Below are 144,179 nucleotides of genomic sequence, written 5' to 3'. Positions count from 1 at the left end.
CCCCTAAACCGCAGTTATGAACTTTAACGTATAACATATGTACCAGTAAAATCATTTTCCATATCCTCATTCGGATCAAAAAACAAGGGGAACTCCGGATCCCCAGAGATTCCCTCAGCATACCGTGAGCCGATCCCTCAGAGCCCGACAGTACTATTGAAATCGCACGCACTGTCAAGACCCAAAGGGCACCCCTCACTCAAGTTTCCCAAAGATAAAGCCTCCCGCTGTACTAATTAAAGGATACTTATCCCCCCTCTCTAGCAAAAATATATATATACGTATATATATACACAAATATATTCTACCTTTCTTCTTATTAAATGACATAGGTATACCTTATACAGTAAACTCCCCCCCCCCCCCCTCCAGTATTAACATATCAGAAACCAAACTACAGATGGCTAGAGGTATAATAGTACCCCCGCCGCCCTTAACTCTATATGCATTGGCAAAAATAAAAGTATCGTGCCCTCCTGTATCACAGAAAACATACATACATCCTCCAGCATGTAGGCAAAAACGTAAAGTTCTTAGATCAACATAGACCCAGCAGTTACAGACATGTCCAACCGCCATACTTTGGCTGGTATATTCAGGATTCTTCAGTGTTAGACTGGGCCTTTAAATGCTGTTCATTTTTATCCAGCCATCGCATTGCATCATCTGGGTCTTGGAAAAAGTGAGTCTCATCCTTTACAATGATTCTAAGCTTTGCTGGATAGAGCATGGCGTATTTCAAATTCAGCTTTTGGAGCCGCTTTTTAGTGACCAAAAACTGTGCTCGTTGCTTTTGCACCTCCGCAGAAAAGTCGGGGTACAATGAGATTTTTTGCCCATTAAAAGTTATGGATTCCATTTGGCGCGCTTTCCGCAGAATCAGTTCTCTATCTCTGTAATGGAGGATTCTTGCGAGGATAGGGCGTGCAGGGGCCCCAGGCTTTGGTTGTTTAAAAGGAATACGCTGAGCTCGTTCAACTGCAAACAGTTTTGTGAGATAAGCAACATCAAAAGTTTCCGCCAGCCATTTTTCAATAAAGATAGTAGGATCAGGTAGTTCACATTTCTCTGGGAAGCCTATGAATCTGATGTTGTTTCTCCTTAGTCTATTCTCCAGATTATCATTCTTGTCAGAATTGGCAAATGCATGTGAAATTACTCTTTTCAAGTCTTGTGTAGCCGGGGCCATTTTGTCTTCTAAATCACTTACTCTGCCCTCCAACTCTGTAGTGCGGGCCCTAATATTTGATAGGTCCTGCCTCAGAAGGCCAATCTCCTCTTTTAAACCCCCGGTCTGTGCAGATAGAGCTGTAATTGCCATATTGCATGTATTAACTGCAGACAGAATGTCTGCTAGTGTAGGTTCTGGGCTTGCCTCCTCTACTGCAGGCTGCACATTTAGGGAGAGCTGTGAGCCTGCATCAGATCCTGCTGCCCCACTGTGCTGGGATCTTGTCTCCCAATCATCCCCCTCCGCTTCCCCTTCAACCTCAGGAGTACCTTGGCTGGTTTCATCCGCAGTTTGGCAGGCGAATTGCTGTAATTTTGCCGCTGCAGCCTCCCTTGCTTTCTGTGCGGCCTTGCTCGCTTTGGGCCCTGGAGTAGCGCCGGCGTCATCTTGGGTCTTGTTCTGGTCTCCCTCCCCGCTGTCGTCGCGGCGGTTTCGCCGCGATCTGCCGGAGTCTTTCGCCTCCATTGTCTCGCTGGGTGGTCTGGACGTTCTGCCGCTGCTGCTGGTCACGGATCCGGAGGGCACACGGATTAAACAGGGCTGGCTGGGCTAGAGACGTCGGGAGCTTCAGCGAGGCACGTCTCACTCCATTGCCGGCTGGCCACGCCCCAATAGTCACATTTTAAGTGTTAATTTAACTTTAAAATTGATTTTTTCAAAAACTTAAAGTTCTTTTTGAATTTTTTTTAAAGTTGTAGCCACTTCTCACCTTTATAATCCATGCAATTTTAGTGATTGTAGCATGTATGGGGGCTTTGGTATTAACGTTAAAGTCAAATCCGCGATCACAGATGTGATCATGGATTCTTCAAGTAATCACGGCTAAAATCCGCGTCAAATTCAGAATTCCGTTTCAGGTCCGGATCACAATCACGGAGTATCCGGATTTCGATTCTGCCATGGCCGGATTTACTCGAATTTGTGATCGGGGTTGTCCGAGCATCACTAACCCCTCCCCAGTTTACATTGCCAATTGGGCCCCTAGCATTAGGTAGGTTGCCCCAGTTTATTTGTCATTTTTAAAGGAAAAACTAATATTATCATGAGCATAGGTAAAATATAAATCTTACAGATTTACAGTTGTGCAGTTTATGGAAGCTGCCATTTATGAAAAGCTGAAAGTGGATTAAGGCTGATGTAACACAATGTGAGGGCAATTAAAAGTCTATCACACTGATCGGTATAAAAAGAGAGGATAGAGGAGAGGTGATAACACTGTCACTGGATGGAGATGTCACACATGTCTGCTGGAAGCACCATTCCTCCTGCAGGGACCAGATGATATTCTCATATTTCTTAGTATTTCTCAGTGTGGAGATAAAAGGCTGGGCTGCCTCTCACATGCATACAATGCAGCTCTGTGTGGTTATACTGTGGCTGATACACACATACAAGACTCAGAGCTCAGCACCCATCCAGCATCTCAAAATAAGGGATATAATAGATGAATTTGAATTTTATCAAGAGGGTGATGTCATTATTGGAGGAGTGTTCACTGTATGTGAAAGGGCCCCAGTCCGGGAGAAAGCAGCAACTTTTGTGAAGCCCTTGGACTGCAGCTTGTAAGTACAAGCTCAAGCTTTCACTATTTTGCAGTATTATTTCCCAGCTTTAATGCAGGGTTTTTTTCCAGGGTCTGTTAGACAGCCAGTGATTAGAATCAGGGCAGTTTCTAGGCTAAATTTCACCCAGGGCGAGGGTGTAAAAATCACCCCCCCCCCCCATGGAGCCAGGCATAGGTGCCCACAGTATAGGTTAGCTACATAGGTGCCTCCAGTATAGGGTAGCCCCGCCCATATAGTTGCCACCAGTATAGGTTAGATAGGTAGGTGCCCCCATTATAGGTTATATAGGTTAGATAGTTAGGTTCCCCCAGTATAGATTAGATAGGTAGGTGCCTGCAGTATAGGTTAGATTGGTAGGTGCCAGCATAGGTTAGATAGGTAAGTGTCTGTAGTATGGGCTAGATAGGTAGGTTCCTGCAGTATAGGTTAGATAGGTAGGTTCCCCCAGTATAGGTTAGATAGGTAGGTTCCCCCAGTTTAGGTTAGATAGGTAGGTGCGCACAGGTCAGGTTAGATAGGTAGGTTCCCACAGTTTAGATTAGGTAGGTAGGTTCCCACAGTATAGGTTAGATAGGTAGGTTCCCCCAGTAAAGGTTAGATAGGTAGGTTCCCCCAGTTTAGGTTAGATAGGTAGGTGCGCGCAGTTCAGGTTAGATAGATAGGTTCCCACAGTTTAGATTAGATAGGTAGGTTCCCACAGTATAGGTTAGATAGGTAGGTTCCCCCAGTATAGGTTAGATAGGTAGGTTCCCCCAGTTTAGGTTAGATAGTTTGGTTCCCCCAGTATAGGTTAGATAGGTAGGTTCCCCCAGTTTAGGTTAGATAGGTAGGTGCGTGCAGTTCAGGTTAGATAGATAGGTTCCCACAGTTTAGATTAGATAGGTAGGTTCCCACAATATAGGTTAGATAGGTAGGTTCCTCCAGTATAGTTTAGATAGGTAGGTTCCCCCAGTTTAGGTTAGATAGGTAGGTGCACGCAGTTCAGGTTAGATAGATAGGTTCCCACAGTTTAGATTAGATAGGTAGGTTCCCACAGTATAGGTTAGATAGGTATGTGCGGGGGTGGAGGGGGGGGGAGCGGACATAGCAGTTATAACTCACCTTTTTCAGCCCATCCCCTGCTGCTTCTTTGTCCTTCCTTTCCCGGCATCTTTCTCATTAGTAACAGCGCCCCCATGATGAAATGTGGTACGTCATCACAGGGGGCTCTGTTACCATGCAATGGACACTGGGAAAGGAAGGACATTGAAGCTGCGGGGGATCGGCTGAAGAAGGTGAGTTATAACTGTTATGTCCGCTTCCCCCACTGCTGCACTCCCCCTCCTGCCGCATAATCCGGCGCCCTGGGTGATTGCACGTATCGCACGCCTATAGAATCGGCGCTGATTAGAATTCAGCTTTTTGGGCTTTTTGGCAGCTTGTTAAAGTGAATGTTTACCGCTATCAAAATAAAAAAGTCAGATACTCACCTAAGGAGAGGGAAGGCTCGGTCCTAATGAGCCTTCCCTCTCCTCTCCCGGTGCCCGGTCCCGCGCAGGATCCCCCGTAGCAGTATTCAACCAGTTCGGTCAAATACTGCCACTTCCGCTGCCGAAGGGATGTTTCGGAAGCCTTCGGGAGCACTCTATGACGCAATCGCGCGTGCGTAGTATGGAGCAGCCCGTCTTCGGAAGCCCGAGTGCTCTCGAAGACCTCCGAAGTCCCTGCGGCAGCAGACATTAACAGGGGAGCCAGCACCGAAGGCACCGGGAGAGGAGAGGGAAGGCTCATTAGGACCGAGCCTTCCCTCTCCTTAGGTGAGTATCTGACTTTTTTATTTTGATACCCATTGGCTTTAAAAAAGTAAAAAAAAAAAAGAAACAGTGTATGCAGCATCAGAGCCATAACATCCACAAGGCAAACCTAAGCAGCAGCCGATGGCCTGGAGAGTGTGTGTGTGTGTGTGTGTGGGAGGGGGGGGATGGTGGAGCTTGCCTCCACTAAATGCTACTAAAAAGGACAGGTGATCATCAGTGTTTGGCAAAAACTGCTATCTTGCCTCGGGTCTCTTATATCATAATCCATCAAACCGCTGACTATATTCCAGCTTTACAATGCCATATGCTTCTCCTCGCTGTAACGTTACTTGCTGTCTCTCCTATAATGGAGATTCTGGTTATAGTAGTCCCGTACTGGGAATACACAGTGAAGATCACACTTTTGCTGGCTATCCGCTCAGCTACAGATGTCTGCTGATAACTTCATAAGATACTGATGTTACCTCCTTTCAAACGGAGCTGGTTCAAGTCAGACCTTGCTGCGGCGTCTTGCAGCTTACAGGTACCTGTCACCGCCAAGGATTGCAGTTTTACCCGCAGACATGCCAACCATGCGTTCCCCGTCTAGACGCTCAGGGCGCTGTTTGGATCCAGCGCGTAGGCCACGCCCACAACTCTTAATTCTTAATTAAATTTAGTCTGTGCACTTACACACAGACACTGAGAAATGAGGCAACACTTCAAACACAATTTAGTGATAACACAGGCCCTGCAGCAGTTGTGGAAGAAAAAAGGTTGTTTTATATGGCACACAATTCAATATCATTGGGCACGTGTGCGTCTCTGTGCCAGTGTGCTGTCTATGCACTAACAAACAGACACTGAGAATATGCACCAACACTTCAATTAAGTGATAATGATAACACAGGCCCTGCAGCAGTTGTGGAAAAAAGGTGGTTTTATATGGCACACAATTCGATATCAGAGTAAGTGTGTGGCTCTGTGCTGTCTGTGCACTAACACACAGACACTGAGAAATGCAGCAACAGTAGTTTAAACAAAATACAGTGATAATAACGCAGGCCCTAGAGCATAGTTTCTCAACGTGTGGTACGCGTACCCCAGGGGGTACTTCTGAGGGTTCCAGGGGGTACTCGGGCTTGATATACTTAACCAAGAATAACAAATTTAGAGTTTTAGAAAATGACCATTCTTATTTACACAAAGCCAAGTTAGTATTTTAGCTAATTATAAGCAATAGTAAAAGCTTGGAAATGGTTTAAAACCAATTATAATGTACTATGATTAAATATATATTTGTCAAGGGGTACTTGTGATAATGTTTACTATGCTAGGGGGTACTTCGTGAGTACAGGGTTTTAAAAGGGGTACACATTAATAAAATGTTGAGAAACACTGCCCTAGAGCACTATTGTGCTTGTAGTGGGCACTGGTGGGTGCCTGTGGGCTGTGTAGGAGTGTCTCACACACAAAAAAAAACTGCAGTAGGATGAAGTAGCCCTCAGAAGGGCTTTTTGGGATGATTAAACTGCCCTGGAGCACTATTGTGCTTGTAGTGGGCACTGGGCCCAATTATGTTGTATGGGGGTGGGTCGAATAAAGCCGAGTGCTCACGACGAGCACAAATTCCTGATCTTCGCTGAATACTGTTTGAATACTGTTCGCCGGCGAACTATTCGGGCCATCTCTACTAATAGGACTATTCGTTTATTGGATTATTTCTATTACATTAGCTTTTCTTAGTGGGCAGTAACATGCTCTTGTGATTTACAATAGATTAGTGGTTGTTAAGTCAACAACTTTAAGGTTTTAAGGAAACATGAAAGTTACAGATTTACCATCCAGAGGGTCCAGAGACAAATACGTGACATATTTCCCACATAGAGAGAAGCCTCTGGATGGACCCACTCCATAGTGGAGCCTCCGATGATCTGCAGGATCCCTCTGAACATACTGTATGTGATTAGAGCTTGTTGGATATTTTCCCATGGCTGCGCTCCCCACTCTGTACCAGCCGCTTTGGCTTAATGTGCAGGCTCAGCCATACTCAGCATAGGCAGCATGGCCACGCCCATACAGCGAGGGGGGCGTGGCCACAAACTAAAAGAGGGAAGCCTCTGGACCATCCATTATGTAACTTTTTTGTTTAAGTCTCAGGCTCAGTGGGGCTCATCCGGATTCCGGATATCCGAACTACCCAGATAATCTGAACTTTTTCAGCTATCCAACCTCGGATCCAGATTCCAGATTTCTGTGCAAATCCGAATAGCACTACACATATATTTATCCGCAATCCGGATATCCGGTCGGATATCGGTTGGATATCCAAATCTGGATACTGTAACAATGGAGATGACGTCCATAACATCACTGAGCCAATCAGAGGGCTCCCAGCCTAAGCCCTAGCAACCAATCACAGAAGGGAACCCTGGCCAGCCCCTCCTGACCTCATTGAGCCAATCAGAGGGCTCCCAGCCTAAGACATAGCACCCAATCACAGAAGGGAACCCTGGCCAGGCCCCCCTGTATTTTAAGGAGGGGTGCCATGATGAGAAATCTCGTCCTTGCTTGTGACTGCTCACTGAGAGACATGCTCCAGTGCTGCTGGCCTAGCAAGTGCTGTATACAGTGATAAACCTAAAGCTTTTCAGTGATTAACACCTTCACTATCACTACACTATTGTTCTATTGTTTATTAGGTAGCTAGCTTGATTTCATTTCGTGACAGTCAGAGTGTGTGCTGCAGGCCTGCAGCAGCTGCTATAGGTTCTGTCCTGTGTCTGTTAGCTGCTGGCCTGCTATTAGCCTTAGCTACAGTATAGGTTAGGGAATAGGATTACTGTGTTATTGTGTAGTTAGTACTGCAGTCAGTGCTAGTTAGATGTTAGAGTAGTACTACTGTATTAACTTACTACAGAACTGCTGTGATGAGCAGTGCCAGTGTGACAGTTAGTATGCACTAGTTTCTTCTCCTCTGCTGTCTGTCACTCCGTGCTGATTTGCTTTAAAGTCTAACCCCGATTTCAATAAAGTACACGTACCCCGCATCATGTGGCTGAAGCAATCTGGTGCTGTTAGTGGTCAGACTCGGAGCACCAGAACCCCCTCTGCCACTCCTGCCGAAACTGAGGCATGTTCAGGCAGCCAGTCATTAGTGGCCTCCTCTGCTCCCTACACCACTTCCCGTGCAAGAAAAAAACGCCAGACCCTGTTGGGCGAGTCTTTCCTTGTTGTTGGCAAGAGGGGGACATGAGGTGGCTGGGAATCACTATGCCTGCCTTACCACCCTTTACCACCACCACCAAAACCTCCTGGCTCCTCCTGATTAACTATTACTAACTAAGCTGCCTGGTTCACAATTTTTTTTATAGCCGTGGTACCACCAGCGCTACGTGCCACGTACACGTGCCATGTACATGTGCCATGTTCCACGTTCATGTGCCACGTCCGGCATGCTTCTGGCACACGTTACACCTGCTGCTGCTGCATTGCCCTGCTCCTGCTGCCTGTGCTGCTCCCACCACTAGGGTGCCACAGGCCACTGATACCACCTATATTTCACCCAAAACACAATTATTGCATAATTTTTCGGAGGTGTCCGGGCTGAAAACTGTCATGTCCCAGTTGTGCGGTTGGACTTTGGACACAATGTGGGCTGCACGACCGCTGTCTGGAACCTAGTCCTGATGTTAATTGACAGCCTTTTTTGGGGGGGTCCCCACATCATCAATTAGTGTTTCATTTAAAAAACAAACAAACATGATGCTACATTTAAGAAGCAATTTAAAGGCCACTTGCGGTTTTCTATTCGAATATCAGAATCCGCCCGGATAATGGGTTTGGATATATGCATGTACGCAGATAACAGAAAGTTCGGATTCGGATATCTGGGTATCCGGATCCGAATCAATTTGGATTTTGAAAAGGGGTATCCGAGCAGCACTGCTCAGGCTTGCTTTAATGTTTATTTATTGGTTCATCATATCAGAAAACACATTTTGTATTAGAAACATGTGCTTTATCAACTTTATTTTTTTTACAAAATGGAAAGGATTCATGCAAATATTTGGGCACTATTTTGGTTTGTAGACTGAGCAACTGCCTTTTAGTAGATCATGTTTTTTTTTTTTTTCTTTATAAAGAAAACTCACAGAATCCAAAGCATGTCAGATTTTTTTCTGCCTACTTCAAGCTACAGGAACATAGGAGGAATGTGATTTATAGTGCATTTTAATCTGGCAGAAATGTGCTTCCTGTATGTATGTGTACACATGTATTTTACATTTTTTTTTTGCAGTAGTGGTCCTTAAACCACTTGACCACTACCAGTTGTGTGCCCCTTATGGACCAGAGCAATTTTCACCTTTCAGCGCTCCTCCCATTCATTCACTAATAACTGTATCACTGCTTATCACACCGAAATGATCTATATCTTATTTTTTTGCCACCAATTAGGATTTGGATGTTACGTTTTGCTAGGAATTATTTTGTTTTCTATGCATTTTATGGGAAATAATAAGAACAAAATTGAAACAAAATCATTATTTCTCACATTTTAGCCATTTTATTTAAAAATAAAATGTGCAACTGTGGATTAAACCCACACATTATTATTTCTCATTTGACCTGGCTATTACAATATTTAAATTATGTCCCTAGTACAATGTATGGTGACAATATTTTATTTGGAAATAAAACGCTATCTTTTCAGTTTTGTTGTTTGTTTACCCTATATCACTAATTACAAGTCCTTATGTGCAAAAACAACTGTAAAATACCCTCATGGCATACATAGTAAAAAAAAAAAAAAACACATTGAGTCCCTAAGGTAATTATGTTGTTTTTTTTTAAATGTCTCTCTTTTTTTATTTTGATAACTATCGGAGGGGGGAGCTAAGAGGTTAATGAATAGGGGATTTATTATTGTTATTTAGTTAAACCACTTCCACCCCCCAAAGGGTTTTTACCCTAATGGACCAGATCAACGTTCACCTGTCAGTGCTCCTCCCTTTCATTCACCAATAACTTTATCACTACTTTTCACAACAAAATAATCTATACCTTGTTTTTTTCGCCACCAATTAATCTTGTTTTGGGTGGTACATTACGCTAAAAAATATTTTATTTTAAATGCATTTTAACAGGAATAATAAGAAAAAATGGGAAAGATTAATTATTTCTCAGTTTACGACCATTATAGTTTTAAAATAAAATGTGCTACTATGAATAAAACCCACATATTTTATTTGCCCATTTGTTTTGGTTATTACAATGTTTAAATTATGTCCCTAGTACAATGTATGGCAACAATTTTTATTTGGAAATAAAGGTGCATTTTTTTCAGTTTTGCGTCTGTCACTAATTACAATCCCATATGTGCAAATATAACAGTAATATACTCTCATGCTCTACATGGTAAAAATGCGGAGTCCCTAACGTACCGTATTTTTCGCCGTATAAGACGCACTTTTTCTCCCCCAAAAATAGGGAAAAAAAGTCCCTGCGTCTTATACGGCAAAAGCAGGGAATTCTCGACTTAGAAGCGCCCGCCGATACGGACTGTGACCCGCCGCCACGTCGGGAATTCCCTGCCTGTGTGGCTGCACCCGACGTATGCCTCTGCCCGCTCCCCATGCCTGTAATGTGTCGGCGTGTGTAATATGCCCCATCCCGCTGTGTGCCTTATTTCTGCGTGCCCCCGCTAGTGTATAATATGCCCGCTCCCCCGCCTGCCTTATCTCCCTCCCCCATGTGGTTGCTGCCCCCCCCCCCCGGGTGTTAATCTGCAGCGGCTTACCTCTCCGCCATGCCTGCGAAGATTGGAGACCTCCTTCACAGCCGCTCATCTCGCTCTAGTGATAGGCATGTGTTAATGACGCACATAGCGGGAGGGAACATATTACACACTCACACGCCGGACACATAACAGGCATGGGGAGTGGGCAGAGGCAACGGTCGGGTGCAGCCACAATTTACACACATGCGGGGGACACAGGCACATGGGGCAGGCATGAGGGACACATAGAGGACACTGCAGGCATGGGTGACACAGGGGACACATGGGGGACACAGGCACATGGGGCAGGCATGAGGGACACATGAGGCATACATAGGTGACACATGGGGACACAGGCACATGGGGCAGGCATGAGGGACACAGAGGACACATGGGGGACACAAGCACATGGGGCAGGCATGAGGGACACACAGAGGACACATGGGACATGCATGGTTGCCCCAGAGGACACATGGGACAGGTATGGGGGACACAGAGAACACATAGGGCAAGCATATAGGGCAGGCATGGGTGACACAGGGCACATGGAGCATGTATGAGGGACACACAGATGACACATGGGGTATGCATGGGTGACATAGAGGACACATGGGGCATGCATGGGTGACACATGGGGCAGGTATGGGGGACACAGAGGACACATAGGGCATGCATGGGGGACACATAGGGCAGGCATGGGGGACACATGGGGCATGTATGAGGGGCACAGAGGACACATGGGGCAGGTATTGGGGACACAGAGGACACATGGGGAGACGATGGGACACAGGAGGCTACCATTTGAGGGATAACATGTACAAGGCGCTCCGGGAATATGGACGCACCAGGTTTAGTATATATATATTTTTTCTCTGGTTTTTGCCCTCTAAACCTGGGTGCGTCTTATATTCCGGAGCGTCTTATACGGCGCGAAAAACGGTAACTATTTATGTTTTTTTTTGTGGTAACTATGGGGAGGGCAGGGAGGGAGAGGGAGGTGTTAATTTATTTTTATTTACTTTAAAGTGTGTAAAAATGTAGTGTAAAATGTGGTGTTCTGCGGGTTCCAAAGGGTAAGTGTGGCGGGGGAGGGGGATTGCTCGGGGATGGTAGCAGCGACAGGGCTGTCAGAAAGGACCTTCAGTGCAGGAAGAGGGATTGTCGCTGACAAGAGAAGTCGCCTAGATCAACAAAGTTTTGACTACCTGAGCTTTGCTAAGATGAATGAGGCATGGATCCCGGAGGGTTACTGCCTGCCAGGGTTGCTTGGATATCCTGATCATAAATACGAGTGATCACGAGCACAACTCCGACCACTTCCGAATTGACTCATGATCACAATCATGAGTAGAAAGGGATATCCGACTCAAGTGCGGTTTCGAATAACCGCATGTAATCCCGAATCACGGGTTAGTATTCGTGATTAAAAACTAAAGATGGCCAGAACGGTTTACCGGCGAACTTGTTCACGCGCACAACAGGGGTTCGGGTTTGCGGCAAATCATGAACACATAGCGAGTTCAACCCGCCCCCTATACCACATCATTGGGCTAAACTTTGACCCTCTAAATCACAGTCAGCAGACACGTGGCAGCCAATCCGCTTGCACTCCCTCCTTGCTGATATTTGTTGCTGAAAAGCACCACAAAAAAGCTCTTTTGAGAGCTAATGTTCTTGTGATGTGTATTGTTTTTGTGATCACTGACAGTCACTTTGACCAATGAACGGGAACACATGTTCCCATTTACCGATCAGTGTACTAATGGGCGGGGATGAGAGCAGGAGCATGCGCGGCAGGTGATCACAGCAAGGTACGTTTATCTACACCCTTGGAGCTAAGATGAGGTCTCAATGGATATAGATATACTGGGGCCGGACTGAGAGGTAACTTTAAGTGACATTTGACATTATGAAATAGACATTAGTATGTACAATGCCAAACCACACAAATACATAGGCTGTGTTGCCTTTCTTTTTTCTCTTGCTGAAAGAGTAAATATTCAGCAATGCAACTGACAGTCATTCTCCAGTTGGGATCCAGTCGGATTATAGCGTCCCTCACTAATAAGGAATGACAGCCATTAAATTCTTTCCTGGCAGAGAACTGGGCCTCTGAGAGCAGGGGGCACATAAAAGGTTAGAAGTTCATACATTTTAGCATGGGGCATTTTGTTTCATTGAGCTGAGACAAAGCAATAAATCAGCTGTTTTACGTTTAGACATACTATAAAAACATAAAACTGTGGGATATCTTTCATTTTCAGGAGTAGGAGGATAGACACAAGTGTTTATCTCATTATTCGTTTATTTTCACTTAAGTTTCGCTTAAGGTTTCGGCAAGGGCATTAGTGAGCTCAAATGCATCCACATTATTGATGATCGTATTCGGCTAATTCCGATTACGTGACATTTTGCATACATTTTCACAATTATGCCTATACGTAATTACTAATTGTTAATTCAATTGATTTTGTATAAGCATTTGTAATTACACATGAATTTATGCATAATTTCTGCCAACTTTGTCGGTGAATAGCAAAGCCCCTATACAGTGGCTTGCAGAAATATTCGCCCCCCTTGAAGTTTTCCACATTTTGTCACATTACTGCCACAAACATTCTTCAATTTTATTGGAATTCCACGTGAAAGACCAACACAAAGTGGTGTACATGTGAGAAGTGGACTAAAAATCATACAGGATTCCAAACATTTTTTACAAATCAATAACTGCAAAGTAGTGTGTGCATAATTATTCGGCCCCCTTTGGTCTGAGTGAAGTCAGTTGCCTATAGACATTGCCTGATGAGTGCTAATGACTAAATAGAGTGCACCTGTGTGTAATCTAATGTCAGTACAAATACAGCTGCTCTGTGACGGCCTCAGAGGTTGTCTAAGAGAATCTTGGGAGCAACAACACCATAAAGTCCAAAGAACACACCAGACAGGTCAGGGTTAAAGTTATTGAGAAATTTAAAGCAGGCTTAGGCTACAAAAAGATTTCCAAAGCCTTGAACATCCCACGGAGCACTGTTCAAGCGATCATTCAGAAGACAAGGCCGTCCACCTAAACTCACAGCCCGAAAAGGAGAGCGCTGATCAGAAATGCAGTCAAGAGGCCCATGGTGACTCTGGACGAGCTGCAGAGATCTACAGCTCAGGTGGGAGACTCTGTCCATAGGACAACTATTAGTCGTTCACTGCACAAAGTTGGCCTTTATGGAAGAGTGGCAAGAAGAAAGCAATTGTGAACAGAAAAGCTTATGAAATCCCATTTGCAGTTTGCCACAAGCCATGTGGGGGACACAGAAAACATGTGGAAGAAGGTTCTCTGGTCAGATGAGACCAAAATGGAACTTTTTGGCCAAAATGCAAAACACTATATGTGGCGGAAAACCAACACTGCACATCACTCCGAACACACCATCCCCACTGTCAAATATGGTGGTGGCAGCATCATGCTCTGGGGGTGCTTCTCTTCAGCAGGGACAGGGAAGCTGGTCAGAGTTGATGGGAAGATGGATAGAGCAAAATACAGGGCAATCTTGGAAGAAAACCTCTTAGAGTCTGCAAAAGACTTGAGACTGGGCTGGAGGTTCACCTTCCAGCAGGATAATGACCCTAAACATAAAGCCAGGGCAACAATGGAATGGTTTAAAACAAAACATATCCATGTGTTAGAATGGCCCAGTCAAAGTCCAGATCTAAATCCAATCGAGAATCTGTGGCAAGATCTGAAAACTGCTGTTTACAAACGCTGTCTATCTAATCTGATTGAGCTGGAGCTGTTTTGCAAAGAAGAATGGGCAAGGATTTCAGTCTCTAGATGTGCAAAGCTGGTAGAGACATACCCTAAAAGACTGGCAGCTGTAATTGCAGCAAAAGGTGGTTCTACAAAGTATTGACTCAAGGGGCTGAATAATTACGCACACCCCACTTTGCAGTTATTTATTTGTAAAAAATGTTTGGAATCATGTATGATTTTGATTCCACTTCTCACGTGTACACCACTTTGTATCGGTCTTTCACATGGAATTCCAATAAAATTGATTCATGTTTGTGGCAGTAATGTGACACAATGTGGAAAACTTCAAAGGGGCCGAATACTTTTGAAAGCCACTGTATATGTTATTGCTACCAAAATTGCTACATATGTTAAGGAGAATAGTGAGTACAAGTCAAAAAAAATAATCTTTCAAAAGATTGTAGACTGTAGTTTTTGAGGAAATCGATTTGAAAAATACAAAGAAAAATGGTTTTTAAATTCAGAAAGGTTTAAAAACCATCTTTCTTTGCATTTTAAACATCAATTTTCTCAAAAACTACAGTCTACAATCTTTTTAAAGATTCTGTTTTTTACCTATACCCACTATTCTCCTTAGCATATGTAGCAATTTTGGTAGCAATAGCATGTATGGGGGCTTCTTTGCTATTCATCGACAAAGTCTGTGTGAAATGTCACGTAAATAACGTGAAAATTCATGTATAATTACGAATGCTTACAATTACAAATGAAACAAATCATGCTTTTCCCCAAAATTTTGCATTATGATTATGATGCTTAAATGCAAATTACGATGCGTAATTACGCATAAGTGTAATATCTGCTTATCACTAATCCACATGATATTTAAATTATGCAGCACAGTGTTGGAGGATTATTATTATTATTATTTATTGTATTTATAAAGTGCCAACATATTACGCAGCGCTGCACAATAGATAAAAGGGTTAACATACAAGGTAAAACATACAGAAACTCACAACAAAACAAGATCATGCAAAGGATTTGATAACAATACAGTGTCATAGGTCAAAATAGAGACTGTTCTAGTCCACAAGAGGGGTGATTGTCAGTAAGATTGCATAATCAAGCTGGACACACTGGGGAGGAGGGCTTTGCCAGAGGCTTACAATCTAAAGGGTGGGGTGGAGACCATAGGTGCATCTTTTGAGAGGGTGTCTAACACAACATATTATGGTGCTGGTGTAGGGGGGGAGGCGAGCATGAAGAGGTGAGTCTTGAGAGCTTGTTTGAAGGTATTAAAGGTGGGGGCGATTCTGACGGCTGGTGGGAGCGAGTTCCAGAGAGTAGGGGCAGCCCTGGTGAAGTCCTGCAATCGTGCATGTGACTGAGTTATGCGTGGTGCTGCTAGGCGCAGGTCATTGGAGGATCAGAGGGGGCGGGCGGGTATGTGCCTGTGGACCAGATCAGAGACGTAGGTCGGGCAGGTCTTGTGCACTGATTTGTAGGCCAAGCACAGGATTTTGAAATTGATCCTAAAACTGATGGGGAGCCAGTGTAGTGCTTTACAGAGCGGAGTTGTAGAGGTGCAGCGATGAGAAGAATGTATCAGTCTGGCTGCCGCATTCATTACCAATTGAAGTGGGGCAGTATGGTTAGAGGGGAGGCCAGACAAAAGAGAATTGCAGTAGTCTAGGCGGGAGATGACAAGGGCATGGATAAGGAGTTTAGTGGTGTCAGGGGACAGGTAGGAGCAGATTTTGGAGATGTTGCAGAGGTGGAAGTTGCAGGATCTGGCAACACCTTGGATGGGGCCAGCAGTGATTAAAGTGTTGGACTTTGATCTAAAAAGGCTGACACTATACTGGATTTTTTTCTGGAACAGCTCCAGGACCTGCAGCCATGTTCTCTTATGTTGGACTTTGGAACTGGTAAATGTCAATATCGGACAAAGGAGGATGACATGGGATTGGAAAGAGTTAATGACCATTACATATGGACTAGTAAGTAGATATTGCACAAACACTCCTAAATACTTCATTCTTCATCTTCTTAGTGAATCAGCATCAATATTCTGTATATTTCTGTTGTGTAATAAGGGTATATATTTTTACCTCTCACTAGCTGATTTATTCATGTGTTATTAGCTGCACCATATTATTGTTTATGTAGCTGCATTTGCTGTGTTGTCATTGTTGGAAAGTACTGTGAAAGATGTCACTACATAAACTATTGAAAGATGTCACTACATAAACTATCCAAAATAATAATAAAGATAATAATTACAAAAATAACTGATAGGTTTCCCCCAGGCTCCATAGTTTCCTCACACACATCACTACATCCTGTTTAGGACAGGAAACTGGGACCCCCTGTGAGGGACAGTCAGTAAAGTAAATTGTGCAGTGCTTGATGGATAGCACTACTAAATGTCAACATTATATAATAATGGGAAATTTATGTTTTCACCTTTACAGTAATGATCCACAAGGGTTCTTTAATTTTTTGGTATTTCGTTTTGCCGTACATAAAATTAACCAAAATCCTGATATTTTACCCAACATTACTCTGGGATATCGTGCAGCTGAGTCCTCTTTAACTGCTATTCTAAGTGTGAGAAATGTTCTGGGCATTTTATCCGGACCACAGGAGACCATTCCTAATTACTCATGCTCTGGAGGAGACAATCTGGTGGGTTTTATTGGTGATCACTATTCAGCAACAACAATTCCAATGGCACAGATATTAGGTATCTATGGATATTCACAGGTAAGCGTTCAAAAATTGGTGTACTTACAGGGGCGTAACTAGAAGTCACCTCCCCCCCTGCAAGAATTTGTTCCCCCCCCCCCCCCGGTGTCCGCTCAGGGCCGTTATGGGGGGCAGGAAGGGTCGCAGCATGAGGGGAGGGCATTGCACATTGGTGGGGAGGGGGGCAGTCGCCCTTACTCACCTTGGATGCTCCACCTCCAGCATCTATCACTGGCAGCAGTGGCAGCAGACAGGACACATACCTTCATTCACCATCAGAGGTTCTGATCTCTAAGTGCTTCATACTACTTCCTGTTTAAACAGGAAGTAGCGTGAAGTATTTAGAGATCGGAGACCTCTGCTGTGGATGGAAGTATGTGTCCTGTCTGCTGCCACTGCTGCCAGTGATAGATGGGGAGTGCTGACTGAGAGGAGAGCCCGAGGTGAGGGAGGGACTGTCCTCCCTCCCCGCGATGTAGGTGGTCATCTCTCCCCTCATGCTGCGACCCCTCCTGCCCCCCCCAAAACAGCCCTGAGCAGGGCCCAGAGGGCCCCCCCCCCTGCCCCACGGGGGTAGGGGCTGCATCCCCTAATGTTAAGCCCCTGTGTACTTATAAATCTCAGTTACACAAAGTACTTACTTCAACTCCAGAACACCTCTTTGAGTTCCAACTGTAACTAGTCCCCCTTTCATCACAGAGCCGAAAGCAAAAACATTACACAATACCCTATGAGTCTGATGAGCACACATTTTGCATAATCATAATTTTGCATGAAATTTGCAATTGCAATGCAAAATTTTGGGAAAAAAAATCTTTAGTAATCTCAATCGTATCCATCATCAGGGACTGTAATTTGGCAATAAGATGACTTCATGTAATTTTGCTCCTCCAACTTTAGCTGTTAATAGCCGAGCCTCCATACATGCCATCATCACCAAAATTACTAAGTATGTTAAGAGGAAAAGTGGGAGCAGGTCATTTGTATTAATTTTTTTTTTCAAAAAGACCTTGTAGTTTTTGAGAAAATAGATTTCAAAAATTCAAAGGAAAAATGTTTTTTTAAAGAGACACTGAAGCGAATAAAAATGATGCTATTATGATTTGTATGTGTAGTACAGCTAAGAAATAAAACATTAAGATCAGATACATCAGTCTAATTGTTTCCAGTACAGGAAGAGTTGAGAAACTCCAGTTGTTATCTCTATGCAAACAAGCCATTAAAGAGAATCTGTATTGTTAAAATTGCACAAAAGTAAACATACCAGTGCGTTAGGGGACATCTCCTATTACCCTCTGTCACAATTTCGCCGCTCCTCGCCGCATTAAAAGTGGTTAAAAACAGTTTTAAAAAGTTTGTTTATAAACAAACAAAATGGCCACCAAAACAGGAAGTAGGTTGATGTACAGTATGTCCACACATAGAAAATACATTCATACACAAGCAGGCTGTATACACCCTTCCTTTTGAATCTCAAGAGATCATTTGTGTGTTTCTTTCCCCCTGCAGCTATCTTCCACTGAAGTGTCAGGCTTTTTCTTCCTGCAGAGTGCAGACAGCTTTGCCCGTATGTAATTCCTCAGTATGTGAAAGCCCAGCCAGCTCAGAGGAGGATTTATCCAGCTTGTAAAAGATAAGAGAGAAGAGAGAAGCTGCTCTAATCTAAATAATACACAGGCAGTGTGCAGAGAGGGGCCTGGAGGGGGGAGATGCATCACAGAACCACAACACTGAAGAACTTGGCAGCCTTCAAGACACAGGCTGACAAGTCTGACAAGAGAGAGATAAGTTGATTTATTACAGAGATGGTGATAGTAGAACGTGCTGCAGTAAGCCAGAACACATTAGAATAGCTTTTGGAACTTGTAGGATGATAAAAAACAGGATGCAATTTTTGTTACGGAGTCGCTTTAAGCTCTCCGACTAAGTCTTAGTCCTGGAGAGGGCTGTTATCTGACTTTTATTATCTCAACTGTAAGTGAACTGATTACTTTTTCTCTGCTAGAGGAGAGGTCATTACTTCACAGACTGCTCTGAAAGACTCATTTTGAATGCTGAGTGTTGTGTAATCTGCACATATTATAGAATGATGCAATGTTAGAAAAAAACACTATATACCTGAAAATAAAAGTATGAGAATATTTTCTTTGCTGCTAATCTTCTAGTAATTATTCATAGTACACAACCAATTCACTATATCATATTTTTTTTTTTTCGCTTCAGTGTCTCTTTGAACTCAGTAAAATTACATGTTGCTGTGGTACATTTTAAATGGAACCTAAAGGTCCTCAGCTTAATTACCTGGGCTTCCTCCAGCCACCTGTAGTCATCCTGGTCCCTCACTTTTTTCTTTTCTCTTCAGCCCATCTGAAAGCTGCAGGCCACACAATTTGCTTGCACTCCCATCGGCAGGAGTTTTCTGGCTTGTGTAGTTACACTTCACATGCGTCGGCCAAATGCTCCCGGTTCAGAGAGCACAAGGGCACAAGGACAGATAGTTGGTAGATGTGTATAAACCAGATATCAGACAATTACTAGCATAGGAGGGGCTGTGGGTCACTGCTAACAAATGCTGTGGACTGCACTGTGATCTGCTGACTATTAGGGACCCAGAAAGTATGTGCATCCCTGGATACTGCTCTTTCAGAACTTGTACTATGTACAGCGCTACGGAAGATGTTGGCGCTATATAAATAAAAAAATAATAATAGTAATAAAAAAACACCCCCTATATGAGATGCAACAACCACCCCCGTGTTGACAGTAGCCATGGCATTTCCTACCCTCTGCTTTTACGCGAGTCAATACTTTTTCCTGGTTTCTGAGGTGAATGTTGGGGGGTCGGCTTATACACGAGTCGGCTTGCACGCAAGTATATACGGTAATTGTGCAAAATTGCAAATGTATTGTGCAAAATCAATTGAATTTCAGAATTGCAATTATGTGTGGCTTTAATTGTGAAATTCCACACAAAATGTATATATAGATATACAAACAGAGAGGTACCTACTAGCACACTGCAGTCCATAAACCTACATGCTGGTTCCAATTACAGGCCCTTTGATTTCTACACTACTATTGTACACAAACCCTACCTTGCTGGTGGGGGGGGGGGGGGGTTAATGACCAGAACAACCATGTGTCTCCCCAACTGGCAGCAAAGAAGGTTAATGGTGCTCTATCCTGCTCCCAAAAGTGATGTGGTAGCTGAATGGAACTGCTGACTCTGAGAAAAAGTCGCCCTGTGTAATACAATGTAACTATGGAAAGATGGATATCATTTTAAAGCTCTCTTTCTCCTCTTTCTGATGACACATAAATCGCCACCCTACACCTTTTAGTTTTCTCTATTTTTGCGATCGAAATCGCGGCCGTGGCAATTTCGATCGCGAAAATAGCGAAAACCAAAAGGCGTAGGGCGGCGGTTTATATATCATTGGAAAGAGGAGAAAGAGAGCTTTAAAATGATATGCATCTTTCAGGGACGTAACTAGACATCACTTGCCCCCCCTACAAAACTTTGGATGCCCCCCCCCCCCCTCACTTTCTGCACAGGAAAAGGACCAATGTGTTTTCCCCATGCAGATAAAAACACTTAGACTTAAAGGAAACGTCAGGCAATCTATGCTACCCCCAGATCTACTTACACGGGGCTTCCTCCAGCCCTTTGCAGCCGACAAGTCCCTCGTTGCAGCTCTGTTTCCAGTACATACATACACACAAAGACTTACTACATGAGAGCACATGCTATATGGAGGAACAACAATGACATGCTGAACATAAGATATAGGCAGCACGGTGGCATAGTGGTTAGCTCTCTCGCCTTGCAGCGCTGGGTCCCTGGTTCGAATCCCAGCCAGGGCACTATCTGCAAAGAGTTTGTATGTTCTCTCCGTGTCTGCGTGGGTTTTCTCCGGGCACTCCGGTTTCCTCCCACATTCCAAAAACATACGGATAAGTTAATTGGCTCCCCCTAAAAAATTGGCCCTAGAGTACAGTACTTACACTACATAATATATAGACATATGGCAATGGTAGGGATTAGATTGTGAGCTCCTTTGAGGGACAGTTAGTGACAAGATATATATATACACTGTACAGCGCTGCGTAATATGTCGGCGCTATATAAATACTAAATAATAATAATAATAATATAGTATTCATTCACTGTAACTTTGGCAAAACATTCAGAATGTCACTGATTGATACTGTTATTACAAGATTTTGGACTCAGTATGAGACAACCAGCTCTCAATGAAGCAGCAACAGTCAGACATCAATCTCCACTCCATTGTGTTGTAAAATTAATCAGAGCCATAAGGTCATTAGCCCGTGTGATAACAATCTAGGAATCCTTCTGCTGAAAAGGGAAAGTCTACAACTTTTTTTTCAAAATGTGACTCCTTTGTTTGTAAGGTTGTACATCAAATCTTTAGAATTTTGCAGCAGTGAGAGACAGATGTTTTTTTTATGAACCCTAGGGAGCAGGGACAGTGTACAAATTCCAAAGTGTGTGTGATTCCTTATCTGTGTGGTGGACACATGCAGTCAATATAACAATTCTGTGAGAGCAGAATACGTTTTTTTTTTCTCCATGCCCTTAGCTGTCAGTCTCTCAAACTTTTCCCCCTGTGGCATCTGGGCCCCCCTGCGGAGGCATCCCTTGCAGGGTCTATTGTTACGCCCCTGGCATCTTTCCATAGTTTCTGCACTGCTCGGAGTCCCTTTAAGTGTGTGTGTGTGGGGGGGGGGGGGGGGGGGAGGGAGGATATGAGTATGTGGAGTGAGTTCAAAAGGCTGACGGCCAAGGGAAAAAAAGAGTTCCTGTGCCTAACAGTCCTGGTAAAGATGAACCAGAGCCTCCGGCCTGATGGGAGCAGGCTGAAGAAGTGATGACCGGGGTGAGAATTCCTGTCATGTTATCATTGCTGGGGGTTGTGTGAAGTAGATGACCATTCTTTCAAGCCTCTGTTAAGGTGGTTGTGAATTCATTGAAGGTCACCACTCTGCCTTCTTTGCTCGATACTTCTTTAATCTGCACCAGTTAGTTGTTCATGACATGCATACCTGTTCTTGAACCTTCCAAGCAGTTGACCTGGGTTTGATTCATGGCCAATATATGTGAGCTGGCTTTTGACATCCTACAAATCCCTGGAAGACAAGACAGGAGGAGGAGGAGAGGGAGAGGATAAGGATTTCTTTTAAATAAAAAAAAAAGACATCCAAATTCCCGAACACAAATTATTGGCCGAATTTGCAATCATTCGGCCAAATTTGACAGGCACTATTCGGGTAGATTCAAAATCGAATCATCAGAATTCAGATTCAGATTCGAATTCGGCAACCATGAAAACTGACCCAAATTTTCGGGTACATAACAAATTCGCAAATTTGGAGAGCAACCCTGCCTGTGGCCAGAGCTGTCACAATTTGCTATCCAACTTCTGTCTTGCCCTGCCACAAGCGTCCTGTCAGAAAGGACCTTCAGCGCAGCTGGAGGCATTGTCACTGAGAAGAGAAGTCGCCTAAGTCTCAAAAGTGTTCAGTACCTCACCTTTATAAAAATGAATAAGGCATGGATCCCGGAGGGCTACTGCCCGCCTGAAGACTAAGTCAGTCCTCACGCACAGCATCTCTGCCTGCACACCGTGTGACTGGCTGCCTGCCCCAAGACTAAGTCGGTCCCCACACAGCATCTCTGCCTGCAAGCCGCTTGACTGCCTTCTCTGTCACCACCAACAGGGTCCAGGACTAGCTAGCAGCGGCTGCTACAATAATGTTTCTGGTGCGTGTACATGCCTGCCTCATTTTTCTGGCTGCACTGCAGCTGCAACAACAAAACAAGGCATGTACATGTGTCAATTTCCCTTTGTGATCATTACCTTGCCGCGGTGAAGGGGCTTGTGTATCACAATGAAGCAATGACTGCTGGCTATATGAGTGTCTCTGGGGGGGCGGGGTACACCCAAGATAATAAGGTCATGGCTTCATTGTGGACAGACCAAATTCGATCAGCTGGACAGTCACTGTTGTTCTGTCATTGAGCTACTTCAGCCCGGCGACCATATGGGCTTGAAAACTGCCATGGCCTGCACTATTGCCATGGTGCACACCAGTACAGTAGAGTTGGGCCGAACCTCCGATTTTAGGTTCGCGAACCGGGTTCACGAACTTCCGCGGAAGGTTCGGTTCGCGTTAAAGTTTGCGAACCGCAATAGACTTCAATGGGGATGCGAACTTTGAAAAAAAAAATAATTATGCTGGCCACAAAAGTGATGGAAAAGATGTTTCAAGGGGTCTAACACCTGGAGGGGGAATGACGGAGTGGGATATACGCCAAAAGTCCCCAGGAAAAATCTGGATTTGACGCAAAGCAGCGTTTTAAGGACAGAAATCATATTGAATGCTAACTGACAGGCCTAAAGTGCTTTAAAACATCTTGCATGTGTATACATCAATCAGGTAGTGTAATTAAGGTACTGCTTCACACTGACACACCAAACTGTTCACTGAACAGAACAGGTATGCAGTGGCGGGTTCACAGAACAGGTATGCAGTGGTGGGTTCACAGAACAGGTATGCAGTGGTGGGTTCACAGAACAGGTATGCAGTGGCAGGATCACTGAACAGGTATGCAGTGGTGGGTGGGTTCACAGAACAGGTATGCAGTGGCCGGATCACTGAACAGGTATGCAGTGGTGGGTGGGTTCACAGAACAGGTATGCAGTGGTGGGTTCACAGAACAGGTATGCAGTGGCAGGATCACTGAACAGGTATGCAGTGGTGGGTGGGTTCACAGAACAGGTATGCAGTGGCAGGATCACAGAACAGGTATGCAGTGGTGGGTTCACAGAACAGGTATGCAGTGGCAGGATCACTGAACAGGTATGCAGTGGTGGGTGGGTTCACAGAACAGGTATGGAGTGGCAGGATCACTGAACAGGTATGCAGTGGTGGGTGGGTTCACAGAACAGGTATGCAGTGGCAGGATCACTGAACAGGTATGCAGTGGTGGGTGGGTTCACAGAACAGGTATGCAGTGGTGGGTTCACAGAACAGGTATGCAGTGGCAGGATCACTGAACAGGTATGCAGTGATGGGTGGGTTCACAGAACAGGTATGCAGTGGCAGGATCACTGAACAGGTATGCAGTGGTGGGTGGGTTCACAGAACAGGTATGGAGTGGCAGGATCACTGAACAGGTATGCAGTGGTGGGTGGGTTCACAGAACAGGTATGCAGTGGCAGGATCACTGAACAGGTATGCAGCCAGGAAAAGCTAAGCCTAACTAATCTTTCCCTATGAGAGACAGACAGCAGCTCGCCCTACTCTCTCTAATGCAGGCACACGAGTGGCCGTAATGGCCGCCGCTGCCTGCCTTATATAAGGGGGGTGGGGCTCCAGGGGCTAGTGTAGCCTAATTGGCTATACTGGGCCTGCTGACTGTGATGTAGAGGGTCAAAGTTGACCCTCATAGTGCATTGTGGGGCGAACCGAACTTCCGGAAACGTTCGCCTGCGGGAGGCGAACGCGAACCACCGAAGTTCGCCGGCGAACCGTTAGGCCCATCTCTACAGTACAGCACAGCCTTCACTACACAAACAGCTGTGTGCGGTGCATTACACAGTGAGTTTGGTGTAACATCGGCTGACATTGCGGCTGCGCAGGGTATGCCCGCCGTCGCCTTTCTCCCCTGCTCTCAGGCCTCATCCGTTCCGCCGGCGTCTTGCACGCCGAAAACGGTACTGTCTCCTGCTCATATGGTCACTGTCTCGCGTGGGCGTGCGCGGAGACAGGACCTTTATGCTGGAAGAAGGCGCGTCAGCTGACCTGCCTGTCGGCTGACATCAGAGGTGACTCTCGCCGCTCGGATTGGCTGATTACGTGGTGGGCGCGGCTGAGAGCTTTCCTCTGCTCCTTAAGCCTTTGTTCTTCATTCGCAACCTGTCTGCTGTCGTGAATACTTTGTGTTAGCGCTCAGACCTTAGTCTAGTATCCGGTGTGCTTTGATCTGGGAGGAGACCAGGGATTTCCCACAAGACTAGGACTATTGTTATATTGTATTATTGATATTCTGTGTATGACTCTGGCTAATCTCTGACCCTGCTTCTGCTTAACGTTTATGTACCTCTGCCCATCTGATCTCCGTTGCTGAACCCCTACCTGTTTACCTACTACGCTTTTGCCTTCTGATTCTGTACTGCATCTGCCTCTCAGTTATAGAACCTAGCCTGTTTGACCTTTCTACTCACCAGTGGGCCCTTGCCACTGGTGAGCTACTGTTGCTAATAGTACCTTATGCATATAGAGACAGATAGCGTGCATCTTCCGTCTTAAGCATGTAGATTTATTGTCAGTGTTGTACATCAAAATTGAATTCTGTGCATTGCATATTCCATAACTGCATACAAAGTTTGCCAAGTATTGCGCATATATAGTACCTTGCGGTTCCTTGTGAGGGCCTGTCAGCGTGGGAACTCTGACGCTGACAGGCCCTCACAAGGAACCGCAAGGTACTATATATGCGCAATACTTGGCAAACTTTGTATGCAGTTATGGAATATGCAATGCACAGAATTCAATTTTGATGTACAACACTGACAATAAATCTACATGCTTAAGACGGAAGATGCACGCTATCTGTCTCTATATGTATGCTGTTCAAACCTCTTCTTTCCAAGTTGTGGAGCGGAGCACACGTCTTGTATAAGCAACTGTCTACAAGCATATGAAAGTATAGCCTGTCAGCTATTATATTGACCACCTTGGGCACGCCTTACTCGCACCAAGACTGGAAGCAACGCACCCCTTAAAGGAGAAGTGCCACGCCATCCTGTTTCCTTTTACATAACGCTAATAGTACCTTACCAGCTCCTCTGGTAAGGTCTAGTTAAACTATCTAATTACAGTTGCTGATAGTACCTTACCAGCTCCTCTGGTAAGGTCTAGCCAAACTATCTAATTACAGTTGCTGATAGTACCTTACCAGTTCCTCTGGTAGGGTCTAGCCAAACTATACAGTTACTGTTATGTTTAACCCACCAGCTCCTCTGGTGAGGTTGTTGTCATACTAGTTTATTACTGTTTCAGGTAGACCTTCCAGCCCCTCTGGCAAGGCCTATCTAACCATTACGTACTGTTGCACTATTCACACAGTATCATTGCTAGCTATACTTGTATTATTGGTGATTCTGCAGATCATCACATAATCAGGTATTTGTCTGTATTATTGGTGATACTGCAGATCACCTAATAATCAGGCGTCTGAGTTGCAGCACCCAATCGTTACAGAACAGCAGACCAGATATAAAATGGAGACACTGTGCGATTGGGTAGATTTGTTGACTAACACCATTAATGATCTTATCAAAATGGTGAATTTGCAGCAGACCCAGATTGACAAGCTGGTTCAGACAGTTAACCGTGTGAAAGACCCTAATGCACAAGTGTCATCCCCTCTTGCGATTGAACCCAGGATGCCTCCTCCTGAAAAATTCTCCGGGCATCTCTCTGATTTTTGAAATTTTAAACACCAGTGTTTATTATATTTTGAGCTAAGGCCAGTATCGTCAGGTACAGAGGGTCAGAGAGTGACACTAATTAAGACATTATTATCTGGTGATTCGCAATCCTGGGCCTATAGTCTTCCCCAGGGGCATGAGGCTTTGGCCTCAGTTGAAGATTTTTTTAAGGCAATGGCAGTTATATACGATGATCCCGATTTAGCAATGACGTCAGAGAGGAAATTGAAGACCCTCAGGCAGGGGCATAATTCTGTCAAGACTTACGCAGCTGAGTTTAGGAGATGGGCAGTGTCAGCCAGGTGGGGGCAGTATGCACTCTTAGATTGCTTTTTATCGGTGTTATCTGATGCAGTTGCCGATTTGATGTTAGGACACCCCGAACCTAAATCAGTGGACGAGGCCATTTCACTGGCTATATAAATTGATCGGCGAGTTCGCTACCAGAGGCAAGCTCAGAGTAAAGTACCAGGGAGATTTACTTCTGGTACTCTCTTGCCTCCTGTGCCTTCCTCTCCACCTCGTGGTGAGCCAATGCAGATTGGCCAAACCAAGCTCACAGAGGTCGAGAAGAGCAGGAGGCGCAGTGAAAAATTATGTCTTTATTGTGCTGTGAAAGGGAATATGGTATCTACTTGTCCCAAGAAGGTGGAAAACTCTATCGCCTAGGAGTAGCTGGAGGTACTACCCTAGGCGATTCAGTCTTACCTCTAAACAATAAACGTCTCTTACTCCCGTGTTCTATCACCTGGGAAGGGCAGGTTCACTCCACTCAGGCTTTTATAGACTCGGGTTCGGCTGTCAATGTTATGGCTTATGATTTCGCCATCAAGTTTGGTTTACCTTTAACTTCTGTGGGACGACAGGTTCAGATTACAGCAGTGGATGATTCCCCATTACCGATTAAACAGTCTATCCCCCAAACTCCTGTATTATTATGTCAACTAGGGGTCTTACATAAAGAACCAATACAGCTTTTGGTACTCCAGATGTCTACCTCCGCTGTCATTCTGGGTATGCCATGGCTTAAAAAACATTCTCCTCAGATCGACTGGAGTTCCAGACAGTTGTTAAGCTGGTCCCCGTACTGTCATCATCATTGTTTGGAGAGAGTTACCATAGCCGCTACCGAAATTCAAGTTGAGGGGACTTCTGAGCCGTCCTCTGAACCCCCTGAGATAGATATCTGGGTGGATTGGGTACCTACGTTAAGCCCATTCCAACAAGAGGTCCCCAAAGGGAAACCTGAGGGGGTTCTGTTCGTACCATTACAGTTCAGATTTAAGATTCTTCATGCCTTTCATACCCATAAAAATGCTGGTCACCCAGGAATTGCTCGCACACAGGAGTTGTTAGACCGTTGTGTCTGGTGGCCCTTGATAGTGTCTGATTGTAAAGAATTCGTTGGTAATTGCTCTGTATGTGCTAGGAGTAAGTCATCTAGGCGGGCTCCTGTGGGTACCTTGCAGTCACTTCCGGTGCCTGAGCAGCCATGGACCCATGTTTCCATGGACTTTGTGGGGGAAGTGCCTAGATCAGAAGGTAAAACAGTCATATGGGTGGTAGTCGATAGGTTCAGCAAGATAGCCCATTTTATTCCCTTGGATGGACTCCCCACTGCACAGGAGTTGGCAGAGCTCTTCATCCATCACATTTTCAGACTGCATGCAATTCTGGAAAATGTGGTGTCAGATAGGGGATTCCAGTTCGTCTCCAGGTTTTGGAAAGCCTTCTGTCATCATATGGGAATTAATCTATCGTTTTCCTCCGGCTACCACCCACAGACAAACGGGCAAACCGAAAGGGTTAACCAGTCTCTAGAGCAGTTCCTTAGATGTTACGTGGTTGTTGCCCAAATGGATTGGGTCAAATTCTTGCCTGTTGCAGAATTTGCCCATAATAATTTGAAATGTACCTCCTCGGAATTCTCCCCTTTTCAGGTTGTTACTAGGGATGGTCGGAAATGCCAATTTCCGTTTCCGCGGTAAATCCGCATTCCGCCTTTGCCAAATACCGATTCTGCTTTCCGCTACCAATTTCCGCATTCCAATGCGGAATTTCCGCCGGAATTCGCGGAAATTCCACCCGACTTTAACATCGATTTTCTCAAACACTAAAAGGTCTTTTTGAAAACTTTTTTTTGCATCTTGTTCAGGAGATTCTGTTTAATAAACCCTAAAAATTTGGTGTTTCTAGGACTTACGGGGGCTTTGCTATTAACCACTAAAGTCAGCGGATTTTTACTGTAATGTAAATGCAGAAAATAGGCAGATGCAGATTTTCTTCATTTTACATTACAGTAAAAATCCGCCGACTTTAGCGGTTAATAGCAAAGCCCCCGTAACTCCTAGAAGCACCACATTTTCAGGGTTTATTAAACTGAATCTTGTGAACAAGATGCAACAAATGTTTTTCAAAAAGACTTTATAGTTTTTGAGAAAATCGATGTTAAAGTCAGGCGGAATTTCCGCAATTTCCGGCGGAAATTTCCGCAATTTCCGGCGGAAATTTCCGCGATTTCCGGTGGAAATTTCCGCGATTTCCGGCGGAAATCCGCCTAACGCACTTGCATTACCGATTTCCGCATTCCGATGCGGAAATGCAATTTCTGATCGGAATTTCGGAAATTGCATTTCCTTGGAATCCGAATGAGCATCCCTAGTTGTTACGGGGAGATCATCGAAATTCTCTCCTCTGCCAGTAGTGTCATCCCCTTTCCCGGCTTTGGAAGAGTGGCAAGGGAAATTGAAGGAGATCTGGGGATTGGTCAAAGGGAACTTAAAAAGAGCCTTTGCCACCCAGAAAAAACTATCACATAATCAGGTATAGTGTCTGTATTATTGGTGATACTGCAGATCACCTAATAATCAGACGTCTGAGTTGCAGCACCCAATCGTTACATTTGGTCTGTCAGTGTAAAGCAGTACTCTAATTACACTCCCTGATTGATGTATACACATGCAAGATGTTTTAAAGCACTTTAGGCCTGCAATCTAGCATGCAGTGTGATTTTCTGCCCTTAAAATGCTGCTTTGCGTCAAATCTAGATTTTTCCCCGGGACTTTTGGCGTGTGTCCCACTCCGCCATGCCTCGGTACAGAGGTGCTTTGCCACTTTATCGACTTGATTTTGCTGTCTTTATATTATTGCCTGATAAAGCGGAGTATTGACCCGTGAAACGGGTTGCATCCCTGGAGTCTGTAAATAAATGTTACTTTGGTTTTAGTAATGTCTCATAATCCGTTTTTTTTTCTTTCATTGAGGGAGGTGAGTCCACCAACTTCCCCCTTTTAGACGGTTTTTAATTGTTTTATGCTTACTGACGCCTCTGTTATACAAATCTGCATACACACTGGTTCTTAGTCATGCTGCTATGACTAAGGACCAGTGTGGGTCCGAAACATGTTAGCTATGTGGCTTTTTAACCTGTTTCAATGAAGATTGGATAATTTTTGCAACAACTATTGTGCGGAACCCCCTCCTTTTTGCTCACAGAAATCTGACTAGCTATGCTCTGAATCACAATTTATTGTGCCAGTAAGGAATAAATCATCTTTAGAGTGACATTGCTGGAAAGGTGTAAAATGATACTCTTTGCCATGTTGAATTATGAACACTTTGTCATTTACTGTTTCAAATATTGTTTGACATTAAGGCTAAGTTCACAGTGGGACGTTAAAGTCACTTGTTCAGGCCTCTTTCACAGTGGGACAGTGCATTTTGATGCAACGTTAGAGTCGCAACGCAAACTTACAACACAACGCGCCCGAAAAGTCGCAAGGCAGCATTGCCAATGCATACAGCTTATACAGTAGAAAATAGAGGCAATGAAAAGTATGTCTCCAAATCATTACTGAGCAAGCGAGCATGTGCAAACAGTCTAATGCAGCTGATAACGTGTATAACGCACTGCATGCAGTATTTTCACTTAACGTGCAGCGTTAGACACCAACGCAACGTGTGCACTGTGAACAGGGCATTGATTTTTCATTGCAGTGCGTTATTCTGCATTAATGTGTGACTTTAAGGTCACACTGTGAAAGAGGCCTAAAATAAAATTTAACGCAGAATAACTCAGCTCAATGAAAAATCAATGCCCTGTTCACAGTGCACACGTTGCGTTGGTGTCTAACGCTGCACGTTAAGTGAAAGTACTGCATGCAGTGCGTTATACACATTATTAGCTGTGTTACACTGTTTGCACATGCTCAGTAATGACTTTGAGGCATGCATTTCATTGTCTGTGTGCTCTACTGTATCTGCTGTATGCGACTGTAACGCTGCATTGAGTTGCATCGTAAGTTTGCGTTGCAAGTTGCGACTTTAACATCGCATCAAACCGCAACGTTCCACTGTGCATCTAGCCTCAGTCATTAAACAACAAACAAAAAAACTAAAACAAACTAAGAAAAAAACTTTCTCTCCTAAAGATCAGTTATGGAGCTACGGATTTCTCACTGACTAATAGACGTCTTTATCCTCACGTATTCCGGACTGTCCAGAATGACCATGCTTACTACGTAATTGTAACTAAGCTGCTGAAACACTTTGGCTGGACCTGGGTTATTATAATGGCACCGAACGATGATGCTGGGAAGCAGGAGATAGAAATATTAACAAGTTACCTGACTAACAATGGCATTTGTATAGAAACTTCAATATTGGTGCCACTCGATTTATTGAATTCTGTATCTAAAATAGAAAACATAATTGTATCTATAAGAAGCTATCTAGTGGAAGTTATTGTTTTTTGTGGATCTTATATTGGATTTTCAACATTCTTTGTGTTGAATAACATTCCTTCCATGGATAAAACATTTATTTTACCTCCTGTTTGGTCTTCTGGAATTCAATTAAATATAGTTCAAAGTAGTGTTTGTAATGGCAGCTTGGCTGTGGAACTCTACCCGTTATCACTCCCAGATAAGGAAGACATCTACGATGGTGTGGATTTGATAAAGAGCAGATACCAGTCTACATTTTCCAGATTTCTCCTGTACATTGCAGACTGTCTGTTGGCAAATAAAGGAAACAGGACGGTTCTCTGTTCGATTAAGCATAAAAAAGGAGTGCATAATATAACATTCCCAAATATTGCTTTACAGGATACTGTAGAAAAAGGTGTCTCTCCACGAATTTATTATGCAGTAGAAGCCATGGCTAAAGCTCTTCATGATCTGTATCTTTTTGTAAAAATAAAACCCAATGATAAACAACTTTATAATTACAAACAGGTAGGGTATATGTTTCCACTCATCAGGGATGTACAACGTTGAAGCCCAACTACATGTCAGTTAGTCTATACCAGTGTTTACGATGGACTGAGGAATGGAGACATGTGGTCTGTTTGTGACAGCCAGATTATCTTGACCAGCCCTGCTTAAGCTGTGCCAAAAATATGTGAGGACCCCGGCTCTTGAGGACTGGAATTGGACATCCCTGTACTAACTCTTGACTAATCTTTTTACAGAGAAGATCTGGCACCTCTCCAATAAAATAATTTTTAATATTTGTAGGCCTGATCTTTATATTTTTTCCAGTGTGTTTTTTTTCCATAGCATGTGGGCTTTGGGGGTGTGTTCTTTTGAATGTTTTTTCAAAACCACCACCCTCATTGGAGGTTTGAAAAGAAATGTGTGCTATGCTCATCACAGTTCTCCAATCAGGTCTGTTCATTTTCATACATAAAAACTGATTGGTCATACCTGGAATGTCTTTGGTGTATATTTACCTGCTGTGTTTAGTGAGGTGTTAGTAGTGATGGGAATTCTGGCTCTTCTCAGAGAATCGGCTCTTCTGAATCGGCTCCCATTAAAGAGCCGGCTCTTACGCCTCTGAATCGGCTCTTCATTAACCAGCTGAGCGGTCTGGACGAGCTCAGCTCGTCCAACACCGCCAGCGGCTGCCGCTCAGGCCCTGCTGGGCCGATTTTAATGAAATAAAAAGCAGCACACGCAGCCGGCACTTTGCCAGCCGCGTGTGCTGCCTGATCGCCGCCGCTCTGCGGCGATTCGCCGCGAGCAGCGGCGAAAGAGGGTCCCCCCAGCCGCCTGAGCCCAGCGTAGCCGGAACAAAAAGTTCCGGCCAGCGCTAAGGGCTGGATCGGAGGCGGCTGACGTCAGGACGTCGGCTGACGTCGATGACGTCACTCCGCTCGTCGCTATGGCGACGATATAAGCAAAACAAGGAAGGCCGCTCATTGCGGCCTTCCTTGTTTATTCTGGGCGCCGGAGGCGATCGGAAGATCGCCTCCGGAGCGCCCTCTAGTGGGCTTTCATGCAGCCAACTTTCAGTTGGCTGCATGAAATAGGTTTTTTTTTGTTTAAAAAAAACCCTCCCGCAGCCACCCTGGCGATTTAATCAGAACGCCAGGGTGGTTAAATATCACTAGACACCACTCAGAATCGGAGTAAAAGCCCTGCCCCCCTCTCCATGACAACTCCAGACTGCTTCTCTGACTGGGGCAATCCCTCCTGCTACTGCTCTGCTCTGCCCCATACACTCCGACCAGCTGCAAGAGGAGGACTACATCTCCCAGCATGCCTCAGCACCCTTTATTACACAGCAAAGCAGAGCTGTGTGGGGGCGGCTAAGGCATCGGCTCTTTCAAAACTGAGAACCGGCTCTTGTCGTTCGCAGCAAAGAGTCGGCTCTTAGAGCAGGCTCGTTCACGAACGACCCATCACTAGGTGTTAGGCTGTGTGGTGTGGACAAGGGATAAGGTTTTAAATGACTGTCCATAGCCATGTTTTTGCCCTTCTAATGTCTCCATCTGTTTGTGATTTTGAGCATTTTGTGAATAAAGTTAATTTTATTAGAGTGGTGTCAGATCTTCTCTGGAAAAATATAGGCTGAGGCACATTGGTACACGGGTGGTTTGGAGTGCAAACTCCCAATATCACAGCCATTTGGGAGCTGCTCTACTTAATTTTGCTGCTCCACTAACTCTTGGAACATTTTATGAATACACAGCACTGATCATAAACAACAACATTACAGTATTTTTATTTTATTTTTACTTTTATATCTGTTTTTATGTATGTATCTGCTACCTTTGGTTGCAGGTAAATACTGATGGGTGTGTGACACAAACAGGGAAACAGGTGCAGAAATAAGAAGCACTCTAACTCACCTTTTATTTTGGCACGAGTGCACCGAAGTGGATTGAAATGACACAGAGTCTTAAAGGAAACTTAAAGGGGAAAATTAACTGATGAGATAAACAATTTTCTCTACCCTCCTACTACTGAAAATGTATTTTTATTTTAGAATCTCCCAGTTTTATTTCCTTTTTTAAAAGTAGGCGTAATGTTGTGTTGTATTGTATGAATGACAGTTTTTGAATTTTTTACATAATCTTAGTGTCCCATATAAAAAATATATGAACGTTTGACCTTTTTTAATCTACATATGCATTCAGAAGCTGTTCTCTACAGGAAAGCGTTTTATGGCTGTAAATCCTGGCTTGAGAGAAAATGTCATTTTCATATACCGTGTTTCCCCGAAAATCAGACACCGTCTTATATTATTTTTACCTTCAAAATATGTGCTAGGGCTTATTTTCGGGGAGGTCTTATATACAGGGTGGACCATTTATATGGATACACCTCAATAAAATGGGAATGCTTGGTGATATTAACTTCCTGTTTGTGGCACATTAGTATATGGGAGGGGGAAACTTTTCAAGATGGGTGGTGACCATGGTGGCCATTTTAAAGTCGGCCATTTTGAATCCAACTTTGGTTTTTCAATAGGAAGAGGGTAATGTAACACATCAAACTTATTGGGAATTTCACAAGAAATGGTTTTAACGCAACTTTATTATTTCATGAGTTATTTACAAGTTTCTCTTTGTTTACAGCTATTGACATGTCTCTGAGGTTAACAAGTGAGGAGCGGATAGAAATTGTGTTGATGTCTGGTGAATTCAGTAACCGGGTCATTGCAGCAGATCTCAATGCAGAACACCCTACAAGACCCCCATGCTACAGTTAGCAAACTGCTTGCTATGTTTTGTGAAACTGGTTCAGTGTTGGATTTGCCAAAATGTGGAGGCATGAAATTTGTCACTAATGAAGACACATCAGTGGCTGTCCTAGCTTCATTCAGCAAGAGCCCACAGCGTAGCACTCGCCGCATGTCACTGGAGAGTGGCATTAGTCGAACATCCTTTCGGCAGATATTAACTACTCACAAATGGCATCCTTACAAACTCCAGCTACTGCAGCATTTCAATGAGGATGCCCCAGATCGGCGCTCTGAATTTGCAGGATGGGCAAAACAAAAATTGGAACAGGACCCTCAGTTTACGCAGAAGATTTTGTTCAGTGTTGAGGCAAAGTTTTATGTGAATGGTGAAGTTAACAAACAAAACCACCGCTATTGGTCTGACACTAACCCACATTGGATAGATCCCTCCAAGATTGTTGGAACAAAAAAATTGATGGTATGGTGTGGTATATGGGGTACAAAGATAGTGGGGCCATTCTTCATCAATGGAAACTTCAAGGCCACTGGATGTGCAAAATTGCTACATGATGATGTGCTTCCCTCTTTATGCACTGAAGCTGGCACATTCCCTGAGTTTTTCCAGCAAGATTGTGCATCACCACATTATGGGTGTCAGGTCCGAGCATTCCTAGATAAACAGTTTCCTGGAAAGTGGATTGGTCGTCGTGGGCCAGTTGAATAGCCCCCAAGGTCTCCTGATATGACCCCCTTAGACTTTAATCTTTGGGGTCATCTGAAGGCAATTGTCTATGCTGTGAAGATACGAGATGTGCAGCACCTGAAACTACAGATACTGGAAGCCTGTGCTGGCATTTCTCCTGCGGTGTTGCTATCAGTGTGTGAAGAGTGGGAGATGAGGGTACGGATACTGGAAGCCTGTGCTGGCATTTCTCCTGCAGTGTTGCTATCAGTGTGTGAGGAGTGGGAGAAGAGGGTGCAGATACTGGAAGCCTGTGCTAGCATTTCTCCTGCGGTGTTGCTATCAGTGTGTGAAGAGTGGGAGAAGAGGGTACGGATACTGGAAGCCTGTGCTGGCATTTCTCCTGCGGTGTTGCTATCAGTGTGTGAAGAGTGGGAGAAGAGGGTACGGATACTGGAAGCCTGTGCTGGCATTTCTCCTGCGGTGTTGCTATCAGTGTGTGAAGAGTGGGAGAAGAGGGTTGCATTGACAATCCAACACAATGGGCAGCACATTGAATACATTTTATAATTGGTCAGAAACTTATAAATAACTCATGAAAGAATAAAGTTATGTTAAAACCGGGCACACCATTGTTTTTCTTGTGAAATTCCTAATAAGTTTGATGTGTCACATGACCCTCTTCCTATTGAAAAACAAAAGTTGGATTCAAAATGGCCAACTAAATGGCCACCATGGTCATCACCCATCTTGAAACATTTCCCCCTCACATAAACTAATGTGCCACAAACAGGAAGTTAATATCACCAGCCATTCCCATTTTATTAAGGTGTATCCATATAAATGGCCCACCCTGTATATGTATCTATATTTTGTAGGGGTAGCCAAACCCCCCTTTAATACATATTCAGATACCCCTAGTATATAGGCAGATCTGCCCCACCCAGTATATACTGTAGAGGTCATCGGGGATGGGTGCTGGATGGGAGGTATATATCTCCAGTGTTTGGATTGTGGTCCCTTTAAAACCTTGTGTGGTCCTAGGAAAGGAGTCCGGATTTTCGAAGCAGCAAGCAATTGCTGCTTGTGTGTTTTTTTTTCTCTTTTCAGGGCTGGACTCCTGGGATGGGAGGAAAGGAAGGGCGGGCCTTCCAATCCCACCTATGTACACACCTGGTTGGCAGTAGGGCTGAGAGAGCCTCACTAATGTTATGGTAATGAGATGCTAATTATGCATAAGTAGCAGTCTCGCAGGCAGTCAGAGAGAGGTGTTTGGAGGAGTAGGATATTATCCACTGGATCTCCTGTGAAGGAGGATTGGTGATCACTTGCTGGATGCCAAACCACACTGTGGACTGCTGTGAGTGTGGCTTTGGCCTGTTGGAAATATACTTGCTTTGAACAAACTGGACTTTTTACTACAAAAGCTGACGTAAGCTTACTGTTTATTTTCCTCATTACTGCTGAAACTAAGCTGTTTATGTTCTGCTTCTAAAATAAACAGACTTTATTTTGTACATCTGTGTACTGTGTGCTAGATGCTGCGACCCCTCTAAACTTCACAATACCCAGACCCTTCATCCCAGTACATAGCCTTACCCCCTAGTATAAAGAGTGTAGATTTTCAGAGTAGCCTCTCCCTCCTCCCTTTCCGCCCCCCCCACCCCCCACTGCTTCTGCTGATGATTTACCTCCTCTACTCCTGGCCCCTCTCCTCCAGAAAGTTGGATACCCCCTGCGGGCTGCGGCTAATGCTGTGCATTATTCAGTTCTCAGATCAGCGGTGAATGCAGCTCAAGTTGTGCATTAACAGAGCCTATATACAGGAAGTGATCTCTGTTTACTTCCTGTAGAGGGCGGAGCTGTTATTGCACAACTTTACCAAAGCCAGGGAAGTAGCAATAGGGGTTGCAGAGGTTGCGACCGCATCGGGACCCTTGGGCGAGAGGGGCCCCGAAGGGCCCTCCCTTAGCTACAATATTAGCTCTCTATTGGTCCTGTGCTCATAATAATCACTTCTATAGATACTTTGAATAGTAGTAATCATTAAAGACTACCTCCAGCCAAAAATGTTCTGAATGGCAATACATGTATGTAGTCTAGGCACTGTGTACAGTTAGATGAACATATAAAATTTACATTTGGTACATCATATTTGATAGAACAGACTCACATTTATATCTGTATGTAGCACTTCCTTATTCCTCCTGAAGCTGAAAGCATTGTGCCCACCTCTTCAGCCTGGTTAACTCCCCTGTGCCTCCCTCCCCTGCTGTCTGCCTGCCTGGATCAAATTACTTCTCTTTTCACAAACTTTAGCACAGAGAAGAGATAGGGAAACTGCAGGAGCCTGTCTTATCATGTATGTTTGCTATAATTATTATTTCAGATGTCTGTCTGTCTGCCTAGATTAGATCACATGGACATGAGGGGTGGAGTTATGACATCAATCTCCCAGCATCCCTTGCACGTATAGTTTGGAAAGAAAAAAAAACTGCCCCAGACGCCATTTCACACTGGGGTGGGGATTTCAAAATTATATGGGGAATACAGACCCTGGGGGTGAGAAAATCACACTTTATCATGGGTGATTTTATATGATGATGATGATGATGATGATGATGATGATGATGATGATGATGATGATGATGATGATGATGATGATGATGATGATGATGATGATGATGATGATGATGATGATGATGATGATGATGATGATGATGATGATGATGAAGAAGAAGAAGAAGAAGAAGAAGAAGAAGAAGAAGAAGAAGAAGAAGAAGAAGAAGAAGAAGAAGAAGAAGAAGAAGAAGAAGAAGAAGAACCAGGTGAAGAAGAACCAGATGATGATGATGAAGAAGAAAAAGAAGAACCAGGTGAAGAAGAACCAGATGATGATGAAGAAGAAGAAGAACCAGATGATGAAGAAGAAGAAGAACCAGATGATGATGATGAAGAAGAACCAGATGATGATGATGAAGAAGAAGAAGAAGAAGAAGAAGAAGAACCAGGTGCCAGTGCAGAAAAAGAAGATGAAGATGATGGTGATGAGAAAGAAGATGGTAAAAAAGAAAAAGAAGACGGTGAAGAAAAAGATGGAGAGTAGAAAAAGAAGGTGAAGACGGTGAAGAAGAATAAGCAAGCAAATGCAGAAAAAGAAGTTTTCCATCATTTTATTTTTTTTTAAATTACACCTATTTAATTGTGGCTTCCGTTTAAAAAATGCTTTAAGGCCATTTGAATTCGTGATCACAACTATTACCCAAATTCAATTAGTGATCACGCCTCAAATTCGAAACGAATTCTATGGTCGTGATCACGTCCAAACCCGGATTTGACCCGGACCCGAATTCAAATATACTTAAATCGAATCTGGGTACATTTGAGCAACCCTGCCCACTACTGCTGTTGTTGTTACCCCATTCAGTTGCAGGTGTAGTAGCATCTCCAGTGCATTAGTTTTCACTTGCAGCAGGCACAGCATCCCCCCTCCCCCAAAAAAATGACAGGCAGAGGCAGGCCACCCTGCAAGTACCCTTGGGGTCATGCTGCTGTGATTTCCTGTGGCCCTGAAAGAATGCCCAGTGTTCAGAGAGCACGTACCATCAACACCTAAAATGCAGAGGAATTAGTTGACTGGCTTAAACAGCACACCCCATCTTCTACAGCTTCCGCATAGAACCTATTTGACTCACCATTTGCCTCCTGCTCTGATTCGGGCACCCCACAGCAACTTACCACCACTCGCCCGGCAGCCCAAACCACCACTAGCATCACAGTCGCTCCACTTGATATGTCAGAGCAGTTATTCACACATCCGTGTGATGAATTCAGTGATGCACAACCATTACTGGCAGAAGATGAAGGCGATAAGGATGTCACACCACATTATATGTCCCAGTCAGGCATCAGTACACACTTGGACATAAGGTGTGAGGAAGATGATGATGATGTACTACCCGATGTTGGTGCCTATTTGGAGGTGTCTGAGACAAGTGAAGCAGTTAATGACGATGATGTGTCCATGGATGTCACGTGGGTGCCTTCAAAAGGAGATGAAGAAGAAGGGGATAGTTCTGTTGGGGAGACAGAGAGAAGGAGGAGGAGACGAGTTGTTGTAAGAAGCCAGGAGAGCTTGTCACAAGGAGCTAGTGGCACTGTCAGACAGCAAGTATCGGCACATGGGGTCAGCCAGCCAACATGCCCTTCAACACGCCCTTCAGTCGTGGGAAGTCCAACACCCACATAGGTACAGCTGTTTTGCGAAGGCACCTGATCACAAAACATAAATACCAATGGGATGCACACGTGAATAAAAGCAGCTCACAAACTTAAGCCACCCTCCTCCTCCTCCTGGTCCAGCAGCATCTTCAACCACATCAATCTTTGCTGTCCTAGCCCCCTCTCAACCACCCTCCACTCCGTGTCTCTCACCTTGAGCAGTTCCTGCTCATCATCTGCCCACAGGAGTCAGCTTTCTGTCAAGGAAGTTTTGGAGCAGAAGAAGTGAATGTCTCTGAGTCACCTCCTTGCCCAGCATCTGACAGCTGGCTTGTTGGAACTGTTAGCCCACCAGCTTTTACCATTTAAGCTGGTGGAGTCTGGGGCCTTCAGAAAATGTGTTGCCATTGGGACACCACAGTAGAAGGTACCAAGCAGAAACTTATTTTCCAAAATGGCAATCCCCTACTTGTACCATCACATGGAAAGAAACGTTGTGGCAACTCTGGCACACAGTGTAGGGGGAAGCGTCTATATGACCACTAATACCTGGTTTGCAAAGCACGGTCAGGGCAGGTATATTACATACACTGCGCATTGGGTCAACTTGTTGACAGCTGCCAAGCATGGAATGTGTTGCTGTGTGGGGAAGTTGGTGACACTGCCATGACTTGCAGGCAGGCCTGTTGCCACCTCCTCTTCTCCTCCTACTCCTCCTCTGTCCTTTTCGCTATCCTCCTTGGCTGAGTCCTCCTCCTCTTCTGCTGCTGTGGTTATCTCTACAACTGCTACTGAACCCCCCCAGGTCCAAAGGCCTATTCCACATCCCCGGTATGACAGTGTCACTCCATCTTGGGGATGACTTGCCTGAAAGTCGAGAGTCACACCGGACCAACACTCTTAGCCTCTCTGAACAAACAGTTGGATCTTTGGTTGACCTTGCACCAACTGGAAAACGTCAAAGTTGTGTGTGACAACGGAAGCAATTTGTTGGTGGCATTGAATTTGGGCAAGTTAACACATGTGCAAATACCTCCAGAGTATTGGTGCGCGCCTCACTCCTAATCCTAAAGTACTTTCACTGTAAAGCAAGGCCTGCTGCAATCAAATGCCACATGTACATATCCATCAACATATCAATAAACGTTAGAAGAATGTGCTGCCCCACAGTCCAGTTTCAATTACAAAATGATATACCTGACCAAACATCGGTCAACAGTTCTCCCAACCAGATTCAATCTTCTGATGGGGCTCTGCCAGGAAATCCACCTAAAAAAAATAAAGATAAAATGAATTGCATAGACTGCATAAAGAATTCAAGTGGAAAGGTCACCACGCCAGTATATGAGAGGTCCTCATGTGGATAATTACAGAAATCCCCACAGACACTGTGCTCCAACCCACTATAGGGACTGCTCTCACCTCTTATGGTAGCTGCCCTGACCCACAGACAGCACCAATCACATGTGTTGTAACCACTGACAGTGGACTCTCCCAGATGGATTCTCACAAATGGCAGCCTCACAGCTATGCAACATGCATTAATGGACATCCACCACATTTTGATTAAAGGCTAATGCACCAGGAGTTTAACAGGGTCACCCACGGGATTTTTTGTGCCCAGCAACTTCAGGGACCGTGCTTGCCTTATGTACAGGCTGCCCCAGGATCAGACAGGAAACACAGCCTTTGAGAATGAGAACCATTCAGGTACCAGCACGTCCCCTGTAGTCTTCTGGCTTGCTTTGCAAAACTTCGCTCAGTGCATCAATGGATTTCTGTCAACTGAATAAGCTCCTATTATTACTGAATTTTATTATAAAAAGTAGTACTACTCAAAATTGTTGATAAAAACAAGCATTTCAGATAGGAGGACGTCTCCTCTGCTCCAGATGCACTGACACACCTCTGTCCGCCAAGCCACAACCTCGGCATCCAAGCATGTGAAAATTGGGTCTTTCATGCTGTCCTGCCCATTGAAGGACCTCTGTATAAAAAAAACTCAAGAACAAGGACCTGTACTGGATAGCAATGCTACTGCACCCTCGGTATAAGCACAAAGTGGCGAAACTGTTACCAACTCACAATCAGTCGAAAAGGATGAACAAGTTCCACAGCAGCCTGCAAAGTATGCTGTACACTTTGTTCAAGGGTGATGTCAAAGCACAATGGGAAAGAGGTGGCAGGACTAGTCTTCCTCCCACGGCCAGGCCGACAAGGACAGGACACTGTTCCAATGTGTTGGTGATGTCGGACATGCCCAATTTCTTTTGTCCTACGCATCGCCACAGCCTTTCGGGATCCACCTTAAGAGAATGCCGTGACCGAAAGGTAATGCCTACCTGACCTTAACTGCTGATATCGACACTCTGAGGAGCGATAAAACCCTGGGCTATTGGGTGCGTAGGCTTGACCTGTGGCCTGAGCTCTCCCAATTTGCCATCAAACTTCTCTCTTGCCCCACCTCAAGCATCCTCTCAGAGAGGACCTTCAGCGCAGCAGGAGGGATTGTCACTGAGAAGAGAAGTCACCTAGGTCAAAAAAGTGTTGATTACTTGACCTTTATTAAAATGAATAAGGCATGGATACCAGAGAGCTACTGCCTGCCGAAGACTTGTAAGTCAGTCCCCACCCAGCATTTCTGTATGCCGCATGCCGGACTGCCTGACTTCTCCGGCACCACCGACATGGTCCAGACCAGGAATCCAGGACTCAACAGGTGGATCCTGAATTTTTAAGGACGCTGCTATAGCAGCGGCCACTACAGAAAATATTTTTCTTGCATGTGTACATAGGCACTAGATCAAAGGACACCATGATGGTGTATCAGGTAGTCTGCATTATATTGTCTGGTGTGCCAGGTAGTTTGCATTTTATTGCCTGGTGTGCCGGGTAGTCTGCATTCTATTGCCTGGTGTGCCAGGTAGTCTGCATTCTATTGCTTGCCAGGCAGGCTGCCACCATGCTGTAATTTGTAATTGTAGATTTGAAATTTAAATAAATTTGATATTTTTTTTTTTTTGAAATGGGGAGAGGGAAAGAAAGCCCCTAGTCAAGCACCACTTAACGGTACAAAAAAGTTTATTCAATATTCCATATAAGTAAAGGACACAATGAGAAACAGCATATAGTTAAAATCAAGTAAAAACGGCAAGAAACAACCCACTGCTGCAAATAAATGATATCAATAATGATATAAAGTCACCTAATATTGTATAAATAATGAAATACACCTGGTCACTAAATGAACTATCCTCAGCATATATAGGGATGTGCAACAATAATAATAGCAAAGTGAGCATCTGTTTAGAGCTCACTAATGCTTGAACCCGGGTTCAGTAAAGGAACGTGCAAAATAGCAAAATGTATACATATGAGAATACAATAAACCATAAACATATTGTGCTAAGTGTTATAAATACACAGAACTGCAATATATACCCTGGAGCAGCCTATAGATAAAGTGCATAAAAGTGAACGGAGTGCAAAAAATAGAAGATACTTATCCCCAGAGAACATGCATCAGGTGTAAGCAGCAAAGTGAGGTCGGTTCCCCTCAGAACAATCCCGCAAGCTCCGCGGGCGTCACCCCGCTTTGAAAGGAGAGAGGACACCGCACAATATTTTTTTTTTTAATACATAACTTTTTTTCATAAATAACTTTAAAAATAATTTTTTAAAAATAAATTTGATAAATATGCTTTAAGAAAAAAAAATAGGTAGCATGTTGAGCCTGTCTGCTTCAGTTAGGCGCGCATGCAGTACCCGCACATTTCAGGACCTTATAGACCGGTTACACTCAATCTCGTGTGGCTGCTTGGTTGCGTAACTAGTTGGCATGGAGGAGTTTACAAATAGTCTTAAAAAATAAAAAAAAAATAGGTTGTACACTGAGCCTTTCAGTTTTTCATCATATAGCTCCATTATTAACTTCCCATGCTGGCCTCTGCTACACGCCACGTTTGTCCGTTCAGCTGAGCGCGCATGCAGCACCACCCAGACCTAAAGGCCTAACAGACCTGTTAGCGCTCAATCCCGGTAAACGTGGTGTTTGGTCTGTTAGTGTGAAGCGGGCATAACCCTTACATTACCACTCTGGATTGTATCCACTTATACCACTCTGGACCCTTTATTCCACCAATTGAGGAATGTACTGCAATTTCTGCCCTTTAGGGATTAAAACCCGACTCTGCGTCAACTCTGTAATTTTTGGTGGGACTTTTGGCATGGATCCCCCTCCGGAATGCCACATTCCAGGTGTTAGACCCTTTGAAACAAGTTTTCTATCACTTTTGTGGCCAGAAAGAGTCCCTGTGTGTTTCTAAATTCGCCTGCCCAACGAAGTCTATGGCGGTTCACCCGGTCCGCACAAACTTTTCCGGAAGTTCAAGTTCGCCATTTGCGAACTCAAAGTTTGATGTTCGCGACATCCCTAATTCTAAGTTGATGCAGAATTATGTAAATTTCCAGAAAATTTATGAAACGTGAAAATCAAATAAAGTGGAGTTAGGTTTTTATTGGTCCATTTTCAAGCTGTATCATTTTCCATCCGCTCAGAATTATTTGCATCTCATTGACTATTCCTATTTACCATTTGTTCTAGAATGTAAGCTCTAATGGCCAGGGTGCTCATTCCATTTTATTTATTTTCCACCTCTATGTACGAGGCTTAAGCTGACCTGTTTAATTCTGTAGTATCTGTATCTCTTAGTTTGGTAACTGTTTATACTTTGTATACTCTATTGCACAAGTGCCATAGAAGATGTTGTGGTGTTCAATTCAAAATAATAATAATTTGCACCAGCCCAGTTGTATACTATTGTCCTGTTCAAAAATTAAAGGGGAACTTCAGCCTAAACAAACATACTGTTATCAAGTTACATTAGTTATGTTAATTAATATAGATAAGTAATATAATCTCTTACCAACCGTGTTTTAAAAGAACAGGCCAATGTTTGTGATTTCATGGGGGCAGCCATCTTTTTGGTTGAAAGGAGGTGACAGGGAGCATGAGACACAGTTCCAACTGTCCTGTGTCCTTAGCACCTCTCCCAGCTGCACATGCTAGGCTTCAAATCTCAAATTCAAAAGTAAAAAAAAAAAAATTGCACCAAAGCAGCAGAAGGAGAACAACAACATCAGAAATCCCATCATGCTTTGCACAGCATCTGGGGAAAAATGCCCGGGCAGTTTTCTTCTGTGCAGCTAAAAATAAGGCTTGGGTAAGAAAAACAAAGTTCTGATGCTGTGAAACTGTTAAAGAAACACCAAGCCTTTTCAGTGCTGCTGAGTAGAGATTTAGTCCGGAGGTTCACTTTAAATTACATTTTTTTATGTATAAATGTAGTTAAATGATCAAATATTGTTTATGTTTCCATCCATAGTATGAGGTCTTGCTGTTAACATAATATTTTTTAGATTCCAACTTAGTTCAAACACCCTGAATGCAAAACCTATTTCATATGGCCACAGCGGTATAATTGTGGTGTTGAGTCACTAAGCCTTGGTTATTGCAATTTGCAAATACAGTGTAGACAGCACACTGTAATGTAACCAGTGTTTATGCAAGTAACTTGTTTGCATTTAGTAATGAGCACACATTTCCCATAATCGTAATTTTTCATCTTAACCGGTTGAGGACCACAGGCTTACACCCCTCTAGTGACCAGGCTATTTTTTTTTACAATTTAGCACACCGCAGCTTTAACAGCTCTTTGCAGAGCTATACGACTTAGCACACAAATGAATCTTGCTCCCTTTTCTCGCCACCAACAGAGCTTTCTGTTGGGGGCATCTGATTGCTGCTCCAACGTTTCCCTTTTTTTATTTAATTAATTATTACTTTTTATTTAAAAAAAAATAGGCATTAGCTTATGAGAGGCAATCATCTTGTGGGTCACTTGAGGGGACAGCTTACTGACAGAGCTGTCCCTGTACCGAGCTGCAGGAGACCGCAGCACTGTACATATAAATAATGACTGTTTTATTTTTCTAACAGCCCGCTAGCCGCGATCTGGAAGGCTGATCACGGAGCTCTGCTCTGTGTCTCGGTAGGGAATGATCGCACGTGCACGCAAGCGTTCCCTGCTAATCTCTGCCCCAGAACTTGACAACGATTGGCGTTAGGCAGTCCTGGGGGAGCCACTCTGCAGCCGCCGATTGGCGTTATGCAGTCGCAGAGAGGTTAATTAACAATTACGATAAATAATCATAATGCAAAATTTCCAGGAATTTTTTTTTATTAATTTCAAATATAAATGTACAGTACCGTAGGAACCGTTATTTTGCAATTTCAAATTATTTTCACTTAATTTTGTCTCAGCTTTAGTGATTAATAGCAAAAGCATCTATTCATGCTATTGTCACCAAATTTGCTATGTATGTTAAGGGAATAGTGGGTGAGGTTAAAAAAACAAAAAACAAACAAAAAAAATCATTATAAAAATGCAAAGGAAAAATGTTTTTAACCATTTTTCCTTTGCCTTTTTAAAATCTAATTTTGTAAAAAAAAATATTTTTTGACTTGTTTCCACTATTTTCCTTAACCACTTTGCGACCAACTAACGCAGGATGGCGGCTGCAGAGTGGCTTTCTCATTCCTTGATCACGCCAAGGAGCGAGATTAGACGGTAGCTTGTGATCGCAAAAACGCGAGTGCCCATTAGTAAACAGAGCCGGCCGCAGTGATCAGCCTGCCAGCCCGCGATCACGGCTGGTAGGCTGTTTTTTTTATATACAGGGTAACATATATGTATATATAGCGCTGTGATCTCCCGAAACACTGTACAGAATATAGCCTTGTCACTTAACTGTCCCATAGAAGGGCCCACAATCTAATCCCTGCCATAGATATATGTCTATGTATGTATCATGTGGTGTATGTAACATAGTCTAGGGGCAATTTAGGGGAGGAGGGAAATATATATATATATATATATATATATATATATATATATATATATATATATATATATATATTAATAATAAAAATAAAAAATAAAAAAATAAAAAATGCAGCATTAATCAGAGACCACCAAAAGAAAGCTCTATTTGTGAGGAGAAAAGGGAGTAAATTTCATTTGGGTGCTAAGTTGTATGGCCGAGCAGTAAACTGTTAAAGCGGACCCAAACCAAACATTTTTTTTAATTCAAAATATTTAGTTGCTCCACTCTGACACATACAAAGATAAATAAACACTCTTTCAAGCCTCTGAGCTTTTCAGTGCATGCTTTTCACCCTTCTCTTTTCATAACTAGGGTTATACAGGCGGCAGCCATTAGCAATTCCTTCTTTTGCCGGACACCACCTACTCCACCAGTCTGCCGGATTCTGTCCCGGCAATATGAAAGGAAGGGAGGGGTTCCTCCAACAATATTATTTAGAAAATAGATTTTATTTCTGAAATCTTGTATTTTTTAATTTGGGTCCACTTTAAAGTTGTGAAGTGCTGAATTGTAAAAAAATCACCTGGTGACTAGGGGAGTACAAACATCTGGTCCTCAAGTGGTTAACATATATAGCAATTTTGGTAATGATAGCGTGTATGGTGGTTTTGCTATTAACCACTAAAAGTGGCACAAAATTACACAACATTACATGTAGTTACATGAGAATTATGAAGGGATTACACAAAATCAAATGAATAAAGTATGACCTTGATTGTAAAACTTGATGCAAAATATCATTTAATCATAATTAACAGATTATGGTCATCACTATTTGCATTATGTACATGTGAAGTGTCTATTTGCATGCTGGGCTAGCATATGAACCAGTTCAAATCTTTTTGCTGATAAAATGCCATAATGCAAAACAATGCAATTTTCTATTGCATGAGGCTGGGTTCACATATGACACATAAGCGCGAAAAAGTAGCCTTTTAGGAGGGTGCGTTTGCGATATTCTTTTGTGTTTTAAAGCGTTTTTGGTGTGTTTTGTGTTTTCTTTTCTTTACGCAGATGCATTTTTAATGCGTTTTGCATGTTTTTTAATGGGTTTGCGGTTTGTTAATGTAAAACACATATGCGTTTATTATGCGTTTTTTTTAATTTTTTAATTTATGCAAATCATTTGGAAGACAACAGGAAGCGGAAACACATCAGAGATCTTTACTGTTTAATTTAAAACGCATTAAAAAATGCATGAAAAACGCAATGAATATGTGTTTCCATAGACTTTCAGGATGTGCTTTTTGGCAGCCAGCCTGCATATTATGCAACACTGCAAAAGTCTGCAGATCGCTTACTGTAAATCGCAAGTTCAACACACTCGTACTTCAGCGTCCTATAGACTAACATTGCTGCATAAAACACAGTGTTTCCCGCCATGTGTGCATCCGGCCTATATCCTGCTTCTTAACAAAATTGGCCTTTTCCCCCTGTCTGTATTACAGCTTTCTGTGTGCAAGCATTTTGTGAGTGTATTGGGTCAATATTGATGCCTGTCTGATTTGAAATCTCCTCCCCCTCCCGGGGTGCACAACAATTGTACATCTATTATGTAACGTAACTGCCTTTTCACTGATATCCTGTAAGGGTGTCAGAGAATACCTTTCATTATATTCAATTCCCTTTTACTGCTTAACAATGTGTATTTTCCTCCTATATTTCATCTCAAGATTCTTCACTATCTAAGGAAGATTAAAGATCCATTTGATTCCGATAAGCAAAAAACTTTCTTTGATGAATATGGGGAATTTGTTTACCGCTACAGAATAACAAATTTAGTACTGAAAGGTAATGATCCTGAAGCTTATGACGTGGGAAATTTTACCCCCTGGGCACCAGAAAACCAGCAGCTTCAAATTGACACTGAAGCCATAACATGGAAAATCACCAATGAGGTGAGTTTTTATAATAACGATAAATGGAATTAATAAGAAAAAAAAAAGTCCTGCAAGCCCACCCTTGTTGTGACGCTCAGTCTTACCATTTTGTATGATTCTCTACACTGAACACAAATTCCTTGCATTTCCTCACCTTGGGGTTGATGCAAAAACATCACTGGTTCTGTTAATGCATCCCACTAATATTTTAAATGGGAAAGTTCGGATGTTTGTTACTCGATCACGTAACAATGGCTGATCAGATTTGAATGAAAATTGGCACACACATAGTACATTACCTGGAATAACAATAGGATACGTTTTATTCCCATAACCAAAAAGTGGGCGGAAACAAATACAAATTTCACTGGAAAATGTAAACTGCAGCCATTCTTACACTGTTAATGGCAGAGTTCTCGAACTGTGCAGAGTTGGTCACTTGGTGACTGGGATTATTTAATACTAGCTGGTGGCCCGGCATTGCCCGGGTATATATTTGGCTAGTGTTGGCTCTGCCCACTTTTTCTAACCCTAACACAATTACTCTATTACTCAATGACCTAGTTTGTGAGCTTTGCGGTCTTTGGCATCAATAATTTGCACTGGAATGAAATAAATCTGATTGGCTGTGGTTCCACCCCCTTTTCTGAATTTGAAACCTAAGTCACCCAAAGACCAACTGTACCAGGTTTGAGGCTTGTGCCATTAACAGTGCAAGAATGGCAGCAATGAAATATTACCCTAGAAAATCAATAGGTGAATTTTGATTTTCTTGTGTAGGCCCCACCCACTTTTCTAATATTAATCCCAGTCACCCAGTGACCAACTGTGCAAAGTTTGAGAACCCTACCATCAACAGTGTAAGAATAACTGCAGTTTACATTTTCCTAGTGAAATTTAAATTTGTCTCCGCATACTAATGTCCTGGCATTACCCGGGTATGTATTTGACTGGTGTTGGCAGCACGCACTTTTTCTAACCATAACACACAATTAATCAATGACCAAGTTTGTGAGCTTTGAGGTCTTTGGCATCAATAATTTGCATTGAAATGAAACAGATCTGATTAGCGGTTTGTGGCTCCACCCCCTTTTCTGAATTTGAATGCCAGTCTCCCAATGACCAACTGTGCAAAGTTTGAAAACCCAAACATAAACAGCGTAAGAATTGCTGCAGTTTACATTTGCCCTGTGAAATTTGTATTTGTATCCGCTCACTGATGTCCCAGCATTGTCCGGTTATGTATATGTCTGGTGCTGGCTGCGCCCACTTTTTCTAACCCTAACACACAATTACTCAATTACTCAATGTCCAAGTTTGTGAGCTTTGCAGTCTTTAGCATCAATAATTTGCATTAAAATTAAGAAAATCAGACTGGCTGTGTGTGGCTTCACCCCTTTTCTGAATTTAAACCCCAGTCACCCAATGACCAACTGTACTAGGTTTAAAGCTTGTGCCATTAACAGTGCAAGAATGGCAGCAATTACATATTCCCCTTGAAAATCAATGGGTGAATTTTGATTGGCTTTTGTGAATATTAATTCCATTCACCCAGTGACCAGCTGTGCAAAGTTTGAAAACCCTGCTATTAACAGTATAAGAATGGCTGCAGTTTACATTTTCCCATTGAAATTTGTATTTGTCTCCACCCACTGATGACCTGGCATTGCCCAGGTATGTATTTGGCTGGTGTTGGCTGTGGCCACTTTTTTAACCCTAACACACAATTACTCAATGACCAAGTTTGTGAGATTTGCGGTCTTTGGCATCACTATTTTGCATTGAAATGAAACAAATCTGATTGGCTGTTTGTGTCTCCACCCCTCTTTCTGAATTTGAACCCTCAGTCACCCAATGACCAACTGTACCAGGTTTGAGGCTTGTGCCATTAACAGTGCAAGAATGGCAGCAATTACATATTCCCCTTGAAAATTAATAGGTGAATTTTGTTTGGCTTTTGTAGGCTCCACCCACTTTTCTGAATATTAATCCCAGTCACCCAACGACCAACTGTGCAAAGTTTGATAACCCTACCATTAACAGTATAAGAATGGCTGCAATTTACATTTTCCCAATGAAATGTGTATTGGTTTCCGTCCACTTTTTGGTTATGGGAATAAAAAGTATCCTATACTTTATTCCAGGTAATGTACTATGTGTGTGCCAAATTTCATTCAAATCCGTTCAGCCATTTTTGCGTGATCGAGTAACAAACATTCAAACATGCAAACATCTGAACTTTGCCATCCTACTAATATAATAAGTGGGAAAGTTCGGATGTTTGGATGTTTGGATGTTTGTTACTCGATCACGCAAAAACGGCTGAACGGATTTGAATGAAATTTGGCACACACATAGTACATTACCTGGAATAAAGTATAGGATACTTTTTATTCTCATAACCAAAAAGAGACAAATACAAATTTCACTGGAAAATGTAAACTGCAGCCATTCTTACACTGTTACACTGGAGGTGTGTTTAGCTTCTAAGGGTAGAATTGTTAATTTGCATATATTCAGCAGTGGTGCCTGGGAGACATCTCAAGCTCACTCCAACCTGAATTATCGCAAATTGTTTCTGTTTTAAGAAAGCAAACTTTTGTTTTTCTTAACATCTTAGTAAGGGGGCTTTTAGGACCATTGTAGTCCCTTACACACTCCAATGAGTTCTGGGTCACCATGAGCTGGCTGGTTAGTCTGTACCTCTCGGTGTTACAAGCCCTGCTGCATAGAGCCAAATTAATCCATGCCATGCACTGATGAAAATCACACAATCCAAAACAGTCTAGATGCCTGTTGGATTATTATGGCTCTGTAACAAATTAACAAGCTGACACATCATTGCATTCCAGCAGTTCTGGAGGTGGGTTTAGCTTTTAAAGGTAACAATGGTTAATTTACATTTATTCAACAGTGATGCACTGGGAGACATTTTAAGCTCACTCCAACCTGAATTATCGCAAATTATTTCTGTTTTAAGAAAGCAAACTTTTGTTTTTCTTACACTGTTAATGGCAGGGTTCTCAAACTTTGCACAGTTGGTTGATTTTCAAGGGGAATATTTCTGCCATTCTTGCACTATTAATGGCACAAGCCTCAAACCTGCCATCCTTGCACTGTTAATGGCACAAGCCTCAAACCTGGTACAGTTGATCATTGGGTGACTGGGGTTTGATTTGAGAAAGGGGATGGAGCCACAAATAGCCAATCAGATTTGTTTCATTCCAATGCAAATTATTGTTGCCAAACACCGCAAAGCTCACAAACTTGGTAATTGAGTAATTGATTTATTGTGTGTTAGGGTTAGGAAAGTGGGCACAGCCAACACCAGCCAAATACATAAGCGGGCAACGCAGGGTCATAAGTGGGCGGAGACAAATACAAATTTTACTGTGAAAATGTAAACAGCAGCCATTCTTACACTGTTAATAGTAGGGTTCTCAAACTTTGCACAGTTGGTTACTTGGGTGACTGGGGTTAATATTCAGAAAAGTGGGTGGAGCCTACAAAAGGCAATCAAAAATTACCTATTGATTTTTCAGGGGAGTATTTAATTGCTTCCATTCTTGCACTGTTAATGGCACAAGCCTCAAACCTGGTACAGGTGATCATTGCGTGACTGGGGTTTAAATTTATATAAGGGGGTGGAGCCCCAAACAGCCAATCTGATTTGTTTCATTTTAATGCAGGTTATTGATGCCAAAGACCACAAAGCTAACAAATTTGGTCATTGAGTAATTGTGTGTTACGGTTAGTGTTAGGAAAAGTGGGCGCAGCCAACACCAGCCAAATACATAATCGGGCAATGACGGGACATCAGTAGGTGGAGACAAATACAAATTTCACTGAGAAAATGTAAACTGCAGCAATTCTTACACTATTAATGGTAGGGTTATCAAACTTTGCACAGTTGGTCACTGGGTGACTGAGATTAATATTCAGAAAAGTGGGTGGAGCCTACAAAAGCCAATCAAAATCCACCTATTAATCTTTAAGGGGAAAATTTAATTGATGCCATTCTTGCACTGTTAATCACCTGTACCTGGTACAGTTGGCCATTGGGTGATTCGGGTTCAAATTCAGAAAAGGGGTGGAGCCACAGCCAATCAGATTTATTTTATTTCAATGCAAATTATTGATGCCAAAGACCGCAAAGCTCACAAACTTGGTCGTTAAGTAATTTTGTGTTAGGGTTAGAAAAAGTGGGCGGAGCCAACACCAGCCAAATACATACCTGGGCAATGCCAAGTCATCAGTGGGCGGAGACAAACACAAATTTCACTGGGAAAATGTAAACTGCAGCCATTCTTACACTATTAATTGTAGGGTTCTAACACTTTGCACAGTTGGTCACTGGGTGACTGGGATTAATATTCAGAAAACAAAAACAATCACAATTCACCTATTGATTTTCAAGGCAAATATTTAATTGCTGCCATTTTTGCACTGTTAATGGCACAAGCCTCTAATGCCCCGTTCACACTTGCGGTTGTCTGCCAAACGGACCGGATGACCTGACCGGATCCGGACCGGATCCGGATCGGAATTGGATCCGGTCAGGTTGCATCAGGTGTTCATCAGGATGCGATCCGGATCCGTTTGGCAAAAGTTACGTAAAAAACAAAAAAAATGTTGGGGTCTGGGAGGTCAGCAGAAGGGGGACCTGTGGAATCAGGCCCTCCGCTGTTTAGCACTCACCTCCACCTCCAACATGCTGCCAACATCTCCAGCTTGTGCTGCTCCACTCCAAAATGCTTGCCCATGTGTCCCCGATCCAATATCGCCGCAACAATCCTCATAGGAAGTGGGGTAGAACATCCGGATTTTTAGCCAGTGTGTTGTGCGCTATCCGGTTCTCATTGATTTGTATTGGCCGGATGGTGCAGTCCGGCTCCGCCCCGGATACGGCTGCCGGAGGAGCCGGACCAAAAAATAGCGCATGTTGGAACGGACGCCGGAGTCCGGATCCGGTCCGGCTCCGGTCCGGACGAAACGGACGCATGTGAACGGTGGCATAGACTTACATTGCTATGCCGTGCGTCCGTTTCGTCTGTTCCGCATGCGGTGCGGCTCCGGCACGGCGATTCCGGATAGCCACCGCTAATGTGAACCGGGCCTAACCTGGTACAGTTGATCATTGGGTGACTGAGGTTAAATATTTAGAAAATGGGTGGGCCCACAAACAGCAAATCAGATGTGTATCATTTCAATGAAAATTACTCATGCCAAAGACCACAAATCTCACAAACTTGGTCATTGACTATTGACAATTGTGTGTTAGGGCTAGAAAAAGTGGCCACAGCCAACAGCAGCCAAATACATACTCGGGAAACATTAGGACATCAGTGGGTGAAGAAAAATACAAATTTCACTGCTAGAATGTAAACTGAAATTTGGCACACGCATAGTACATTACCTGGAATAAAGTATAGGATACTTTTTTTTTCGCATAGCCAAAAAGGGGGCGGAGACAAATACAAATTTCACTGGAAAATGTAAACAGCAGCCATTCTTACACTGTTACACTGGAGGTGTGTTTAGCTTCTAAGGGTAGAATGGTTAATTTGCATATATTCAGCAGTGATGCACTGGGAGACATCTCAAGCTCACTCCAACCTGAATTATCGCAAATTCTTTCTGTTTTAAGAAAGCAAACGTTTGTTTTTCTTAACATCTTAGTAAGGGAGCTTTTAGGACCATTGTAGTCCCTTACACACTCCAATGAGTTCTGGGTCACCATGAGCTGGCTGGTTAGTCTGTACCTCTCGGTGTTAAAAGCCCTACTGCATAGAGCCAAATTAATCCATGCCATGCACTGATGAGGATCAAACAATCCAAAACAGTCTGTATGCATGTTGGATTATTATGGCTCTGTACAAATTAACAAACTGACACATCATTACATTCCAGCAGTTCTGAAGGTGTGTTTAGCTTCTAAGGGTAACAATGGTTAATTTGCATATATTCAGCAGTGATGCACTGGCAGACATCTCAAGCTCACTCCAACCTGAATTATCACAAATTCTTTCTGTTTTAAGAAAGCAAACTTTTGTTTTTCTTACACTGTCAATGGCAGGTTTCTTAAACTTTGCACAGTTGGTCACTGGGTGACTAAGATTAATATTCAGAAAAGTGGGTGGAGCCTACAAAAGCTAATCAAAATTCACCTATTGATTTTCAAAGGAGTGGAGCCACAGCCAATTAGATGTATTTCATTTCAATGCCAATTATTGATGCCAAAGACCGCAAAGCTCACAAACTAGGTCATCATTGAGTAATTGTGTGTTAGGATTAGAAAAAGTGGGCAGAGGTAACACTAGCCAATTACATACCCGGGCAAAGCCGGGCGACAAGCTAGTTTATAATATTAGTAGGATTGATTTTTAAGGGGAATTTTTCATTGCTGCCATTCTTGCACTGTTAAAGGCACAATCCTTAAACCTGGCACAGTGTGTTATTGGGTGACTGGGGTTCAAATTCAGAAAAGGGGGTGGAGCCACAAACAGACAATCAGATTTTTTTTTCGTTTCAATGCAAATTCTTGATGCTACAGACCGCAAAGCTCTTTGGAACTTGGTCATTGAGTAATTGACTAATTGTGTGTTAGGGTTCGAAAAAGTGGGCGCAGCCAACACCAGCCAAATACATACCCGGGCAACGCCAGGTTATCAGTGGGCAGAGACAAATAAAAATTTCACTGGGAAAATGTAAACTGCAGCCATTCTTACACTGTTAATGGTAGGGTTCTCAAACTTTGCACAGTTGGTCACTGGGTAACTGGGATTAATATTCAGAAAAGTGGGTGGAGCCTACTAAAGCCAATTACAATTCACCTATTGATTTTCAAGGGGAATATTTAATTGCTGCCATTCTTGTGCTGTTAATGGCACAAGCCTCAAACCTGGTACAGTTGGTCATTGGGTGACTGGGGTTGAAATTCAGAAAAGGGGGTGGAGCTACAACCAATCATATTTATTTCATTTCAATGCAAATTATTGATGCCAAAGACAGCAGATCTCACAAACTAGGTAATTGAGTAATTGTGTGTTAGGGTTAGGAAAATTGGGTACAGCCAACACCAGCCAAATACATACCCGGGCAACGCCGGGCCATCAGCTAGTATTTTATATACCTGTAATCTTTGAAACATTTGCTGCCTTTACTTTGTCTCATGAGTCACAAACATTTAACAGAGAAACATTTTGAGTAAATTTAGTGCTAAATTATGCACTATTATTATTGCATATGATTAAAGGAATACTTAAGTATATATATACGCTATAGCAGCATAGAGGGTGATATAGCGGCTGGGAACGCGGAAAATCAGCCGCGTTCCCAGCCTGTAGGCGGCTGTCGCCGAACCCGGAAGTAGCCGCCGGCGGGGACAGGATGATCGGAGCGGGGCTGCGAGGGCACCATCCAGCTTCGGGGGGCTGAGGGATGCCCCAGGTGAGTAAAAGTCATTTTTTTCATTTTGACTTAAGTATTCCTTTAAGGTCACATTCACAGTGGGACGTTATGGTCGCATGTTATAAAGTCTTGTAACGCAGCTTACCGCACTGCAATGCTAATCCTATGGGGCGTTCACAGTGCAACGTTAAAGTTGCGTTAAAAAATGTTGCGTTGTGGTAACTCACTGCTTGCAGTGCGTTACCTCCTAACACAGACACGTTGTGACTTTAACGTTGCATCAAACCACAATGTTCTACTGTGAATACAGCCTTAATCATGCATTGCATCAAATGTTTTTTGGGTATTTCCAAATTATTCATGAAATCTTTTCCACCCGATTGTATGGCTGGCTTACCCACTCTGCGACCGCCAAACGCAGAATTGTGGCTGCAGAGTGGCTCCCCCAGGACCGCCTAACGTAGAATTGAGCCCAGTCCTGGGGCGAGATTAGCGGTGATCGCACGTGTGGTTGTGCACGCATTCCCGCTTTAGTTACGGAGCTCTGATTGGAGATCATGGCAAGCAGGCTGTTAAAAGACAATAAACTTGTTTCTTTTACTTTATACAGTGCTGCGATCTATGCGCAGCACTGTAAAGGTGGCCATACACTCGTTAGATTAGTAGAGATGTTGTGAACCTCTGATTTTAGGTTAGCGAACTGCGTTCGCGAACCTCCGCGAAAGGTTCGGTTCACGAAAAAGTTCGCGAACCACAATAGACTTCAATGGGGAGGCGAACTTTGAAAATTTCTACCGGCTGGAAAAATGATAGAAAACATGTTTCAAGAGCTCTAATACCTGGAGGCACACTTGATTGAGTGAAATACACATCACTGCTGGAGGACCCACCCTCCCTTCTCCAAGCAAGGTCCTTATACCATTTGACTCAGTTGTCTGCCTACACTAATTAGTTAAGGGACAGCTGCTACACACTCTGCTAGGGAGATTTTAATTAGCCTCTTGTGGGTCTCCTCCCTCCTCCCTTCTACCCTTCTGCCTATTCCCTCCTCCCTCCTACCGGAGGGAGGAGGGTCTCATCTGCCAGGGAATTATGCTATTTCAAAAACCAGTTTATATCATACCATGGCTGGGAATTGAACCCAGATGTCACTGTATGGTGGGCAAGCACAGTAACCACTGTACCACATCAGTAGTAACTGAAGCTGGCCTAAAATTTACCATTTATGCTCAATGCAATAGAAACATTAGGTTGCTTAAAGGGAACCTTAACTGAGAGTGATATGGATGTTTCCTGTAAACAATACCAGTTGCCTGGCAGTCCAGCTGATCTTTGTGACTGCAATAGTGGCTGAATCACACCCTGAAACAAGCATGCAGCTAATCCAGTCTGACTTCAGTCAGAGCACCTGATCTGCATGCTTGTTCAGGGGCTGTGGCTAAAGTATTAGAGACACAGGATCAGCAGGCGATTCAGGCAACTGGTATTATTTTAAAAGGAAAAATCCATATCCTTCTCCGTTTAGGTTCCCTTTAAGGATTTGTAGCATAAAAGCCAACTCACATTGGCTGGGATTTGAACCTGGGTCTCACTGTGTGGTAGGCAAGCACACTAACTGCTGTACCACAACAGAACTAACTGAAGCTGGCCTAGCATTTACCATTTATGCTCAATACAAGAGAAAAAGTAGACAAGACAAATAACATTTATATCATGCTTTTCTCCTGGCGGACTCATAGCACCAGAGCTGCAGCCACTAGGGCATGCTCTATAGGCAGTAGCAGTGTTAGGAAGACTTGCCTACTTAAGCAACCTAATGTTTCTATTGCATTGAGCATAAATAGTAAATGCTAGGCCAGCTTCAATTATTACTGATGTGGTACAGTGGTTAGAGTGCTTGCCCACCACACAGTGAGACCCAGGTTCAAATCCCAGCCAATGTGAGTTGGCTTTTATGCTACAAATCCTTAAAGGGAACCTAAACGGAGAAGGATATGGATTTTTCCTTTTAAAATAATACCAGTTGCCTGAATCGCCTGCTGATCCTGTGTCTCTAATACTTTTAGCCACAGCCCCTGAACAAGCATGCAGATCAGGTGCTCTGACTGAAGTCAGACTGGATTAGCTGCATGCTTGTTTCAGGGTGTGATTCAGCCACTATTGCAGTCACAAAGATCAGCTGGACTGCCAGGCAACTGGTATTGTTTACAGGAAACATCCATATCACTCTCAGTTAAGGTTCCCTTTAAGCAACCTAATGTTTCTATTGCATTGAGCATAAATGGTAAATTTTAGGCCAGCTTCAGTTACTACTGATGTGGTACAGCGGTTACTGTGCTTGCCCACCACACAGTGAGATCTGGGTTTGATTCCCAGCCATGGTATGATATAAACTGGTTTTTGAAATAGCATAATTCCCTGGCAACCTAATGTTTCTATTGCATTGAGCATAGGTAGAATAGGAATAGGTAGAAGGGCAGAAGGGAGGAGGAGAGCAGCTGTCCCTTAACTAATTAGTGTAGGCAGACAAGTGAGTGAAATGGCATAAGGACCTTGCTTGGAGGAGGAGGGCAGGCCCATCAGCAGCACAGTGTGTTTGGCAATAATGTGCTTGCTGACTGTGATGTAGAGGTTCAAAGTTTTGCTAAAATAGAGCATTATGAGGCTAATCGAACTTCCGCAAAAGTTCGCCTGTTGCAGGCGAACGCGAACCCCCAAAGTTCGCCTGGAACCGTTCGCCGGCGAACAGTTCGCTACATCTCTATAGATTAGCAGCAGATAGATTATCAGATAGATTTCTTATCTATCTGATGTGTTTAGGAACATTTTTTACAAGGAACAGATTTCCAATAGCTTTCAGTTTGAAATCTATTGAAAATCGATCTGATGGCATTTTTTTTGCCAGATCGTTTGAAATCGATCGAAATCGGCCGCAAATCGATCGATTGGTCAATTGATTTGCAATCGACCAATCAATCGATCAGCCAAAAATCGTCTGAGTGTATGGGCCCTTTTAGGGGACAGCTTAGTGACAAAGCTGTCCCCTCGAGTGGCCCACAATGCAATACCCTCTCATAGGCTGATGCCTATAACAGGTGATCACTGAATAAAAGAAAAATAATAATTTTTATAAAAAAAAAAAATTAAAAAAACCTGTCAGTGGCAGCAGCATCCATATGCCACCAACAGAAAGCTCTGTTGGTGGCAACAAAAGCGGAGCAGATTCATTTGTGTGCTAAGTTGTATGGCTCTGCACTGAACTGTTAAAGCTGCAGGGCACTGAATTGTAAAAAAAATGGCCTGGTCACTAGCATGTATGATACTCGTGTCACTGCCCTGGAGGGTTCAAAACATCAAATGTTCGATTATTAGCAGAAACAAAATGTATAAATTGGTTCAAAGCGGTGGACAAAGGCTTGAAAACTTTTTATGTTGGTATGAGGCTGATGGTAATTAATGCCAAAACTCTTTCTCAGCCTATATAACTAAACTTGTGAACTCAGGATTTACGATGCCTCTTTGACAAGGGGCTTGATTCACTTAGCACCGGAGTAAAAAAAGAGTTTTCCGGCACTAAGCCGGTTAGTGTGTCTTATCTGAGGTTAGTGTGCCTTATCTGAGGTTAGTGTGCCTTATCTGAGGTTAGTGTGCCTTATCTGAGGTTAGTGTGCCTTATCTGAACTTAGCGCCCCTTAAGTAGCTTTGTGCACACTAAAAGATGCACAAAGCTACATTGCGCACTGCGCCGCGCACAGCGTAATGCGCCGATCTTTGCGCACGGTGCAACGTGATGCGAAGGTGCAGTGTGCGATGTAGCTTTGTGCATCTTTTAGTGTGCACAAAGCTACTTAAGGGGCACTAAGTTCAGATAAGGCACACTAACCTCATATAAGGTTAGCGCTGTAGTTTGTGCCCACTAAGTGATAAGGCACACTAACCAGCTTAGTGCCGGTAGTGAATCAAGACCAAGGATTCTTATCTCAGCTAACAACCTCTCACTCCATTTAGATGTTCTGTTTCACTTAAGGCATCTTAATGAAGTATTTATGCTTGAAAAAAATCTATGTATCCCCTTTTGATGTTGCATGTATAAAACTGTCTGTACCATCAGCCTGAGCCTGCAAGCAAACAGGATTGAAGCCCGATGAAGGCTGCAAGGCCGAAAGCTTGCTTATTCTTATTCTTTTTAGCTAGCCAATAAATGGTATCATCCTGATTTAAAACTTCTTGCTCTTATCAAAGATATCACACCTTATCAAAGTTAACATGCCTTATCAGAGTAGCATAGCGAGTGCTACAAACGTATGCCTGCTAATTGACAATGACACTCGTCCTGCCCTCAGCCCCTGTGGGTTCGTAGCGCTCGCTATGCTACTCTGATAAGGCGTGCTAACTTTGTTAAGGTGTGATATTTTTTATAAGGTGTAATATCTTTGATAAGGAGTGATATCTTTGATAAGGAGTGATATATTTGATAAGGTGTGGTATCTTTGATACGGTGTGATATATTTGACAAGGTGTGATATATTTGACAAGGTGTGATATATTTGACAAGGTGTGATATCTTTGATAAGGTGTGATATCTCTGATACGGTGTGATATCTTTGATAAGGTGTAATATCTTTGATAAGGTGTGATATATTTGATAAGGTGTGATATATTTGATAAGGTGTGATATCTTTTCATAAGGTGTGATATCTCTGATACGGTGTGATACCTTTGATAAGGTGTGATATCTTTTCATAAGGTGTGATATCTCTGATACGGTGTGATATCTTTGATAAGGTGTGATATATTTGATAAGGTGTGATATCTTTGATAAGGTGTGATATATTTGATAAGGTGTGATATCTTTGATACGGTGTGATATCTTTGATACGGTGTGATATTTTTGATAAGGTGTGATATTTTTGATAAGGTGGGATATTTCTGATATGGTGTGATATCTTTTCATAAGGTGTGATATCTCTGATACGGTGTGATAAGGTGTGATATCTTTGATAAGGTGTGATATATTTGATAAGGTGTGATATCTTTGATAAGGTGTGATATCTCTGATATGGTGTGATATCTTTTCATAAGGTGTGATATCTCTGATACGGTGTGATATCTTTTCATAAGGTGTGATATCTCTGATACGGTGTGATAAGGTGTGATATTTTTTATAAGGTGTGATATCTTTGATAAGGTGTGATATCTTTGATAAGGAGTGATATATTTGATAAGGTGTGGTATCTTTGATACGGTGTGATATATTTGACAAGGTGTGATATATTTGACAAGGTGTGATATATTTGACAAGGTGTGATATCTTTGATAAGGTGTGATATCTCTGATACGGTGTGATATCTTTGATAAGGTGTGATATCTTTGATAAGGTGTGATATATTTGATAAGGTGTGATATCTTTGATAAGGTGTGATATATTTGATAAGGTGTGATATCTTTGATACGGTGTGATATCTTTGATACGGTGTGATATTTTTGATAAGGTGTGATATCTTTGATAAGGTGTGATCTTTTTGATAAGGTGTGATATCTCTGATACGGTGTGATATCTTTTCATAAGGTGTGATATCTCTGATACGGTGTGATAAGGTGTGATATCTTTGATAAGGTGTGATATATTTGATAAGGTGTGATATCTTTGATAAGGTGTGATATCTCTGATATGGTGTGATATCTTTTCATAAGGTGTGATATCTCTGATACGGTGTGATATCTTTTCATAAGGTGTGATATCTCTGATACGGTGTGATAAGGTGTGATATCTTTGATAAGGTGTGATATATTTGATAAGGTGTGATATATTTGATAAGGTGTGATATCTTTTTTATAAGGTGTGATATCTCTGATACGGTGTGATATCTTTGATAAGGTGTGATATCTTTTCATAAGGTGTGATATCTCTGATACGGTGTGATATCTTTGATAAGGTGTGATATATTTGATAAGGTGTGATATATTTGATAAGGTGTGATATATTTGATAAGGTGTGATATCTTTGATACGGTGTGATATCTTTGATACGGTGTGATATTTTTGATAAGGTGTGATATCTTTGATAAGGTGTGATATTTTTGATAAGGTGTGATATTTCTGATATGGTGTGATATCTTTTCATAAGGTGTGATATCTCTTATATGGTGTGATAAGGTGTGATATCTTTGATAAGGTGTGATATATTTGATAAGGTGTGATATCTTTGATAAGGTGTGATATCTCTGATATGGTGTGATATCTTTTCATAAGGTGTGATATCTCTGATACGGTGTGATATCTTTTCATAAGGTGTGATATCTCTGATACGGTGTGATAAGGTGTGATATCTTTGATAAGGTGTGATCACGGCCGGCCTTTGACCTGAGCGACCGGAGCGGTCGCTCAGGGCGCCCACCAGCCAAGGGCGCACATGCGCAGGGCTTTCTATTCCCCGCGTCTCCCTCCCATCCCATCCCCGGCACTCACTCTCAGCCCTGTGTTAGTTCAGCCGTGGGCTACCCGGCAGCAGTGATGACAGAGGGAGCCCAGTGGTGGCGCTGTGTATCTAAAATACAGGAAGTGCTTTCCTGAATGAGCACTTCCTGTATTTGAAGTATACAGGCTTCACTCGCTCTATCATCACTGCTGCTGGGCCACCCACCGCTGAACTAACACAGGGCTGACAGTGAGTGCCAGGGATGGAGGGAGCCACGAGTGAGGGGAAGTTATTTTGATGCAGCCCACAGGTCTGTGTGTGCAGTAGCACACCGCCCCAGCTCCCCCAGAGTGCCCAGTCTTTCTCTCCCACCTCTATCCATCATCCATCCCTATCTGTCTCTCTCTCCCCTCCACCCATTCCTATCTATCTGTCTATCTCTCTCTCCCTCCCCTCCATCCATCCCTATCTATCTGTCTAGCTCTCTCTCTCTCCATCCATCCCTATCTGTCCCTCTCTCTCTCCATCCATCCCTATCTGTCCCTCTCTCTCCATCCATCCCTATCTGTCCCTCTCTCTCCATCCATCCATCCATCCATCCCTATCTGTCCCTCTCTGTCCATCCATCCATCCCCATCTGTCCCTCTCTGTCCATCCATCCATCCCCATCTGTCCCTCTCTCTCTCCGTCCATCCATCCCTCTCTCTCTCCATCCATCCCTATCTGTCCCTCTCTCTCTCTCTCCATCCATCCATCCCTATCTGTCCCTCTCTCCATCCATCCATCCATCCCTATCTGTCCCTCTCTCTCTCCATCCATCCATCCCTATCTGTGTCCCTCTCTCTCTCTCTCTCCATCCATTCATCCCTATCTGTGTCTCTCTCTCTCTCTCTCTCTCTCTCTCTCCATCCATTCATCCATATCTGTGTCTCTCTCTCTCTCTCTCTCTCTCTCTCTCTCTCTCTCTCCATCCATTCATCCCTATCTGTGTCCCTCTCTCTCTCTCCATCCATTCATCCCTATCTGTGTCTTTCTTGCTCTCTCTATGTATATATACCTGTCTGTCTGTCCATCCCTTTCTCCCTATTCATCCACCCCTATATTATCTATTCAGACTTTCCCAGGAGAAAATTGCATATGGGCCTGTGTGTGGGTGTATGCAAAGAGGATGGGGGCACCAAAATCAGGCTTCGCTCAGGGCGCTGTGAAACCTAAGGCCGGCCCTGGGTGTGATATATTTGATAAGGTGTGATATATTTGATAAGGTGTGATATCTTTTCATAAGGTGTGATATCTCTGATACGGTGTGATATCTTTGATAAGGTGTGATATCTTTTCATAAGGTGTGATATCTCTGATACGGTGTGATATCTTTGATAAGGTGTGATATATTTGATAAGGTGTAATATATTTGATAAGGGGTGATATCTTTGATAAGGTGTAATATCTTTGATACGGTGTGATATCTTTGATACGGTGTAATATTTTTAATAAGGTGTGATATCTTTGATAAGGTGTGATATTTTTGATAAGGTGTGATATCTTTTCATAAGGTGTGATATCTCTGATACGGTGTGATATCTCTGATACGGTGTGATATCTTTGATAAGGTGTGATATCTTTGATAAGGTGTGATATTTTTGACAAGGTGTGATATCTTTCATACGGTGTGATATTTTTGATACGGTGTGATATTTGAGTTATCGCGGTTTAGTGAATCAAACCCATCATGTGAATATGCCATTAGGAGTTTCATAGCACAGGGGAGGAAACCATTTGCACTCACACATTTCAGTTTGAAAGAAAAAAAATGTATATACTGTTTATATTTTTATTCATAAAGCAGCCATTTGCTAGCTGCCTGGACTCACTTGCTGGCTGCTCCTGACACACTGGCTGTGGGTCACTTGTGTAGAGTGTGGTCTCCCCTCCTGCAGAGCAGTCTGTGATGTTCCAGTGGCTGTCCTGCACTAATTGTGTGCTGCCTGGGAGACTAATGAGAACTGTGGAGAGATAGCCAGGTCACCGTCCTGTTGGGGTCAGGACACTACGGCTTCTGGCAGCTGGCTGCAATCTGTATGCAGATGGAGCTAGTACAGAGCTGCGGCTGCCTCTCTCACTTTCTGAGCAAGCTGAAGAGAGGTACTGGCAGCGCTCACTCACAGGACGGACAGGAGGAGGGAGGAGAATGCTGGATTTCAGCTTCTGCCACTAAAATGATGGGATTTTTTTTAAGGTACAGGAGTCTCAAGGGGATATTCCAGGCATTGGTAATCCCCTGCTGAATGCGCCAGTGGGATCCCCCTTAATTCTATTTACCAACTCCTACAGACAACCACAGTAGGAAACTGAACTTGCACATGAACCTGTGTGGATACACTACTTGCCTGGCACCTTGTCATGTTGATTGCAGTTTTGAATCTTGCTTGAATATTCTTTGGAGAGAGGTCCATATTCCTTAAAGGAACACGATCGTGAAAAATGTAAACATTTAAAATACATGTAAAGGCACACACATAAGAAGTATGTTTTTTCCTTAGTAAAGTCATAGACATAAGTCATGCCATAAAGCCATAAATGACTTATCTCCTATGTTGCTGTCACTTACATTAGGTAGTAGAAATCTAACAGAACCGACAAGTTTTGGATCAGTGCATCTCTTTATGAGGAAATCTCAGCATGGTTTTTAATCATTATAAAGACTCTCCCTGAAAAGGATTTATACAAATATACTGTCCAGCCCCCATGCTCACTGCACAATTGTTGGTAGTTGAACGGAGCAACTACCATTCACTAAGTGCTTTTGAAAATCAATAAAAACCTTGATAACCCCCCATGAGCACATGGACTAGTTCAAAACCTGTCAGTTATGTCAGATTTATACTAGCCACTGTAAGTGACAGCAACATAGGAAAAAATGTATTTTACGACTCATTTTACTCTAAAAGAAAAATACTTCTTAACTGTATGAATTCACATGTACTTAAAATTTTACATTTTTCACAATAGTGGTCCATTAAGCTGTTTGTTTAATTGGTTTACCAATGCTGGCCATGACTGTGTCTACAGGTTTTACTGGAACTTGCAGGAGACTGACACAGTTTACTGGAACTTACCTGAATGTCACACTATGGCTAATAATACCAAGCTTGAAAGTTGCATAACCCAGCTTCAAATCCATAGTCAATGAAACAAAAATGGGCTGGTAGCAGGAAATCATCTGAGGTGAAAAGCTTGAAGAGGATGGACATCTCACCAGAGGGTCTTCAAGCAAGATGGACATCTGCATTTACCATGGAAGGTCCCACACTGCAGTCAAATTCAAACTGCAGGGTTCAAACACTAGAGGTCTGACAGCATACACCCTGGAACCTCTATTATTTTAACTGTAGCTTGTGTCACTCGACCAGAAAGAGAAGAGGACACAGTGAGGAGGAAACATGAACCACCAGATTTGGGAGGACATACACCAGTGGGACAGGTGAGAGCTTTGCTGCCTGGGGGAACACCAATAGGGGCAGACACAGGCGGCAGCTCCACAAAATTTAAATAAACTTTGAGCTGGAATCAATTGAATATCTGTGTACTGTGTGTGGGCAGGCAATAAATCCATGATCAGATTTGATCTTAGAGGGATCTATCTGATGGTCAATCTGGTGGCCATCTATAGGGGTATTAACATGTGAGAGAAGCTTCTTACCAGAATGCCAACATTGTTTATGTAAAGACTACTAGAAACAGTAAACATGTACCAGGCACAGGTGAAACTTGATAAATTAAAATATCACGCAAAAGTCCATTTATTTCAGTCATTTAACTTAAAGGACTTCCGAGGTCAAATGTTAAAAAAAGTGAAATACCTGGTTCGTTTTTGTAGGCACGGAGGATGCCGTCCGCGCCCTCCGTGCCATTCGGCCGGGTCCCCGCCGCTCAATAGCCCCCCCGGGCCGCTCCCGACCCCCCGACTTGGGTCGGGCTCTCCTGTTTGCACTAATATGGCTGCGCAGTCCGCATAGCCGCGAGTGCGGCTGCGCAGCTCTAGGGCCAGCCCCCCGATCCACGCTACAGACTGTTTCTTGTTGCGTGGATCGGGGGGTTGGCCCTAGAGCTGCGCAGCCGCACTCGCGGCTATGCGGACTGCGCAGCCGCGGCCAGCTCCGGCGGCCATATTAGTGCAGGCAGGAGAGCCTGACCCAGGCCGTGGGGTCGGGTGCGGCCCGGGGGCTTTTGAGCAGCGGGGACCCAGCAGAATGGCACTGAGGGCGCTGACGGCGTCCTCCGTGCCTACAAAAGCGAGCCAGGTATTTCACTTTTTTAACATTTGGCCTCGGAAGTCCTTTAAAATGTGAAACTAATAAATTTAATGTACATGACTCATTACATTAAAAGTGAGATATTTCAATCAGAAATAAGCATGTCTGACCATCCCTATCCAAAACATCTGCAAAGTGTTCCTATTTCCAGTATTAGTTTCAACTTTTAAGCTGAATTACTTAAATAAACTGACTTTTGCATGATATTCTAATTTTATCGAGTTTCACCTGTATAAAACTGCAAACTTTGACATGGTTGTTTTTAATATTAGCTTCAGTAAACATGAAACATGAAATAGTATAAGCATTAGTAAATGACCTCTTTGTAGATTTCACTATTTGCATTATTTTCAGATCCCGGTGTCTCGATGCTCAGCACCCTGTTTGCCCGGAAGCCGGAAAAAACCTGGATCCTCAATCCACAAATGCTGCTATGAGTGTGTCTCCTGTGCAGAGGGGGAGATCTCCAACACCTACGGTATAGTATGCAGCTGCTGCTGAGTTCAGCAACATAATTAATCTAACATTTAACTACATTTCCCTAAAAAAAATTATAAATTACCAATTTATCTATATATAATCAGTATAAGTGTTTTTTTTTTATTTTATTAGCAAGAGGTTTCCAATCTGTAGTAGAACAACGTTAATGTAAAGCAATCCTCAGTGCCAACAAAAGTTTCTCAGTCCTGAGTTTCTTACTCAGGACAGCAACCTGCATCTACCCGGTGCTCAAGAGACAACGGGTGGCCACCACCGCCAAAACGTAAGCTGGGGTCAGGTGCTGTCTTTCACAAATGGGCATAAGCTTTAAACAATACAAATTGGATGAAAACACTTTGTGGGTCCATGCAAATTGGAGCCGGGTGAATAAACTTGCATCAAACACATACAAGAGTGTTCAGTGCAGTCGTCAGAATGAAGTCATCAAATAGCCAGTTCTCTTGCCCAACCAGTTTAAGCCTGGTTCCATCATCAGGGGTATAGGAGAAAAGGCACAAATATAACCCCTTTTGCAAAAGACAGCACCTGACCCCAGCTTATGTTTTGGTGGTGGTTGTCACTCGTTGTCTCTTAAGCACTGGATGGCTGCCGGTTTCTGACCTGAGTGTGGGAAACTCAGGATTCTGTTTCATAGGTATCACTATGACTGAAGTGACTGATCTCTCCCCGATCTTCCATTCTATTTAAATGTATGGAATGTCCAGAAACTCAAAGTATCACTCCAAAAAGTACAGGGTGAACAGAAGCGCCAAAAGAGTAAAAATAGATAAAACTTTTAAAACATGGGGAGGCAGTGGTGGACTTACCTCCTCCAAGTAGACACAAAAATGTATTAACGTTTAAAACATAGAAAATGTATTAATACACTCCAAGGTTCTTTGCAATGCGTTTCACAGGTAAGACCCTGCTTCATCAGGAAATCGTGTAGGAGAACCGTATTTTCTGCCGTATAAGACACACTTTTTCTCCCCAAAAAATGGGTAGAAAAAGTCCCTATCTTTTATATGGCAAAGGCAGGGAATCCCTGACTTTTGAATGGCTGCCAATACAAACCACCGACATCGGGGATTCCCTGCCTTTGTGCCCGCTGTGAGTCTCCGGGGCCACCCGTGCCAGAGTGGCAGTGGCTTACCTCACCAACATGCCCGCAGAGATTGAAGACAACCGGATTCCCTGTGTGGCTTCCTCTAGTGCCAGCTGATAAATAATGATGCGTCATTAGAAGCCGGCACTAGAGGAAGTCGCATGGAGAAGGATGTCTTCAGTCTCCGTGGGCATGTTGGTGAGGTAAGCCGCTGCTCACATGAGGGGGGGCCTGGAGACTCAAGAAGGAGGGAGGAGAGACAAGTGTGGGGGGGGGGGTGGGGAACAGCCACAATGGGGACACATTAAGTAGATAGAAGGAGGCATCCGGGAGAGTGGAAAAAGCATGGGGAAAGAGTCATGGGGATAGAGGAGGAGGCATGGGGACAGAGGAAGAGGCATGGGGAGAGAGGAAGAGGCATGGGAGGACAGAAGGAGGCATGAGGAGAGAGGAAGAGGCATGGGGATTGGGGACAAGAGGGGGCATGGGGGAGATAGGAGGAGGCATGGGGGAGACAGGAGGAGGCATGGGGGAGACAGGAGGAGGCATGGGGAGATCGGAGGAGGCATGGGGAGACAGGAGGAGGCTTGGGGAGACAGGAGGAGGCATGGGGAGACAGGAGGAGGCATGGGGGAGATAGGAGGAGGCATGGGGGAGACAGGAGGGGGCATGGGGAGACAGGAGGAGGCATGGGGGAGACAGGAGGAGGCTTGGGGGAGACAGGAGGAGGCATGGGGAGACAGGAGGAGGCATGGGGGAGATAGGAGGAGGCATGGGGGAGACAGGAGGGGGCATGGGGAGAAAGGAGGAGGCATGGGGGAGACAGGAGGAGGCATAGGGGAGAAAGGAGGAGGCATGGGGAAGACTGGAGGAGGCATGGGGAGACAGGAGGAGGCATGGGGGAGATAGGAGGAGGCATGGGGAGACAGGAGGAGGCATGAGGAGACAGAAGGAGGCATGAGGAGACAGAAGGAGGCATTGGGGAGACAGGAGGAGGCATGGGGAGATAGGAGGAGGCATGAAGAGACAGGAGAAGGCATGGGGGAGACAGGAGGGGGCATGGGGAGACAGGAGGGGCATGGGGGAGACAGGAGGAGGCATGGGAAGACAGGAGGAGGCATAAGAGAAACAGGAGATGGCAGGGGGGAGACATGGGGGAAACATGAGGGGACATAGGAGGACACATGAGGACACAGGAGGACACCATTTGGGGGATAACATGTACAAGACACTCCTGGAATATGGACGCAGGTTTAGTTTATATTTGTTTCCCCTTGTTTGTGCCCTCTAAGCCTAGGTGCGTCTTATATTCTGGAGCATCTTATATGGCAGAAAATACAGTGTATGGCTGTGGGTCAGAGACAATAGACTTAGAAGCAGCACATGCACACATGGTTACAGTAATTTACAATGAGAAAAAAATATATAGAGTGCAGTACAACAAGGTGTGAAGTCATAAATGAATAGCTATATCTAACACAAATGAATAAAACAGCAATCAATGACTAGAAGCAGTGATGAGTGAAAATGGCAGCACTCTTCTCGCACCAATCTTCGCTAAAATAATGTAAAACTCGATTTTCAAGCGAAAATTCACTGAAAATATGTTTTTTTTATCTGTGATTTTTTGCGGTAAAATATAGTTGTCACGTTTTTGCAGAGAAATAGTTGCGGTAAAAATTATTGTTTTCCATTTTTCATGTTTTCGCTGTAAAAATATAGATTAGCTGCATTTAATAGGATAATTTTTACCCCCCCCCCCCCCCCCCAAAAAAAAAAACAAAAAAAAAACAATATTGTACTGCGTAAAACACGAATATCAAAACATATTTTCATTGAATTTTAGCTCAAAAATCGAGTTTTACATTAATTTTGCAAAGATTGGTGCGAGAAAAGTGTTGGCATTTTCACTCTTCTAGTCATTTATTGCTGTTTTATTAATTTGTGTTAGATATAGCTATTTATTTATTACTTCATACCTTGTTGTACCGCACTCTATATACTGTATTTTTCGGAATATAAAACGCACTTTTTCTCCCCCAAAAATGGGGAGAAAAAGTCCCTGCGTTTTATATTCCAAAGGCAGGGAATCTCCGACTTAAAAACGCCCGCCGATACGTACCGCCGACCCGCCGCTATGTCGGGGACTCCCTGCCTTGTCCCCCTGTGTGGTCTGTCGGCCCCCGCTCCCCCGGTAACAATAACTGCAGAGCAACTCACCTCCCTATGGATTCCAGCGCTGGGAGGTCCTCTACGCGTCCATCTTGTCAGCGCTACTCCCCCTTGTGATGGCTCATGTTAATGATTCAATGAGTCATTCCCCATGACTCAATGAGTCATTCCTCATGACTCAATGAGTCATTAACATGAGCCGTCAGGTGGAGCAGACTGCAGATCGTCGCCACTGGAGGAAGGTGAGCCGCTCTGCCACTAATGATTTTCTTTACAGGTGTAGCACTGACAAGATGGACACGGAGAGGACCTCCCAGCGCTGGAATCCTTAGGAAGGTGAGTCGCTCCGCATTTATTATTACCCGAGGGAGCAGAGACATGTGGGGGGAGCGGGCTGGAACAGAGACATACAGGGAGGGGAGGGGGGGTGAGGGGGCTGGAGTGAAGACATGCAGGGAGGGAGGGGAAAGGGGGCTGGAGTGGAGACATGCTGGGAGGGGGCTGGAGCGGAGACATGGGAGGGCTAGAACAGACACAGAGAGGAAGACAACATAGGGGCTAAATGGGGCACAGAAACACACATAGGGGAGCAGGAGGGGACACAGACAGACATAGGAGGGGACATAGGGACTGGGGGACCACACAGATGGGCTGAAGGGGACACACACACACAGGAGAGGAGGGGACACATAGGGTCAGGAGGACAGGACCACACAGGAGGGCAGAGTAGACACAGGGGGACTGGAGGACCACACAGGGGGCCAGAAGGGGGACACATAGTGAAGATAGGAGGACAATGGGGGAGGACATGTATAAGATGCTCCTAGAACATGGACGCACCAGGTTTGTGTATATATTTTTTTCCCCTGATTTTTGCCCTCTAAACCTAGGTCCGTCTTATATTCTGGAGCGTCTTATATTCCAAAAAATACGGTATACTGTTTTCATTGTAAACTACTGTAACCATGTGTGCATGTGCTGGTTCTAAGTCTATTGTCTCTGACCCACAGCCATATACTCCTACCCCATTGCCTGATGAAGCAGGGTCATATCTGCGAAACACGTTGCAAAGAACCTTGGAGTGTATTAATACATTTTCTATGTTTTAAACATTATTACATTTTTGTGTCTACTTGGAGGAGGTAAGTCCACCACTGCCTCCCCATGTTTTAAAAGTTTTATCAATTTTATGCCGTACTGCCACCTTTTGGCTCTGGAGAATTTTGACTACACTAAGACTACCATGGAACCAAGTATGCAGGTTCCAAGATTATAGTATCTCACAAAAATAAGTACTCCTCTTAAATTTTTGTGAGTATTTTTTATCATAGCTTTTCATGGAACAACACTGAAGATATAACACCGAACACTCGCAATCCAGTGCAGGAGACTTGGATGCAACCAGCGCCACCATAGACCATAAAAGGAATTACAGCTATAGCTGTGCACAGTGAGTAACTTCAGTGCCGTCAGAAGACAGAGCTGAAATTACTTTTAAAACATTGTAATTTAGCCTCCATCACTCTCATACTCATATAACACTTTAAAACAATGTAACATAGTCAGTGTCCCTTCAAAATAACTCAATACACAGCCGCTAATGTCAAAAGTGCCAGACTACCATTCATATTTACTTTAAGACTGATTTATTTTTTTTCTTCTGATATGTTGATAAATAATTATATTATTATCATTACAGTATTATTATTATTATCATTATTGTTATTATTATTATTTCCTCTGCCTGCAGACAGTGAGAACTGCATGAAATGTCCTGATGAAGAATGGCCAAATGAGAAGAAGGATCGCTGTGTTCCAAAATTTGTGGAGTTTCTCTCCTACACGGATGATACAATTACTGCAGTATTTTCATCTGTCTCCATCCTCTGTTGCCTTCTGGCTGCTTTAATACTCGGGATGTTTGTTTACTACTTAGACACCCCTATTGTTAAAGCTAATAACAGGAACCTGAGCTATGTTCTCCTGGTGTCCATCATGCTGAGCTTCCTCTGTGTCTTCTTGTTCCTTGGTCCTCCAGTAGATGTAACCTGCAGGCTACGTGTGACATCTTTTGGTGTCATCTTCTCAGCAGCTGTCTCTTCACTACTGGCTAAAAGTATCATGGTCTGTATTGCTTTCAGAGCCAGCAAGCCAGGGAGTTTCTGGAAGAAATGGATTGGAACAAAATTATCTCATTCTATAGTATGTGTCTGCTTGTTGGTCCAAGTAATTATCTGTGTCACTTGGTTGTCTGTATCTCCCCCCTTTGTGGAGAGAGATACTCACTCTTATCAGGAAAAGATCATAGTTCAATGTAATGAAGGGTCAGTAATTGGGTTCTACACTGTTCTGGGATATATGGGGATTCTAGCTGCCATTAGTTACATTATAGCTTTCTTAGCCAGGACATTACCGGACAGCTTTAATGAAGCCAAATACATCACGTTCAGCATGCTGGTGTTCTGCAGTGTCTGGATTGCCATGATCCCGGCCTATCTCAGCACCAGAGGGAAATACATGGTGGCTGTGCAGGTTTTTGCCATTATGGCATCCAGTGCTGGACTCCTTGGCTGTGTTTTTTTCCCAAAATGTTACATCATTCTGTTTAGAACTGACCTCAATACAAAAATAGGTTTGCTTAGAGACAGGAAAAAATAATCATATAGTGCTGTATAGGTGTTGATGACTTTGTAAAACAAAATTACATGTGTAAATTAGTAAATAAAATACATTCTGAATGATGAATAGGTAAGCTTTCCCCATATATTGTTTTACTCTTGTTGCACTTAAAATTTAATGCAAATTTTACTGTAGTCTAACCTTATATGTTCATTTGTTGTACGGTAGACAGACATTAGTAGTGTGTTCAACACCTAATTAGTGCATATTAAATATCAGATGACATGATGGGGGTGTGAGACATGAAGACACACATGCAAAAATGACAAAGTTCTGGTACACAAAGCGCAATCTGTACTTTGAGTTGTGTAGCAGAAACCACAAAGAAACAGGTGATGTGCTTGATACAGATGAGCTTCTGATCACAGATTGGAAATTGTCAGTGAAAATTGTAGTGAGAAAAATCAGAATCCTGCGGAATATTGCATAACTGAGACTCTGAATTTTTAGACCAGTAACAAGACCCGGAAGTATTGGACCAATCAGAGAATCCTTATTGTACTGAGGAAAGCGGGATTCTGCCGAATACCGAGTATCAAGAGTAATGATGTTTTGGCCAGTCACAAGACTCGGTGGTCATAGGTTAATCAGAGAATTTGGAAGTGGAGACTGGATGGGGACTGACGCACACAAATAATAAAAATCAGCAACAAATCAAATCAAAATATATACAACAGGAAACCATCAAACCTGAAATTTAACTTTCTTCCTTTTAATATTCAAAAAATTGCAAAAAGTATACAAAATTCTCTAGCCCGAAAATTCATCTATAGACATATTTCATTCAAAACAGGTAGAAAATACACGTTAAAGGCAACAATGTCGACTAGTTTTGCGTTGAAATGACTCTTCTTCAGGCCTTTACACATTCAAAGTTTATCTAGCAAGTATAAAATACAAAATATTACTACCACGTCAAATGATATAAACAAAGAAGGATAGCATAAAAGATCCCCACAAAGATAGATAAATCCACGGTGAAATAAATGACCAGTGACTAGAGGCATAGAAATAGTAACTAGAGAGACCCAAGGTGTGAAAAGAGAATGAACAGATGCCTGAATTTCATAAATTGACAATAAAAATCAGGGATCATCTAGACAATCATTAATCCAGGGGGTGCCACCTGAAGCAAAAACAGGTACCACGAAAGAACTAACCAAATGGCAAAAATGAATATATAAAACACCACAATGATACAAGCAAAAGAATATATCTGTAATGATCTTACCTCATTCCGGCGGGTCCCGCGACATCTCCCGCGGCGTCTCCAGCGGGACTCGCTCGCACAGGAGATCTCCAGTGCCATCAGCTTCGGGCAGCATTTCCGGCGTCTCTCCGGTGGTGACTCACAGTATACGCAGACGCACGCGCGCGAGCCAGAGTGGCTCTTACAAACTAAGGAGGCATGTCTGATGTTAGGACCGTCCTCCTGTGGGCTGGTGCGATTATCTCTCTCAGGTATATTAGGCCAGGTGAGTCATTCACTCGCTGGCCTTGATACTAATCAGTTCCGTAGTTCTAGGTCTAGCTAGTGATTTGAGCTACATTCATAGATTGTGTAGATGCACAATATATATGTACTCTAGTTAGTCAGTCTTTGTTATTTTCGTATATTTTTTGTAATATTATTCTATAACAGCTGATTGTATATATTTCTGTGTACCGACTACTCGCCTGCCTCCTGACTTTGCTCTAGCCTTATCCTTTTGTACCGCTGCCATCTGATTACACGTGTACCGACTCGGCCCGCCTAGACTACTCTATTGCCTGATCCTTCTGACTAGACTGACATCTGACCTTAGTGCTGACCCTGCCTGTTATTTGATTACGAGATTGCCTTACGACTCTGTACCATTGTTACCTCTGTCACTGTTACGACTACGGTCTGATCCTGACTACGCTTACTCTCTAGCATTGTATTTGTTCACTACGTCTACGCCTCCCTACTCATCAGTGTGATAATATCGATATAAACAGCCTCAATACGCCACTGCATTGTCAACATTAATAAATTAGTAACTACGTAACTAAGAAACAATGTAAACAAAAAGTCAAGTGTATCAGCACACCGTTTTAGAATGCTTTACGCTCCTTTTATTGAGCTATGCGTTCCATAAGGATATTGAAGCCGACAATTGTTTCGGGGGCCACGCAGGGTCCCCCTTCATTAAGGCGTGTGGTTACAACCGCATAGTTTCTGACATGCATTATATACAATTGAAATCCCCATGCACCCCCCCCCCCCCTAATTGTGACCAAACGATGATGTCATCTCCAATGTTTACATAGCAAACACACCAGCCAAAATGCTCTTATGTCTTTAATCAAAATCTCATTTCTGTCAAAATAATAAATCAGTGTGCGCAGCACTACTGTATCCAGTTATACATACCAAGTCCATGTCCCTCAGGTCGCACTCCGTATGAAAAATAGGGTAAATTGCCTCAGTAATTCAAATGTGCTAGTTAGCTAGCCGTTGCGGGTAAACCAGCACAGCTCGCCGTGCCATGTGGCCACGCCCCCTGTGCTCGTATTGGCCAATGGGGCTAGACCAATCGGCTCGCTGCCTGCTCTACCCCAGACCAATCCGTCGCCCCCTAGCTCTACTAGGCACGCCCCCCGCCTGGGATAAACAAACCAGGGCCGTCACTGCTCATGCCGTTGTGGGCTATTTACCTGACTAAACTCCACCTCCACTAGTTTTGCTATGAAGCGCGTGAAGGGGGGGAAAGCGTGCGGTTGCTAGGCAACCCCATCACGCCACCCCCAACCGTCTGTAGCTGGCATGTTAGCTGGACGTGTGCCTTAGGCTCCACTCGCGCTGCGCTAGCTGTCATAATCATATGACAAGTGGCCAAATAAAACATGAATGACCATGGTAACCTTCACCATGGTTGCTAAGCAACATGGTAGTGCCCACAGATCGGCAAATTTACACATACCCCTGGTACCCTGTACTCCACCGAAAAGGGGGGGCTGCACTTGTCCTATACATTAATAGAACAAATGATACATTTGAAACTTCTACGACTTTTATAACTTAAGAAACAATGTAAACGCCAAATGTAAATAGGAGGTACTGCAATGGTAAAGAACAATGGACCTTCCTGGTAATACAGGGAATTGCTATAGCACATAATAAGCAGCCATCTACATCAAATAACAACCAGGAATAAAAAAAAACTCATTTTACTCTGGAAGAAACTTACTTCTTATTTGTATATGTTTGCACATATTTTAAATTTTACAGTTCGCTGCAGTGCCCCTTTAATCACTGGCTGGCTAGCTAAATACAAGTAGAGTTGGGCCGAACCTCTGATTTTAGGTTCGCGAACCGGGTTCGCGAACTTCCGCGGAAGGTTCGGTTCGCGTAAAAGTTCGCGAACCGCCATAGACTTCAATGGGGATGCGAACTTTGAAAAAAAAAAATTATGCAGGCCACAAAAGTGATGGAAAAGATGTTTCAAGGGGTCTAACACCTGGACCCCCAGGTGGAGGAGTGGGATACATGCCAAAAGTCCCCGGGAAAAATCTGGATTTGACGCAAAGCAGCGTTTTAAGGGCAGAAATCACATTGAATGCTAAATGACAGGCCTAAAGTGCTTTAAAACATCTTGCATGTGTATACATCAATCAAGTAGTACTGCTTCACACTGACACACCAAACTCACCGTGTAACGCCGTGCTGGACTGGTGCGCACCATGGCGAGAACAGGTATGCAGTGGCGGGTTCACTGAACAGAACAGGTATGCAGTGGCGGGTTCACTGAACAGAACAGGTATACAGTGGCGGGTTCACAGAACAGGTATGCAGTGGCAGGTTCACTGAACAGGTATGCAGTGGTGGGTTCACTGAACAGGTATGCAGTGGTGGGTTCACTGAACAGGTATGCAGTGGTGGGTTCACAGAACAGGTATGCAGTGGCAGGTTCACTGAACAGGTATGCAGTGGTGGGTTTACTGAACAGGTATGCAGTGGTGGGTTCACTGAACAGGTATGCAGTGGTGGGTTCACTGAACAGGTATGCAGTGGTGGGTTCACAGAACAGGTATGCAGTGGCAAGTTCACAGAACAGGTATGCAGTGGTGGGTTCACTGAACAGGTATGCAGTGGTGGGTTCACTGAACAGGTATGCAGTGGTGGGTTCACTGAACAGGTATGCAGTGGTGAGTTCACTGAACAGGTATGCAGTGGTGGGTTCACTGAACAGGTATGCAGTGGTGGGTTCACTGAACAGGTATGCAGTGGTGGGTTCACAGAACAGGTATGCAGTGGTGGGTTCACAGAACAGGTATGCAGTGGTGGGTTCACAGAACAGGTATGCAGTGGCAGGTTCACTGAACAGGTATGCAGTGGCAGGTTCACTGAACAGGTATGCAGTGGTGGGTTCACAGTACAGGTATGCAGTGGTGGGTTCACAGAACAGGTATGCAGCCAGGAACAAGCTAAGCCTAACTAATTTTTCCCTATGAGAGACAGTCTGCAGCAGCTCGCCCTACTCTCACTAATGCAGGCACACGAGTGACCGTAATGGCCGCCGCTGCCTGCCTTATATAAGGGGGTGGGGCTCCAGGGGCTAGTGTAGCCTAATTGGCTACACTGGGCCTGCTGACTGTGATGTAGAGGGTCAAAGTTGACCCTCCATTGTGCATTATGGGGCGAACCGAACTTCCGCAAACGTTCGCCTGCGGGACGCGAACGCGAACCACGGAAGTTCGCATGGAACCGTTCGCAGGCGAACCATTCGGCCCAACTCTAAATACAAGTATCAAATACAGTAATAGAGCAATGAATAGAGTGAAAATTATGGATTTTTAAACGTGCTTGCTGTGTGAACTATGGCCCGTGATCACGGGCCGAATACGCGTAATAATGTCTGAATCTGTGATTGACGTTAATCAATCACGGATTCGGATCACGATGTTGGATAGTGAAAATATGCTTGTGAATCACAGCTATGCCGTGATCACAAGTTGTATCCGAGCACCACTGGTGACAGCAATATAGTAATTTATATTTCACTAGCTGATGACCCAGCTTTGGGGTCCTTGGCATCAATCATTTATATTTTCCCAGTAAAGCTGAAATGAAACAAATCTGATTGGCTGTTTGTGGCTTCACCCACTTTACAGAATTTGAACCCCAGTCACCCAATGACCAACTGTAGCAGGTTTGAGGCTTGTGCCAATAACAGTGCAAGAATAGCAGCAATTTTTTATTCCCCTTGAAAATCAACAGGTGAATTTTGATTGGCTGTTGTAGGCCCAACCCATTTTCCTTAATATTAATCTCAGTCACCCAGTGAAGAACTGTGCAAAGTTTCAGAACCCTGCGATTAACGGTGTAAGAATGGCTGCAGTTTACATTTTCCCAGTTCATTTTTTGGCTCCGCCCACTTTTGGACCTTAACACACAGTCACTCAATGACCAAGTTTGTAAGCTTTCAGGTTCCTGGCATAAAAAATGAGTGAATGAAGCAGTTTATCCACCAAGGAAATCTGATTGGCTATTTGTGGCCCCACCCCTTTGGAGAATTTGGACCCCAGTTACCCAATGGCCGACTGTAGCAAGTTTGAAGCTTCTGCCATTAACAATGTAAGAATGGCAGCAGTTTAAATATTCTCCTTGATAATCACTAGGTGAAATTTGATTGGCTGTTGTAGGCTCCACCCACTTTCCTGAATCCTAATCTCAGTCACCCAGTGACCCAAGTGTGCCAAGTTTAAAAACCCTGCGATGTACAGTGTAAGAATGGCTGCAGTTTACATTTTCCCATTAAAAATGAATGGCTGAAATTTGATTGGCTGTTTATTGAAAAAGTAATTTATTACAGTAGTGGTCCTTTAATGAAAGAATTTAATCAATAACAATTAATAGTAGAAGTGGTAGACACAGTATAAGGGTAAAACAATGTACAAATGTAAAATAATATACAAGGCATAATTATAATAATGTTTTTTGTTAGATGACGTGTCAAGAACCAGCTGTACAATTAGTTCAATATAACATAGCTAGAAGAAGACATCTATGCTGCTATTATCAGTACAGTGATACATCCATGACACAGAACTGTATAAAAGGGAGGGAGGGGTAATGCAGTACACTGATCTATCATGTACAAATGGCATCAGGTCATCTACAGCTTCATGTCACAGTCCTGCAGGAACAGCAAAAACAATAGAAAAGTTATTGAGCATGAAAATGAAAATTGCAGCTGCTGGTAATATAAGCAAAATACAGGCCTGTTGGATGGTGCTGTGTGTAATACTTTGCATATATGAGACTCGGAGTTCAGCACCTGTCTGTGATCACATATTAAGAGTTGTCATAGATGAATTTGAATTTTATCAGGAGGGGGATATCGTCATCGGAGGGGTGTTCACTGCAGGTGAAAGTGCTTCAGATTTAGGGGTACCCACAGATGTTGTGAAACCTGTTCACTGTATGATGTAAGTAGCCTTACTTATGTATTTACAGTAGAAGCAGTAGAGTGTTGTGCCCTGTTAGCCATCAGTAAAAGCAAGGAGTTTTGAATCAGAAACCACACATTCCTGCACATCCTGTTTCAAAACGTCTTGCTTTTACTGATGGCTAACACTGCACAACATTCTACTGCTTGTACCATGCTGAAAGATACTGCAATGTGCTGCACATTCCTGAAACTGAAAAAAAGACCTACAAAATCCTGATACAAATCCTGATAGAACTAATTTTTATTTTGATGGTGCTTTTTGCAAACAGCTGAGGGGCACGGCTATGGGTTCCAATGTGGCCCCCTCCTAAACAAATGTATTTATGGACCTACATGAGGAGGCCTTTGTGTTTCAGAGTGAGTACTTCCGCCGACATGCTCTGTGCTGGTGGAGGTACATTGACAATGTGTTTTGCATTTGGAGGGGGACGTCACAATTGGAGCTTGAATTGCTGATTGCCGAGTTCAGCACCAAATTTCCTACTGTCAGGTTGACAGCACTTGTCAACCGAGAGCGTGTTCCTTTCTTGGACATTATGGTCATGTGGAGCCAAGGTAGGCTTTGTATAGACCTGTTTGGTAAGCCCACCAACGGGAACTCCCTCTTGGAATTTTTGGGTTTCCACCCTAAATCAGTTAGGGAACATATTCCTGGAAGTCAGTTTGCTAGAGTTGCGAATATTGTCTCTGATCCTCCTGAGACATACAACCAACGCCTCTTAGAGATGGAGACTAAATTCAGATAAAGAGGGTATACCGCATGCATCCGTATAAGAGAAAACCATTAGCATGAATATCATGGAAATCCTAGACTCCCTTTTGCCTACACATACAATGTCTGCAGTCCTAAGCTGGGGTCTATTGTCAGGAGACATTGGAGCCTCTTACAACAAGCTTTCCTCCAAGTTGTTGAGCTCAGATACCCACCCCTGCTCTCATTTATATAAGCACCTACTGTGAGAGATAAGGTCAGATGGAGTGGAGGCTACCTTGCTGCTGCCTCGGTTAACCATACTGGTAGAAGGGGGTACTTATCCTTGTTTACACACCACATCATCCTGCTGTCAGCAATATGCTGTACATTTCCCCCTCCCTCATATCCACTCCACAGCTTGCTTCTCATGAGAGTTTCTTATTTTTACAACGTCATTTTATTATTCATGCTGTGTCTAAACATAAGTCTAACACTCACCCTGTGCTTCACTTTCTTTGCCTCCTCTTCTTCCTTGCTGCAGGGGACATTTTACATAACCCTGAACCGGCTTCACTTCCTCATTCCTCGAAACAAAATGCCCTTCACTCATGATCTTTTCACTTCAAATGTCTTCACAGTATTTGGGATCACTGAAACCTGGCTGACCCCTTCAGACACAGTCTCATCTGCCACCCTTTTCTATAGGGGCTTCAATAGAAGTGGGAGTAAACATGGTGGTGATGTAAGCATACTCCTCTCTGATTAATGCTCCTTTAAACCACTCACTCATTATTCCTTCCCTCTCTTTACCATCCTTTGAAGTTTATGCAGTCTGTCTATACTCTCCCTCTAACCTCTAAATCATTGTTATTTACCGTCCTCCAGGCCCGGCTTCTGTTTTCTTAGCTTCCTTAGTGGTAATCATGGGTGGTCCGTAATCTGAATGCCAAATTTCAGAGAAAATCGTAATTAATTTTGTATGTAATAGTAGTATTTTAAAATTTTGCGTAATATTTCTCGTAATTTTCGCGAAATTTCACATAAATGTTGTGCCAACTTTAGAGCAACTTTTAATAGCAAAGCCCCCATACATGCTATTGCTACCAAAATTGTTAAACAGAATAGTGGGTATAAGTCACAAAAATATTTTTTCTAAAGGACCTTGTAGTTTTTGAGAAACTCGATTTTAAAAATGCAGAGAAAAATGTTTTTTAAATTAATTTTTCTAAAATTAAAAACCCTTTTTTTACTTGCATTTTTAAATCGAGTTTCTCAAAAACTATAAGGTCTTTTTGGAAAAAGTTTTTATTTTACTTGTACCCACTATTCTCCTTAACATATGTAGCAATTTTGGTGTCAATAGCATTTATATGGGGCTTTGCTATTCAGTGCTAAAGTCGGCAAGAAATTATGCTAAATTTATCAAATTTTTATGCAAAATTACAAATGACTACACAAAATCAATTGAATTTGCAAATTGTAATTAGGTATAAGCGTAATTGCAAAATGGTACACAAAATTTAGCGAAATAGTAATTTGTTGATTACTATCATCACTAGTGGTAATCCCGAGTCACGCTCAGGATGAAAATCTGCAGCTCAGAGTGATAATTCAATGCCTGAGTGAGTTATATGCAGGAGCTCTCCGTGGTATGTTTTTTTTTCTTATTATTTTTAGGGTCTTAAAGCTTGTGAAAAAATTGCATGGCTTTTAGACCATAAATCTGGAAATAATCTGGAAATAATCATAATGCTAGGGAGGTTAAACCATTGCTCTGCCTGGCTCCTCCAGCTCCTGTCCTCTGAAATCCTTACCATCATCATGGGTGATTTTTTTACATTCTTATTGATACCAGTAATTCTGTCTCAGAGGTCCACTGCTCCAACTCACACTTAAGGCCATATGCTTGACCCCATATTCACTCGTTTCTGCTTTGTCACTGATTTTACTAATCTTCCTCTCCCTCTCTCTGACCATAACTTACTAAACGTAATTTCTACTGGTGTTAGTCTGTGCGTTTATTAGCTTCACTACTGTGTTAGTTACATTACAAAGGGCAGCATCTGTTGTGATCTGTGACTGCCTGTCATCTCTGCCTGACCCTATTGACTGCGTCCGTGTGTGACAGACTTTGATTGTCACTTTCGGGCACACGAGTTAGTTATCGACTACTGTAGACTACACTACTAGTATTTAACAGAAAAAAAAAACTTTATTTTTTTTTTAGTCACTCACCCACCAACCCGGACTCTTAATTAAAGTTTACAGCCTTTACCACCCTTTATATATATATATTATGCAGGAGAACAGAGGCGCCAAAAGGATAAAAGGAAGCTAAATCAGCTTAAAAAACAAATTCTTGGTAAATAGAGGAGGTAGTGGTGGACTTACCTCCTCCAAGTAGACACACAACGACTGTAGTAAAGACAGTCAATATATTTTATTTATGAACTCCAAATATGCAACGCGTTTCACAGGTTTGATCCCGCTTCATCAGGCAATAACAACGGAGCAATAGCATATGTGGTCAGTAGAAGAGCCAGGCACCTCTGACAGAGTGACAAAATGTGGAAAACTTCAAGGGGGCCGAATACTTTTGCAAGCCACTGTATATATATATAAATATATACATATTTTGTTTTCTTGTTGTATTTGTATATTGTACAATGACTGGCAGAGGTAGAGGCACCACCAGGAGAGGCAGCACCATTGCTGCAGCCACTGCCAGCACCAGCAGGTCTGTGACTGGTCCGCCACCAGCCACTAAATGCAGAGTTGTGGAGGAGGGAGCAGAGGCGCAGCAGCAGCGTGTTGCACCCATCTTTGCCTTGGGTCTTCATCACCGACCCATTGCAGAGAGTCAGGCACAGGCTGTGGTGGAAATGATGGCGGGGCAGCAAGCCACCGTTTCCAGCCAGACCTCCAGCACCAGCGACACCTGTGCCACCACCAGCACTCCGGTCTGCAGCAGCTGCCCTTCACCACTGCTTGAGGTCACGTCGACCCCAGTGGCCAGCCTGCCCTCACTGACCTTGCTCTTCGCCCCAGGGACTGCAAGCATTTTGAGGGAGGTTGTGGAACAGTTTGAGGAGGGGATGTTGGTGGAATGCAAGGAGGAGGAGGAGGAGTTTGAGGTGGAAGAGGTTGTTGTTGGTGGTGCACAACAAGTGGAATTTCAGGAGGAGGAGGGGCCTGATGCAGGTTATGTTGTGGCAGAGGAGTTGGTTGAGGGCTCAGAGGAGATGTTTGGGGATGATGATGATGAGGTGCTGGATCGTTCCTATGTGCCACCACCAGCACAGTTGAGTGAAGGCAGCATGTCATCGGACGTGGAGACATCTCTGGCACAGAGGTGCGGCAGCAGCATGGCGGCCAGCACAGGGTGTGGAAGGCAGGAGCCACAGCCTGCTGCTTCAGCCGCTACCACCACCACCCACACCTAAGCTCCTCCAAAAAAAAAAACAGCCCTCCAAAGGCAAAAAAACTCCTCAGCCCACAAGCGCGAAGGGCAAGTTGAAATCCTCAGTCTGGCAGTACTTCACTGACCCGTGCCATTTGCCACAGTTGCGGTACCAGCCTGAGCAGAGGCAGCGATCTCAACAAGTTGGGTACCCAGTGCCTGCAGACCAACTTGGAGACCAAACATTTTGAGGACTACAGTGACTTTCTGAAGCTGAAGGACAGTGGCACAGGCAGTGGTCAGAGCCAGTCAGCCACTGCACAGACTTCAGCAGCAGCAGCATCCCACCCTCCTGCTCATCCAGCATCAGCAGCAGGAGCACAGAAAATCACTGCTCGCCTCAGTCCTCAGTGGCCTCATCTGCTCCCTCCACAATGGCCTCCTCATCATCCTCCCATGCAGGCAAACGCTGCCAGACCCTGCTCAGCAAGTCCTTTCCCGGTGTGACCAAGGTTCTGCTTGCCACCAACAGGCGCATCCGGGTGCTGAACGGGTTTCTTGCCCGGGCCATGTGCTCCCAGCTCCTGCCATACTCCTTTGCGCAGGAGGGGAGTGACATGAGAATGCTCCTGCATTATGGGATCCCGGAGTGGCAAATTCCCAGCCGCCACTATTTCTCCCGCACGGCGATCCCAGCACTGCACCAGTTTGCTAGGGCGAACGTAGGCCACTGACTCGATCACGCCCTGAGTGAGCGGATACACATCACCATGGACTCCTGGAGCAGCTGTTTTGGGTCAGTCCGCTACCTGTCCTTCACAGCTCACTGGGTCATCCTGGTGGAATGCGCCAGTGAGGAAGCAGCCGGTCCATCCTCGGGGACATCAGCAGTAGCAACGGCACCAGTTGTCCACTATGTGGTGCCACCATGCGGGGTCAGGGGAGAATCAGCAGCTCCCACCGCCAAAGGCCCGCCACTGCCAAGCGCTGCTGGAGATGAAAAGCCCGGGGAAGAACAGTCTCACGGCAGACAACGTGCTCCGCTACCTGAGGGAGCAGGAGAAGACGTGGCTGACCCCCAGAAGCCTCAGAGTCGGATTGGTGGTGTCCAACAATGCAGCAAACCTGATGACTGCCATCAACAGGGGACACTTGACCCATGTCCCCTGCTTGGCCCATGTCCTGAACCTGGTGGTGCAGAAGTTCCTGTGCACCTACCAGGGGATGGAGGATCTGTTGGAAGCGGCTCAGAAAATTGTTTGCAGTTTCCGGTGCTCAGCCACTGCCACAGCAAACCTGGCCTACATTCAGCAGTGCAAGGGCCACCGGCTAGTCATCGATGTGCCAACTCTCTGGAATTCCACCCTGGCAATGTTGGAGTGGCTGGTTGAGCAAAGGAGGGCTATCCAGCGCTATATCGTTGAGGCCACTGTCGCCGGCACCACCAAACTCCAGCTCATCTCCAATGCACAGTGGGGGCAGATGCAGCAGGTATGCTTGATGTTGGCTCCCTTCCTGCAGGGAACCAACCTGGTGAGCGAGGCACGGGCATCCCTCTGCCAGTGGGTGCCCTTTGTTTGTCTGCTGGACAGGGAACTTTGTGATTTGATGGATGTGGGAGAGGAGGCTCTGAAGCAGCTGGAACAGCATCCGCCTGCACAGTCCACTTCTGCACAGGAATTCGAGTTGTTGGAGGAGGAGGAGTTGGAGGTGCTGGATGTTGCCATTGAGGGGGAACAGCAGAGCGCAGCAGCAGTGGTGAGAGGGTGGAGGGAGGAGGAAGAGGCTCAGGGGTCAGAGGAGGAGGAGGACAGCAAATTTGTGGCCACTGACCCTGATGTCTCTGCTGGACGGACCGCCCTGTTCACCATGGCAGGGCACATGCTGCGGTGCCTGTGCACAGACCCCAGGGTTAAGCAGATGCAAGCGAGGGAGGACGCCTGCATCAGCATGATTCTGGACCCATGGCTGAGGGGGAAGGTGGCTCAGTTCCTGCCTGCTGGAGACCGTGAACAGCGAACAAGGGAGTTGCAGGAGATCCTTGTTCGGCGATTGGAGGAAGCCTCCCCCCAGCCTCCTACCCCCTCTGTCCCTGTCCAGCCAGCACAGCAGCTGGTGCCTGCAGCTAACAGCAGCAGCAGCATCAGGCGCCCAGGAGACCTGCTGTCCTTGACAAAGGCACTCTACCTCACAGTAAAGCAGTCGAGAGAGGAGGTGCGTGCAGCAGCATCCTCCTCTCAAGTCACAGCCAGTGCCTGACCTGGATGGTGGACCACTACATGGGGTCCTTCAGCGGGCTTGACACCGGCGAGGAGCCTGCGGACCCCTTGGAGTACTGGGTCGAGCGCTTGCAGATGTGGAGTGAGCTGGTGCAGTACGCCCTGAAAGTCTTGAGAGGTGCTTCAGAGAGGTGCTTCAGTGCAGCCGGTGGTGTGGTCACGGAGAAGCGCTCTCGTCTGTCCACAGAGTCCGTGGACAGACTCACATTTTTGAAGATCAACCAGGCCTGGATTGAAGGCACATTCCAGGCACCTGTTGTTGGCGACAGGAGGACATGAGGTGCCTGGGGAATTATTTTTTCAGAACATCAACCCTCAGTCCCCTGCAAATTTGGCCTGGTTTTTCTTTAGGTGCTGTGGTACCACCGATAGGTGCCATGGCCTAGGCTGCCTGCTGCCATGTATGTCCTTCTGCTGCTACATTAAACCTCCTGTCTGTGTTCCAAACATCACCACCAGGGTCCACTCCGTTATGCGCTGCTGCCACTAGCCATTTAACACACCCTCAAAATAGCTACTATTTCTGTTCTTGTGTAAAAAAAAATATATTCTGAGGTGTCTGGGTTGAAAACTGTTCTGTCCTAGTTGTGTATTGGACACAATGTGGGCTTCACGACTGCTGTCCGGAACCTCCTGCTGTATGGTGTTTATTACAGCTGTGGTACCAACGCTAAGTGCCAGAGCCTACTACATTGCCTGCTGCCACATGTCACTCCTCTTCCTCCTCCTTCTCCTGCTGCTGTATTTAATCTCCTGCGTTCTGTGTTCCCACCGCCAGGGTCCACAGAATTATGCACTGCTGACATGCGCCACTAGCTATTACGCCACTTTCAGTGATGAGCAAATCCGATCCCGAAGATACCAGGATAGTAGCTATCCGGATATCTCCCAGTAAAGCTGTGCGGGGGGGGGGGGGGGGGGATCTTACCTGTCTGATGTCTTCTTAGCTCCGTCTTCGGTGCCTATCACGATGCGCTCCACGCACATCACGTGACTCCAAACACTTCCTCCTTCAACCCGGAAGGTTGATGGGAGGTGCCGAGGACAGAGCTAAGAAGACGTCAGACAGGTAAGATTGACACCCCCCCCACACACACACACACACAGCTTTACTGGAAGATATCTGGATAGCTACTATCCGGGTATATACCGGGTCGGATTTGCTCATCACTAGCCACTTCAATAGCTACATTTAAAAAAAGAAAAAAAATCTTCTGAGGGTCTGGGTTGGAAACTGTGCTGTCCCAGTTGTGTATTGGACACAATGTGGGCATCATGACTGCTGTCTGGAACCTCCTGCTGTATGGTGTTTATTACAGCCGTGGTACCAACGCTAAGTACCACGGCCCACAACATTGCCTGCTGCCACACGTCACTACTCCTCCTGCTGCTGTATTTAACCTTTTGCTGTCTGTGTTTCCACTGCCAGGGTCTGAAGAATTATGCGCTGCTGACATGCGCCACTAGCTATTACGCCACTTCAATAGCTACATTTAAAAAAAAACTGCCATTTGCTGTGCTGTCCCAGTTGTGTATTGGACACAATGTGGGCTTCACGACTGCTGTCTGGAACCTCCTGCTGTATGGTGTTTATTACAGCCGTGGTACAAACGCTATGTGCCATGGCCTACAACATTGCCTGCTGCCACACATCACTCCTCCTCCTACTGCTGTATTTAACCTTCCACTGTCTATGTTCCCACCACCAGGGTCCACAGAATTATGCGCTGCTGACATGCGCCACTAGCTATTACGCCACTACAATAGCTACATTTTTGTGTAAAAAAAAAATTATTCTGAGGTGTCTGGGTTGAACTGCCTGCCTGCTGCCACACGTCACTCCTCCTCCTCCTCTTGCTCCTGTATTTAACCTCCTGCTGTCTGTGTTTCCACCGCCAGGGGAAGAAGAAGAAGAGGAGGAGGGGAAGAAGAGGAAGAGGAAGAGGAAGAAGAAGAAGAACCAGGTGCCAATGAAGAAGAAGATGGTGATGAGAAAGAAGATGGTAAAACTGAAAAAGAAGACAGTGAAGAAAAAGATGGAGAGAAGAAAAAGAAGAAGGTGAAGATGATGAAGAAGAATAAGCAAGAAATGCAAAAAAAAAAGTTTTCCATCATTTTTTTTTATTACACCTATTTAATTGTGATTTCCCTTTCAAAAAATAGCTTTAAGGCCATCCGAATTTGTGATCACAAATTTGTGGTAATACCCGAATTCAGTTACTACCTAAAATTATTACAAATTCTACTGGTCGTGATCACAGCCAAACCCGAATTAGGACCCAGACCTGAATTTGAATGTACTCAAATTTAATTTGGGTACAGTCGAGCATCACTGGCCTGAGTGGCCTGTACTAACAATGCTATTTAACCTGCCCCTCTCCACTGGAATCTTTCTGTCCCCTCTTAAAAAGGAACATTTTATTTTGTGAGAACATTGCCGCGTTATGTGTATTTTGTGGGAAACACTGCCAGATTATGTGTATTTTTGCGGGAAATGCTGCCACATTATGTGTATTTTTGTGGGGTAATGATGCTACAATATATGAATTTTGTGGAAGAAATGCTGCCACATTATGTGTATTTTTGTGGGGTAATACTGCCACATTATGTGTATTTTGTGAAAAAATGCAGCCACATTATGGGCTTGATTCACAAAGCGGTGCTAACCTAGTTAGCACGCCTAAAGACTTTTGGGCATGATAAGCATTGCACTAAGTAGGTTAGCACCGCTTTGAGGGAAAAACTCGCGCGCAAAGTGTTACGTGCGCAAAGTCTGGTGCAAGTGAAACGTCGCATAGGGTTTAATGGCGTTGCGCGCGTAAACATTGTGCGCGTAAACTTTGCGCGCGAGTTTATTTTTATCACGCCTAAACTGAGTTTAGGTGTGATAATGGGCTTTTCACCAGCGTGCTAACAGTTAGCACGGCTTTGTGAATCAAGCCCTATGTGTATTTTGGAAGAAATCTTACCACATTATGTTTATTTTGGAAGAAACATTGCCGCATTATGTGTATTTTGAAGGGAAGCTGTCACATCATGTTTATTTTGGGGGAAACACTGCCTGATTTATGTGTCTTACTGTCTGAGGGGTTCTGCCTGTCAAAGAGTACTGTCTGCTGCCATTTGCTGTTTGTGGGTGGGTGAACATTGTCCAACTACCATAAGAGTCACTTAGCCTGTTTTGGGAGAAAACTCTGGTCCATTGTTTTTGCATTACACTGTTATATTACACACTCACTAAAGTCCTATGGACAAGCCCTATAGGTACATATAAAAAGAGAATATATTTTATTATATAAACTTCATTAGTTAAAAAAGAGGTGGGCCCCAGTGTCGTGGGTATACCCTTTAGTAAAGTCCCCACAATGAGGTATAACTGCCTTGATGAATGCATGGGGGTCCTTGGGGATCCCCCTCCACTGTCTAAATGTTACAGCAGTGGGGTGTAGCTATCCCACACTGGCTGTCAAACTTCACAAGGTGTTATGTGCTTGTGGTGGTATAACCACTGGCTAAATGTAGGTCAGCAACTGCTAACTGCCAGTGAAGAGCCACAACGTTTTCTACAACCACACACACACAGATTTGGTCAGTTTGTGTTCTGTTACATTACAGTTAGCTCTGCCCCCATCCTGTCATGGCCATACTCCTATTCTCGTTCGGCCACTTGGTCAAACCTGAGAACCCGATGAGGCCCGTAAGACAAAAAGTTTGCCCACGACTTCCGGTTCCGGCGCCCGCATGGCGGCAGCGAGAGGAGAGAGCTCCGGCTGAGTGCCAGCTAAAAAAAACCCCCGAGCAGCACAAAACTCATCCACGGGAACCGGACGCGAGGTGACACTGGTGAGGGAAGCATCCGACATTTCCAGACCGCTGCATGGACCGCTACCTCACTCGGTCCAACTCTGCTACGCAGTCACCCGCGGAAGACAACCAAGCAAAGATGGCGGGCGCAAAGAGCGCGGTGAAAGCTACTCCAGGCCGCACACAGACCAAAGAAAACGTGCAGAAGGATGATACAGACTGTGACACTGATCTGGAAGACAGCGAGAGGGGTAAGAAGGGGGACCTCCAGATAGATTATAAAAGGTTGGCTGCGGAGGTGGGAAAAGCACTGGCCCCTGACATCCAGGCCACGATAGAGAAAGCCCTAGCAAGCTCCCTGAAAACAATAAAGCGAGACATAACAGATCAGAAAAAGAGAATCTCTGACATAGAAAAGCGCCTAAGTAACTGTGAAGATGATTTGCAAAAAGCAAACAACACTATAGAGCAACTCCTTCACGATAATTCTGCAGCCCATGTGCGCATAGAGGATCTGGAAAATCGATCTAGGCGCAACAACTTGCGGGTGGTGGGAGTAACGGAGGACATTTTGCCTGCACAGCTGCATGAACTTTGCTCCGTGCAAATCCCGAAACTGCTAGGCCTCCCAGAGCCACTTAAAGTAGAACGTGCACACAGAGTGGGCCCCCCTAAAAGCAAAAATAAAAAAGGCCCCCCGCGAATGGTCATGGTACGATACCTCGATTATGCAGACAAGGTGGCATTGATGACTGCCTACAGAGCGCAAGACCATGATCTTACAGTGAGGAGCCATACATTACGCCTTTTCAATGATTTTTCCGCAGAGGTGTCACAGAAACGGAAAGCTTTTAACAAAGTATGCAACACTTTATTCAGCAAAAAACTGAAGTTTGCACTGATGTATCCAGCAGTCATGAAAATTACTGACCATGAAGACAAGATACATACATTCGACACGCCAGAACAGGTAGAGACGTTCCTGACTGCACTAGACGCAGATACAAGTTCACACTCAAATGATGCAGCCGATGGAGACTGAGAAACACAAGAATAGTCACTGCTCTGACTTTCAATGCAAAATTGCCAGATGTATGAACACAAAATGAGATCATATTGCTGGTGTGGATGATTCACACGTATTCACAACTGGTAATTTCTGCCAAGGCAGGGAATGATGTGCCTTGCACCTGAATTGAGCCCTAGGGGCTGAATTTACGGACATCTATATTCAAAATGATTAGCAATAAGATAGTAACACTAAATCTGCAGCCGAATGTGTAAATATGTAGAGTGCAAATGTCTAACCGCTGAAATGTACTAAGCATGTTTTGTTTAGCTTAACAAAAGCCTATATGTCATGTGTTATAAGAATGCTCGGGGGGGAATGTTAAATTAGCTGACTGCTCCTTAAATGCCGAAGGAGAAGATTCTCATGCGGGGAAGAAGAGAAGTCACTGAACGCGAGTTTTTTGGGGTTACTTTGGGGATAGGGAGGGTTAAGGGGTTTCTGTTTGTTTGCCTCTCAGCACCAGGAAAGTTTCGAATAAGTGTGATTAATAAGCTGCAACCTGAGACGCACCTTTTTATGGAGATTCATAAAGTAGAATGAAGTTAATTTCATGGAATGTAAAGGGCCTGCAATCCCCAAATAAAAGGTCGCGAATACTACGCCATTTAGGTAAATACAAGCCCGATATCTGCCTATTGCAGGAAACACACTTAAAAGAAGACCAGTATAAATACATGACAAAATTTTGGGTGGGGGAGGTATATGGTTCACCGGCAGTAGAGAAAAAAGCAGGGGTAATGATTCTGATCAGCAAAAAGCTCAATTACAAAGTATTAGGGCATGAACATGATACAGAGGGCAGATGGTCCAGGTTACAGCTTCAATTGGCAGGAGAAGTGATTATTATATACAACATATATGGCCCCCACACAGAAAACGGTAATTTTTTTCAAGCTCTGCAGCGAAAGGTCTTGGCAGAGCAGAGTTCACAGATCTTACTAGGGGGAGACTTCAACACGGTACCGAACCTCTGGGAAGATAGAAGTCATCCCAAACACTCTCTAAAACACAGAGATAAATTTATAGAGCCCCTCTTGGAAACCTGTGATCTAATGGACACATGGAGATATGCCCATCCATCCGACCATGAATATACTTTCTACTCCCCAACTCATAAGACATTCTCCAGGATAGATCTATTCCTTATACATAATCGACTCACTCCCAGAATGATAACAGCGTCTATTGAAGACCTAATTATATCTGACCATTCGCCAATTCTTTTAGAATTGGAGGACTCATATCCCAGAGGTTCGGATATCATGTGGCGTTTTCCAACAGCTCTATATGGCAATGAAGAGTTTGAAAGCAAATTAAAATTATGGTGGCAAGAATACACTATGGAGAATGAGTTACATACTGGAGACCCGGTTCTTTTCTGGGAAACGGGAAAAGCGGTGATAAGGGGCAGGATTATCTCATACGTAGCTGGAGCAAAAAAGCAAGCACACAGAAAATATGCACAAGAACTAATTAAAATAAGGGAAGCATACACCACATTTAAACAATCTCCGACGGAGGAAAACAGGGAGAAATGGCAAGAGGCGAAACTTAAAGGGGATATATGGCTCAAGCTACAAATTGAACTACAAAAACCGTACACGAATCTCATCTTTCATAAATATGGCGAAAAGGCAGGAAAATTGTTAGCAAACATGGCAAAGGTAAGAGGGAAACCTCAGCAGGCCATGCAATTAAGAAATAAAACAGGGGAGCTTCACTCAAATCCCAACATCATTAATAATATTTTTAAAGACTTCTATGAGAAGTTATATTCCTCAAATCATCTAAACTCCACACGACTGGAGGCCGCCATTGCCAATCTCCCAGTTAGAAAACTGACGGAAGAACAACTAGCTAGCCTTAATGCAGAGATAGGAGTGGGAGAGGTCAGGGAAGCGATCACTGGCTTGTCAAATCAAAAATCCCCAGGACCTGATAGTTACTCTGCTGAGTTTTTTAAAATCTTAAAACAAGACATAGGCGACCATCTTACCAGATTATATAACCATATAACAAAAAGTGCGCAATACCCTGAAACAGGAAAGACGGCATACATTAAATTGCTACCAAAGGAGGGGAAAGATATGTGTGAGGCGGCTTCCTATAGGCCTATATCCCTCATCAATCAAGATGTTAAAGTATTATCAAAAATCCTGGCAGACAGATTATCTCTTTTGATGCCGGGACTCATACACTCAAATCAAGTGGGGTTCATACGGGGAAGATCAGGGGTCACCAATATTAGAAAACTCCTAACGATTTTAGAACACGTACGTGCATATCCCAAATCATATAAAACAGCAGCTGTCCTTGTGCTGGACGCTGAAAAAGCTTTTGACAGTGTAGAGTGGGATTGGATGTTTGGGGTTCTGCAGAAAATGGGTTTTAATGGCCCCTTCCTACAAGCAGTACAAGCTATGTACCTGGGACCCAAAGCCAGAATAATGACGCATGGTTTCCTTTCAGATCCCCTTATGATGCGCAGAGGAGTAAGGCAAGGATGCCCTTTATCCCCCTTACTGTTTAATTTAGCCCTAGAGCCTTTGGCTACTCTTTTAAGAAAACACATTCCGGGAATTCAAGTGGGAGAAGTGGAGACCCAACAATCACTCTTTGCGGATGACATACTCCTCTTTATAGAAAATCCACTGACCCAAGTGCCCCAAATATTCAAAATACTAACAGAATTCTCATATCTATCAGGGTTAAAAATAAACAGAGACAAAAGTGAAATAATGCCCCTCTCGAAAATAGCTGACACTAGATCATGGCCCGCCTTAGGACTACGGGTAGCCCGTACGCAGGTGCAATATCTGGGAATTAAAATTCCCAGGGATCCCACCCAAATTTATACCCTAAATTATACACCCCTGTTTAAGCAACTTAAGGAGCAACTAGACAGATGGGACAAACTTCCAATAGGCCTAGCAGGAAGGGCAGCTCTCATAAAAATGACCACCATGGGGAAACTGCTTTATCCCATGCAAACAATCCCACTCCTTATCCGGCACAAGGACATTCAGCTGCTGGAATCTGCTTTCAACAAATTTCTCTGGCAGGGTAAAAAACCCCGTATTGCATTAAAAAAGCTCCAAATGACAAAACTTTTAGGGGGACTGAACATGCCAAATATAAGACGATACAATTTAGCAGCACTACTGAGGCACGTACAGGATTGGGTAAAAGGAACTAGTAAATTTTCAAACCTGACACTGGAAGCTGAAATTGCAAAGCCATGGTCTCTCCTGGGTCTCCTGCACTCAAAATTGACTGAAATACCTGTTAGACTCAAACAAAATATAATTTTTAAAGACACTATCCTGACATGGAGGGCAGTTAGGAAAAAGCTGGGTCTCCATTGTTTAATCTCCAAGTATATGCCTATATGGGGGAACCCTCACTTCCCAGTAAGCACCACACAGCAGTTTTTTGCAAATTGGGATCAAAAAGGAATCAGCAAACTAGGCAATCTCCTACATCTGGATACTGGCAAGTGGATGACCTTTGAAGAAGTAAAAAGAACATATATGATTCCTAAAGGGGACGTCCTCCCATATTTACAAATCCAATCTTTTGTTAGATCACATATTGCCAGTATATCAGATGTGGCATTGCCAGACGAATTTGACAAAATGCTGAATCCAGGGGGGCCTCTAAAAACTCTATCAGAATTAGTGCAATGCCTAGCGGGTACAGAGGGCTCTAAATTAACATACCTTAGCTTCAAAACATGGAGGAAAGACTTCCAAGACGAGGACTTAGAGAAGAACATAATACAAGGCCTTACTGAGTTTAGATCCCATATAATAAACGAGCAACATAGAACCTCCCACCTCCTATTTCTGCATAGAGCAAAGTACGCCTTCAATATTAAATATACTCACCCACCAGAGCATTATGTTCCTGAGTGCCCTAAATGTTCAGAGCCAAACGCTAACTTAGCACATTGTGTATGGAGATGCTACTTGATAGACCATTATTGGGATAAGGTAATGGAGTATGCAAATAAATTATGTAAAAAAAAGATCTGTAAAGATCATATGTTATGCTTATTTCACAGCCACAAAGCACAAACTGGAAATAGCCAAGAAATCCCCTCAGCACTCTTTCATATTATACTAGCCATGGCCAAGCGAGTTATCTTCCTAACATGGATTCAACCACATGCCCCCACTATAAATATGCTACGGAAGGAACTTTTATCCCTCTTCATACTGGAAAAGCTACAGGTATCCCAAAATGTGGAGAAAAGAGCTAAAAGCTTTTTCAGGACCTGGAGAAACTATATACTCGACACTTTCTCACCTGCGGAAATAAACGAACTGATGGGGAAATTTGTACTTACCTCATGGTATTGCCTGGAGGACATTGGTGGATCATTGGGGCCACTTAAATATCACCCCCCAAAATAGGGGTTTGCGGACAAGAGTTAAAAGTTCCAAATATTCTATTATAAGACAAAATGGTGTAGCTTATTGAAAATAAGTTGTGTGCTGAGAGGCTGGGTTTTTTTCTGTTTTGGGGTTGGGTTGTTGGGAAAAGGGGGGAGGTAAGGGGAGGGTGGAAGGGATCAGTAGGCCTGGTCTATGACTGAATTGCACCTCATGTATTACCTGTATGTAATATCTATGCAATATCTATGCACTGTGTGATGATGTATGTAGACCTAGGTCTGCAAAAGGGTGGAAAATGAAAACTCAAATAAAAATATATTTGGAAAAAAAAAAAAGTTTGCCCACCCCCAGCACCAGAACTAGAACCAATACATGAATGGGGGTTTCAGTGGAGTACTACAACATAGTCATATGTTCCCTCTATAATGTAGACCAATTTGGGGGAAACATTCAACTCATCAGTATATTTTAGGATGTAGGAGGAAATGGAGTGCCTGGATCAAACCCTGGAAAATAAGGTGGGACCAAACTCCATCTCAGATGTCATTGCAGAGCTCCAAATCTGTAATCCTAGCACCTCCAGGGGAAAGTGATAGACACTTAACACAATGCTCTCGGTAATATTTTTTTTCAACTTTTGCTGCAAAAAATAAATATATGTTTACACTTACAGATCTGATATGCAAGGATTCTATAGCGCTTTGGTGTTTCATTTTGCTATTCACAAAATGAATGAGAATCCTGAGATTTTACCCAATGTGACTCTTGGATATCATGTGACTGATTCCTGTTTAGTGCCTTTTCTAGCTGTAAGAAATGTTCTGAGCATTTTATCTGGACCACAGAAGACAATCCCAAATTATTCCTGTTCTGGAGAAGGTCATGTGGTGGGTTTTATTGGAGATCACTACTCGGTGACAACAATTCCAATGGCACAGCTTCTGGGGATCTATGGATATGCACAGGTAACTTTGGCTGCTACAAAGCAAACTTGGGTACTTATGTAAGCTGTGCGGAATGGAGCAGCTGGTTTGTGGTGAATCAGCTGCTCATGAAAGACAGTGTACACTTTTTCCTGCCTGTCGTAGGCCCAGTGCACACCAAAAACCTCTAGCAGATCCACAAAACGCTAGAGGTTTTCGAAGCAGATTTCAGAGCGATTCTAGGCATGTTTAGAGAGGTGTAACGATTGGCCATGCAGATCGTGGTCGTGACTGGAACCAGACTGGCAGATCCACGATCTCTGCATGGCAATCGTTTTGGTTTAAACAAAACCAGAAGATCACAATTGAAATACTGACGTCTGCACAACAGAGTAGAATAATAAATGTGTTTATTTACAATAATGCAAAGTGTACAAATGCAGATCACCATACACATACAATCAAACAACGCGTGGTGCACCACAAATACCAGAACCCTGACTATCTATCTATCTATACAAATATATACAGCAACCCACACAATATCAGAATATATACAACAATGCATAATCTGGATCAGCATACATAAAGGGAAGTCATACAAGCAGGAGTCAAACCAGGTAATACGAAGTACAATGGCAGAAGACAGAGAATAGTCAGACTAGCAAGGATCAATACCAGGAGTTCAGAATGCAGGAACAGAGTTCAGGAAGGTTGGCCAGATTCACAACCCTGCAAGAAAACAAACGAAATGACCTAGCAATGTGCTGCTAGCAAGTCCATCCTTTTATATGCAGCACATTGCTCAGGTGACTGGCCAAAATCTTTCACAGTTCCATCTGCTGGTGAGCCGAGGAATTGCACCGCTCCCAGCAATATGAGAGCCATTTGCTGGTAGACAGCGGAAGTCCACCTCAAGTTCCTCAGTGCTGCCACCAGCAGGATGACACAGGCACAGATCATTACAAGAGGTTTTCTAAACATGCCTAGCGTTTCATGTATTGTTACAGTAAAGCTGTTACTGAACAGCTTCTGTATCAAAAACGCCTAGAAAACTGCTCCGATCTAGCGTTTTTTAGAGCTGTTTCCCACTTTCCTATACTTTAACATTGAGGCTGAAACGCCTCAGAAATCTAAAAAATGCTGCAGCCCCCGAGTTTGCATTGTGGAAAAAACGAGCCGCTCTGGTGTGCACCAGCCCATTTAAATACATACCCAAGCTGTTTTCAAACTGCTAGCATTTTTAAAAATGCTCCAGAACTGCTCTGGTGTGCACCAGCCCTAACTGCTGAGCCATTCTGCTAGATGGGCTAATACGTAAGTACCCAAACTTGCACTCCTCTTCACTGTGTAATGAGACAGAGTGATAAACTTGGATTGAACCCGAGATGACAATAAACTGAAGAGATGCTGTAAGCAAATGTATCTATCCTCCTACTCTTGAAGACTACTTTTTTATACATTTACAAAATACATTTTTCCATGAACTCAAGACTAATTAATCAGCTGTGACGTACCCCCATATTGGTAGTGGGGATTGGGTGCAGGGACATGAAAATTGTAGTGTTGCAGGAACATGAAAATTGGGACACCTTGCTCAATGTCATTCAAAAATACAAATTGTATTCAAAATTCTACACATCACTATATGCACAGTATAGTTTAAAGGATACCCGAAGTGACATGTGACATAATGAGATAGACATGTGTATGTACAGTGCCTAGCACACAAATAAACTAAGCTGTGTTCCTTTTTTTTTCTTTCTCTGTCTGAAAGAGTTAAATATCAGGTATGTAAGTGGCTGACTCAGTCCTGACTCAGACAGGAAATGACTACAGTGTGACCCTCACTGATAAGAAATTCCCCTTTTTATCTCTTTCTTGCTCTCAGAAGCCATTTTCTGCTAGGAAAGTGTTTTATAGTTGGAATTGCTTATCAGTGACGGTCACACTGATACACATGTCTATCTCATCATGTCAAATGTCACTTCGGTAGCTTTTAAAACCATCTCCCTATAAAAATGTGAACATGGCCACAAATGCAAAAAATTGCAAAATATGCTAATTTGAAGCTGTGCTATAGTGACTAGACTGCTAATTACAAGACCGCTCATGTAATAAGGCCCAGCGCCATTCCAGGGGACTTCCTGGAGAGCAAGTATAATGACCAGGACCTCGCTGGGACAACTAAGCAACATTGTAGAATCTACAAACATGCAATCAGGATTGCCAAAATTGTCAGTGGCCATATAGTTAATCAGATCTATGAGAGGGGATCCCATGTGGGTTTGCTGTGAGAGTATGTCGGCTGTGAGCTCAAAAACACCAATTTATTTGCATTTTTATAGAGAGAGGGCTCGTTTCCACTAGTGCGGTGCGGAATCGCCTGCATTCCACCGCGGACGAAATCGCATGCGGGTGCGATTCCGCATGCGTTTTTGCCGCGATTTCGCATGCGATTCCGCATAGGTAAGGTATATGCGAATTTAACCATGTCACTGCTGGTGTAAATTAACATTATTACCTATGCGAAATCGCATGCGATTTCGCGTCAAAAAACGCATGGTCACCCCGCATGCGATTTCCCTATTAAGATACATTAGCGGCGATTCGTGCACATTCCTTCTGCACGCGAAATCTGACGGCTCTGCCGTGCAGATTTCTGCCGCTTCAAAAAACGCTGCCGCACCCGCAGAAGTGGAAACAGCCCCATCCACTGACATTGCCTATGCGAATCCGCGTGCAGTGCCCGCATGCGGATTCGCACTAGTGGAAACGAGCCCAGATACTTTTTTAGAAACCCCCTGTTTCATTGCCTTTCTGCAGGATTTCTGTCCAAAAAGTGGTTCAATTAATTTTTGTGAAATGTTTGCTTGCAACTTACTACAATCCGTCAAGCAAGGGTCTAGTGTCTATTTTACGTATAATAAAAGTTTTAAATACAAAATCATATTAAAAAGTTTAATTAAAATTTCTGAAAAAAAAATACCGTACAGTGTTTACCTAAAGAATCTCTCTTGTGTGGTACAGCAACTAAGGGCCAGTTCACACGTACACTTGCACATCACTTATTGCCGTTTATGCAAAAGTAAAAGCAGCATTTTGATCTTTAATTTTTCCACTGTCTGGAAGCAGCATGGTCTGGTTGTTCTTGGGTCTATTAGTGCCGCACTCCTGTGTCCCCCTGCAGGATGAAAAATGAGGATCGTTGGGAATCGCCATTGAAAGTCAACAAATGCTTTTCTGCATGCTTACAGAAAAGAATTTGGATGAGACTCTGGGCAGGTGATTGAGACATCCGAATTAAGCATCCCTAAAGGTCCAAACACACAGTTTTGAACTCTGAGTGGTGCACCATAACAACTGCCATGGCGGGGGTGGTCATTATGGTCAGACCAGTGTGACTACATCAGGCGCACAACGATTGCATGAAGATCAGGTGTGTTCGATTCTTAATTTTTATCAATGCCCGGGCACAGCACAATAGCATTGTTTTCTCTGCTCCCACCACCAGAAACGTCTCCATTACGTATGCTCATCGTTTCTATGCTCCACCCTGCATAGCAAAAGACGTACCGAGTGCAAAGGCGAATGACACTTCTGTACAGTGTTGTTAGTGCACTATCGCCATTGGCTGATAATGCCTCTGTTGCGATGCGCGGGGGGCGTAGTGACAACAAGCGCATCTCATGGAGCGGCTTCCAGCGGGTGGGGAGGTGCAAAGAACAATGCCGTTGGGTCATGCTTAGGCATAGCTAAAGGTCCGACATGCCAGATCTTTAGGGATCATCATTGGGCCACTGCACACACTCTGGTCTGCTGCACAACTCTTAGCCATGGTGGTTGTTATAGTCCATCACGGCCGAATTCAGACAAGTGTGGCAATGAGTGTGATTCTCTGTACAATATATAGTATGGTATTTGATTCCAGAACTGAATTTACTGTAATGCTGTAATATCTGCCTACTGCCAGTAGGTGGTGCACATACACCACTATAACTCTTTCCAGGCAAGTTTTCAGTGTTGACGAAGGTAACTTGTTCATACCGTTTGTAGCAAGCCTCGTCCTTACCACCAGGGAGGCTACAAGCTAAAAAAAAGAAAGAGAGTCACAAAAGATAAGATAAAGGGGTTTATCTATAACTGAACTTAATTCCCTTAGGACCCGAGGATGCATGCCATCCGGGCCAGGTGCCTTGTCTATTTTTAATTTATTTAGTCTTGCCTTCACTTCTTCCTGCGTTAAGTATTTAGTATTACAGTTAGAAGATTGAGACTCTTCTGCCTCTGTAATTTGCCTGGCAGTCCTGCTGATCTCTTTGACTGCAGTAGTGGCTGAATCCCACACCTGAAACAAGCATGCAGCTAATCCAGTCTGACTTCAGCACCTGATCTGCATGCTTGTTGAGGGACTGTGGCCAAAAGTATTAGACACACAGGATCAGCAGGAGAGTCAGGCAACTGGTATTATTTTAGAAGGAAAAATCCATATCCTTCTCAGTTTAGGTCCCTTCAAGATGTTTTTAATTGAAATAACTTTTGATTTTAGTAAAAATGACCACCTAACGCTGCAAATTCAACAAATAACCATTTTCATTTCTTTACAACCCATAAAATGTTTTGAAACTGTGTTGTGCATAATAGGTACGTTTTTTTTTTTTTTATTATTCAAAAACAAACCGCTATTGTTAGGATCTACGTTCAGTAACATTGAAATTATATTCTGTTCGAAGGGAAGGCGTAGGTGAAGGGGAAGGGAGGAAGGGAGTCGGCACTACAGCAGGATCAACATCCGGTATGGAGGATCAGCAGGGCCGCAGCAGGTCTCACTTGTGGCACACACAGCGTGCTCTGACCAGAAGTAAACAGAAGTCAATAGGTGAAACAAAGAGTGCGGAGTCGGCACTGCTGCAAACTGTGTTTTATTCCGCAAGTGGTGGTACATCACATAACGTGCAGTAAAAAATTGGTACACATACCATATGGTGGAGGCTGTATGCTGGGAGCTGGTGGTGGGTGCTGGGTGCAGAAGTAGCCTACTTAGGCTACTTATGCACCCAGCACCCACCACCAGCTCCCAGCATACAGCCTCCACCATATGGTATGTGTACCAATTTTTTACTGCACGTTATGTGATGTACCACCACTTGCGGAATAAAACACAGTTTGCAGCAGTGCCGACTCCGCACTCTTTGTTTCACACATTGAAAGTATACTCTAATGGTTGATGACTCAAAATTGGTGCTGGCTACCACTTGCATCGAATAATTTGGAACACTATATATATATATATATATATATATATATATATATATATATATATATACATATATATATATATATATATATATATATATATATTTATACTAGACCTAAAGCCCATGTAAAAATGAGCGCTAGGCCTCTCCACTCTCAACCCCTCCCTCCCCTGTCACCACCGCCGGTCAGCGTGCATGCAGCCGTGATGCTTACCCACGTGCAAAAAACGTGATGCGTACCGGCGCGTGCACAGGCCCGCCCCCTGGCCCCGTTCTCCTGCGCCCCAAGTCCACCCATATATATATATATATATATATATATATATATATATATATATATATATATATATATATATATATACACATTGTAGCAAAGAACTAAAGTTACAGTAAAGTTACAGAATGTTATCCAGCTTTATCCTTCTGCCCCCAAAACACTGAAAACTATACCAAAAAAGATTAAAATAAAAAATAAATAAAATCTTCTGTATTGTAGGTCAGTTATGGAGCGACAGACTCCTCTCTAACTAACAGACGTCTTTATCCTCATGTGTTCCGGATGGTTCAGAATGACCATGCCCATTATCTGCCTGTAATTCAGCTTCTGAAGCATTTTGGCTGGACCTGGGTTGCAATTATGACATCGAAGGATGATGCTGGTGAGAAGGAACAATCTATATTAACGAAGTACCTGAGTAGCATTGAGGTTTGCATAGAGAAGATAATATCAATTCCACTTGATTTGGTGTATTATACAAGTAAAGATGCTTTAAATGAAATTGGTAATTCAATAAAAGATCTTCTTGCAAAAATTATCATTGCATGTGGATCTTATGTTAATCTCACCGCATTGTGTTTTATGCTTGACATCTCTATAGTTGATAAAACCTTCATTTTACCTTCTCTTTGGTCTTCTGGCATTTCACTAAGTATGTATTCAATGGATACATTTCATGGCAGTTTGGCTGTGGAACTCTACCCCTTATTCATTCCAGTAAAAGAGGACCTCTTTGACGCCACCGCCATGATGATAATTCATTCCTCATTCTCAAATTCCTCATTCTCACGGGACTTTCTATCCATGGCAAACTCTCTGTCTGTTGGCAGAAAGAACTGGACACTAAACTGTATACGTCAGAATAATAATACTGAGTTTGTAGAAATTTTCCCAAATATAGTATTACAAGAGAAAGTAAACGTGGGCGTCACTCCGCGAATTTATTATGCTGTAGAAGCCATGGCTCAAGCACTTCATGCTCTGTTTTATTTTGCTAAAACAAGATCTAATCATACGCAACCTCATTCTTATAAACAGGTAATGTGCACAGCGTTTGTTACAGTCACTCCAGGAGCATAGACTAGTGGAGTAAAAAAACCTCTATAGGCAGATTTCACATATGGGGCTTGACTCACAAAAGCTCGATAACTGCTATCACAGCAGTTATCACGCGAGCTGCCGGGCACAAAGCTTTGCGCACAAACATCGTTACTTTGCGTGAAAAGCGACGGTTTACACGCGATCACGTGCATGCTTCACATGAAAAGCGCACGTGCTCGCAAGCAAACCTTCGCTTATCACGCTAAGTAACGATGTTCGCGCCAAGGCTTTGCACACGGCAGTTCGCATGATAACTGCTGTGACAGCAGTTATTATTCTGTTGTGAATCAAGCCAATGGTGCAATATGATAGTCCTGCAGTAGGAAAGCCCAGGGCAGGACAATTGTACCGCACCATTTGCCCTTGTATTTTACTCTGTGGAAGAGTGTGCCCCCCCCCCAGAGATACTAATCGTCATTTGTGATGGGCCACAATCACGAATGGCGATTTTGAATGCACCTGTAACTGCATTCAAATTCAACTCGTAATTTCAAAATTACTGGTCATAATTTCAAATGCATTCATAACCAAGGAAATGAGGGCCAATCACAGAGCCCATAGCCAAGGCCCTAGCAACCAATCAGAAGAGGGGAGCTTCTGCCCTCCCCTCCCTTATATAAAGTGGTGGCCATGTTTTAACTCCTATTTTAAAAAAGGATGGCCACTTGAGTCTTGAGCTTCCGACCCAGACGCTGCAACAATCAGCTTTTACAGCTCCCACGCGTGCCTTCTACTGGCCTTGAGTCGTCAGGCTTACGGGCCTCTTGCACTCCAAGAGACTCCCAAACGAAGTTTGGTAGAAGTCTCCCTAACTTATTCCGCATGCAATCAGAGAAGAAATCTGCAATCTCTTCTTCCAAGATAGGGCCAACTCGTTCAGCTTCTCCCGCTGGCTCCGCAACTTCCAGAGGCTCATCGGAGCGAGAGTATGAATGTCCTGCTAAACGCAGAGACTTTGTCACCTATGCCCATATGTGCGGCTTTACTGAGGACATTAAGGCAACTTTCACCATAGGGGAAGTGTGTGATGACACGGCGGCCATTGCCAAACAGCTCACCACAATAGAGACAGCGGGGAATAAGAGGGAAAACGAGATTAAGTCACTTACTAAAATCACCCACACTCATTACCACAGATTTATAGAACATCAAAGGCATTTAGAAGACCTAGACAACAGAGGCAGGCATTCAAACATAATGGTTCCCAGAGTCTATTACCACTGACAAGATCCCGTCAGCTCTCACGGCCATTTAGACTTTGGAGCTGAGGAGGGGCCTGTGGCAGGAGATGTTGAGGCAGAAGAGTAGGTGGAGGGGTCAGAGGAGGTGTTGTACAATGATGAATGTTGGGACCCTGCTTTTGTGCCTGGCATCTCCAAAGGCAGCTCAAAGGAGGAGGCACAGGAGTGAAGGCATGAAAGGGTGGAAAAGCACAGCATGGCAGCCAGGAGCAGGGGCAGCCACAGCCCACTGCTTCAGCCACCGCCACTACCACCCAACCTCTAACCAGAGGGACTCCCATACGCCCTTCTAGCCATAGGGAGGTGTTCATATCCCCAATATGGAACTTTTTCCACCAATCCACCCTGATGCGACTCATGCAAAGCCCCCCTTAGCAGAGGTCAAAACACTTCCAAGTTGGGAACTGGGGGCCTCCAGACCCATTTGAGGAGCCCCTGCTGAGAGACACATTTCTGGGTGCGACAAAGGCTTTGCCTCCTGGCCACAGGTGCATCCAGAAGCTGAATGGGATGCTTGCCCAGGCCATGTGCTCCCAGCTCCTGCCATACTCCCTTGTAAAGGAAGGGGGGTGACATGCGTGGGCTTCTGCAGTCTAATATCCCAGAGTGGTGTATCCCCACCCACCACTATTTCTCTTGGAAGGTGATCCAAGCATTCCATGAGTTTGTGGTCCAGAATGTGAACTGTGTGCTTGATCAGTCCATGGTTGAGTGTGTCCATCTGACCATGGACTCTTGGAGCAGTTGGTATGGATAGGACTGCTACCTGTCCTTCACTGCCTACTGCGTCATCTTGGTGAAATGGGGTGAGGCCTCAGGTTTGCCTGCTGGAAAGGGCAACTAATCATAGGAGCGGAGGTTGTGCCCTCCCCTCCTGTATACAAAGCGATGGCCATTATGGAGCTCCGTCCTCCAGGTCATATTAGAAAAGCAAGAGCTTTTCTCCCTCATTTCATTGCTCTATTACTCTATTTGATACTTGTATTTAGCTAGCTAGCTGTCAGCAGCATCGCTAAGGGGTTTTATCCAGGGCACCGCCCTCGAACCTGTTGCCATGGTGCCCCGGATATAATGTTGTCAGGTGCCCCGCCTCCCTCCGTAGTGTGCCGGCTCCCCACTCCAGACCTCTCAGATCACGACGACTGGGGAAGGCAGAGCAGGATGCACTTCAGGTGAGGAAGTGACATCACTTCCTCTATGTGTGTCCTGCTCTGCTTTCTCCAGTCGCCATGATCGGAGGTCTGTAGCGCTACAACCAGCCCTCCCGACTCCTGCCCAGCAAAGCTCCCAGTCCATCAAAGCCCCCCAGCAAAGCATAAAGCCCCTCAGTGCAGCATAAAGCCCTCCAGCACAGCGTAAAGCCCCCCAGCGCAGTATAACAAAGCCCCCAGCGCAGCATAAAGCACCTTAGTGCAGCATAACACAGCCCCCCAGCACAGTATGAAGCCTTCCAGCACAGCATAAAGCACCCCAGCACATCATAGCAAAGCCCCCCAAGAGCAGCATAACAAAGCCCCCCAACCTAGCAAATTAAAGCCCCCAGCCCAGCATAACAAAGCCCACCAGCCTAGCATATCAAAGCCCCCCAGCCTAGCATAGCAAATCCCCCCAGCCCAGCATAAGGCACCCCAGCAAAGCATAATAAAGCCCCCCAGTGCAGCATAAAGCCCCCCAGTGCAGCATATCAAAGCCCCCCAGTGCAGCATAAAGCACCCCAGCGCAGCATAACGAATCCCCACAGCTCAGCATAAAGCACCCCAGCACAGCATAACAAAGCCCCCTAGCTCAGCATAACAAAGCCCCCAAGTGCAGCATAAAGCCCCCCACACAGCATAACAATGCACTTCTCCCTCCAGTGCTCCCTCGGCAGCTCATGCCACAGACATTGAGGCCATCCAGTACTCATTGACCTCCTCTGCTCCCTCCAGTGCTCCCTCCTCAGTTTCCCGTGCAGGACATTGGCAGACCCTGCTGAGAGACAGCTTTCACGGTTTTATCAAGCCCCTGCCTCCGGGCCACAGGCCACAGGCGCATCTGGAAGCTGAAGGGCTTGCTGGCCCGGGTCAAGTGTTCCCAGCTCCTTCCATACTCCCTGGTGCAGGAGAGGAGTAATATGCACATGCTGCTCCAGTTTGGGATCCCAGAGTGGCAAATCCCCAGCTGCCACTACTTTGCAAGGTCCATGATCCCAGCACTGCATGGGTTAGTGGTGGCATATGTGGCCCGTTCACTCGACCACACTGTGGGCGAGCGGGTCCATGTCACCATGGACTCGTGGAGCAGCCAAGGATGGAGCTCCTGCAATGGCCACCACTTTATATACAGGAGGGGAGGGCAGAGCCTCTCCTCCTATGATTGGTTGCTACGGCCTAGGCTGGGGGGCTCTGATTGACCCAGTAACGTCGTTTCCTGCACCACAGATTGCGACTCGTGAACACTGCTCACGGTTAGAATCCGAATTATACTGGCTTAATCCATTATCTGATTCCATGATCGGGGCTGATCACGGATTCTGATCACGATATCGAAAGTGGAAAAAAGGCCTCGGAATCATGATCATGGCTATGCCATGATCACGAGGCCATGACGAGCACCACACTGCAGAGTCCCTGTGTAAATCCATAGGACCAAAGCTTGTTGAATATGTCCTTCTAGCCATTCTCTGCCCACGGATAATGATGGTGCACAACAACAAATATTTTGCATCGTAAGTCACTGCTTTTTATCTCTTACCAATATGTCTCTTTTATATTACTTTTCAAGTTGTTACATCAATTAAAACAGTTTAAATATTCAAATAAGCCGGTGCCATTCTTTGATGAATATGGAGAATTTGCTTATCACTACAGAATAGCAAACTGCATATATAAAAATAATGGGACTATGATTTATAAGGAGGTTGGAAACTTTACTCCCTGGACTCCTGAGGATCAGCAGCTTTATATCAACACTGAAGCCATAACCTGGACACTCGATAATGAGGTGGGGTTCTAATGGTCCATGATAAATATACAGTAACCATTACTAGTAAAAGAACTCCGTGCAAAGCAAAGACAAATAAGACAAATTACTTTTTATACTATAAATTGTTTTGAATTTGGACAAAATAAACGTCATAACAAAATGATGCTTCTGACATGTAGTTAGGATGGAATTATGGACTGAATTTTGCCTCTGTTCCACTACCACATCCCCTCTGCTCCCGCTCGCTCCAGCACTCGTTCCCGTGCTTGTTTCTGCACCCATTCTCATTGCCGATCGTTAGACAGGACATCAATGAATGGAAACACAGTTCCCCGTGTGAATGACCACAAGTGTTGCTTGGATACCCCTTTTCAAAATCCGGATTGGATTCGGATCCGGATACCCAGATATCCGATCCGGGTCGGATATCCGAGTTCAAACTTTTCCATTCCGAATCTGAATCGGATATCCGACCTCAGTATCCGGGGTACCCGAGCGGATTCAGATATCTGGATAGAAAACCCGGAAGTGGCCTTTAAATTGCTTTTAAAACATTTTTTAGGGTAAATGAGGCAAGTAGCATCATGTTTTTAAAGGTAAACACTAATTGATGATGTGGGGAATTCAAATCCACCCCCCCCCCCCTTCAAAAAAAATGGCTGTCATTTAACATCAGGACTAGGTTCCAGACAGCGGTCGTGCAGCCCACATTGTGTCCAAAGTCAAACCGCACAACTGGGACATGGCAGTCTTCAGCCAAGACACCTCCAAAAAATTATGCAGCAATTGTGTTTTGGGTTAAATATAGGTGGTATCAGCACAGCAGTAGTGGCCTGTGGCACCCTCGCGGTGGGAGCAGCACAGGCAGCAGGAGCAGGGCAATGCAGCAGCAGCAGAAGGTGTAACGTCTGCAAGGAGCATACACCATGTGGCACTTGGCAGCGGCACATGGCACGTGGCACTTGGCATGTGGCACTTGGCACTTTGCTTGTGACACTTTGCACATGGCACTTTGCACTTTGCACTTGGCACTTTGCACGTGGCACTTTGCACTTGGCACTTTGCACGTGCCACTTGACAAGTGCCACGTGCCACCTGCAAAGTGCAAAGTGTCAAGTGCAAAGTGCAAAGTGCCAAGTGCCACGTGCCAAGTGCCACGTTACACGTGCCAAGTGCCAAGGGCCAAGGGCCACATGCTGAGTGACAGTCAGACAGCAAAGGAGAAGGCACTAACTGTCACACTGGCACTGCTCAGCAGCACAGCAATTCTGTAGTAAGTTAACACAGTAGTATTACTACTCTAACAACTACTAGCACTGACTGCAGTACTAGAGTACTAACTACACAATAACACAGTAATCCTATTCCCTAATCCCTAACCTAACCTATACAGCAGCTAGCTAAGGATAATAGCAGGCCATCGGGCAGCATCTGGCCTGGTCTGTGCACAGCACACACACAGACACATAGCAGCTGCCTGCAGCAGCCCTGCAGCACATACTCTGACTGTCACACAATGAAATCAAGCTAATTAACAATACACAATAGTGTAGTGATAATGAAGGGGTTAATCACTGAACAGCTTTAGGTTTATCACTGTATACAGCACTTGCTAGGCCAGCAGTACTGGAGCATGTCTCTCAGTGACTGAGCACTGCAGTCACACAGGGTGAGATTTCTCATCATGGCACCCACAAGGGCTGGCTGGCCAGGGTTGCTTTCTGTGATTAGGTGCCAGGGATTAGCCTGGAAGTCCTCTGATTGGCTCAATGAGGTCAGGTGGGGCTGGCCAGGGTTCCCCTCTGTGATTGGTTGCTAGGGCTTTTGCTGGGAGACCTCTGAATGGCTCAATGACGTCCTGGGCGTCATCTACTTAGTTATAGTATCTCAAGATTTGGATATCCGTCGGATATCCGTGGATATCCAGTATCCACAGATAGCTATCCGGATTTGGGCCCAGGTATCTGGAATCCGAATGCAGTCGGACAGCTGAAAAAAGTTCTGATATCCGGGTTACCCGGATATCTGGAATCCGGATGAGCAGCACTGATGACCATCACCATCAACGAGATGGTGCCGTCATTCATAAGAACCGATACTTACACGTCCATGCATCACTTCCTGTTTGTGTAGTAATACATTATTTTGTGGTCAAATAATAAACTAACATCTATTAACATTTTTTTTGTTTTCATTAGTAAACTTTTTTACATTTAAATTTAACCCCTTGCCTCCTACACTCCCCAATAGTTACCCAAAAGTGTTTTTGTAAAAAAAAGAAAAAAATACATATAGTAAAAAAAAAATACATACATAGTTACCTTAGGGACTGAACTTTTTTAAATTGTATGTCAAGAGGGTATATTACTGTTACTTTTTTAAATTATGGGCTTGTAATTAGTGATGGGTGCAAAACTAAAAAAAAAAAACGCACCTTTATTTCCAAATAAAATATTGGCGCCATGCATTGTACTAGGGAACATTTTAAACGTTGCAATAACCGGGACAAATGTGTGGATTTTAATTATGGTAGCATGTATTATTTTAAAACTATAATGGCCGAATGGCCATTTTTTTCTTATAATTCACATTAAAACACATCCTACTAATATAATAAACGGGAAAGTTCAGATGTTTGGATGTTTGGATGTTTGTTACTCGATCACGCAAAAATGGCTGAACGGATTTGAATGAAATTTGGCGCACACATAGTACATTACCTGGAATAAAGTATAGGATACTTTTTATTCCCATAACCAAAAAGGGGCGGAGACAAATACAAATTTCACTGCAAAATGTAAACTGCAGCCATTCTTACACTGTTAATGGTAGGGTTCTCAAACTTTGCACAGTTGGTTGCTGGGTGACTAGGATTAATATTCAGAAAGGTGGGAGGAGCCTACAAAAGCCAATCATAATTCACCTATTGATTTTCAAGGGGAATATTTACATTGCTGCCATTCTTGCACTGTTAATGGCACAAGCCTCAAACCTGGTACAGTTGATCATTGGGTGACTAGGGTTCAATTTCAGAAAGGGGGTGGAGCCACAAACAGCCAATTAGATTTGTTTCATTCCAATGCAAATTATTGATGCCAAACACCGCAAAGCTCACAAACTTGGTAATTGAGTAATTGATTAACCCATTCAGGTTCCGTCGTTTTCACGTGAGAAATGTTCACCTCCCATTCATTAGCCTATAACTTTATCATTACGTATCACAATGCACTGATCTATATCTTGTTTTTTCTGCCACCAATTAGGCTTTCTTTGGGGGGTACATTTTGCTAAGAGCCACTTTACTGTAAATGCATTTTAACAGGAAGAATAAGAAAAAAATGGAAAAATTCATTATTTCTCAGTTTTCAGCCATTATAGTTTTAAAATAATACATGCCTCCATAATTAAAACTCGCATATTGTATTTGTCCATATGTCCTGGTTATTACACTGTTAAAATGATGTCCCTATCACAATGTATGGCGACAATATTTTATTTGAAAATAAAGGTGCATTTTTTTCCATTTTGCATCTATCAATATTTACAAGTTTAAAATAAAAAAAATATAGAAATATCTGATCTTTACATTGATATTTAAAAAGTTTAGACCCTTAGGTAAATATTTACATGTTGTTGTTTTTTTTTATTGTAATGGTTTTTTTTTATATTAAACATTTTATTTGGGTACTTTTGGGAGGGTGGGAGGTAAACAATAGATTTATAATGTAAATGTGTGTTAATTCTTGTTTTTTTTTTTTTCAGGTGTAGTATTACTTTTTGGCCACAAGATGGCGGCCATGAGTTTGTTTACATGACATCACTCTAAGCGTACCACGCGCTTAGAGTGACGCATCGGGAAGGAGACGGCCAGAAAAAGCTCAGCTTCCGAGAGAAGCTGTCGCTTTTTCAGCGGGGGAGAGGAATCAGTGATCAGGCTCCATAGCCCGATACATTGATTCCTTGGCTACCGAATCCACAGCCGGGAGTGCGCGTGCACGCGCACGATCGGCCTCGGGGGCGCGCGGTAGCGCGCATGGTTCCTGGACGTAGAAACTACGTCCAGGAACCAAAATAATTGTGCGTTAGGGTTAGAAAAGTGGGCACAGCCAACACCAGCCAAATACATAAGCGGGCAATGCCGGGTCATAATTGGGTGGAGACAAATACAAATTTTACTGGGAAAATGTAAACAGCAGCCATTCTTACAATGTTAATGGTAGGGTTCTCAAACTTTGCACAGTTGGTTACTGGGTGACTGGGGTTACTGGGTGATGGTTAATATTCAGAAAAGCCAATATGATTTATTTCATTTTAATGCAGGTTATTGATGCCAAAGACCGCAAAGCTCACAAACTTGGTCATTGAGTACTTGATTAATTGTGTGTTAGGGTTAAGAAAAGTGGGTGCCGCCAGCACCTGCAAAATACATAATCGGGCAATGCCGGGTCATCAGTAGGCGGAGACAAATGCAAATTTCACTGAGAAAATGTAAACTGCAGCAATTCTTACACTGTTAATGGTAGGGGTCGCAAACTTTGCACAATTGGTCACTGGGTGACTGGGATTAATATTCAGAGAAGTGGGTGGAGCCTACAAAAACCAATCAAAATTCACCGATTGATTTTCAAGGGGAATATGTAATTGCTTCCATTCTTGAACTGTTAATGGCACACGCCTTAAACCTGGTACAGTTGGTCATTGGGTGACTGGAGTTCAAATTCAGACAAAGGGGTGGAGCCACAAACAACCAATAAGATTTGTTTAATCTCAATGCAAATTATTGATGCCAAAGACCGCAAAGCTCACAAACTTGGTTATTGAGTAATTATTGAGTAATTGTGTGTTAGGGTTAGAAAACATAGGCAGAGCCAACACCAGCCAAATACATACCTGAACAATGTTAGGAAATAAGTAGGTGGAGAAAAATACAAATTTCACTGGGAAAATGTAAACTGCAGCCATTCTTACACTGTTAATGGTAGGGTTCTCAAACTTTGCACAGTTGGTCACTGGGTGACTGGGATTAATATTCAGAAAAGTGGGTGGAGCCTATAAAAGCCAATCAAAGTATGCCTATTGATTGTTAAGTGGAATATTTAATTGCTGCCATTCTTACACTGTTAATCACCTGTACCTGGTACACTTGGCCATTGGGTGATTGGGGTTCAAATTCAGAAAAGGGGTGGAGCCACATCCAATCAGATTAATTTTATTTCATTGCAAATTATTGATGTCAAAGACCGCAAAGCTCACATACTTGGTCATTAAGTAATTGTGTGTTAGGGTTAGGAAAAGTGGGCAGAGCCAACATTAGCCAAATATATACCTGGGCAACGCCGGGCGTCCAGCTAGTTTAGAATAAAATAATAGTTTTAACCACACTACCATTCTCCCTACCTCTCAAGCCCGCTTTCTGGGTGTCACCCTACACTTCGCACTCTTCTTCACTCCCCACAATCCAAAACCTCACCAAGTCCTGCAAGTTCCACCTTCGGAACATCTGTAAGATTCACCCTTTCCTGTCCTCTGCCACTACCAAACTCCTCATCCATGCACTTATAATTTCCCGCCTCGACTACTGCAATGCCCTTCTGTCTGGTCTCCCTATGACCCGAATAGCCCCACTGCAGTCCATCATAAATACTGCAGTCCATCATAAATGCGGCAGCCAGAATTATCCACTCCTCCTATTGCTCCACCAGGGCGGCTCCCCTCCGTGAATCGCTCCACTGGCTTCCTATCCTTCCTATCTGTCCACAAAACCTGTCCAACCTACATTTCTGATCTTACTCAGAGATACACACCTAGCCGCTCACTCCGCTCCTCCAATGAACTTCGCCTGACTGTTCCCCGCATCACCCAGTCCCATGCATGCCTCCAGGACATCTCAAGAGCTGCTCCAACACTATGGAACTCCCTACCTCCACCCATTAGGGCAAGCCCCTCCTTCAACACCTTCAAAAAGGCCCCCAAAACTCACTTTTTCACTCTGGCCTACCACCCCTCATAATTGCTCTAAACCCACAGCTGAACTCTGGTCCCCTACCTTTCGTGTCCCTACCTTTCCCTCTACATTTTAAGCCTTTGGGCAGGGTCCTCCTCCTTTTGTGTCCTACCTGATTATGCACCTCCATTACTGTAAACCCATGCTATGCATTTGAGTGAAGCTAACTTGCCTAATCTCCATGCTCCATCCAGTGACTGACTAAGCATTACCTTGTACTCATACTGAGCTGTGTGATCTGGTTTTCTTGTATTTCTGTATTGTCATATTGCTGTATGTCACCTCTAAATATTGTCTGTAACCTAAATTAATGTCCAGCGCTGCGTAATATGTTGGCACTTTATAAATATAATAAATAAATAGATAATAAATAAATAAATAATTCTTAGCAAAATGTGACTGGGGTTCAAATTTACTAAAGGGACGGAGCCACAAATAGCCAATCATATCACTTTGCTGGATAAACTGCTTCCATTCACACAATTAATTTTGATGCCAGTAACCTGTAAGCTTCATTGAGTGACGGTGTGTCAAGCTCACAAAAAATGGGCAGAGCCAAATACAAATTTCCTGGGAAAATGTAAACTGCAGCCATTCTTACATTGTTAATGGTAGGGTTCTCAAACTGTGCACAGTTGGTCACTGGATGACTGAGATAATAAATCAGAAAAGTGGGTGGAGCCTACAAAAGCCAACCAAAATTCACCTATTGATTTTCAAGGGGTATATTTAAATAGCTGCCATTCTTGCACTGTTAATGGCACAAGACTCAAACCTGGTACAGTTGGTCATTGGGTGAATAAGGTTCAAATTCAGAAGAGGGGGTGGAGCCACACACGGCAAATCAGATTTGCTTCATTTCAATGGGAAAATACAAAGTATTGGTGCCAAGGATCCCAAAGCTCACAAACTTGGTGAAGGAGTGTTTGTGCATTGGGGGTTAGAAAAAGTGGGCAGAGCCAACCGCACCCAAATACTTACCCGGACAATGCCTGGTCAGCAGCTAGTATCTGATAATGCAAAGGTCCCTGCATGTGCTGTCCCTGCATGTGCTGTAGCTCCTAATCACCTGAGGAGCAGGTGACTAAGAGTGTACTGCAACTATAGATCACCTGAGGAGCAGGTGATTCAGACTGTACTGCAGCTACTGGTCACCTGAGGAGCAGGTGTTTCAGACTGTACTGCAGTTACTGGTCACCTGAGGAGCAGGTGATTAAGATTGTACTGCAGCTACTGGTCACCTGAGGAGCAGGTGATTCAGACTGTACTGCAGCTACTGGTCACCTGAGGAGCAGGTGATTTAAGCTGTACAGAGAATCCCTCACCAGGGGCTAGGCCCACAGGTGAGGGCAGAAGAGTCAGAAAAGCAGATTCAGCAACAAACGGACAGATACGGTACAAAGACAGAAGGCTAAATCAGAGTAGTGTTCAGGCTAAGTCGGCAACAGGATCAGATAAGCAGAAGCACAGAAGCAGTAGGCAGAAGAGTAGTCAAGGCTAGCAGAAGTTCATAACAAATAATACAATTCAATTAGTACTTTAGCTATCAACAGAATCTGACTAAGTGTGGATCCCCAGTTCCTGCTGGTTCTAGCACACTTTGGGATCTGACTAAGGTCTGAGTGCTAACACGTAGCATATGCAACAGCAGACGAGGAGCCACTGACAGGCAGGTCCTATATTTGTACTTGAGAGCGCCCCATAGCGCCGCCCCAGTCACTCAGCCAATCAAGAGCACTGCTGGAGTCAGCTGACCGGCCGATCAGCTGACTCCCCTTCTATGCGCATAAAGGTCCTGTCGCCTGGCGCGCGCGTGTAGCCCTCAGTCTGTGTGCAACTGAAGGACCAGGCAAAACTCCACCATGTAACAGCGTGGCGGAATCCACTGGCTGAGACGCGGAGACAGCCGCCATGCCGCTCACTGCTGCGGCAACATCTCCGCTATCCCTTACAATTAGCCTATAATAAAAAAAAACGGAAAAAAAACAATATTTCTCAGTTTTCGTCCATTATAGTTCTAAAATAATACATGGCTCCATAATTAAAACCCACGTATTGTATTTGCTCATTTGTCCCGGTTCTTACACCATTTAAATTATGTCCCTATCACAATGCATGGCGACAATATTTTATTTGGAAATAAAAATGATTTTTTTCCGTTTTGCATCCACCACTATTTACAAGCTTATAATTAAAAAAAAAAATAGAAATATTTAATCTTTACATAGATATTTAAAAAGTTTAGATCCTTAGGTAAATATTTGTGTTTTTTTATTGTAATTTTTTTTTATTATTATTATTATTAATAAACATTTTATTTGGGTATTTTTGGGAGGGTGGGATGTAAATAGTAATTTTTTTCATGTAAATATATATTTATTTATTTTAAATGTAGATGTAGTTTTACTTTTTGGCCACAAGATGGCAACCTTAGGTTTGTTTACATGACGTCACTCTAAGCGTAACATGTACGCTTAGAGGGACGTAGGGGGACGTAGGAGGTAGAAAAGGCGAGGCTTCCGAGAGAAGCTGTCACTTTTTCTGCGGGGGAGAGGAATCAGTGATCGGGCACCATGGCCCGATTCATTGATTTCTGGGCTAAGGATCCACACATGTGCGATAGGCCACGGGAGCGCACGGAAGCACACATGGCCTCCTGGATGTAGCTTCTACGTCCAGGAGGTGAAATTGGTAAAAGATATCCAAGGTGACATGTGACATATTAACATGTGTATGTACAGTGCCAAGCACATAAATAACTAAGCTGTAATGTTTTTTTTATTATTATTATTTATCTATTTATTTTTTTCTGCCTGAAAGAGTTACATTTTACGTATTAAAGTGACATTTTCCCTTAAGTCGGGACTTAGTTGGACTATAGCATAACTCTCACTACCACTACCCTCAACATTAAAAATTCCTTTCTTAGCCAATACACATTAAATACACATTAAATGGGCTGCCCCCTATGTCTGTAGCTGTATCTGTCGATGGAATGAAATAAATTGGTGGTGTTTGCAACGCATCTGGTGCCCGGAACCTTTCTTTCTTGCTGGCTTCCTTTAACCACTTCATCTCAAAGTATTTTTCCCCTTAAAAAAAAACAGAACAATTTTTACCTGTCAGCGCTCCTTCCAGTCATTCGCCTATAACTCTATTACTACTTATCACAACAAAACAATCTATATCTTGTTTTTTCACCACCAATTAGGCTTTCTTTGGGGGTACTTCTTGCTAAGAATTATTTTATTCTAAAAATGTTTTATCAGGAAAAATAAGAAAAAAATTGAAAAAAATTCATTATTTCTCAGTTTGCGACCATTATAGTGTTAAAATAATACATGGTACCGTAATTAAAACTGACACATTTTATTTGCCCATTTGTCCCAGTTATTGCAACATTAATTTTTTTTCCCTAGTGCAATGTATGGCGCCAATATTTCATTTGGAAATAAAGGCACATTTTTTTCAATTTTGTGTCCATCCCTGATTACAAGCCCATAATTTATAAAGCTATAGTAATATACCCTATTGAAATACATATTAACAAAGTTCAGTCCCTATTTATGTATATTGTATTTATTTTTTTGTATTTTTTTTTATTTAAAAAAATAAAATAAAATTGACAGCTATTGGGGAGTGTGGGAGGTCAGGGATTAATTTAAAAAATACAAATAAAAGATAAAAATAGGTGGTTTATTGAAAAAAAAATGAGGTTGTAATTTTACTATTTGGCCACAAGATGCCCTAGCAGGTCTCTTCCTTATGCGTACTATTAGTACGCACACCAGAAGAACTATGTGGCTGGGATTTGTGAATGGCGGAGCCGTCTAATAAGACAGCTGCGGTCATTCACACGGGGACTTAGATCAATTAATGGGAACTATGCTCCCATTCATTGATCTAGCGGCTACCGATTGGCGGTAATGAGCGGTGGTAATGAGCGCTGGGAGGGGGGAGGCGTGGCGGGGAGTCGGGGACGGACATAGTAGCTACGTCCCTGAACAGAGTTATAGCATTTTGCAGGGGTGTAGTTACTCATCCCGGGGGAGGGAAAGTGGTTAAGGGATATGCATGCTGATGTGATGGTCCTGCCCTCCCGGCCCAGGGAGGAATAAGCCAGAGGGCAAAAGATAATGTTGGTTCCAGCACCATCTTATTTTCAAAGCAACAAAACATTAATTCATGAGATATTATCAACATACATAAAGCTCTTATGTGTCATAATGCTGAAAACACAGCAACATTTTGAGAGCTTATCCTCTCTTTTCCAAGCTTATCCAGCTATGAAAGGTGCATCTAACAGAGCTAGGTAGGCTGGCTTCAAAATTAAGCTTAAGACTAGGTGCACACATAACATAACAGAAAAGGTAGCGTTTTCTGTCATGTGCATTGCGTTTTTAAGGCATTTTTGGTGCGTTTGCGTTTTTGGCTGCATATGCATTTTTCAGGTGCTTTGTGTGCATTTTTACGTGTTTACGGTGCGCATATACAAAAACGCTGATGTGTTTTGCATGTTTTTTCAATGCGTTTTTTATTGCATTTTATGCAAGTCACTAGGAAGACAGGAAGCAGAAATACATCAGAAATCTTTTTTTTTAAAACCGCATCAAAAACGCATACAAAACGAAATACACTGCATTGCCATTAACTTTCATTATGACCATTATATGCCCATTATATTTTTTATGCGTTCATCCTACTAATATAATAAATGGGAAAGTTCGGATGTTTGGATGTTTGGATGTTTGTTACTCGATCACGCAAAAATGGCTGAACGGATTTGAATGAAATTTGGCACACACATAGTACATTACCTGGAATAAAGTATTGGATACTTTTTATTCCCATAACCAAAAAGGGGGCGGAGACAAATACAAATTTCACTGGGAAATGTAAACTGCAGCCATTCTTACACTGTTAATAGTAGGGTTTTCAAACTTTGCACAGTTGGTTGTTGGGTGACTGGGATTAATATTCAGAAAGGTGGGTGGAGTCTATAAAAGCCAATCAAAATTCACCTATTGATGTTCAAGGGGAATATTTACATTGCTGCCATTCTTGCACTGTTAATGGCACAAGCCTCAAACCTGGTACAGTTGATCATTGGGTGACTAGGGTTCAATTTCAGAAAGGGGGTGGAGCCACAAACAGCCAATTAGATTTGTTTCATTTCAATGCAAATTATTGATGCCAAACACCGCAAAGATCACAAACTTGGTAATTGATTAATTGTGTGTTAGGGTTAGAAAAGTGGGCACAGCCAACACTAGCCAAATACATAAGCGGGCAACGCCGGGTCGTAAGTGGGCGGAGACAAATACACATTTTATTGGGAAAATGTAAACAGCAGCCATTCTTACACTGTTAATGGTAGGGTTCTCAAACTTTGCACAGTTGGTTACTGGGTGACTGGGATTAATATTCAGAAAAGTGGGTGGAGCTTATAAAAGGCAATCAAAATTAACCTATTGATTTTCAAGGGAAATATTTACATTGCTGCCATTCTTGCATTGTTAATGGCACACGCCTTAAACCTGGTACAGTTGGTCATTGGGTGACTGGGGTTCAAATTCAGACAAAGGGGTGGAGCCACAAACAGCTTATCAGATTTGTTTAATCTCAATGCAAATTATTGATGCCAAAGACCGCAAAGCTCACAAACTTGGTAATTGAGTAATTGATTAATTGTGCATTAGGGTTAGAAAAGTGGGCACAGCCAACACCAGCCAAATACATACCCGGGCAACGCCGGGTCATAAGTGGGCGGAAACAAATACAAATTTTACTGGGAAAATGTAAACAGTAGCCATTCTTACACTATTAATTGTAGGGTTCTCATAGTTTGCACAGTTTATTACTGGGTGACTGGGATTAATATTCAAGAAAGTGGGTGGAGCCTACAAAAGCCAATCAAAAATTACCTATTGATTTTAAGTGGAATATTTCATTGCTGCCATTCTTGCACTGTTAATGGCACAAGCCTTGAACCTGGTACAGTTGATCATTGGGTGACTGGGGTTTCAATTTATAAAAGGGGGTGGAGCCACAAACAGACAATCTTATTTGTTTCATTTTAATGCAGGTTATGGATGCCAAAAAACGCAAAGCTCACAAACTTGGTCATTGAGTAATTGATTAATTGTGTGTTAGGGTTAGGAAAAGTGGGCGCAGCCAGCACCTGCAAAATACATAATCAGGTAATGCTGGGTAATCAGTAGGCGGAGACAAATGCAAATTTCACTGAGAAAATGTAAACTGCAGCAATTCTTACAGTTTTAATGGTAGGGTTCTCAAACTTTGCACAATTGGTCACTGGGTGACTGAGATTAATATTCAGAGAAGTGGGTGGAGCCTACAAAAGCCAATCAAAATTCACCTATTAATTTTTAAGGGGAATATTTAATTGCTGCCATTCTTGCACTGTTAATGGCACAAGCCTTAAACCTGGTACAGTTGGTCATTGGGTAACTGGGGTTCAAATTCAGACAAAGGGGTGGAGCCACAAACAGCCAATCAGATTTGTTTAATCTCAATGCAAATTATTGATGCCAAAGACTGCAAAGCGCACAAACTTGGTCATTGAGTAACTGTGTGTTAGGGTTAGAAAAAATAGACGGAGCCAACACCAGCCAATTAGCGAAATACATACCTGAACAATGTCAGGAAATCAGTGAGTGGAGAAAAATACAAATTTCATTGGGAAAATGTAAACTGCAGACATTTTTACACTGTTAATGGTAGGGTTCTCAAACTTTGCACAGTTGGTCACTGGGTGACTGGGATTAATATTCAGAAAGGTGGGTGGAGCGTACAAAAGCCAATCAAAATTCACCTATTGATTTTTAAGGGGAATATTTAATTGCTGCCATTCTTGCACTGTTAATGGCACAAGCCTCTTGCACTGTTAATCACCTGTACCTGGTACACTTGGCCATTTGGTGATTTGGGTTCAAATTCAGAAAAGGGGTGGAGCCACAGCCAATCAGATTAATTTTATTTTAATGCAAATTATTGATGCCAAAGGCCGCAAAGCTCACAAACTTGGTCATTAAGTAATTAAGTAATTGTGTGTTAGGAAAAGGGGGCGGGGCCAACACCAGCCAAATACATACCCAGGCAACGCCGGGCGTCCAGCTAGTATAATAAATGGGAAAGTTAGGTTGTTTGGATGTTTAGATGTTTGGATGTTTGGATGTTTGTTACTCGATCACGCAAAAATGGCTGGACGGATTTGAATGAAATTTGGCACACACATAGTACATTACCTGGAATAAAGTATAGGATACTTTTTATTCCCATAACCAAAAAGGGGGTGGAGACAAATACAAATTTCACTGGAAAATGTAAACTTCAGCCATTCTTACACTGTTAATGGTAGGGTTCTCAAACTTTGCACAGTTGGTCGCTGGGTGACTAGGATTAAAATTCAGAAAGGTGGGAGGAGCCTACAAAAGCCAATCATAATTCACCTATTGATTTTCAAGGGGAGTATTTACATTGCTGCCATTCTTGCACTGTTAATGGCACAAGCCTCAAACCTGGTACAGTTGATCATTGGGTGACTTGGGTTCAATTTGAGAAAGGGGGGTGGAGCCACAAACAGCCAATTAGATTTGTTTCATTCCAATGCAAATTATTGATGACAAACACCGCAAAGCTCACAAACTTGGTAATTGAGTAATTGATTGTGTGTGAGGGTTAGAAAAGTGGACACAGCCAACACCAGCCAAATACATAAGCGGGCAACACGGGGTCATAAGTGGGCGGAGACAATACAAATTTTACTGGGAAAATGTAAGCTGCAGCCCTCCTTACACTATTAATTGTAGGGTTCTCAAACTTTACACAGTTAATTACTGGGTGACTGGGATTAATATTCAGAAAAGTGGGTGGAGCCTACAAAAGCCAATCAAAAATTACCTAATGATTTTTCAGGGGAATATTTCATTGCTGCCATTCTTGCACTGTTAATGGCACAAGCCTCAAACCTGGTACAGTTGATCATTGGGTGACTGGGGTTTAAATTGATAAAAGGGGTGGAGCCACAAACAGACAAAAAATCCAAGATGCCAAAGACCGCAAAGCTCGCAAACTTGGTCATTAAGTAATTAAGTTATTGTGTGTTAGGGTTAGGAAAAGGGGGCAGGGCCAACACCAGCCAAATACATAAGCGGGCAACGCCGGGTCGTAAGTGGGCGGAGACAAATACACATTTTATTGGGAAAATGTAAACAGCAGCATCTTTGTATTTGGGCTCCAAGGAGCCCCATTGGTCCTTAGCAGACCAATGGGGTTCCTTTAAATCAGAAGGAACCCCATTGGTCTGCTAAGGACCAATGGGGCTCCTTGGAGCCCAAATACAAAGATGCTTAGAGAGCTCTGAGCTATAGCTCAGAGCTCTGTCGGGTCCTGCAGCACAGACGCGGCGGCGGTGGCGGCGGTGAGTGACGTCGGGTGCGGCGTAGTTACAATGTAACAAAGTTGTTACATTGTAATAACTTTGTTACATTGTAACTGATAGAACATTTCCGATGATATTGCGAGGGATCATTTATTTAAAGGGACAGGTAAGTATTAATGGTTAATTAAGAATATTAAAGGACTTTTTTCGTGGTTATGTTTTTTGTTCAATTAAAATACTTTTTCTAAGTGTTTGTGTGTTTATTTACTTTTAACTCTTAAAGGAAATGGGTAAGGGGTACAAGTACCTCTATACTCATTTCTCCTGGGAGGGGGGGTGGGCATCTGGGGGACCCCTTTTTAAAGGGGACTCCCAGATTCCACCATGAACCTCCCCCCCAGGAAATCGCGGCCTCCACCGCCCATCGGAGGTGGAGAAGAGCCCCTTGTCCTTGGATTGGACAAGGGCTCGGAGGGGGAGGGGAAAGCTTGGCTGCCCCTCCCCTTCCGAGACCCCCCAATCCATGGACCATGCGGGCTGGTATAGTCAGGGTGCGGAGCCCCACGCGGCCGGTGCTCCGCATTCTGGCTATCCCAGCCTGCATGGGGGACAAGGGGTTAAAGAACGAAGTAAGTAAAACTCTTCCCACTTGGGGGAATCTATGAAAATAATACACTATTGTTACCTGTGCAAAAAAAACTGACATTTTCTGCATTTAAAAGACATTTTCGCCCCTTGAAACTTAAAAATCGATTTTCTCAAAAACTATAAGGTCTTTTTGAAAAAAAAAAATTTCCTCTTATTCCCACTGATCCCCTTAATATACCCTGGGAATTTGGTGTTCCTAAACTTTAAGCAGGCTTTGCTATTAACCGTTAAAGTCGGCGGGTTTTTAAATGTTTACATTTTTCCTTTGAAACTTTAACATCGATTTTCTCAAAAACTATAAGGTCTTTTTGAAAAAAAAATGTTTCCTCTTATTCCTCCTGATCTCCTTAATATATTCTCCAAATTTGAGGCTCTTAGCATTTAAGGGGGCTTTGCTATTAACCCTTAAAATCGGCGGCTTTTTTATATTATACGGAGCGTTACGGTTTAACGCGAAATTACGGTAGCGTTTAATGCGAAATTACGGCATGAACGAAACGCGAAATTACGCGTTGAAAATTACGCTTACGGTATTTTCAATTACGATTTTAATGGCAATTACGCTACCGTAATTTCGCATCGTAATCGCAAATTTCGCATGCGTAATTTTAGTAATGCGAAATTACGAAAATTTCGGCTCAACTCTAGAACTAATCCAACTAATATAGCCAATAGGAAGTAGCCACACATTAAAGGTGACCAATTACCAGGGCCGGCCCTAGACTTTTTGCCGCCTGGAGCAAAATTAGAAAAAATCCCCCCACCCCCCCAGCCGTGGGGGGGGGGGGGCAGCTGAGCTGGAGGGGTAGCTGGCAGAAAGGGGATATTGGGCCTAGCGGTGGAAAGGGGGGTTGGACCCCTCCCTCGCCTGGGTCCCCCGATCTGCGCTCCTCCTCCAGCGTTAACTACCAGCCTGCATATGATGAAGAGGCAATGGGCGGGGGAATCACTCACCTCTTCCGCGTTCCATCGTGCACTCCACTGACGTCACTTCCTGCAAGGCCGTCCACTTACATTACAGTGGGCGGCGTTGCCGGAAGTGATGTCAGTGGAGCACTGATGGAACGCGGAAGAGGTGAGTGATTCCCCCGCCCGTTGCCTCTTCATCATATGCAGGCTGGTAGTTAACGCTGGAGGAGGAGCGCAGATCGGGGGACCCAGGCGAGGGAAGGGGGGGTTCGACCCCCCTCCCCACCGCTAGGCCCAATATCCCCTTTCTGCCAGCTACCCCTCCAACTCGGCGGGCGGCCCCCAGCAGCGGGTGCCGCCCCCCCCAGATCTGCCGCCTGAGGCAAATGTTTCACCCCGCCTCATGAGCGGGCCGGCCCTGCCAATTACAACACTTTCAAAAGAAAAGGAAGACTGAAACATAGAAACAGTGCTTCACCCGTCATGTCAGAAAAAAAAATGATATTCACCGGAATCCACTCACAGACCTGATTAAAAAATGTCAACACTGCCAGTAAAAGACCGCCTATACTATGTATAAGCAACAGGTGGTTGCTTCCACAGCCTGCCCTATATAGGAAGTACCATATATAGTATATCGGATGTTGCAATGACACTGTTTCCTTGCTGCCACCTTTGTTTTCAAGTGTTGTGATCAGGGGCGTAACAAGGTCCCACCGGGCCCTCCTGCAGAAATACTGAGTGCCCCACCCCCTGGGGCCCGCTTGGGGCAGTTTTGGGGGGCTGGACTGGTGCAGCATGAAGGGAAAGACATGCTGCACTTCGGCGGGGAGGGGGGGACGGTCCCCCTTTCCCTCACCTCGGGCTCTCCCCTCTGCACTCCCCTCCAACATTGAATAGTTTGTGTATGCAGTTGGGCAGGCAGCGGCAGATGCATACCTTCCATGCGCTCCAGCGCGGATGTTTCTCCCTCTAGTGTCTGACATGACTTCCTGTATAAACAGGAAGTTGTGTCAGAGTCTAGAGAGAGGAAGTGGGCTGCAGGCCCTATTGTTATGCCAGTGGTTGTGATTGGTCACCTTGTCATGTGACTGTGACTGCAGGTCTAGGATTGTAACTTTAGGGCCAGGAGACTCTCTAATGGTGGCCACTAATGATCCAATCTTTTTTATCCAATCTTACCATTTCTATGTAATATAAGGGAACTGCCTAAATTATCCATTCAATATATTCACTCAATTTACCCTCATACTACATAGATTTGGGAAGATTGGATGAAAAAGATTGGATATATATAAATCAACCCAGATAAAAAACATGGTTTTTTTTTTGTTTTTATTTGTTTGTTGTCTTCTTACACACAGATCCTCTGAAAAAATTAGACATTAGTAAACGCCTAGCCTTTTTATAGATTTCCCTATTTTTGTTATTTTCAGATTCCGGTGTCCCGATGCTCAGCACCCTGTTTGCCTGGAAGCCGGAAGAAGCCTCAATCCTTCATCCACAAATGCTGCTATGAGTGTGTCCCCTGTGCAGAGGGGGAGATCTCCAACACGTCCGGTATATTATGCAGGTGCTGCTGAGTTCAGCAATAGAATAAGGCTGTGAGCGCTTTCTGAGTGCTTTTCTGACCATCAGCACTTTCTGAACTTTTTTTTTAATTTTTAAACGCTCCTAATGGCTTTCATTAAAATTGCGGTAAAATTGTTGTGATAGGTATTTTACCATGATTTTAATGCATGTCAATGGGAGTGTTAAAAAATAAAAAAAATCTCAGAAAGCACTGGTGGTCAGAAAAGCACTTAGAAAATGCTCACAGTGTGTCTACATTACAGTCAACATTTTACTTCCTATTTTCCCTAAGGAAAAAAAATGACAAACCATCTTAATATATCCAGTACTGTATAAGTATGTTTAACACACCATACAATCTTTAGTAGAAATTGAAGAGAAATATCTTGCCATCCGGATCAATTTAAATTGAAAAAAAGGGGAAATCCGATCGGATTTTTCAGTCAAATGAAAAAAAAGCTTTTGATTTTTTCGAGAGATGCGATCGTTTTTATCGAATTACTGTAAAATCGGATCATTTTATTGTATCGTGTGTGGCCACCTTTAGGGAAATAAGAAGTGCATTTGTTTGTGTTAGATGTATTCAGCTAACAGATTCCAAACAGCACTGGTGCCAGAATGTTATGACTACCTTAACAGCCCGTATCCACTACGCAATTTTTATGACAACCTTCATTTTTTAGTGACATGTGGCGATAATGACCGTCATGGCAGATCAGATCTTTAACTTCTCTGTGACTGCCTAATACAGATTGATGACCGCAGAGTGGCTCCATGTTCCTCCAGGATGCCATATGGCGTCATCTTGCGGGAAGCGAGATTTTATGGGAGCTCGCACGAGCTCCCATCACTGTAAACAGCTGGCCCCAGTGATCAGCCTGCCAGCGGCTGATCAGTGCTGGCAGGCTTTGTTTCATATTTATTATAAAAACAAACATTTATATAGCGCTGACATCTTGTGCAGGGCTGTACAAAGTACATTGTCTTGTCATTAACTGTCCCTCTGATGGGCTCACAATCTAATCCCTGCCATAGCCAGTGTCTATGTATGAGTCGTGTAGTGTATATATCTTAGTATAGGGCCAATTTAAAGGACAGGGGAGGAAAAAAAATAAATATATATATATATATATATATATATATATATATATGTATATATATATATATATATTTGCAAATATTTCACTAAAAACTAAAAATAGCAGCAGCAGCAACCAGATACTTCCAAAAGAAAGCTCTATTAGTGATAAGAAAAGGAGGTACAATTCATTTGGGTGCTAAGTTGTATGACCGAGCAATAAACCATTGAATTGTGAAGTGCCAAATTGTAAAAAATGGCCTGGTCACTAAGGGGGTATAAACCTCTGGTCCTCAAGTGGTTAATATCCCATGGTGGAACAGAAAAATACAAAAAGTAGCGCAGATATGGATAATGTCTGCTGCTGGAGGTAGGGCTGGCTCCAAAGCCCAGGTAAAGTAAAAGAAAGGATTGCAATTACCACAGTGCAAAATACCAAGCAAAGTCTGAGAATCAGTGTAGCCAGGAGATTGTAAAACTCACACAACCTTATCTTGTAGTAACCAAACCTCCAGAGAAGCGTGTTCAAACTGCACCATAGATGTAATAACTTGAAGTAATCCTGACATCCAGTGGCCCACTTGCAGCTAAGTTTGCAGCAAGGCTCCACTCTGCGAGCTGTAGGCAAAACACCAACTGCCTGGACTCCCCGATCAGGTGTCCTCTCCAACTTCCTGCTTCCACCCATTGTGAGTTCCATGGTGGTTTCTTCCTCTCTGTTAAGCCAGTGAAAGCCCGGCTGTTGCTTCCTGGCTAGAGGAGATAAAATGGAACAATAGTGCACTCTGCTGAAAGAAAGGGGCTGCACACAGGTATCCACTTACTAGAAAAATGTCCTGTTTATTTGCACATAACAAAAGTAGGCTTCACCTCCCGACTCGAGTTTCGGCATAATGCCTTCACCATGGTGACTCCACACAAAGTACCGCATTCGCTTTACTTTCCATTTGCACCCATTGTGGTGATGTCTTGAGTACCTACCCACCCACTGGTAGATGGATTGGGGAAGGCTCACCATCGAGGAATGTCCCTGGGATTCATCTTCCCGGGTCATCAGGTGAGTATTTAGCTCAAGGATTATTGGCTGTAGCTTACCTTCCCTGCAGGATCTTTACGTTAGCAGGTGCAGAAAGAGAGCAACCAAAATTGCCTCTGACCCCTCTCACCCAGCTCAGTCCATCTTCCAGCGCATGCCTTCAGGAGTAAGATTCCGGTCAATCGCTACCAAAACCTCCAGACACAGGAACAGCTTTTTTCCTCAAGCGGTAGCCATACTTAATGCTGAACCACGTTAGAGCTGCTAGGACCTGAAAGTAATCAGCTAGAACTTAAAATGAACAATTCTCACCTTGCTTACTGCCACTATACTTGCATAATGTCCTTGACTTGTAATATACACTGTCTGTCCTTGTATTGTTTTTGTTTGTGTTTGCTAAGCAACTGCCAAGACAAATTCCTTGTAGGTGCAAACTTACTTGGCGAAAATAAATTGATTCTGATTCTGATTCTGACTGCCTTGAAGCCAAACCCGCCAAGATTACATATATGTATCTCACAAAAAGTGAACAAACTCTTACATTTTTGTGAGCATTTTACTAAATCTTTTCATGGGACAGCACTGAAGATATGTCACTTTGATATAATGCAATGTAGTCAGCTTGTATAACAGTGTAAACTTGTTGTCTCATCAAAATAACTCAAAACACAGCCATTAACTTTGATGATTGATTTTTACTTCTGATATTTTGATGAATGTTTCTATTGTAATTATTTTTCTCTATCTGTAGACAGTGAGAACTGCATAAAATGTCCTGATGAAGAATGGCCAAATGAGAAGAGGGATCAATGTATTCCTAAATTTGTGGAGTTCCTCTCTTACAAGGATGATACAATTGCTTTAGTATTTTCATCTGTTTCCATCATTTGTTTTCTTCTGGCTGCTTTAATACTGGGGCTGTTTGTTTATTACCAGGACACTCCAATTGCTAAAGCCAATAACAGGAACCTGAGCTATCTTCTCCTGGTGTCCATCATGCTGAGCTTCCTCTGTGTCTTCTTGTTCCTTGGTCCTCCAGTAGATGTAACCTGCATGCTGCGTGTGACGTCTTTTGGTGTCATCTTCTCAGCAGCCATCTCTTCGCTACTGGCCAAAAGTATCTTGGTTTGCATTGCTTTTAAAGCTACCAAGCCTGGGAGTTTCTGGAGGAAATGGATTGGAACAAAATTATCAAATTTTATAGTATTTGTGTGCTTGTTGGTCCAAGTAATTATCTGTGTGACTTGGTTGTCTGTATCTCCCCCCTTTAGAGAAAGAGATACTCACTCTTATCAGAAAAAGATCATCATTCAATGTAATGAAGGGTCAGTTATTGGGTTCTACTCTGTTTTGGGATATATGGGGATTCTGGCAAGTATTAGTTTTATTATAGCTTTTTTAGCCAGAACATTACCGGACAGTTTTAATGAGGCCAAGTACATCACATTCAGCATGCTGGTGTTCTGCAGTGTCTGGATTGCCATGATCCCAGCCTATCTCAGTACTAAAGGGAAAAATATAGCGGCTGTGCAGGTTTTTGCTATTATGGCGTCAAGTGCTGGACTCCTTGGCTGTGTATTTTTGCCAAAATGTTACATACTTCTGTTTAGAACTGACCTCAATATAAAAATAAGTTTGCTTGGAGACAGGACAAAATAATCTTATGATGCTGTATAGATGTTGCTGACATCGTAAAACAAAATTAAGTGTGTAAATTAGTAAATAAAATAAAATCTGAGTGATGAATAAGTAAGCTTTCTCTACTCTTGCACTTGATATTTAGTGTGTCTTTTACTGTAGTCTAAACCTGGGTTTTTATTTGTTGTATAGTAGACAGGCATTAGCAGGTGCATTCAATACCCAATTAGTAAATATTATTGTATTTTTTTGACTATAAGACTATAAGTGGGGAGAAAAAGTCCCTGACTTGTGAACGCCTGCCAATAACAACCTCTAGCCCGCTGCAATGTCGGGGACACCCTATACTGTTCCCATGCAGAGGAGGATACAGGGGACAAACACAGGGGGACACAAAGGGGCATAGAGGAGGACACAAAGGGGCAAAGAAGAGGACAGAGGAGGACATAGGGAGACACAAGAGGAACAAGGGCGCATGAGGTACAAAGGGGGCATAATCCACAAGATCCCCCTTCACCATGGATGCACCAGTATATTTTTTTCCTCCTGGTTTTTGTCCTTTAAACCTAGGTACGTCTTATGGTCTTATAGTCCGAAAAATATGGTAAATAGCAGATGAAGTGAAGTGGGTGTGAGACACACATACAAAAGTGAGACAAAGTTCTGGTACCCCAAGTGCAATTTGTACTTCGAGTTGTGTAGCAGAAACCACAGAGAAACAGGGAATGCCCCTGATAGGGATAAGCTTCCAAAATCAGCAGAATTCCAATTCTCCGAGTTTCTTATCTGAGATCCGAAATCGTCTTACGCAGCAGAAATCGTAGCGAGGAAATCAGAATTCCACGGAATACCGCATTACCGAAACTGTGAATTTTTATCGTAATCAAAAAACTCGAAAGTATGGGGCTAATAATCAGAGAATTTGGAAGTGTACCACGGTTGCCAATCAGAAATGTGGATTACACATAATAGCGTACATTCGCTAAATATAGCAGATTCTGCCAATAAACTATTGATTAACTTTATTGATAAGAAAAAAAAATTAAGTACAAATCAGAAATTGCAGTTTACTTGGAAATATGAAATTTTGTTTTCTGTGGAATTCTGCGGAAATTGGAAAGATACTCAGTCCTCTCACTTATTTCAGTACTCCATCCAATTGTATTGATATGCAGCTGTTTCAAATCAGATCTTCTTGTAGCTTAGCCTCTTTCAGTGGCTTGTCTTCATGTTGACATCTTTGCATAGTCTTCTGGCATATACAGTGGTGTGAAAAACTATTTGCCCCCTTCCTGATTTCTTATTCTTTTGCATGTTTGTCACATTTAAATGTTTCTGCTCATCAAAAACCGTTAACTATTAGTCAAAGATAACATAATTGAACACAAAATGCAGTTTTAAATGATGGTTTTTATTATTTAATGAGAAAAAAAACTCAAAACCTACATGGCCCTGTGTGAAAAAGAAATTGCCCCCTGAACCTAATAACTGGTTGGGCCACACTTAGCAGCAATAACTGCAATCAAGCGTTTGCGATAACTTGCAACAAGTCTTTTACAGCGCTCTGGAGGAATTTTGGCCCACTCATCTTTGCAGAATTGTTGTAATTCAGCTTTATTTGAGGGTTTTCTAGCATGAACCGCCTTTTTAAGGTCATGCCACAACATCTCAATAGGATTCAGGTCAGGACTTTGACTAGGCCACTCCAAAGTCTTCATTTTGTTTTTATTCAGCCATTCAGAGGTGGATTTGCTGGTGTGTTTTGGGTCATTGTCCTGCTGCAGGACCCAAGATCGCTTCAGCTTGAGTTGACGAACAGATGGCTGGACATTCTCCTTCAGGATTTTTTGGTAGACAGTAGAATTCATGGTTCCATCTATCACAGCAAGCCTTCCAGGTCCTGAAGCAGAAAAACAACCCCAGACCATCACACTACCACCACCATATTTTACTGTTGGTATGATGTTCTTCTGCTGAAATGCTGTGTTACTTCTACGCCAGATGTAATGGGACATGCACCTTCCAAAAAGTTCAACTTTTGTCTCGTCGGTCCACAAGGTATTTTCCAAAAAGTCTTGGCAAACATTTAGATGTTTTTTAGCAAAATTGAGATGAGTCTTAATGTTCTTTTTGCTTAAAAGTGGTTTGCGCCTTGGATATCTGCCATGCAGGACGTTTTTGCCCAGTCTCTTTCTTATGGTGGAGTCGTGAACACTGACCTTAATTGAGGCAAGTGAGGCCTGCAGCTCTTTAGATGTTGTCCTGGGGTCTTTTGCGGCCTCTCGGATGAGTTTTCTCCAAGCTCTTGGGGTAATTTTGGTCGGCTGGCTACTCCTGGGAAGGTTTTTCACTGTTCCATGTTTTTGCCATTTGTGGATAATGGCTCTCACTGTGGTTCGCTGGAGTCCCAAAGCTTTAGAAATGGCTTTATAACCTTTACCAGACTGATAGATCTCAATTACAGTACTTTTGTTCTCATTTGTTCCTGAATTTCTTTGGATCTTGGCATGATGTCTAGCTTTTGAGGTGCTTTTGGTCTACTTCTCTGTGTCAGATATCTCCTATTTAAGTGATTTCTTGATTGAAACAGGTGTGGCAGTAATTAGGCCTGGGGCTGACTACAGAAATTGAACTCAGGTGTGATAAACCACAGTAAGGGCCCTTTTCCACTAGCAATCGCTAGCGTTCACGCTGAACGCTAGCGATTGCTGAATCGCAATTACCGGCGATTCCCCGACGTTCGCGGCCGCGATTTTGCTATGCTATGCACTGCATAGCAAAATCGTGGCAATTATCGCTCCGCCGCGCGTTCGCGTTCCCCGCAAAAACGAATCGCGGTAGTGGAAATGACCTACCGCGATTCCCATGTTAAAAAGCAAACCGTAGCGATTGTAAAATCGCTAGCGGTTTGAGTTTTTGCGATGCGCTGGTGGAAAAGGGCCCTTAAGTTATTTTTTAACAAGGGGGGGGCAATCACTTTTTCACACAGGGCCATGTAGGTTTTGAGTTTTTTTTTCTCACTAAATAATAAAAACCATCATTTAAAACTGCATTTTGTGTTCAATTATGTTATCTTTGACTAATAGTTAACGGTTTTTGATGAGCAGAAACATTTAAGTGTGACAAACATGCAAAAGAATAAGAAATCAGGAAGGGGGCAAATAGTTTTTCACACCACTGTAGCTGTCTTCGCTTGTCTTAGCGAGTTTCTTCTCGGCCTACATGGGATTCTTGTTTGAAGTCTTGGTGGGCCAGATAAAATAAATTATCCTGTGAGACTTCTAAGTCCTGTGGCAACATTGTCCATTCTTCTAATATGACATAGTCTCTATACTGATGTATAGGATGCCTTAATGCTTCTCTATTCTAGCCTCAAAATATATATAGAATTCCTCCCTTTGAGGGTAGAATCGTACATAAAAATAAAAATCTTCTTCTTTCATGTCTACTTTCTGAATATTTGTGTGTGATACCTAAATATAACAGCCCTGTCTCCGAGTCTTCATCACGTCTTTTACAAAAGTTTGTCTTAAAAAAAAAAATGAAAAATAAATAAAATAAAATAAAAACTTGAATCTTCATGATTACATCTTGTATTATCTTTCTATGGCATAACCACTCTTTGATATTTGTATTAGTAATACGTGAAAAAATAAATACAATGAAATCTGTGCAGATTTACTATAAAGGTGGGGGAGCAAACTCTGGAGGAGACTTTGTTTATCAACCGCTGCAACTGCCGTGTGTCCTAATTTCTGTGTAGTTTTTTTTTTCTCTGCTAGATGCTTACACAAAACACAGAGTATATCCTCTTGCCTTGGAATATTAACTACTGTTGCAGCGATACAATGAACTTTATCCAACTTAATGGCTTGGTGAAAAGTCATGTAGGTTGTGTGGTTGCGTGTTTCAAGGATTATCATCCTCTCTTTTTTTTTAACTTTCAGCTGAAAAATATCTGTAAAAATTGTTCTCTCCTTCGAGCTGTGAGTTGCTGAAAGAGATTGTTGTGTCTTGTAGGACAGTTCTTATAATACGCGCCTTCTGACACAGTAGAAGACACAGAAAAAATGAATACCAATACACTTATGAAGTCCGCTGCATTCAGTCTTGTACTTTTTAAAGAGTCGCTGCATTATATTTGCTTGAAGAAAAAATAGGAATTTGCTTCATCACAATATGTGTTTACATATCCGTTATAAAGTACCCAAAACAAAAACTGTTTCTCCTCTTCTTCTTTAGGATTAGGAATACGGTATGTCGCTCTTGCTAGAATCATCTATTGTGCACAATCTTCCTTTTAGTGTCACTAAGTTCAACTGAGAAATATAAACATTATTCGTGTTTCTCAAATATTTCCTCTGTATTCTGAGATATTGACGGCATGTTGCATTGGAACAAAAAGCTGCTAGATTCATCCTGTTTTAATCTCTCATCAGAGATATATAAGGATATGTAAGCAGCGCTTCTCTTCTCAGGTAAAAATAACTTCAACTGTTATTTATTAAAGTCTTCTATAGACCGTAGCTTGAGTGTGCTTGTAAAAATCTATTCTCTGAGAGTAACAAAGCATAAGAATCATTTTTTCTTTGCTTCAGATTATGGTTGCAGTTACATATCAAACAATATAAAACTTTTGCTAACCTATTTTCCCGGGTTAAATTCACCATGATCTATGCTTCCATCATGTGAATATATCTAATTCCAGGGTACCTGTTAACACATCTGGGGTGCCATCTGTCAAATATCTGATTGATATCTGCCTTAAATGATTACCAACTACTTAAAGGGCCAGCCTTAAAGTCATCATAATCAATATTAGTCAGTAGTGGGTGCGTAGCTCACTATAAACAGAATATTTATAGGTTAACAGGTTTACCTCTGGAAAAAATTTGCAACACTCATCTGTTGAGTTTTATAAAATTATATTGAAATAAAAAATATAGATAAAGCATATATACAGGAATATACATCTCTCCAGTTGTTGTCCATCATCCAAAATACATTTTCAAAGTTCCTTTAGTGAAACAAGTCCATATCAACATAGCAATTATTCTGCTGTAGATTTTATCCTTCATCGATAATTGTTGTCTCGAGATTGTACAGTGTTTGGTACACACAAATATAGCTTTATTCTTAAAAATGATATATAGAGTTCTATTCTTGTATAAAGAACTTAAAGTAGATATATCTTAATCAATCAAAGCTAGGTAGTGGTCCCTAAGCTTGCAATTGCATTTAAATAGTAATGCTTACTGATTGTATATAAAGTATAGCATAAAAAAGTTATCTAAAAAACTTTAAAAAATGCTGAAGTTTGAAATGACAAGTCTTTAACCAAACTTATTTACCTTATTACATAAGTCTATCATTGATCAACTCATTAATTAATCCGCAAATGAAGAAAAGAATGATGGTGGAGCACCGATTCTGCTATTAGGGTTTATTGCATCTAGTAGGCATAACAGGCACACCAGAAGTGAAGGGTGGGGATACCGGCCTGACAGCCGTTTCGCAGCTTCTGCTGCTTTCTCAAATTCACAACAGGTTACCTGTTGTGCCTTTGAGAAAGCAGCAGTAGCTGCGAAACGGCTGTCAGGCCGGTATCCCCACCCTTCACTTCTGGTGTGCCTGTTATGCCTACGTGATGCAATAAACCTTAATAGCAGAATCGGTGCTCCACCATCAGTCTTTTCTTCATTTGCGGATTACACAGCTGATAAGGTGAGCACGACTGCTGGGAGAGCGTGCACGTGGAGTCTACTGCTAGTCAGCATCTGGTGCCAACCCTATTCACTCTTCTCTTTACTCATTAACCTTCTGCCGCCCGCGTCACGCCAGTAGGCGTGGCCGCGGCGGCAGCCCCAGGACCGCCTAACGCCAATTGGCGTAAAGTCCTGGGGCTCTGTTTTGCATGAGATTGCGCGCATGGTGCGCGCGCATCTCATGCTCGGAGGGCGGAGCTCCGCCCTGCCTTCAGTCTCCGAGCGGCTATTGCCGCTCGGGAGACTGTTAGACGGCGATCACGCTGTCTATTTACTAGGTGCAGCGCTGCGATGAGCAGCAGCGCTGCACTGGGGACAGCCGTGTGACACGGCTGTCCCCATGGGGGACAAGAGAGCGATCGGCTCTCATAGGCAGAAGCCTATGACAGCCGATCGCCATAATTGGCCGGCTGTGGGGAGGGAGGGAGGGAGGGAGGGAGGATAGAAATTTAAAGTAACAGCGTTTTTTTTAAAGAAAACAAAACAAAAATATTTATTAAAAAAAAAATAAACATGGGGGGAGCGATCAGACCCCACCAACAGAGAGCTCTGTTGGTGGGGAGAAAAGGGGGGGGGGAGATCACTTGTGTGCTGAGTTGTGCGGCCCTGCAGCTTGGCCTTAAAGCTGCAGTGGCCAATTTAGCTAAAAATTGCCTGGTCACTAGGGGGGTTTAGCCCTGCAGTCCTCAAGTGGTTAATTAATAACTCTATGATCACTATACATGATCTCTATACAGGATTACTTTTTCAGCATATAGCAGACTTAGCTTCTGCAGTGCGTGTGGTTGGCCTTGCATAAGCGCATTGCATTGCAGCAAGAACTGAGTATAGTCAGAACATTTCTCCAGCACTATCTTAATAAAAACATAATCTTGTACAGGGAACAAACAGCTTACTGAAGAAAATGACATTAAGGGTTACTCTAACCAACAATCTAACTGATCAAGGAAGAACTCCGCTTATAATCATAAAATCATGAAATTCACTCAAATAATCTGCAGAACATTTTAACACATATATAATCAGCTTAAAGCAAGATGGGGATTATTTCTCTGTATTAATATGATTTTCTGACAGTTGCAAAACTCAATATCAGCCAAATTCTATTTGCCTCTTCAATACTTGGTACACAGTGTAGATTATTTGTAACTCTATGGTTGAAAAGTCTCCTGGTCCTGTGACTAAAAAACAAACACACATTATCAGTGATCCACCTCTTTGACAGCTGGAAGGAGGTGTTTGTGAGTATATGTCTTGTATTTTATTTCAAACAAATATGTCATTGAATTACATCTAGACATCACCTTTCAAACACCAAAGTCCTAAAAGTATTGTGCTTTCTTCAGATACATCTTAACAAATGTAAATTGTGTTGGTATGCTCTTTTTAGAGAGAAAAGGCTTTCTACTGGGAGCCCTTCCAAACTTTGACAGACCAAACTTGCCATTTTTAACGCACTGCAAAGAGTTGTAAATAGTTGACACTCTCAGGACTTAAATGTTAGTCCTCTCGGCCGCAATCTTTGTGTAGTGGTCGCCATGTGTGCACGTTAGCGAGAGTGCCTATGGTTGGGCCAGTAAAATGACGCAGAAAACAGTGGTTTTGCAATGTGTGCCCAGTGTTGGCCTAGTAGGCTTTATAGACTGTCACCTGAGGGGACCAAAGGTTTTGCCAAAAGTTATCCAGTCGATCGATCGAATTTGGTCTGTCCACAATGAAGCAATGACCTTATCCTCTTGGGTGTGCCCCCAACACACTCATATAGGTCATTGCTTCATTGTGATGCGCAAGCCCCTTCACCGCGGCAAGGTAATAATGATCACAAAGGGGAATTGACATCATGTACATGACTTTTTTGTTGTTGTTGCAGTGATAGTTCAGCACCATAGGCCAGAAAGCAGCAGCCTTTAAAATTCAGGATCCACCTATGGAGTGGACTCCTGGAGTCCTGGTCTGGACCCTGTTGGCGGTGGGGGAAAAGTCAATCAGTCATGCAACGAGCAGAGATGCTGGGTGGAGACTGACTTAAATGTCTTTGGACAGGCAGTAGCCCTCCGAGATCTATGCCTCATTCATTTTTAAAAAGGTGAGGTATTTCACACTTTTTTGACCTAATCAACTGCTCTTCTCAGACAGTGACAATGCCTCCAGCTCCACTGAAGGTCCTCTCTGACAGGACGCTTGAGGCGGGGCAAGAGAGAAGTTCAATAACAAATTGTGAGAGCTCAGGCCACAGGTCAAGCCTACGCACCCATAGTCCAGGGGTTCATCGCTCCTCAGAGTGTTGATATCCACAGTTATAGCCAGGTAGTCCGCTACCTGGCAGTCAAGGCATTCTTGGAGGGTGGATCCTGAAGGGCTGTGGCGATCCATTAGACAAAACAAAAATTGTGCATGTCTGACATCACCAACACATCGGAAGAGTGTCCTGTCCTTGCCAGCATGGCCATGCGAGTATTCCTGGCATCTCTTTCCCATTGTGCTGTGACATCACCCTTGAACGAACTGTACAGCATATTTCGTAGGCTGTTGTGGAACTTGTTCCTCTTGTCTGACTGATTGTGACTCGGTAACAGTTCTTCCACTTTGTGCTTATACTGACGGTCCAATTGCGTTGCCGCCCTGTAAAGGTCCTTGAGCTTATTTTACATGGGGGTCCTTCAACAAGCAGGACAGCATGTAAGACCCCATTTGTACAAGGTTTGATGCTGAGCTAGCCAGCCCCTCTCCCTCTTCATCACTGAGGTCACGCATGGTCTCCTCCTACTCCTCCCAGCCACATACAACACCACAGGTTCCCGAAGGGTGACCGCAAGCCCCCTGGTACGTCTGCTGTGGTCTTCCACCTCCTCCTCAAAGCCACCTTCCTCCTCTGACTCCTCTGACTCCTCCCTTTGTGTTGCCGCAGGTAGCACAGGTGTCGACGACAAGCCTGGCTGTGGTGGTGGTGATGGTTCCCACAGTTCTTCCTCTTCCTGGTCACGCTCCTCTATAGCCTGATGCAGCACTCTTCGCAGGGCACGCTCCAGGAAAAATGCATATGGGATCAGGTCACTGATGGTGCCTTCACTGCGACTCACCAGGTTTGTCACCTCCTCAAACAGATGCATGAGCCTGCAGGCATTGCACATGAGGCTCCAGTGACACGGAAAAAAAAATCCCCATATCCCCACGGCATGTCCTACCACAGTACTTGTACAGATAATCGTTGATGGCTTTTTATTGTTGGAGCAGGTGTTCAAACATCAACAGCGTTGAATTCCAGTCAGTCGGGCTGTCACAAATTAAACACCTAACTGGCAGGTTATTTTCCTATTGAATCTCTGAAGAGTGCGCCATGGCTGTGGAGGAATGCCTGAAATGGCAGCATAACTTCTTGAATTGCTGGAAGACATCCTGTAAGCCTGGGTACCTACACACAAATTGTTGTATAATGAGATTCAACACAAGGGCACATGTGTTAACTTGCCCAACCTCAATCCTGCCAACAGATTGCTTCCATTGTCACACATAACTTTGCCGATCTCCAGTTGATGCAGGGTCAGCCAAAGATCCACCTGTTCGTTCAGAGCGGCCAGGAGTGCTGGTCCAGACTCTCAGTTTGTAGACAAGTCATGGCCAGGATGGTGTGACACCGTCGTACCTGGGAGGTGGAATAGGCCCTGGGTAATGGGGGGGTTCAGTTGTTGCAGAGAAAACTGCAGCAGCCTCAGGTCTCAGGCCTCAGACTCCACCAGATTGTACGATAAAAGCTGGCGGGCTAGCAGTTCCGACAAGCCAGCTGTCAGATGCCGGGCAAGGGGGTGACTCGGAGACATTGGCTTCTTCTGCTCTAAAACTTCCTTCACAGAAAGCTGACTGCTGTGAGCAGATGAGCAGGAACTGCTCAAAGTGAGAGGCGGCAAAGTGCGAGGTGCCTGAAAGGGAGCAAGGACAGCAGAGGTTGATGTGGCTGAAGTTGCTGCTGGACCAGGAGGAGGATGGCTTTGCGTTTGTGTGCTGCTTTTATTCATGTGTGCATCCCATTGCTGTTCTTGTTTTGCGATCAGGTGCCTTTGCAAAACAGTTGTCCCTAGGAGGGGGGGGGGTCTGTTGGACTTCCCACAACTCAGTTTCTTTCGGCAGAGGTTGCAGATGGCATTGCTGGTATCAGAGGCACACAAACAAAAAAATGCCACGTTGGTGAGCTTTGAAATCTCGCCATTCTGGTGGTGGCAACAGCAGGCGTTGAAGGGCGTGTTGGCTGGCTGACCCCAGGGGGCAATACATGCTGTCTGACAATTCCACTAGCTCTTTGCGATGAGCTCCGCCTGCTACATACAACAACTCTTCTCCTCCTCCTCCTCTCTGTCTCCCCATCTGAACAGTCCCACTGTTCTTCATCTCTTCTTGGCCACGCAACATTCATGGACACATCGATATCATCATTATCATCAACTGCTTCACTTGTCTCAGACACCTCAAAATAGGCACCAACAACGGGTACTACATCATCATCATCTCCTCACACCTTACGTCCACGTGTGTACTGATGCCTGACTGAGACATATCATGTGGTGTGACATCCTTATCACCTTCATCTTCTGCCAATAAAGGTTGTGTATCAAATGCATCATGTGTGAATAACCTCTCTGACATATCAAGTGGAACAGCTGTGGTGCTAGTGGTGGTGGTAAGTTGTTGTGGGGCACCCGAAGCAGCGCAGGAGGAGGACATTGCATCAAGGAGGTTCCGTGCAGAAGCTGTAGAAGATGTGGTGCGCTGTGTCAGCCAGTCAACTACGTCCTCAGAATTTTGGGGGTTGAGGGTACATGCCCTCTGTACACCTGCATTCTTTCAGGGCTACAGGAAATCACAGCAGCACAACCTCACTTCAAGTTAGCCTGCCTGTGTTTTTTTGGGGGTACTGTGCCAAAAACAAGTGAAAAGTAATGCAGTGGAGGTGCTACTAGGCCTGCAACTGAATGTGGCAACAACAATAGCACTAGTATACACAGCTCTAGTTATCAGTGGGCTGTGTAATGTCACACACTGAGATACGCAACAGTTCACACCCAAAACAGTGATAATAACAGATGCCCCGGAGCACTAGTGGTACAACTGTGCTTGTGTGTTATGTGGCACACAATTCAATATCACTATATCTGTGAGCATCAGTGTGGCTCAGTGCCAGTGGGCTCTGTCTGTGGATTATCAGACAGACACTGAGAATATGCAACAGTTCAAACACAATTCAGTGATAATAACAGAGGCCCTGGAGCACTATTGTGCTTACGTCAATTGTGACACACAATTCTAGTGGGCACTGGGCCCAATGGTGGGTGCCTGTGGGCTGTGAAGTGATGCGCACACACACACACACAAAAGCAGAAGGATGAAGTAGCCCTCAGAGGGACTGGTTGGAATGCTTTAACAGCAAGTATGTCAGCGAGGATTAAAATAAACAAGCCAAGCTAACGCTTTCCCTATCTCCAGCAAGCTCTGTCAGCTGAAGACAGACTGGAACATGGCGGGCACTGAAGCGTTTTTATAGGGGGCGGGGGGAAGGGGAGTTCCATGAGGGAGTGCTGGCTGATTGGCTGCCATGTGCCTGCTGACTGTGAAGTAAGTGGTCAAAGTTTAGCCCAATGATGAAGTATGGGGATGGGTCAAAAAAAACTCAGCATAACTTTACATTTATAAACAGTTTATCAATCCTTTTTAAAGGAAAAATAATATTATCATGAGTTTGAGTAAAATATAAGTCTTGCATATTTCCAGTTGTGCAGTTTATGGAAGCTGCCATTTGTGAAAAGCTGAAAGTAGATTACAGCTGATGTAACAAGAGGTGATTATATTTAGGACAATGAGAAGTCTATCAGACTGATGTGTATATAAGGAGAGGATAGAGGAGAGGTGAGAACACTGTCACTGGATGCAGATGTCACACGTCTGCTGGCAGCGCCATTCCTCCTGCATGGACCATATGATAGTCTCCTATTTCCTAGTATTTATCGGTATGGAGAGAAAAGGCTGGGCTGCCTCTCACATGCATACAATGCAGCTCTGTGGTGTTATACTGTGGCTGATACACACATACAAGACTCAGAGCTCAGCACCCATCCAGCATCTCAGAATGAGGTATGTAATAGATGAATTTGAATTCTATCAAGAGGGTGATGTCACTATTGGAGGAGTGTTCACTGTATCTGATAGTGCCGCAGTTTGGGAGGAAGCAGCAGTTTTTGTGAAGCCCTTGTACTGCAGCTTGTAAGTTCTCACTAGCTCACTGTTTTGCACTGTTATTTCCTAGCTTTTATGCAGAGTTATTTTTTTTCCAGGGTCTGTTTCACAGCCAGTGATTAGAATTCAGCTTTTTTGGCTTTTTGGCAGCTTGTGAAAAAGTAAAACCGGATCATCCACAAGGCAAACCTAGAAAGTTGCCCAGGGCCAGGCGGATGCTTGCCTCCACTAAGTCTTACTAAAACAGACAGGTGGTCATCAGGTGGTTGGCAAAAGCTGCTATCTTGCCTCGGGTCCCAATTCATCTTAATCCATATCTATGCAACTGTTCAAAGACTACATAGTGCAATGTGATCCTTTTGAGGCTGTATCCAGCGCTGTTGTTGTGCTAGGTAGGCAAAAGATTGATAACAGTTTTAGCTTAGCTTAGACTATTAGTTTATTGGATTATTTGTAATACATTAGCTTTTCTTAGTGGGCAGTAACATGCTCTTGTGATTTAGGATAGATTAGGGGTTATTGAGTCACAATTTTAAGAAAATGTATGAAAGTTAAAGGGTTACCATCCAGAGGGTCCAGAGACAAATATGTGACATATTTCCCACAAAGAGAGAAGCCTCTGGATGGACCCACTCCATAGTGGAGCCTCCGATGATCTGCAGGATCCCTCTGAACATACTGTATGTGATAAGAGCTTGTTGGATGTTTTCCCATGGCTGCACTCCCCACTCTGTACCAGCCGCTTTGGCTTAATGCGCAGGCGCAGCCATACTCAGCATACGCAGCATGGCCACGCCCATACAGCAAGGGGGGGCGCGGCCACAAACTAAAAGAGGGAAACTTCTGCACTATCCAGTATGTAACTTTTTTTGTTTAAGTCTCAGGCTTGCTTCAATGTTTATTTATTGTTTTATCATATCAGAAAACACATTTTGTATTAGAAATATGTGCTTATATCCTTTATTTGTTTTTACACATTGGAAAGGATATATGCAAATATTTTGGCACTGTCATGGTTGTTAGACTGAGCAACTGCTCTTTAGTAGGTGTTTTTTTTTAAATAAATAAAACCAACAGAATTAAAAAACCTGTCAGATTTTTTTCTGCCTAACCACTTAACGACCGCCTAACGCCCATAGGCGTCGGCGGGTCGTTAGTGGTATAGCATCGAAACGGCCGCTCGATCGAGCGGCCTTTCCATGCTAGTTCACGGAGACTGTCTCCGTGAACAGCGTGCGAGCCGCCGATCGTGGCTCGCACGCATAATGTAAACATCCGGGGAAGAAATCCCAGCTGTTTACATCACACGGCGCTGCTGCGCAGCAGCGCCGTGACGTAGATCGGCGATCCCCGGCCTCTGATTGGCCGGGGATCGCCGGCATCTGATAGGCAGAAGCCTGTCCTATCCGGCGCAGGACGGAACTCCGTCCTGCCCCACTCACAGGTACAGGGAGAGGGAGGGAAAGCCGGGGAGGGCGGAAAGCGCTGCGGAGGGGGGCTTTGAAGAGCCCCCCCCCCCCGGAAAGTGCAGGCAGCCGGCGGCGATCAGACCCCCCCAGCAGGACATCCCCCTATTGGGGAAAAAAGGGGGGAAGTCTGATCGCCCTGGCTATTTCCTGATCGGTGCTGCGGGCTGGAGAGTCCACGCAGCACCGATCAGAAGAAAACCCCGTGGTCCTTAAGTGGTTAAGCTACAGAAACATAGGAGGAATGTAACTTTTAGTGCATTTTAATCTGGCTGAAATTTGCTTCCTTATGTATGTGTACATGCATTTTAAATTGTTTTTGCAGTGGTGGTCCTTAAACCACTTGACCACTACCAATTGTGTTCCCCTTATGGACCAGAGCAATGTTCACCTTTCAGCGCTCCTCCCATTTATTCGCCAATAACTGTATCAGTGCTTATCACACTGAAATGATCTATTTCTAATTTATTTTGCCTTCAATTAGGCTTTGGGAGGTACTTTTTGCTTGGAAGTATTTTATTTTTTATGCATTTTATGGGGAATAATACGAAATAATAAGAATTATTTAGATTTTAGCCATTAAAATTTTAAAATAAAATAGCCATTTAACCTGGCTATTACAACATTTAAATTATGTCCCTAGTACAACATATGGTGACAATATTTTATTTGGGCAGCACAGTGGTTAGCGCTCTTTCCTTGCAGCACAAGGTCCCCGGTTTGAAACCCAGCCAGGTCAACATCTGCAAGGAGTTTGTATGTTCTCTGTGTGTCTGTGTAGGTTTTCTCTGGGCACTCTGGTTTCCTCCCACATCCCAAAAACATACAGATAAGTTAATTGGCTTCCCCCTAAATTGGCCCTAGACTATGAAACAGGCTGTAAAACACCTTGAGGAAAGAAGATCCGGGCACCAGCTTGCCAATTCAGCAGTCACCTTTTTATTGCATCCCCAGCATCCCCATAACACAAGTGAGAAATTGCCTGACAGCCATTTCGCGGGCTGGGCATGCAATAAAAAGGTGACTGCTGAATTGGCAAGCTGGTGCCCGGATCTTCTTTCCTCAAGGTGTTTTACTTATTGATGTTTATCTGGAGGCACAGCGGTTGCACCTGTATACCCCCTGGGCCAGCTGTCATCTAGTGCCGATCGAATTTCTTTGGTGATTTACATAATGAAACAGGCTGTACATGATACATACATAGACACATGGCTATGGTAGGGACTAGACTGTGAGCCCCTCTGAGGGACAGTTAGTGACAAGACAATATACTCTGTACAGTGCTGCTTAATATGTCAGCACTATATAAATAAATAATACATTTGGAAATAAAGGTCTATATTTTCAGCTTTGTTGTTCGTTTACACTATATCACTAATTACAAGCCCTTATTTGCAAAAATAACACTAAAATACCCTAATGACATACATATTAAAAAAGTTGAGTCCATAAGGTAACTATTTATGTATTTTATTTAAATGTCACTCAAACTTTTTTTTTTTACAAGTGTTTTTGTAATGCTGGGGGGTCATACTTTATGACCAGCCAGCACAACAAGGCTAAGAGCTGGATAATGGAAGAGGCTACACAGGTTACACTGGCTGCCCAGAGCAACTGCAGCTCTGGGCTTCTGATAAGACGCAATGGCAGTGCAGTGCGATGTTGCGCTGCTCTTGGAATAACAAACATTCAGACAGATACTAGACAGACTTGAGTGAGGTAGCCAATAGCAACCGCAGCAATGGCTACCTCGCAAGGACAGGACTAGGAGGACAGAGGCTGACACTGCCTCAGTGACAGCAAGCATTCACAAAGACAAGAGTGAGGTAACCAATAGCAACCGCAGCAATGGCTACCTCACAAGGACAGGACTATGCTGCTAGCTAAGCACAGGTGATCACGATAAGCACAACCTACCGAAACATGCTAAAAACTTACTAGCTTAACACAGGATATCAACAGTTTGAGTACGTATCTATATCCGTGGCACTGATATATCACCGTAACATGAATACAAGGAAAATAACAAACGCTGACTAGAATATGTATATATTGGCGATGAACCAACATATTGTAATAAATGGTGGGGCGGGCATCTCTGCGTCCAGCGCGGCGGTTTGTCCTCAGCAGCGTGCGTCTGGGGTGGCTGGGTCTGTTTGTCCACACAGGCTGAGAGGCAGAATCTTTATGACAGGCGAAGAGGGATCAGCTGACCAGGTTGGTCAGCTGACCTCAAGGCAAGTGACTATTGGTTGATTGCTGATGGGGGGCGCCGGTGAGCGCTGCTCTATATATAGTCACTGCTGGCCAGTCTCAGGTTGTCTGCCATTGCGAACACTTACGTGGAAGCACTCAGACCTTAGTCAGATCACCAATAATCAGATTCTCTCTGTGTGCTGACACTGATCGTTACAGAATGGCAGACCAAAACTAAATGGACGCACTGTATAGTCATGTTGAAGTCCTGACCGCCGCGGTAAACAATATTTCCGGGGCAGTTTTGAACCAACAGACCCAGATCAGCCAGCTATTTGGGGCTATTCAGGAACTTCAATCAGCTATAAACTCTGTGCGATCTCCTCCAGTCACGGACATTCGTCTGTCCGTACCTGAATGGTTTTCTGGCCACAGATCTGACTTTAAGAATTTTAGAAATAGAGTGTTATCATACCTTGAGTTGAGGCCTACTTCATCGGGAACCGAGGCACAGAGAATTACGTTTATTAAGACTCTGCTGTCAGGGGATTCCCAGAACTGGGCATATGGTCTTCAGACAGGGAATGAGGCTCTAGCCTCGGTTGAGGATTTTTTTAAGGCAATGGCTATAATTTATGATGACCCGGACATTGCCTCGACCGCTGAGCGAAAGCTCAGGATGTTGCGGCAGGGCAAGGATTCGGTTGAAAATTACGCA

The 144,179-nt window shown here is 43.7% G+C and overlaps 1 protein-coding gene across 1 annotated transcript; it reads left to right on the top strand.

Moving 5' to 3' along the window:
* The first annotated feature begins 38,807 nt into the window (after positions 1–38,807).
* LOC137509457 (vomeronasal type-2 receptor 26-like) lies at positions 38,808–72,616 on the top strand. Its single transcript, XM_068233868.1, has 4 exons — positions 38,808–39,200; positions 47,854–48,078; positions 66,556–66,679; positions 71,709–72,616. The coding sequence occupies exons 1-4, from the start codon at positions 38,808–38,810 to the stop codon at positions 72,614–72,616; spliced, it is 1,650 nt and encodes a 549-aa protein (XP_068089969.1).
* The last annotated feature ends 71,563 nt before the right edge of the window (positions 72,617–144,179 follow it).

The sequence above is a fragment of the Hyperolius riggenbachi genome, chromosome 1, assembly GCF_040937935.1.
Source record: "Hyperolius riggenbachi isolate aHypRig1 chromosome 1, aHypRig1.pri, whole genome shotgun sequence".
Lineage (NCBI taxonomy): Eukaryota > Metazoa > Chordata > Amphibia > Anura > Hyperoliidae > Hyperolius > Hyperolius riggenbachi.
Note: the sequence above shows the minus strand (reverse complement) of the source record. Positions and strands in the feature narration are given on the sequence as shown.

Excerpts from the sequence above, each read along its gene's own strand:
- LOC137509457 (XM_068233868.1), top strand. The coding sequence starts at position 38,808 with ATGTCAGAGCAGTTATTCACACATCCGTGTGATGAATTCAGTGATGCA. Across the intron at positions 39,201-47,853 it reads AGCAAGTATCGGCACATGGG|ATTCTTCACTATCTAAGGAA; the intron begins GTCAGCCAGCCA and ends TTTCATCTCAAG. Across the intron at positions 48,079-66,555 it reads CATGGAAAATCACCAATGAG|ATCCCGGTGTCTCGATGCTC; the intron begins GTGAGTTTTTAT and ends CATTATTTTCAG.